Genomic DNA, 119,574 nt, shown 5'->3' with positions numbered 1-119,574 from the left:
TGACCAAAGCAATTTTAAGGCTAGTTCTGTTGCAAAGGATGGAGGAAGACTCCACCTCTTGATGGGAGGAACCGTCAAGCCACTGTGCAAGGGTAGAGATGCAGCAAGGGGAAGAAACTAGCCCTTTGCAGTAGTGGTGTAAATCCTCATGGGTTTTGTAACATCCACATTTTAGTCTCTGAAATCTCTCCAGTCTGGGTTAAAGCTGCCCCAACCCAGTCCTTGAGACCATTCCCAAGATTTACAATCAAGAGAATTGCTTAGCACACATGAAGACTCCTGCTCTGACAAGTACACTACGCCCCAATCCCAAAAGGAGCCTAGATAATGGCCTGCATGAGTCAGGGCTCCAGCAGGAAACATGGCACATTCAGACTGGGTGGCTGAGGAGTGGTCGATAAAAGAGCTATTTGCAAATGTGTGGGTGGGGTTTAGAGAAACTTACCCAAAAACTGGCTTCAACTCTTGGTAGGTGTCGAACCAAAAGATACAACCAAGCCAAAGATCAGGAGAAGGAAGGATTTATTACTTGCAGCAATTAAGGAGAACACTGGGGATTATCCCCGAAGTGGTGTCTCCTAGAATAGCAAAACTGGGGAAGTTTTAAGCTAAGCATACCTGCATATTCATGAAGAGGTTTGGGCGGTTGACAGAGTCCAAGCTTTAGTTGTTTGAAGTCATGAGGGTCAGAAAATGTCAACATCATCATCCCTTAGGTTCCAGTTGATCTGGTGGTTGAGTACTTCAGGCTAATCTTTACCATTGAAACAGAACTGGGAGTCTTTACACCTGATATATTATCTTTGCTGTTGTTACTTCTCTTGCCTGATAACAGTTGTTTTCTGTGTTCCTTTGTTCCCTTAAGATCATTAATTACTGAGATGTTCAAGGGTGAGCATTGTGGCCAGGCTTAGATCGCAAAATGGCTTAGGTCAAAAATGGCTTCTGATGTTAAGAAAGCCATGCCTGGTTCTCTTTCTTTCTACCTAATCTGCTTACAAAACCAACAAGGGATGGGCACAGCTAGCAACACTGGGGAGCCATTGATAGGCTCCTCTCCTTTGCCCTCTCCCCACCTAGCAAACCAAAGGTCTGCAAAGAGAACAGTTACCAGAATCTGTACAGTCGACTCGCAGTGACCCAACAAGAAGGAGCTGGAATACCTACTCTGACCCCCCTCTTCTCTTACCCACCAGTGCCTCTCCTTAGCTGAGTTGGAGCCCCTGGGGATGGCATTAATATCTGCTAAGCTGGTTTACTGATGATCGGACTCAAGGTGGCTGTTAGTAGTTAAATTGTGTACCCCCAAAAGATACGCTGAAGTCCTAACCCTGGGAATGTGTGACCTTATTTGGAAATAGGGTCTTTGTAGGTATGACCAAGTTAAGATGAGGTCATACGAGGTCATGTTTAGGATTGAGGTGGGCCCTAATCCGATGTGACTAGTGTGTTAGTCTGCTAGGGCAGCCATAACAAAGTACCCCAGATAGGGTTGCTTAAGCTGCAGGGTTGTATTCTCTCACAGTTCTGGAGGCTGGAAGTTGAAGATGGCGTCAGCAGTCTTGCTCTCCTCTGAGGCCTCACCCCTTGGATTGCAAGACAGCTGCCCACTTGCTACCTCTTCACATGGTCTTTTTTCTGTGGGCGCTCATCCATCTTGTTTCTGTGTGTCCTAATCTCTTCTTATAAGAATACCTGTCAAATTGGATCAAAGCCCTCCCTAAATGCCTTATTTTAAAATAATTACCTCTATCTATAAATACCCTATCTCCAAATGCAGTCACATTCTGAGGTACTAGAGGTTAAGGCTTCAGCATATAAATCTGGGGGGAACACAGTTCAGTTCATAACAGTTCAGCTCATCCTTATAAGAAGAGGAGAAGAGACACAGACCCAGAGAGAAGAAAGCCATGTGAAGACGGAGGCAGAGACCGAGTGATTTAGCCACAAACCAGGGGATACCTGGAGCTACCAGAAACTGAAAAAGGCAAGGAAAAATCCTCCCCTAGAGGCTTCAGAGGGAACATATCTGTGCCAGCACCTGAATTTTGGACTTCTAGCCTCTAGAACTATGAGAGAAAAAAATTCTGTTGTTGTAAGCCATCCAGTTTGTTCTAACTTGTTATAGCAGCCAAAGGAAGCCATAGTCAACATGGTCGAAGTGTTGGAATTTCCCAGACATTTAACAGAGGATGTTTCAAGAGACACAAATGTTGTGTGGATCTACTCTGTGCACGCCCTAATGATACCCTCCAGTGGTGGCCCAGGAGATCCACCATCAAAGTATTAAAAAAGGTGCTGGGCTATTGACAGCCTAAGTGTCCATCATCGGATGAATGGATAAAGAAGATGTGGCACATATATACAATGGAATATCACTCAGCCATAAAAAGAAACGCAATTGAGCTATTTGTAATGAGGTGGATAGACCTAGAGCCTGTCATATAGAGTGAAGTAAGTCAGAAAGAGAAAGACAAATACCATATGCTAACACATATGTATGGAATTTAAGAAAAAAAATGTCATGAAGAACCTAGGGGTAAGACAGGAATAAAGACACAGACCTACTAGAGAATGGACTTGAGGATATAGGGAGCGGGAAGGGTAAGCTGTGACAAAGCGAGAGAGAGGCATGGACATATATACACTACCAAACGTAAGGTAGATAGCTAGTGGGAAGCAGTTGCATAGCACAGGGAGATCAGCTCGGTGCTTTGTGACTGCCTGGAGGGGTGGGATAAGGAGAGTGGGAGGGAGGGAGACGCAAGAGGGAAGAGATATGGGAACATATGTGTATGTATAACTGATTCACTTTGTTATAAAGCAGAAACTAACACACCATTGTAAAGCTATTATACTCCAATAAAGATGTAAAAAAAAAAAAAAAAAGGTGCTGGTAACAGGGGAGCACCAGCATTCTTGTATTGCACTGGTGGTGTTCAAAAGGACTCGAGAATAGTGGATATTTTTCATTTGCCCTTCAATATCCACTCTCCACCCCATTCTTGCCCCAAGAGGCTGACCTGTACAAGCTACAGACAGCTCATATATTTAGTTTATTCAAGCTAACCTATGGGAGTGTAGACTCTAGGCCACTTGACTACAGGCTTCGAGTAAGGAGTCTAATAGAGTTGAACACCATTCCCAGCTGCTCCAGCCAACACATTAAACCCTGAATTCCATTTTGAGAAATTTAGCTTCCTCAAGCCTTCTTCTGATACCCTTGGAGTCCACTACCATGGTTCTTCCAGACTCCTGCCAACACAGATGCCTGCGGCCCTGCTTCACTTTCAGTGTTTAGCTCTGCTCTCCACGGCAGACCTCATATTTGTCCATCTGAGACATGTTGGAATCAAACTCTTCCTATGGGCCTGGAGGCACTGAGGAGTGATGGGAGCAAACCCTGAGGGTAATAGGCATCAGCCAGAGAGGCACTGCCCCAGGAGGGTTCATTGAAAGATATAGATGCAGGGGAGGCTGGCTAGGGGTTGGGGTACAGGGAAAGACAAAGTTCGCAGCCTTTTGTCAACCCACATCTCAAGGTCCCCTTCTCTCTCATCAGTTCCCTCAGCATAAGAGACCAGACAGGGCTATGCATTTAATTGGCAATGCAGCTCTGCAGCCTTTACAGTCAGGCCCTGGACTGGCTTCCACCATTTCCCTCCTGCAGCTACAGAGGATGGGGGATTCCATCAGAGCATTCTGATTTCCAGCTGGGCTCTGCATTGACTGTAACTGCCTTCAATTTGTCCTTGTCTCTGGGTATACACTCAAAGGCCATCAGAAGCAGCCTGTTGACCCCACAGTCTTTCTAAACCCTCTCGTTGCCCTTGTGACTGTCTTACAGCCCTTTGCTCTCTCATTGCCTTGCTCTCCCCTCCTGTGCCATCACCAGTGAACGTCTGTGGTGGGTTACCAATGTCCTACTGCTCACTCCTTAGATATGTGAGCAACCCAGTCCCTGAATCCCATTTTGAGGGTCTGTTTCCAAGGCCCACTCCTGGCACATCCTTTGTATGTATGAGATAGGGTCCTGAGTAGAAACAGATGGCACACACAAACTGGGTAATTGAGAAGATCCTAATAAAGGGACTGCTTACAAAGGTGTGGGCAGGGTGTTGGGATGTGAAGAAGGGAGGGTGTGGTAGCTGGCAACCTGAGGGAGACGTTACCACCACTAGGTCTGAAGCAGCAATGGGGCGAGTGGAACTGGAGCCCTGAACAGAGGGATCACAGAGGACTGTACCACGTCCTACAAATGTTCTGCCTTGGGGTGGCTTACACTAAATGGTATTAATACAAGAGGAATGTATACTGAGGGCAAAGAAAGGAGGGCATAGGCCTCAGGCAGCTCCTGTTAATAAGTATTTAACATGGTTCTGAGTTTCTTAGCAGCCAAGGCCAAAAGGGAAACACAAATTTTTTGCTTCTCATTACTAAAAAATAGAAAGATGTCACACCCTTTGCTGGAAGAAAGTTTATCCTGTTATTAAATTTTAAAACAAATTTCAGACATAAAAATTTAATGGAAGAGAAACATGCTAGAAAGAATAGTCAGTGTCCTCAAGAACAGGTTTATGGCAAATTCAAACATGGCTTTCAATACAAACGAGCCAAGAATGCTGGTCTTTCTTGTGAAGATGTAACTTGAATGTACACTGCAGTGGAGACAATATTTGTGTTTGGTCATAACTGGCTAGGACAACCAGTAGGCTTCAGCTTATTGATAGGTAGTAGCTGCCTGGAGTTGTGTGTGGAGAATTGCCTGGTTCAGAGGACTATTATTAGATGCTACCATGACCAGTAGACTGGGGTGTGGAGATATGCATAGAGGAGATAACCCAGCCCTGGGCAAGCTGACATGGGCCAGTGATCAAATTCAGCTTAGGAAAGAATCTATGCTACCTAACAGAGTGGATGGATAGCTTACCCCTTTATACAGAGATTTTCAATCACTCCTGCCCTCACTTCAGCATGTCTCTCCCTATGTCCATGAAAATCCCCAGGTTTACCCACAGTTCCCAGCAGTGGCTATAACTACACACTTTCTTCACTGGCAGAAACCACAAGTGAATGGAAGTGATGTCACAGTAGGGATAACCTCATATCTGTTTTAATTTACATTTTTACAAGTAAGTAAATTTATAGATTCTGCATTTTATGTCATGTTTATAAAGGCTTTGTCTACTCCAAGATTACCCCATTCTACCAGTACCTAGTTGTTGAAACTTTTGATCCCTCTAGAAATTACTTTGATATAAAGACGAAAAAGAGATCTAACTTGTTTTTTTTCCCAATTGCCACACAGTTGTTCATCTTTCCTTCACTTTTTTTTTTTTTTTTTTTTTTTGCGGTACGCGGGCCTCTCACTGCTGCGGCCTCTCCCGTTGCTGAGCACAGGCTCTAGACGCGCAGGCTCAGCGGCCATGGCTCACGGGCCCAGCCGCTCCACGCCATGTGGGATCCTCCCGGACCGGGCACGAACCCGCGTCCCCTGCATCGGCAAGTGGACTCTCAACCACTGCGCCACCAGGGAAGCCCTTTCCTTCACTTTTATACTAAATCTCCAGATGTATTTAGATTTACTTTGGTCTCTGTTCTGTTGTATTTATCTCTATATATACATGCATTGCGTCCCCACCCAAAGGTATGTTAGAGTTGTAACCCCCATGACCTCAGAATGTGAGCTTATTTAGAAATAGGGTGTTTGTTAGTTAAGATGGGGTCATACTGGAGTAGGGTGGGCCCTAATCCAAATGACAGGTGGCCTCATAAGAGAGAAATTTGGATACAGACATGAGACACACAGGGAGAGCCCCATGTGAAAATAGGTGGAGTTGGAGTGATGTAGCTGCAAGCCAAGGATTGATGGTCACCACCGAGAAGCTAGGAGGAGGCAGGGAAGGATTCCACACAGTGTCTCAGAGGGATTTTAGACTTCTAGCCTGCACAACTGGGAGAGGAGAAATTTCTCTGGTTTTAAGCCACCCAGTTTGTTATGGAAGCCTTAGAAAACTAATAAAATGCATCAACACCACACTTTAATTTTAAGTAATTAATGAGGTTTTAATATTCTTTAGTGTGTAATGGGGACTGTCATCCTTCATTGCTCTTTTATGGAATTTTTCTAATTATTTATTTTTTATTTTTCTATATGATCTTTAGGAACAGCTTGTCTAGTTTTCCCCCAAAAAATACTATTAATATTTTTATTGGGTTTATATTGACCTTTTTAAAATAATTCTGTGAGAATCAGCATTTTTATACTATAGATTCTTTATGTCTAAGGGCATAATGGATAAATATGACCGCATAAGAATAAAACATTTCTGGGCTTCCCTGGTGGCGCAGTGGTTGAGAGTCTGCCTGCCGATGCGGGGGACACGGGTTCGTGCCCCGGTCCGGGAAGATCCCACATGCCGTGGAGCGGCTGGCCGCTGAGGCTGCATGTCGGGAAGGGGCCACAACAGTGAGAGGTCCGTGTAAAAAAAAAAACAAAAAACAAAACAAACAAACAAACAAAAAAAAAGAATAAAACATTTCTGCCTGACCACAACAACCACAAAGTTGAACAACAAATTGGCAAATCATGAACCAATAAAAAAGAAGACTAACAAGTCAATAGAAAAATATATTAAGAACACAAATAGTGTGCTTCATGGAAAAGAAAATTCAAATGGTTTCTAAAGATATGAAATGATGTTCAACCGTATCCATATATAAATGGAAAACAATGAAATATCTTTGAAATTCCTTTTTTCCCCCTGGAAAAACTGGAAAATGTAAAAAAAAGTTTAATAATATATATTGGCAAGGGTGTGGGGAACCAGACACCCTTAAATCTCATACATTGTTGATAAGAGTGTATGTTAGTACAACCTGTACAGAAAGCAAATTGAATATATCAGAATTTCAAACTCTTCAACTCATTATTTCTTCTTCTAGAAATGTATCCTAAGATGAATGCATTCACACAGAAGGTGTGTAAAAGAATATTCTTGGGTACATCGTACAAAAGATTGGTATACCTAATATTATACAATCATGGAATATCTGTACAGCAGAGTACTAAGTAGCTGTGACTGTGAATGAGCTAAGTATGGCCATAGAACGAGTTATATTAAGTGAAGAAAGTGGGTTGAAGAACAGTTTGTATAGGATGCTGACATTGAGTTTAAAAGGGAGGATACACACACACACACACATACACACATGTGTTTGGATATGCATAGACTAATCTCTAGATCAATACAAAGGAAATCGACTGAGGTGTGTGCTGCTGGGGAAGGAAGCTGAAAGGTTGAAGAGCAGAATGAGAAGAAAGACATTTCCACCCCTTTCTACCTTTTTAATTTTATCCCCATGTGCATACATTACCCATTTAAACAAAAATGTAAATTTTTGGTTTTTAAACACCTTATTGAAATATAAAAATACATACAGAAAAGTGCACACATAATAAGTGTGCAGCTCAATGAATTTTCACAAGATGATTACATCCAAGTAACCAAGGGCCCCAAACAATATTTTGGGTTTTTTTTTAATCTTTTAAATTAGATTTTCAACATTATTCAGTTTATTTTTTATTTTATTTTAGTTTTTAATATTTATTTATTTGGTTGCACTGGGTCTTATTTGTGGCATGCCGATCTTTGTTGTCGCATGCAGGATCTTCTGTTGTGGCATGTGAACTCTTAGTTGTGGCATGCATGTGGGATCTAGTTCCCTGACCAGGGATTGAACCCCGGGCCCCCTGCATTGGGAGCACAGAGTCTTAACCACTGGACCACCAGGGAAGTCCCCTAAACAATATTTTAAATATAGATTTAATCCATTCACAAATTTCAGGAGCTTGAGTATTATTAGTAAACATATTTAGTTGAAAAATATGTTTCAACCACGTACAACCTTCTAGAGCTTGGCTATTACTAGTGAAAGACAAAACTACTTTTGGAAAATGCCAAAATAATAATAATGATCATAAGAACAGGAAGCCTTTGCATTTGTCAGGTGCTTCATAGATTTCAGAGCACTTCACAGCCTTTCATCTACTGGCCCAGAGAGAGAGACAGGGTCAGAATTATTACACCCATTTGACAAATGAGGAAACTGGTTCTAGGAGGAAAGGGGATTTGCCCTAAGGGAGAAGAATGCTGGCATGCCAACAGGCTTCCCTGAACCCTGCTGCCCCAGGTGGGCTGGAGTAAAACCACAGAGAGGAGACAAAAGGAGAGACCTAGGAATGACCTTGTTACTCTTGTTCTATCTGCACCAGTAAGTAAAAACTAACATCTAGTAACTCACAAAGTGATTTTACATCCCTCATGTGGTTTAGCCCTGTGAAATAGATTACTCCCTATTTCTCATGATCCATGAGAAAACTGAGATTCAAAAACGCAAAGTTGCTTGCTCATAAGTGGCAGAACAAAATTCAAAGAAAGAAAAAAATTTTACATTGTACAAGCCTCGCAACTGACATCTGCTGCTGTGACCCTCAAGTGGAGGGGTGGGGGATCCTGAGACGAAAGTCTGGCAATTTGGTCATCCTCTCTCTTTTTCTACATGTTCCTATAATAGAAGACTGGGTAATCCAGGTTAGCTTTCCTTCTGAAAAGAACTTCTCAAAGCTGTACAAGATAGTTTGAACATTGTTTTTACATCATGCATTTATTAGGCCAAGATGTGGGAAGAAAGTATGGGAACATAGAAAGATGTACAAAACTCTAGTAGGTTTTTTTGTCCTGGGACATTTGTCAGTCTATAAGAGATGTCTGAGAGGCTGGCCCCTCAAGCCTAGAGAACATTGTCTGAATCTGGGGCCTGCCAAGGGTGGGAACTTCCATGATATCTTAGTGTTTTCTCTTTAGTTAACTAGTTAACAATTCTTTTTAACTTTAAATTTTTAAAAAAATTATTTTTAATTTTTGGCTGTGCTAGGTCTTTGTTGCTGCATGCGGGCTTTCTCTAGTTGTGGTGAATGGGGGCTACTCTTCGATGCAGTTCGCGGGCTTCTCGTTGCAGTGGCTTCTGTTGTTGTGGAGCAGGGGCTCTAGGTGCTTGGGCTTCAGTAGTTGTGGCACATGGGCTCTAGAGCACTGACTCAGTAGTTGTGACTCATGGGCTTTGTTGCTCCATGGCATGTGGGATCTTCCTGGGCTAGGGATTGAACCCGTGTCCCCTGCATTGGCAAGTGGATTTTTAACCACTGTGCCACCAGGGAAGTCACCTAATTTAAAAAATTTATTTATTTTTTATTTTTGGCTGCACCACGTGGCTTGTGGGATCTCAGTCCCCCAACCAGGGATTGAACCTGGGCCACCACAGTGAAAGCACCAAATTCTAACCACTAGACCACTAGGGGACTCCCAACAATTCTTTATATTAAGTTCTCTCTTTTTGGATTTCCACTTCCAGCCAAGATAGGATAGCAGTCACTGGTTTTACCCACCCACTTGAAACAACCAAATAAAATAGATAATAGTTTCAACATACTAGTCATCAGATAATGAAAGACAGTGATCCTAGAAATAGGGGGATAAGCAGAGTGTCTACATGGTTGCTCCAGTTTACTGCCTTCAAAGAGTTTCCAGGACATGGTATAGGAAGAGTAAACCCCAGTGAAACCTCACTCCCAGCACTGAAAAGACAGAGCTGAAAGTTGGGAGAGACCCAGGTGGCTAGAGTTTGCAAGACAGAGTACCAGAAAGAAAAGAAGTGTAGACAGAACTCTGGAGAACTGCAGAGGGTCCCCCTCAAACATTAGCAAAGTACTCTCCACAGATGCATGTGAGAAAGTTATGTGAGGCTGGGAAAAGAACCCCCAAAAGAACTTGAAGGAACAGTATCTGGCACTCACATAGGTCTAGGAATAGTTCCTGTTCCCACCAGCCAGACTGGAAAGTCTAGTAATTAACAGGATGTTGGGTAAAGTACTCAGGAAAGTCTTACCTCAGTAACAGGATAATTGGTCCTACACTGAGCACTACCCTAGCCCTGCCTAACAAGCTGTAAAAGCAAGACCCAAAAGGATTAAACTGCTTCCTGGGAAATTAACTGCATCCCAGACCAAAACTCAAGATTCAAAGGAATACAGAATATCCAGCACCAAATGAGGCAAAATTAATAATCTCTGTCATCCAAAGATTACCAGACATGCAAAAAGACACAAAAATATGACCCATAATGAGGTGGAAGCAGTTGAAACTGATTCACAATTGACAGAGATGTTAGAATTAGCAGAGAAGAGTATCGAAACAGTTATTATAACTGTATTTCATATGTTCAAAAAGTTAAGTAGAGACATAGAAGATATATTTTTAAAAGGCTCAAATAGAACTTCTAGAGATGAAAACCACAATGTCTGAGTAGAAACATATACTGGGTGGCATTAACACTGCATGGGATTAGACATTGCAGAAGAAAAGCTAGTGAACTTGAAGACAGGGCTGTAGAAACAATCTAAAATGAAACCCAGAGAGAAGAAAAGAATTTTAAAGAAAAGAAAAGAAAAGAAAATGGCATCAGAGCTGTAGGGCAACTTAGAGTAGCAATATTAATATGGACAATTGGAGTCCAGGGGTGGTGGAGTGGAGGGGGAGGTGGAGAAAAAGGATTTGAGGGAATAATTGCCAAAATTTTCTAAAATTTTATGAAGACAGTAAAAGTCACATATCTATCAAGAAACATAAAGAAAACTATACAGACACACATCATAAATAAATTGCTGAAAGCCAGTGATAAAGATAAAATAAAAAGGGAAAATCTTTAAAGCAGCCAGAGAAAAAAAAGACAGTACATACAGAAGATCGTGTCGACAGTAGGTTTATTGTCATAAACAAAGCAAAAGTGTAAAGGGGTCAGTTCATCAAGAGGACACAACAATCATTTATGATTGTTTATGCACCTAATAACAAAATTTTACTGGAACCTGATAGAATTGCAAAGAGAAATGGAAAAATTCATAACTGTAATCATAGCTGTCAATACTCCTCTCTCAATACTGATAGAAAAAGTAAAATCAGAAAGGATATTTTAGACAGCACTATCAATCAACTTGATCTGACATTTACAGAGCACTCCACCCTAAATCAGCAGAGTATACATTCTTTTCTCAAGTGCACATAGAACATTTCCCAAGGTAGACAATATTCTGGCCATAAGTCTCAGAAAACGTTCAAAGATTCAAGTCATAGAACATATTTTCTGACTGCCATGGAATTAAATTAGAAATCAATAAGAGAAAGATATTGGGAAAATCCATTTCTCAAATATTTGGAAACATCTAAATAATCCATGAGTTAAAAAATAAACCAAAGGGGAAATTAGCATTTTCAACTAAATGAATATAAAAATACAACATTCAAATTGTGGGGTACTGCTAACATAGTACTTGTTGGAAAATTTATAGCATTAAACACCTATATCAGAAAAGAAAAAGGTCTCAAATCAGTTACCTCTTCTCCTATCTCAAAAAACTAGAAAAATAAGAGCAGATTAAACCAAAGTAACCAGAACAAAGGAATATTGTGTTGGCCAAAAAGTTCGTTCAAGTTTTTCCATTAACCTGAACGAACTTTTTGGCCAACCCATTAATAATTATCAGAGTAGAAATCACTGAAAAAGAAAACGACAGAGAAAATCAATAAAACCAAAAGCTGGTTCTTTGAAAAATATCAATAAAATTGAAAAATCTCTAACCAGACTAATATGGGGGAAAAAGAAATTAATTACCAATATCAGGAATGAGAAAGATAATATCACTATAGATTCTGTAGATATTAAAAAGATAAAGGGAAATATTATAAACAACTTTATGCCAATAAAGTTCACAATTTAGAGGAAATGAATAAATTTCTTGAAAGACACAAACTACCAAAGATTATTCAAGAAGAAATAGATAACCTGAATAGCCCTACATCTATTAAGTAAATTGAATCCATAGTTTAAAACTTTCCCACAAGGAAAATTCCAGTCTCAGATGGCTTCCCTAGTACATTCTACCAAACATGTAAGAAAGAAATAATACAAATTCTACACAAACTCTTGCAGAAAATCGAAGAGGAGGGAACTTTCCAACTCATTGTGTAAGGATAGCATTACCCTGATAAGAAAATCACACAAACATGTTACAAAAAAAGAAACTATAAATTAACATTCCCCAAGATATCCCCCATGAACATAGATGCAGAAATTCTAAATGAAATTTTATGAAGTTGAGCTTTACAAAGTCCTATAATTTATAAAAAGAATAGAGAGTCCATGACATAATGACCAAGTGTGCGTTGTTTCATATTGAAAATGATTCAGTATAATTCACCGCATTAAAAAACTAAAAAAGAAAAACCATATGATCTTCTCAATAGGCACAGAAAAAGCACTTAACAAAACTTAACATCTGTTCCTAATAAAACTTGGTAAACTAGGAATAGAAAGGAACTTCCTCAGCTTGATAAAAGGCATCTACCAAAACCTGACAGCTAACACCATACTTAATGGAAAAAGACTGAAAGCTTTCCCTCCAAGATCAGACATTCCCACTCAACGCTGTACTGGAGGTTCTAACCAGCGCAATGAAACAAGTATAGGAAATCAATTGTATCCATATAGGGAAGGAAGAAGTAAAACTGTCATTATGTGCAGATGATCTGATCATCTATGTAGAAAATCTGATGGAATTTATAAAATGTTATTAGAATTTTTGAATTTAGCATGGTTGCATGATTGATCAGTATGCAGATTTCAATTGTATTTCTATATACTAGCTATAAACAACAGGAAACTGAAATTTTAAAACGATATTATCACCAAAACCAAGAAATATTTAAATTTGAAAAAATATGTGAAAGATCTGTATGTTGGGGCTTCCCTGGTGGCACAGTGGTTGAGAGTCCGCCTGCCGATGCAGGGTACACGGGTTTGTGCCCCGGTCCGAGAGGATCCCACATGCCGTGGAGTGGCTGGGCTTGTGAGCCATGGCCGCTGGGCCTGCACATCCAGAGCCTGTGCTCCGCAACAGGAGAGGCCACAACGGTGAGAGGCCCGGGTACCGCAAAAAAAAAAAAAAAAGATCTGTATGTTGAAAACTATAAAACTTTGCTGAGGGAAATTAAACAAGACATAAATAGATAGATAGATTATGTTCATGGGTCAGAAGATTTCATATTAAGACAACATTTTCTTCCAAATTGATCTAAAGATTCCATGCAGTATCAATCAGAATTTCAGCAGGCATTTTCGTAGAATTTGACAAGGTGATTCTAAAATTCACATAGGATGTGTAAAGTATTCAGAATAGTCAACTTAAAAAAAGAACTAAGTTGGTGGTCTAACATTACCTGATTTCAAGACTTATAAAGCTACATTAACCAAGACTGTGTAATTGGTCTCAAGGTGAATAAACAGATCAATGGAACAGAATAAAAAATCTAGAAAAAATCTGCAATTCAGTGGAAAAAAGATGGTCCTTTTTCAATAAATGGTACTGGGAAAACTTGATATCTATATGGGAGAAAAATAAACTTTGGTCCAGATCTCATATAAAAATTAACTCAAAATAGTTCATAGACTTAAATACAAACCTTAAAACTATAAAACTTCTGGATCTAGGGGAAGATGGTGGAAGAGTAAGATGCAGAGATCACCTTCCTTCCTACAGATACATCAGAAATACATCTACATGTGGAACAACTCTACAGAACAACTACTGAACGCTGGCAGAAGACCTCGGACCTCCCAAAAGGCAAGAAACTCCCCACGTACCTGGATAGGGCAAAAGAAGAAAGAATAAACAGAGACAAAAGAATAGGGACGGGACCTGCACCAGTGGGAGGGAGCCGTGAAGTAGGAAAGGTTTCCACACACTCGAAGCCCCTTCGTGGGCGGAGACTGCGGGTGGCCGAGGGGGAAGCTTTGGACCCGAGGAGGAGAGCGCAGCCACAGGGTGCGGAGGGCAAAGCAGAGAGATTCCGGCACAGAGGATCGGTGCCGACTGGCACTCACCAGCCCGAGAGGCGTGTCTGCTCACCCACCGGGGCGGAAGAGGCTGGGAGCTGAGGCTCGGGCTTCAGTCGGAGCGCAGGGAGAGGACTGGCGGCGTGAACACAGCCTGCAGGGGGTTAGTGCACCACGGCTAGCCAGGAGGGAGTCCGGGGAAAGGTCTGGAGCTGCCGAAGAGGCAAGAGACTTTTTCTTCCCTCTTTGTTTCCTGGTGCGCGAGGAGAGGGGATTAAGAGCACCGCTTAAAGGAGCTCCAGAAACCGGTGCAAGCCGCGGCTAACAGCGCAGACCCCAGAGACAGGCCTGAGACGCTAAGGCTCCTCCTGCTGCACCAAGAAGGCTGTGTGTGAGCACAGGTCACTCTCCACACCTTCATTCCGGGGAGTCTGTGCAGGCCGCCACTGCCAGGGTCCTGGGATCCAGGGACAACTTCCCCGGGAGAATGCACAGCTCACCTCAGGCTGGTGCGTCACCCTGGCCTCTGCCGCTGCAGGCTTGCCCCACACTCCATACCCCTCCATCCCCCTGGCCTGAGTGAGCCAGAGCCCCCAAATCAGCAGCTCCTTTAAACCCGTCCTATCTGAGCGAAGAACAGACGCCCTCCAGCAACCTACACGCAGAGGCGGGGCCAAATCCAAAACTGAACCCCGGGATCTGTGTGAACAAAGAAGAGAAAGGGAAATCTCTCCCAGCAGCCTCAGGAGAAGTGGATTAAATCTCCACAATCAACTTGATGTACCCTGCGTCTGTGGAATACCTGAATAGACAACAAATCATCCCAAATTGAGGAAGTGGACTTTGAGAGCAAGATTTATTATTTTTTCCCCCTTTCCTCTTCTTGTGAGTGTGTATGTGTATGCTTCTGTGTGAGATTTTGTCTGTATAGCTTTGCTTTCACCATTTGTCCTAGGGTTCTATCCGTCTGTTTTTGTTTTGTTTTGTTTTTAAATTTTTTTCTTAATAATTATTTTTTTATTTTAATAACTTTATTTTATTTTACCTTACTTTATTTTATTTACTTTTATCCTCTTTCTTTCTTTGTACTTTTTCTCCCTTTTATTCTGAGCCGTATGGATGAACGGCTCTTGGTGCTGCAGCCAGGAGTCAGTGCTATGCCTCTGAGGTGGGAGAGCCAACTTCAGGACACTGGTCCACAAGAGACCTCCCAGCTCCATGTAATAACAAAACGGCAAAAATCTCCCAGAGATCTCCATCTCAACACCAACACCCAGCTTCACTCAACGACCAGCAAACTACAGTGCTGGACACCTTATGCCAGCAAGACAGGAACACAATCCCACGCATTAGCAGAGAGGCTGCCTAAAATCATAAGTCCACAGTAACCCCAAAACACACCACCAGACGTGGACCTGCCCACCAGAAAGACAAGATCCAGCCTCATCCACCAGAACACAGGCACTAGTCCCCTCCACCAGGAAGCCTACACAACCCACTGAACCAACTTTAGCCACTGGGGACAGACACCAAAAACAACGGGAACTACGAACCTGCAGCCTGCAAAAAGGAGACGCCAAACACAGTAAGATAAGCAAAATGAGAAGACAGAAAAACACACAGCAGATGAAGGAGCAAGATAAAAACCCACCAGACCTAACAAATGAAGAAATAGGCAGTCTACCTGAAAAAGAATTCAGAATAATGATAGTAAAGATGATCCAAAATCTTGGAAATAGAATAGAGAAAATGCAAGAAACATTTAACAAGGACCTAGAAGAACTCAAGATGAAACAAGCAACGATGAACAACAAAATAAATGAAATTAAAATACTCTAGAAGGGATCAATAGCAGAATAACTGAGGCAGGAGAACGGATAAGTGACCTGGAAGATAAAATAGTGGAAATAACTACTTCAGAGCAGAATAAAGAAAAAAGAATGAAAAGAACTGAGGACAGTCTCAGAGACCTCTGGGACAACATTAAATGCACCAACATTGGAATTATAGGGGTTCCAGAAGAAGAAGAGAAAAAGAAAGGAACTGAGAAAATATTTGAAGAGATTATAGTTGAAAACTTCCCTAATATGGGAAAGGAAATACTTAATCAAGTCCAGGAAGCACAGAGAGCCCCATACAGGATAAATCCAAGGAGAAACACGCCAAGACACATATTAATCAAACTATCAAAATTAAATACAAAGAAAACATATTAAAAGCAGCAAGGGAAAAATAACACACAAGGGAATCCCCATAAGGTTAAGAGCTGATCTTTCAGCAGAAACTCTGCAAGCCAGAAGGGACTGGCAGGACATATTTAAAGTGATGAAGGAGAAAAACCTACAACCAAGATTACCCAGCAAGGATCTCATTCAGATTTGATGGAGAAATTAAAGACTTTACAGACAAGCAAAAGCTGAGAGAGTTCAGCACCACCAAACCAGCTTTACAACAAATGCTAAAGGATCTTCTCTAAGCAAGAAACACAAGAGAAGGAAAAGACCTACAATAACAAACCCAAAACAATTAAGAAAATGGGAAGAGGAACATACATATCGATAATTACCTTAAATGTAAATGGATTAAATGCTTCCGCCAAAAGACATAGACTTGGCTGAATGGATACAAAAACAAGGCTCATATATATTCTGTCTACAAGAGACCCACTTCAGACCTAGAGATACATACAGACTGAAAGTGAGGGGAAGGAAAAAGATATTCCATGCAAATGGAAACCAAAAGAAAGCTGGAGTAGCAATTCTCATATCAGAAAAAATAGACTTTAAAATAAAGACTATTACAAGAGACAAAGAAGGACACTACATAATGATCAAGGGATCGATCCAAGAAGAAGATATAACAATTGTAAATATTTATGCACCCAACATAGGAGCACCTCAATACATAAGGCAAATACTAACAGCCATAAAAGGGGAAATCGACAGTAACACATTCATAGTAGGGAGCTTTAACACCCCACTTTCACCAATGGACAGATCATCCAAAATGAAAATAAATAAGGAAACACAAGCTTTAAATGATACATTAAACAAGATGGACTTAATTGATATTTATAGGACATTCCATCCAAAAACAACAGAATACACATTTTTCTCTAGTGCTCGTGGAACATTCTCCAGGATAGATCATATCTTGGGTCACAAATCAAGGCTTGGTAAATTTAAGAAATTGAAATTTTATCAAGTATCTTTTCTGACCACAATGCTATGAGACTAGATATCAATTACAGGAAAAGATCTGTAAAAAATACAAACACATGGAGGCTAAACAATACACTACTTAATAACGAATGGTTACTGAAGAAATCAAAGAGGAGATCAAAAAATACCTAGAAACAAATGACAATGGAGACACGACGACCCAAAACCTATGGTACGCAGCAATAGCAGTTCTAAGAGGGAATTTTATAGCAATACAATCCTACCTTAAGAAACAGGAAACATCTCGAATAAACAACCTAACCTTGCACCTAAAGCAATTAGAGAAAGAAGAACAATAAAACCCCAAAGTTAGCAGAAGGAAAGAAATCATAAAGATCAGATCAGAAATAAATGAAAAAGAAATGAAGGAAATGATAACAAAGATCAATAAAACTAAAAGCTGGTTCTTTGAGAAGATAAACAAAATTGATAAACCATTAGGCAGACTCATCAAGAAAAAAAGGGAGAAGACTCAAATCAATAGAATTAGAAATGAAAAAGGAGAAGTAACAACTGACACTGCAGAAATATGAAAGATCATGAGAGATTACTACAAGCAACTCTATGCCAATAACATGGACTACCTAGAAGAAATGGAAAAATTCTTAGAAATGCACAGCCTCCTGAGACTGAATCAGGAAGAAATAGAGAATACAAACAGACAAATCACAAGCACTGAAATTGAAACTGTGATTAAAAATCTTCCAACAAACAAAAGCCCAGGACCAGATGGCTTCACAGGCAAATTCTATCAAACATTTAGAGAAGAGCTAATACCTATCCTTCTCAAACTCTTCCAGAATATAGCAGAGAGAGGAACACTCCCAAACTCATTCTACGCGGCCACCATCACCTTGATACCAAAACCAGACAAGGATGTCACAAAGAAAGAAAACTACAGGCCAATATCACTGATGAACATAGAGGCAAAAATCCTCAACAAAATACTAGCAAACAGTATCCAACAGCACAATAAAAGTATCATACACCATGATCAAGTGGGGTTTATTCCAGGAATGCAAGGATTCTTCAATATACACAAATCAATCAATGTGATACACCATATCAACCAATTGAAGGAGAAAAACCATATGATCATCTCAATAGATGCAGAGAAAGCTTTTGACAAAATTCAACACCCATTTATGATAAAAACCCTGCAGAAAGTAGGCATAGAGGGAACTTTCCTCAACATAATAAAGGCCATACATGACAAACCCACAGCCAACATTGTCCTCAATGGTGAAAAACTGAAACCATTTCCACTAAGGTCAGGAACAAGACAAAGTTGCCCACTCTCACCACTCTTATTCAACATAGTTTTGGAAGTTTTAGCCACAGAAATCAGAGAAGAAAAGGAAATAAAAGGAATCCAAATCGGAAAAGAAGAAGTAAAGCTGTCACTGTTTGCAGATGACATGATACTATACATAGAGAATCCTAAAGATGCTACCAGAAAACTACTAGAGCTAATCAATGAATTTGGTAAAGTAGCAGGATACAAAATTAATGCACAGAAATCTCTGGCATTCCTATATGCTAATGATGAAAAATCTGAAAGTGCAATCAAGAAAACACTCCCATTTATCATTGCAACAAAAAGAATAAAATATCTAGGAATAAACCTACCTAAGGAGACAAAAGACCTCTATGCAGAAAATTATAAGACACTGATGAAAAAAATTAAAGATGATACAAGTAGATGGAGAGATATACCATGTTCTTGGAGTGGAAGAATCAACATTGTGAAAATGACGGTACTACCCAAAGCAATCTACAGATTCAATGCAATCCCTATCAAACTACCACTGGCATTTTTCACAGAACTAGAACAAAACATTTCAAAATTTGTATGGAAACACAAAAGACCCCGAATAGCCAAAGCAATCTTGAGAATGAAAAACGGAGCTGGAGGAATCAGGCTCCCTGACTTCAGACTATACTACAAAGCTACAGTAATCAAGACAGTATGGTACTGTCACAAAAACAGAAAGATAGATCAATGGAACAGGATAGAAAGCTCAGAGATAAACCCACACACATATGGTCACTTTATCTTTGATAAATGAGGCAGGAATGTACAGTGGAGAAAAGACAGCCTCTTCAATAAGTGGTGCTGGGAAAACTGGACAGGTACATGTAAAAGTATGTGATTAGATCACTCCCTAATACCATACACAAAAATAAACTCAAAATGGATTAAAGACCTAAATGTAAGGCCAGAAACTATCAAACTCTTAGAGGAAAACATTGACAGAACACTCTATAACATAAACCACAGCAAGATCCTTTTTGACCCACCTCTTAGAGAAATGGAAATAAAAACAAAAATAAACAAATGGGACCTAATGAAACTTCAAAGCTTTTGCACAGCAAAGGAAACCATAAACAAGACCAAAAGACAACCCTCAGAATGGGAGAAAATATTTGCCAATGAAGCAACTGACAAAGGATTAATCTCCAAAATTTACAAGCAGCTCATGCAGCTCAATAACAAAAAACCAAACAACCCAATCCAAAAATGGGCAGAAGACCTAAATAGACATTTCTCCTAAGAAGATATACAGCTTGCCAACAAACACATGAAAGAATGCTCAACATCAATCATTAGAGAAATGCAAATCAAAACTACAATGAGATATCATCTCACACCAGTCAGAATGGCCATCATCATAAAATCTAGAAACAATAAATGCTGGAGAGGGTGTGGAGAAAAGGGAACCCTCTTGTACTGCTGGTGGGAATGTGAATTGGTACAGCCACTATGGAGAACAGTATGGAGGTTCCTTAAAAAACTACAAATAGAACTACCATATGACCCAGCAATCCCACTACTGGGCATATGCCCTGAGAAAACCATAATTCAAAAAGAGTCATGTACCAAAATGTTTATTGCAGCTCTATTTACAATAGCCAGGAGATGGAAACAACCTAAGTGTCCATCATCGGATGAATGGATAAAGAAGATGTGGCACATATATACAATGGAATATTACTTAGCCATAAAAAGAAATGAAATTGAGCTATTTGTAATGAGGTGGATGGACCTAGAGTCTGTCATACAGAGTGAAGTAAGTCAGAAAGAGAAAGACAAATACCGTATGCTAACACATATATATGGAATTTAAGAAAAAGAAATGTCATGAAGAACCTAGGGGTAAGACGGGAATAAAGACACAGACCTACTAGAGAATGGACTTGAGGATACGGGGATGCGGAAGGGTAAGCTGTGACAAAGTGAGAGAGTGGCATGGACATATATACACTACCAAAAGTAAAATAGATAGCTAGTGGGAAGCAGCTGCATAGCACAGGGAGATCAGCTCAGTGGTTTGTGACCACCTAGAGGGGTGGGATAGGGAGGGTGGGGGGGAGGGAGACACAAGAGGGAAGAGATATGGGAACATATGTATATGTATAACTGATTCACTTTGTTATAAAGCAGAAACTAACACACCATTGTAAAGCAATTATACTCCAATAAAGTTGTAAAACAAAAACAAAAGAAAAACAAAAACAAAAAAACTATAAAACTTCTGGAAGAAAATGGGAAAGAAAAATCTTTGTAAATCTTGAGTTAGGCAAAGTTTTCTTAGCAGCAACACGAAAAGCACAATCTAAATTTCTGCACTTTGAAAGATACTGTTTAAGTGGATAAAAGGAAAGTCCACAGTTTGAGAGATTATATTTGCAAATCATATATATGGTAAAGGACTTTTATTCGGATTATATAAAGAAGTCTCAAAATTCAAGAATAAGAATATAAACAACAGGGCTTCCCTGGTGGCGCAGTGGTTGAGAGTCCGCCTGCCGATGCATGGGACACGGGTTCGTGCCCCAGTCCGGGAAGATCCCACATGCCACGGAGCGGCTGGGCCCGTGAGCCATGGCCGCTGAGCCTGCACGTCCGGAGCCTGTGCTCCGCAACGGGAGAGGCCCCAACAGTGAGAGGCCCACGTACCACAAAAAAACAAAAAACAAAAACAACAACCCATTTTTAAATTTTTAAAAATATTTAATTATTTACACCTTAACACTTCATGATTTATATTTTTCTCTTTTTTAACCACCTTATTTTTGAGTGTACAATTCAGCAGTGTTAAGTATATTCACATTGTTGTACAACATATCTCTAGAACTATTTTGTCTTTCAAAACAGAAACTCTATCCATTCAACAACTATTTCCCATTCCTCTCTCCCACCTGCTGGCACCCACCCTTCTACTTTCTGCCTCTGTGAATGTGACTAATCTAGGAACCTCATGTAAGTGGAATCACACAGTTTTTGTCCTTTTGTGACTGGCTCATTTCACTTAGCATAATGTCCTCAAGGTTCATCTGTATTGTAGCCTGTGACAGGATTTCCTACCTTTCTTTAAAAATTGAAGTATAGTTGATTTATAATGCTGTGTTAATTCCTGCTGTACAGCAAAGTGACTCAGTTATACATATATACATTCTTTTTCTATATATATTCTTTTCCATTATGGTTCTATTTTTTTTAAGTGGGCAAAGGCATTGAACAGATAGTTCACCAGGAAGACATGTGGATGGGTACACAATGAAAAGATCCTCAGCATCATTAGTCATTAGGAAAAAGCAAATTAAAACCACCATGAGGTTCTGCTACATACTTATTAAAAAGGCTAAAATGACTCACTATTCCAGTTGTTGGTGAGGATGTGAAAGAGCTGGAATTCTCACACACTGCTAGTAGGAAAAAAATGGGAAAAGGTTTGGCAGTTCCTTAAAAAGTTAAATCACACTACTGTATGATCCAGTTATTCCTCTCATAGGTATTTGCCTAGGGTAATGAAAGCACGTGTCTATATAAAGACTTCCACATGAATGTTCATAGCAGCTTTGCATGTAACAGCCTAAGTCAAAATCAGTGCAAATGTCCATCAGCAGGTGAATGGATAAATGCTGGTATGTTCATAGAGTGCAGTGCTACTCAGCAGTAAAGTAGAATGAACTATTGATCCATGCAACAACATGGGTGGACTTCAAAATAATTTAATGTGCATGAAATAAACCAGATTTTAAAAAGTACATACTGTATGATTCCGTTTATACAAAACTATAGAAAATGCACACTAATCTATAGTGATCAGTGGCTGCCTGAGATGGAGGTTGGGGGCAGGGAAGGAGTAGCTTTTGGGAATGACAGATAAGTTCACTATCCTGATCATGGTTTTCTCTGTTCAGATTGCCATAACAAAATACCACCACAGACAGGTGGCTTATAAACAACAGAAATGTATTTCTCACAGCTCTGCAGTCTGGAAATCTGAGATCAGGGTGTCAGCATGGTTGGGTGAGGGCCATCTTCTGAGTCTCAGACTTCTCACTGTGTCCTCACCTGGTGGAAGGGGCTAGGGAGTTCTATGGGGTCCCTTTTATAAAGGCACTAACCCCATTCACGAGGGCTCCACCATCATGACTGAATCACCTCCCGAAAGTCCTACCTCCTAATACCATCACCTTGGAGGTTAGGATTTCACCATAAGGTTTTGGCGGGGGACACAAACATTCAGATCACAGCAGTGGTGGTGTTTTCACAGGTATATAAAAACTTAACAAATTGTACATTTGAAACACATGCAGTGTATTGTATATCAGTTAGATCTCAATAAAACTTAAAAAAAAATTCTGTTCAAATGACTGGCAAGGTTTCTGTCCCCTGATTAGACCCTGATGGCACAGGTAGTTCTGGTTAGGGATCAGAGCTCTCTGTGGGATCTTTGAGTCTCTTTCAGTTTTGCTTTCTTGACATCACAAAATTTGACAAAGGAGTAAAGCAGAGGTGGTTTGGGCCTGACGTATATTCCAGGCAAGTGTCATGCACAGCTCCCATGTCTGAGCCTAAGTAACACATCTTCTCATCCTTGCTTCTGATGTTTAGCCTCTTGAAACTTGGCTTCATTACTATGAAATATATAGAAATAAAGTGTATTTACAATGGCATAAATGTTCGTTTCTCATTAAACCAAATGAAACACTGACTGGAACATATCACAAAACCCAGAAAATATACAGCAGAAAACAAATTATACTAGTTCAGTTAATTTCCTTCTGTTAACTTCAACATCATTGAAATGTCCTGCAGGGCCAATTGTAGCTGAGGGTCACTTTCAGTTTTGGTAATGAAAGAACGTTATCTATGAAATTTCTGTTGCATTTGCTAGACAGGAGGCCACACCTTCAGAGCACCCTCTGAATTCAGGGGTGGGTGGGAACCTTTCTTGGGGAGATACAACCAAGGCAAACGTGTACAGATGACCACACCACCAACAGTTCATATGCGTGAAAAAGGATTAAAGGTGGCTTTTTGAAGAGAATTGCAAAGAAAACATTTGGATCTCCAGGGTCTGCAGACAGCCTCTCCAGTGTGAACCCCTCTGCAGCTGTGAACCTGGGAAGATGAAGGAGGACATCTACTCCCATATACAATTTATACTGGCTGATATTTTTCATCTGTTGGGGAAATTGACCAATTTCCCACAAGAAAGCAGATATCCATGGATCTCAAAACTATTTGGGTATCAGAATCATGAGGGGGAAAGTGGGGTTAAACCTACATTCCCCCAGAGTATCTCAGTTTCAAAATACAAGGGGCAGATTCTAGCTGACCATTTAATTCAATTCCTATCATATTACAGTGTCACCAGCTATTTAGCCACAAATCAAAGGCCAGGATATCACTTTGGAAAATGCTGGTAAAAGTGTTACCATAAAATTAAATATCTGACCATTATTCTCTTTCGAGTCCAAGATTATAGACTTTCAGGTAACAGAAATAACTCTGTACCACAAGAGGGCGCCATTGTCACAAAGTTCTGGATCTGCTCTTGGCTTTCTTGTTTGGTGCTATAATAGCCTAAGAAAATTTTGAAAGACTGATTTTTTAAAAAACATGTTTGGGGTGGGGGGAAAGACATGGCACGAGGCCCTAAGATTATGGAAGATCCAAAAATTAAGTTCAAGGAGGAGCCAGTACAAAACAAGTGGAGAAAGAGATTCTGAAAGGAGTATAGGCATGTCTATTTTGGTGCTTTGAGAAGGCTCTTAATATTTCCATGTTGGAAGAACACTTATAATGATATGCTAAGGAAACCGGAAAGTAAAAGTTCAATTAGACCTTGGAAATTTTCATTTTAACCAGTTGAAAGAAAATACTTGGTGGATTCTTGCTTACAGTCCAAGACATTCTGGGCCAGGATGTTGGCTAATTGGCTTGGTGGCAGCACTCACAATGTGGTTAATGGGCTCCAGTTTCCACTTCCATTAAACAAGAGCAGTTGCACCAAATAAGCTGTCAGGGAGAATCTATGGTCTTAGTGTTCAATGCTCTGCTAATAGCATTTTAGGGCTTCAACTTGTGGGAAATTGGTAGCTTTTTTGGAGGGTTAGATAGATAATATAGTCACATAATAAAAAATGAGATAGATATTCAAAAGTGTCCATTGGGAACTCTGGCTCATGTCTCTCCTTTCAACCAGCCCCCACCCCCACCCCGCAGGTTTCACTTTTATTTCTTGTGCATTCTTCTAGTGTTTTATTATTAAAAAAAAAAAACTAGCAAAATCCTTATTCTCTCTGCTTTCTGTCCTACACCTAGTGGCACTCTCTCCATCTCAGAAGGGAGAGGGTTTCCTCACCCTGTTTTACATCTGCAGAGTATCTCATTTTCTGATGGATACAGCGTTGTTTACTTCTCCACTTCCCTCTAAATGGACACAGGTCTAATCTTTTACTATCACAAACAATGTGGCAGAGAATAACCCAGTACAAGTGTCATTCTGTACTGGTATGACTGGAGGAAAAATTCTCAGAAGTGGGGTTGCTGGGTCAAAAGTAAATGCATTTGTAAGTTGCAATTGTGATGAAATTGCCCTCCAAACAGGTTGCAGGACTTGGCTCTCCTCCCAGCCTGTTTCAGAGCCTCCTTCTCCAGACTCCCCAGGAGAATGTCTCATCCCACTGTGTTTATTTTAAACTCCTGTAGAGGCCTCACTGCCGTGTCTGATAACAATCCTTATCACCCATCACTGGTGATAGAAGTGTTTATGACCCTAGCCCAGGCATGATAGTGTAATAACAAGGTGTGTGAATGATTAATGTAGTGGGGTCATTTATCAGGTTTTATGGTGTTAATGTTTTCTGATCCTTGCATTGCACTTTATGTGTTTATGGATCTGAATTTCTGCTGCCTCAGTTTATAGCTTAAACCTTCTTCTGCAGCTTGAATTTTCCCCCCATGCAATTTTATGCTTCACTAGACTGCGAGTAAAACAAAGAGAGTTTGAGTTGCACATCTGGAGCATTTCCACTAGGCCTCCAGGCCTGACCACCACTGTGTGCAGCACTCAGGCGGCAATGCTGCGGGCCAGCTGACCAGCGCCTGGTGGTGGTGGTGGGGGCACTCCTTCCCTCCTGAGAAATGGAAACTTTGTCTTTGTGCAAATGCTCCAGCTGTGGAAACTCTGGCACCGTTTTAGGGATTAATGGCATTTCTTGGCAATGGATGGGAAAGGCAAACTTCTCTGCTACACAAGGATTAAGTGTTAGACTAGAAGCAAACTGTCCCCAGACTCTGCAGTGAGGTTATCTCCCAGAGAAAATTCAGGCAGTTTCCCAATAGTGCCCGTGCTGGCAGCAGCCAACGTTTTCTAGTTAGTAAGATTACATCCCATCTGGCCAGCACACAGAGTGGTGCTAAATTTCTTCTCTCTGTCTCTCTCCCATACACAGAAACACACACATACTGACTCAATATCTGACAGAAAGAATGGACAGAGCTGATAAGCAGACCAAGGAAGCATGAAGAACATTCTAGCACAACCAGCATCACATCTACTAGTGTCTGGAAGCCAGAACATAAGCCATATCACTTGCCCTTTCCTGCATCTGGCTGGAAATGCTGCAAATAGAAGGAAACATTGAGCAAAATTCATTAGCTAATGAGGACCTTAAATGTCAGTTTAATAGCAGCATTAATAATAAAGCAAAATTTTATTGGGTTAATAGAGGTTAAGTGGTAATATTAGTAAAATGGTCATTATAGATTTTCTTCTTCGCAGGCGATGAACAGAGCCTTCTGAAAGCATGGATTATGACTCCCTCCTCCACATTCACTGTTTCTTAAAAGAGCCATTTCCAAAGGTTTTTAAAAATTATGAACATTTTTTGCAGGGCCCCTTGTTTAAGGCAGGAGTCCAGGAGCTGTGTCTTTAAAGAAGCCCTTACAGGGAACTCTGTCAGTTGTTCAAGGCTTGCTGCCAACAAACAATTGAGGTATTTACCAAGGGTTTCCAAGAAATTGCTGCAAATTATATGAAATGTTATACCTGTAACAGGCGTTCAATATATTAAGAACAGGAAAAAAAAATGTAACGCGTGTGGGAACAGAATTGCAATTTGCGAGAAAGTGTTCAGTAACATAGGTTCATGCATGAAAACAGAAAGGAAGTTAGATGATGTGGCATGTCTGGACAAATTTCTCATCATCTGTCTAGAATCACTGAGGAGAAACTTCTAGCATGATCTAGTGCAGGGGTCCCCAATCTCCGGGCCACGGACCGGTACCTGTCTGCAGCCTGTTAGGAACCAGGCCACACAGCAGGAGGTGAGCGGAGGTCAAGTGAAGCTTCATCTGCCGCTCCCCATCGCTCACATTACTGTCTGAACCCCCCCACCCCCCGCCATCTGTGGAAAAATTGTCTTCCACGAAACTGGTCCCTGGTGCCAAAAATGTTGTGGACCGCTGATCTAGTGGAAAGACCCATTTAGAGACAAGGAAACTAAGACCCTGAGGGGTCTGCAAGCTTGTCCAGGGGGGACTCCCTCAGTGCAAAAGGAAGCCCAGACCCCACACTTGGTGGGAGTCCCTGATCCAGCCCAGGCCCCCGGGGTGGGGGGGGAAGGGTGTGCCTTTAGGAGTCTTCCTCATTGAATAACTCTGTCTATCTGATTATGGCTAACACCACTCCTTTTTTAAATGAGAAAGATGGTTAATGACTCCCTCAACTTAACAGAGAGGGCTCCATGGAGGAAAGTTCTTTCCTCAGTTTCCTCAGGTGAAATGCCTATAGAATCTGATCAACCGGACTTCTCACCTTTACAAATAAATAAAGGAGAGGAAGACATGGGGAGTGAGGACCTGCCTCGGCCTTGAGGGGGTTCTGGGGAGGGTGCATGTGTGTGCACTGGGGGCAGGGGTCTCAGATGCACGCCGTCTTCCCAGATCCTTGCTGGTGTTAGCTGTATCTGGGCAGGTGGGGCCGGCCTCTGGATGGACCTCCACGCTGGGCTTTCTTGTCTGGCCCTTTGGGCCTCTGGCTGTCACCGAAGTCCTTGGTTCTGGGCATTTGCCTCCAACTGTGAAATCCCCCCATGTAGGAGAGTTCTGCTTTCTGATCCAGGCCTCTGAGGGGGCCCTTGCTGGGATGCTTGTGGATCCCTCTCTAGGAGAACTGCCTCAGCCAGACCATCCAGCTGTGCAGGAATTTCCCCTCCATCTCCCCAGACTGTACTTGGGAAGCTGCCCCAGCCCCAGTGTGAAGGCTCCTGGAGCCCCTGGCCAACTTCTACAGGACCCTGCCCTCCCTCTTCTCCTCCTGCCCTCCCCTAGCCTGGTATCCCCTACTTTTCGTGGGATGACTTCACCTGTGTCATAGTCTCCTTGACCCAGGTGCTCTAAACCTTCAGGTCCAGTCATTATGGAAAATAGGGTATGCTCTCTACATTATGAAAGACACACTCCCACTGAGTCTGCAGGTATGCAGGTGAGGCTTCTGACCTAGGAACTGAGGGACACCAAGGAGCCAGGAAATGGAGGAGGACAAAACATTTAATTGCCATCACATATTTATGTACTTTTTATTAGATTTTAGTCTAGATGAGGAAATAGAGAAGTTTAAAGCAGGTTAGCAAATATTGAAATCATTATGTCATGAGATTGAACATCTGTATCTTGCTAGATTTGTGCTGTATGGAAATCACTTTGAATTATGGGGCTGCTGCTGAATTTGGGGGATCTGGTGACTATTCGGCATTTGTGGCTTATGGTCTTACTGGAAACCCCTTCGGGTGATTTTCAAGTCTTTAATTCATGTTTACATGTACTGTATTTTTCTCAAGACCACTGTTGGAATCCTGTGTTCACTGAATAATGTGTATTTTATTTTTAGATGTGGATCACCTCCTAGGGAGGGAGCCTGTGGGAATGTGGGTAATGAACTATTTCTGACATAAATCACAAGAGCCAAAGAAAGTGCTGATATCCAAAGAATAAACAAGAGTGACCACCATTCAATTGCAGAGATGATATCTCTCCCACAAGGTGGCACTTTAAATTGTGTAATATTTCAATCTTTTGGTCATCTTAGCAATGAAGAAAGATCCAAAGTTTACCCCAAGCATGCTTATTTTCTGTCCCTAATTCATGGGTTCATTTGATTAAATGAAGGGAAGCTGTCAGGCCCAGGAAAATACTTTGCTCTCTGGGAGTTTCTTTAAAAAACCCCAATACACTGACGACAAAGCAATAACACTAATATTTACATAAACATTTGTTGTATGGGCACTTCATCAGCTTTTGTTACCTTAGCTGCGTTTTGTTTGTTTTTGTTTTTTAAACAAAATGCGGCGCTTCCCTGGTGGCGCAGTGGTTAAGAATCCGCCTGCCAGTGCAGGGGACACAGATTCAAGCCCTGGGAAGATCCCACATGCCAGGGAGCAACTAAGCCCATGCACCACAACTCCTGAACCTGTGCTGTACAGCCCGCGAGCCACAACTACTGAGCCGGCAGGCCACACTACTGAAGCCCAAGAGCCTAGAGCCCGTGCTCCACAAGAGAAGCCATCGCACTGAGAAGCCCGCACACCACAAAGAAGAGTAGCGCCCACACATCACAATCGAAGAGTAGCCCCCACTCGCCGCAACTAGAGAAAGCCCGCCCGGCAGCAAAGAAGACTCAACGCAGCCAAAAATAAATAAATGTATTTTAAAAAATAAGAGGATATGTGTAAAATTTAAAATCCATCATAGAGAATCCGGTTCTCAAAACCTGTCTTTAGAAATCCATGGCACTTTTATGGACGGACTATGTTAAAATATTGACAAAGATTCAGATTAGAGATACTGACTGTCCACATAGACTGTAAATACATTACCTACCATTTCTTCAACATCTATTAAATGCGGGTAGTGTTAGGAGCTTGGACATTAAGTATAGCTTTTTTTTAGCTTAGAAACTAGTGGCAGGGAACAAGGTAACTGAATTCACGGTTCATTCTCCAAGCGTGCACGTCTCAAACGGCTCCTGAACTGTTTATTCTATACGTGCTCGCTCCTACCCACACAGCGGCGCGAACAAAGATACAGTGTGAAATGGGCAGACGCAGGCAAGGTAGCCGGTGAGGTCCGCCTGGCTGAGGGGCTGGGCATGGGGAGTGGGGGTTTATCTGAAGACAGTCTATGCAGGAGGAACGAGTGGTTCGTGGAGAGTTGGCGGACCAAGAAGTCCCTTCTTAAAAATCCCTCCTCAGATTCACGCTACCAATGCATCTTGCAGAACTGGACGGCCGGCAGGCACGGCCCCTCCGAGGGGATAGCCTCGGGCCGGTGCTGGGCGCCGCTGCTGGGAGTCTGAGCGCTGGCCGGCGGCTTTGTGGTCGCCGAGAGGCTAACGGGCTGCCGGGCGCCGCGGTCCAAGCCCCCGCCGGCGCCGAACCCGTCCCCACGCCCCCTCAGCCCAGGCGGCCTGGCCGCAGACCGCGCGGGCGCGGCCGGGCGGGGCGGGGCGGGGCGGGCTCCGCGCCCGCCCGAAGGGCTGATTTTTTTTTTTTTGGTCAAACTTTGGCCACGTGAACCGCCCCCCATTCACTTTTGCGCCAATCGGGCGACGCGGACGGATCCCGAGAGGGGCCAGGCTCCGCCGCCGCCGGGGCCGCTTCATAACGCGCCGTGCGTGACGTGAGGCACTCCTGTTGCAATGGCGAGCTAAGCCGGAGGATGTGCTGCGGAGGCGCCGGCCACGAAGAGGACCGGGGCGGGCGCAGCGCCAGCGGAGCCGAGCCAGCTGGGGGACGCGGGCTGGGCGGGACGGGGGCCCGGACTCGGCTGCCACTGCCGTCGCCGTCGCGCTGGCCACTTGCCCCCGAGCGCGAGCGGGAGGAGCCGCCGCCGCCTTGCGCCCGAGCCGCCGCCGGCGCGCGCCGGGCATGGTCCCTTCTTAAAGGCACAGGCCGCGGCTGTGGGGGTGGGCGTGCGGAACAAAGCGCCGGCGCGGGGCCTGCGGGCGGCTCGAGGGCTGCGATGGGCACGGCGGGCCCGCGGCGGCCTCGGCGCTGCCCGGGCCGGGCCTCGAGGCGCTAGGGCGGGCTGGCCTCCGCGGGCGGGGGCGGCGGGCTGAGGGCGCGCGGAGCCTGCGGCGGCGGCGGCGGCGGCCCGGCGGGCGGAGCGGCGCTGGCATGGCAGTGCGCGGCCGGCGCGCCTGGCTCAGCGTGCTGCTCGGGCTCGTGCTGGGTTTCGTGCTGGCCTCGCGGCTCGTCCTGCCCCGCGCCTCCGAGTTGAAGCGAGCGGGCCCACGGCTCCGCGCCAGTCCCGAGGGCTGCCGGCCTGGGCAGGCGGCCGCGGCTTCCCATGCCGGAGGGGCGCGCGGGGATGCGCGCGGGGAGCAGCTCTGGCCGCACGGCAGGGCCCAGGATGGCGGCCCGCACGACAGCAACTTTCTCTTCGTGGGAGTCATGACCGCCCAGAAATACCTGCAGACCCGCGCGGTGGCTGCCTACAGGTGAGACCCTGGTCTCCGGGCACCGCCTCCTGCATCCAGCATCCAAGCGGACTGCCCAGCGGGTCTACCCGTGGCCCGTGGGATCGGGATGCCCCGCGGGCGATGTCGGACATTGGCAGCAGAGGTCAGAGGCGGGATGGTGAGCGCAACGTTCAGAAGGAAGGACTTTGGGGTCAGATGGACCAGGGTGGCCCCTCTGGGTGTGGTCCTCACCCTGACGTAAGGGACTTCATCTTTTCTCGTCCGAGTCCTCATGAACATTTCCCTCGTAAGGTTGTTGGGAAAACTTAGAACAGTACTTGTGATAGTGATGGCAGTGGGGATTACTATTTGAGTCTCTGAAATCTTCACCTTTACCTTTGTAGAACTAGAGCCCATGTAAGTTAATCTAGAGTCCTTACACTTGTAGGTTTCACTGTTGGAATCATTTCGGTAAATGGAAGCGGGTACCCACTGCATACTCAGCCCCGCCAGTCTGTTGAATAATTGGAAAGAGAACCTTTGGGAAAAGCAGTTCCTGGCCCATGGTAGATTTGGTGTTAACTAACCCAATTGAGTGATGGGTGTGTTATTCGGTGTCTGGGCCCTGGTTGGCCATATGAGTTAGAAAAGTGGCTGGAATCATGTTCAGGATTAACAAAGGGATTAGCCAAAGTAATCTTTAGAAGCGAGAAAGAGAGATGATTTTGGAATGGCAGATTTGTATTGGAATGAATTTGAGGTAGAAGAGGGATGTAGATTCAATAAAGGGATATAATGGAAACCTTATGTGTGTGAAGTACAGAAATGCTTACTCTACAGATAAGATTTGGGATTCAACCAGCCACAGAGCAAACCAATGCGCGAGAGGTCATCTGGGAATGGACTCTTAGAGCAGTCATTGCTGAGCAAGACCAAGCTGGTTGCTGTTGGTTCTTAATTTATAACCAGTATCTTTATAACTTCAGCTTTTAACTCTAGTTCTGGTCTGAATTTTCAGGCATTAAATGTTGTGAGGGGAAGAACATATATGGATCTCCCTTCCTTTATGGGGGGAAGTAAAGGACTGAAAAGGAAGATGAAAGAGCAGTAGAGAATGTCTGCCCTTTCAGTGCATTGATTCCTCATTCCTGTGTGTTTCCATTGGGATCTTGTTTAAGTCCAGAGCCCAGGTTCTGCCAGCAAGGGTCCTGAGTGCCTGAAAAGGTTAGAAAAGGTAGCATAAATTTGACCAAGATCGTGATTTGGGAACCCGCAGATCAGGGTTTTCTCCCGGATCTATCATGAATTATCTGGAATTTTATACGAATTGTGCTTTTTGTTGGTTTTTTTTGCATTGAATTATAGTTGTTTTACAGTGTTTCAGGTGTACATGTGCTTTTTGAAAAAAGAAATGTCTGCATCAGAAAATGAGGATGAGCTGTTTACAGCATGATTTTGAAAGTAAATCTACATGACTCCAGTTTGGTGACAAGTCCTTTGAAATCACAACTTTGGGACAGTTACCAAAGTAGTTTGTTCAAATAGTAAACGGTGTGATTCCCTGCCCCCCAAACAAGTACATTTTCATAGATACCAAATCAATATATACAGACTAGTAGGGGTCCTGGTACACCAGCAATACTCAGAAAATGTATGGCAAACTGGACCTACTATTTAACACTTGGAGATGATCTTTTCCCAAAGCCCATGCTTGAGGCTCTACTCTTGGCCTCCTCTCCAAATCTCCTACCTCATATTTTTTGGATGTAGGATTTTATCTCATTGTTTATTTTCTTTAAGGCAGTTAGGGAAAAGTAGAAACACAATTTGCCCTCTGACCCTTCTTTGTGGCAACTCTGCCTTTTTGATAAAACCCTTACCAGGAAATGGTGTATACTATTTAGTAATTCTGTCAGCTTTCCTGCATACCTTTTCTTGTATCTCTCTGATCTTAAGGAGTCATATTAGTTGGAGCCTGGGGGTGGACCTGCTTTGCTGGTTAAGGTCCTCTGCTTCTCAGCCTGTCAACTCTGTGTTTAGACTGGCTGCAGGAGATGGCACAAGACGATTTTAGACTTAAGGAACTTTGCGGGAAGGCCAGAATTGGGATGGAGGTTATAGGATGTAACTTATGCTTATGGCTTTGCTGTGCTTTGCAGCCTGGGCCAAAAAGTCCACATTCAGCTCTTAAATTGGAAATTTCATGCAGTATACAAGTTGGATTAAATCTTCTAGCACAAGGTAGAACTCTAGTTTGGCACTGAGTTTTACATCTCCCTTGAAAGGCAGATTCACTCTTTAGCTTAGGAAAAAACCTCAGTGTTTTTTGTTTTTGTTTATTAAAATAAAATTATTGTTTGGCTTGTGGGTTGAAGGGGATGGCAGTGTTTTTAGTAAGATGGTACTATAATGTACTTTTATGCTAGGATATTGAAAATGTCAGAATTCAGATCTAGGGACTAGAAACTGTCTGAGACCCAGAAAGGAGCTAAAGCCTTCGAAAAATTCAAGGAGATACACTTGTCTGCACTAAAGTTGGTGCACTTTAATGATGGAAGAGCCCATCATTACTGACTTTTACTTTTCAGACCTGCCATATGCTTACAGTGGGGGAGAGGGATCACCAAGAGATGTTAGCAGTGCAGTGACAGCTGAAAGCAGGCAAGAAACAGATTTTAACAAGCAGGCAAAACAAAACTCAAAGTGTAGCCCATCAGAGACAGGGCAAGGGTAACTCCCTCATAGGCACTGAGCAGATACCATAGCTGTTAAGTTGACAGGAGTGATCCTGGTTCATCAGAATGTTCCCATACACTTAGGGTTTGTCCCTTTGTTCAGCAAATACATGCATAGTCCCTTGGGTCTGGATTCTGAGTGTTGGGGAACACAAGAGTGAAGATGCTTGTTCTCATGGAGCTTCTGTTCTAGTGGGAGGGGCTGACACCAAAAAGAGGGTTTCAGCTAGTGATGGGTGCTGTGAAGAAAGTAGAGCAGGGTAGGGACAGGGTGGGGTGGTGTCTCTCTCTGTTAGGTTGTTGGGGAAGGCCTCCGAGAGTGTGGTGTTTGGGCCAAGATCTGATAATGAGGAGCCTTTGTGGGAATGTCATTGATGAGCGTGCTAGGCAGAGGGAAGAGTTGGTAAATTACAAGGCAGGAACCAGTTTGCAAAGGAACTTGAAGAAGGTCAATAAAAGAAAGAGGATGAGGCTGATAGTGTCTGGTCTTATGGAATTTTACTCTAAGTGAATTAGAAACGCTTTGGAGGGTTTAGATGGGAAAGGGAGGGCTTGCGTTATATTCTGAAAAGTTAATTCTTGCTATTGTGTGGAGAATAGATTGTAGGGGAGTAAGGAGATGTTAGGAGATGGTCCAGGTGGAGATGAGCATGGTTGGGACTGGAGTGATATTAATGGGGATGGAGAGAAGAGGATGGTTCCAGGATATATGCTGGAGCCAGAGTTGAAGATGTGTTGACAGAATGCTTGTGAGGAGTGAGGCAGAGAGGAATCAAGGATGACTTCTAGGATTTTGCCTTGAAAGAAAGGGTGGGTGGTGGTGTCATTTATTGAGGTGGGAAAAACTAGAGGAGGAATAGATTTAGGGGGAAGGAGGTAAGTCAGCAGAGATCTGGTTTTGCACAGGAACAGGTGGATGTATCCTTAGCTTTATAAATGTAATGAATTTTAAAAAGAATTGAGAAAAGATTTATATCTGAAGTGATTGCAGTGTGGGAGCTCTGAGATTGTCTTAAACTAAAATTCCCTTAGGGTTCTGGGTAGGGTGGTGTTCTACAAATCAACATATAAGATTTTTTTTATTTTTTAACTCATCCACAAAGTATTTGTGTTCTAGGTAATTTCACTTTAAAATGGTACAGTGGTTCCTCCAAAGTTATTATGCTGGTTAATGACAGTTCATCAGAATCCCTGGCTGGGTTCCTTTGTTATTAGCTGCAATTTGTATTTTTTCCATATTTTTTCTTTTTTCTTAGTTACATCATTTGATATACAGAAGTTAGATGTCCATGTAGTCCAGTCTTTTCCTTTCTGGTTTTAGGGTTGTTCTCCCCATAAGCTGAGGAAGTTTATTGCCCTGGAGAGGTTTTTTTTTTTAAAGTAACATGTTTCTGATTCTAGAAGGGGTACAAATCACCTCAACCTCATTTTTACCCCAAATGATACATTGTCTCAGCACCATGTGTTGAATAAGCTCCCATTTCCCTACCAATTTGAAATGCCATCTTCATCATACTCAAAATTCCTGGGTATGTTTTTGGACCTGCTCTTTTGTTTCATTGATCTTTCTGTCTTTTCTTGTGCCAGTACTACCTGTTGAAGTTATTGGAGGTTGAATAATATTTTAATATCCAGTACACAAGTTCTACTTTGTTACTTTTCTGTTTCAAACATTTCTTGGCTATACTTACCTGTTCTTGCTGGGAGAGTTTTGGTGCTAGATTTTTTTTTTTTAAATTAATGGTTTGATAAAAAAGAGAAAGCATTCATATTTAGCTCTTTAGTCCATTTTTGTGCCCAGAACACTAAGCTAATTCAACACCTTTTATTTATCTTGATTCTTGCTTCCCTTGCGCTGAAGACGGGGAACTGTTTTGTTCTTTCTCAGAAGAAAGAGGTGGTGGTTCCCCTTCTTTGCCCCAGGAGTGATAAAGGGCACTATTAAAGATTAGCATCAGTCTATAGGGAATTGTGGTAAGAAAGTTTGAGAAACACTAGCTTTAGATATAGGAATCTTATTGCAAAATGTTGTTTTATCAGTTAATGGCCTCTTCCTAATGCTTTAAATGAAGGCAGACTGTTCCTTTTACCAACCTTAATGAGCAGATCTCAGAGTTCCTTCTTTCTTGAACTCAGTAAACCATGTTTATCTTGAAACAGTTTAGAGCAAGGCTTGCTTTCTCAGGTAGAATTCAGTTTGGCAAAAAAATTACTGAAAGGCTTCTATAATCCAAATAATCAACCTGTAAGTGAACTTTTGGGGCACAACCCATTTCATGTTATAAATTACCTGTATAAGAAAACTGGTGAAAATTGTGGTCCTGAAAATGACTTTAGTATTGTGTCATGGTTCCAGATCTTGATGCTCTCAAACAGAATATTCCAAGGATAGTTGTAGTTGTCAGTAGAAGAGTATACATGATTGTGTTTTTATTGCATTGGCAATTTCACTTTTCCCCATCCATTAATTAAGCTGCAGTTTTTGAAAATGGATTAATAATTCCATTCCTGCAGAGTTCATCATCTAGGGAAGGAAACAAGCAATACTATTGAGTGATAGGGCTCACAGGGTGCCTGGACTAATTACTGTGTGGGTACAGAAGAAAGAGGCCTGCATTGACTTGAGAAGGGGATCGAGGTGGGTCTCACTCACATTCTTACCCCTCTTCCCTTGCATAGTCTTGAAAGATGAGCAGGAGTTTTTGAGGCAGAGATGACAACAGGTTCCTGGAAATGTGGAATAGCAGGAAGTAGTGAAGGGATGATGAGAAAGGGCTGGGATCTGAGAGCTAGTAATTCCATTAGAAATTTTTCCAAAGGAATTTAAAGATGTGTTCAAGGATGTATGTTATGAAGTGGAAATTGCAAGTATCTTTGGTGTCCTGTATTAGGAGCTATGGATCATAATTGATTTCACTAATTTGTCCATGCTGTGATCTACTTCTCTAACCTTAAAAAATGATGTGACCACAACACTGTAAAGCAGCTATACTCCAATATAAAAAAAAAGAGAGGAAAAAAAAAAGATGTGGCTGAAATGTGTTTATTGGAATGAGGAGAGGTTCATAATATATCTTAGTGAGAGTAGGTTTTAAAATTGTATGCCCATATGAGACCATTTTAAAAATCTAACTAAATAAATGTTTGTGTTTATGTGACATAGAAAAGAAAATGTAAAAGAATATACATACCACGATGCTGAATGATTTTTCATGTTGGCACGTTCTTGTATTTTTGAGTTTTTCTACAGTGAACACTTTGTAATAAAGCTACATAACTACAGTTAAAAAAGAAAAAGGAGGTGACAGCTCTTGGGAGGAAATGTGAGTGAAGTTTTGAGTGTGTTAAATTGTAAGTACCTGCAAGACTGCTGAGCACAGATGGCATGTTGGCCCTGGGTTCCCTAGGGTTTCAAGTCAGGGTCATTCTTGTTTCAGTAAATGACAGTTAATCCTGCCCCAAAATGTAGGGTTAACACATGTATTTGGGTACTGTAACTGTATTTCCTCAGTTACTGTAACTTCACCCTTCCAGGCGATACTTGGGAGAATCAGGTGACAGCGTTTTTAATGTGAGGATTTTTGTATATTCATATAAGTATTCAGTGCCTTCATCTTTTTTTTTTTTTTTTTTTTTGCGGTACGCGGGCCTCTCACTGTTGTGGCCTCTCCCGTTGCGGCGCACAGGCTCCAGACGCGCAGGCTCAGCGGCCATGTCTCACGGGCCCAGCCACTGCGCGGCATGTGGGATCTTCTCAGACTGGGGCAGGAAGCCATGTTCCCTGCATCGGCAGGCGGACTCTCAACCACTGCGCCACCAGGGAAGCCCCAGTGCCTTCATCTTTTATTGTCAGTGTCTTTTTGGCTTCTGGTTCTGGATAGAATTGGAGGAAGGTGTTACTGAAACTAAGTTACAGTGTAAAAGTAGTGAAACTGTTCGTCTCACCTTAATTCAGTGTCATTTCCTGAAACGTTCAGGGCTGCTATATTTTTTCTGTACTTGAGTACATTTTAATGTGAATGATTAAAAATAAGGTGTAGACTGCTCTGATTTGATGTGAACTCTGGGCTTGCAAAACCTGAGAATTATTGAAAATGTAGATACTAATGCCATTAAAATGATTGTCTTGTAAATTGAACCTAGGTGCTGATTTTCTGTTAAACTTTGTTCTGTGTGTTTCCAACCTAATACCAGAAAATAATTGGGCAGGATTTAGAGTGGCAGAGGGACCCAAACATGGAATGAGGGTTTCAGAAAGTAACGTTTGAATGAAGTCTTCTGGCCTTCGAAACCAGACCAAACTCTAAAGGTGTCCTTGACAGGCAGGTCTCAGCCAGGCAGACAGTGGGAGGAGGTGGCTGAAGTGGGTGTAAGCCTTCTCTCATTATCTCTGATGACTGTTCTCTCAGCCTTAGCAGTAGAGGTGGGACTGCAGAACAAATGTGGGCAGACAGGTGTGGGGATGAACAAGCCAGTAGGCTGGCCAGTGGAGGTGTTGGAATCAGACCCCACTTGTGTCATGGTTTCCACATCTTTTAGCTTTGTGATCTCGGGCAAATTACTTACCTGGCTCTGAGCCTCAGTCTTTTCATCTGTAAAACGTGGGTATTGGTGCCTCTCACACCTTGTGAAGTTGTCATAGGTTGAGAGTCTGATGCCCTCAACCCACTGCCCTGCACGCCGTGACTCCTTTTGGGTGTTGGTGATTGGGAAGCGGTCTTGATGCCAGGGAACACCTCAACAGAGGAAGAAGACTGGCTTGCACAGGAGTTGGCTGTGGTTCAGGGTGGTTTTATTGTTTACATTAAACAACACTGATTTTTTTTTTCTTAGAATTATATTTGAAAACATTTTGTTTATGCATGACTAAGAATTAGTTGTGTATTTACGCTTCTAAGTGTACAGCAGCAAAATATAAACTGTCAATGTATGCAAAGTGGCTCTCTAAGACTTGAAGCTTTGGAAATGGACCACAAGATCAGAATTTGCCTTCTGCCATTAACACTCCAAATTTTAATTCTTGTGTTTCAAAGAGAGCGTATTTGTGGTCTGTTTGTTGATGAGTATTTCTATTGTTTGCTGTGAACCTAGGCTCAAAGGGCAGGTTGCACTGAGCTGTTAATACCTTGGAACTGCCTCCTGGGCTAGTGCCCAGGCCGTTGTTGAGGTGGGAAGCTGTAATCCACCCTCCAACATCTTTACTGGGGGAAGGGGCCAGGAAGGCTCTTTAATGCTTGCTTTTACCTTAAGTCTAGTTTTCAGGATTAATGGTAAGGAGTCTCATTTGATTTTTCCTTTAAAAATTTTCCCCAACATTTATGATCCCCGTTATATATTTCCCCACCTACTTCTAAAAAGAATTTGAGATTGCTCATATCATAAGGTCATATTCAGTGAGACAGTTAAAAATTTTAAAAGAGGAAGCCACATATCCGGAAACCACATACACGGAAGGGGGAACCTGCTGCTAAGTGCAGTGCTCCTGGGCTGAATAAGGCTTGTATATCCTGCCGGGGGCATTCCTTCAGTTCCAGGAAAGGCCTTGAGTCCTCATTGGGTAGACTGTCTGGGAAGACCTCAGTTCTCCCAGGCCCGTGGCGCTCTGACTGGCAGTATAGAACTGTCCTCCATGTACTTTTTTGGGAGGATGAGCTAAGATTGCTGCTCCATCACATGGTGCCTCCTGTAAGGGTACTCAGTACATTTGCTCCATTTCTCTACCATAGATGCAGGGGAGAAACTTCCCTGAGGTCTTAGTATCTGGAATCATTATGTCACTTACCCTGAACAGTGAGACACAGTCTTGTGACTTCTCTTGGTTGTCTGCCGGAAGGCTTACTACCCTGATTTTGCCCTCCCTGCTACAGGCACCACCTTCATGCCTTGCTCCAACTTTCCTACTTTTGTTTTTCTTTCTTAATTTTCTTGCTTATTCTTTTCATCCTGTGTGCATTTTGGTTAAGTTGTCTTAAATCCTTTCTGTAATAGGGAAGAATATAAATGTATACATTTAATTTCTGTTATCTATCAGTTCTGCAGGGGAAAACTATATTCTCCCTTCCTTCCTTGACTCCAAATTCTGAGGTGATTTGATCATATGAGTCTTTTCAAACTTACCACTGTAACTATCAGACCACATATGTAATAGTGATTTGGGGGGACTCACAGAAAATCTCCCGTTCTTATTTATAAAACTTACTGTAACTATTAAAGTTTAGAAAATGTGAAAGAAAGTACTCAATCTTACTCCAGTTTTCTTTTAGTTTTTCCATTGATTAGAGTAAAAAAATATTTTTATTACACAAGTAAAATTATCTGTTAAATATTTTTATTTCTTTGGATGCTTTTTAGTTTAAAGCTTTCTCCTGGATTAAAATTTTTTTTTTTTCCCTAACTCTATTTGTTGTAGAAAACATGAAGAAAAGTAAATCCCTTCTGATCCTCTATCCAAAAATAACCATAGTAAACACTTTGGTGTAGAGTTGTACTTTATTTTATTTTGTATGTGTACTTTTGTTCCCTTATTAATCCATATCACAAGTATTCTGTTGTCTGCTTTTAAAATTTACCTGTATATCATGAATGTGTACCCAGGACAACAGTCATGCTGTAGATGTGGTTTCGTACAGAAATGTATTTTATGTAGTTTTTCTTAAAATGACATGAATAGAAATGGAGACTGTTATTAAATCCTAACTCAGCAAAGGCATTCCTCAGCGAAGCTAATGTCCAGCTGCATGACTTAACTGTGATTTAACTTGATATAGGGTCAGTGTTTAGAAGCCTGGAGGAAAGGAAGGTTATTAGCTTGGCACTCTCAGATTTCAGTTGTTTTATCTGTGCTTTAGCAAGAGTTGGTTATCAGTCCATTGAAAAGTGAGCTTTCCGGCAGGGGCCCTTGCAAATGTTCTGTGGTTTCAATTAAGTGAGAGCTCTTTGCTCCTGGTTACAAACGTGTTGATGGCAAAGTTGACATTTGCTTATGAAAATTAAGGAAGCTGACCTGTTTCTGTCTCAGAAGGGGGGCCAGTTTGCTTCTTCAGTACCAGTTCCTTCATTTCTTTGAAATTATTGATGCCCTCCCCCTGCCTTCCCCAGGGTGGTGAATCATGATTTATGTTCCAGAACTCTTTATGGAGCTATTTAAGCTAAAGGGACCCTAAGTAAAAAGATCATAATTTGCCAAGATTGAAGGATTTACAAAAGCTCAATATTAAGAGATTTCCCTCAAATTACCAGTCATTTAAGAACAGAAAAGGGCAATGTGAGGTTTTTCCTTGGGTTACCTGAAAAGGAAAAGATAATAATCAGTGGAGTTACCTTAAAACTGCAGAGAGGCTTTTAAAGATGGTTTGAGGTTAGATTGTCTGTTTTTAAAATTAACTGGTTGCTCTTCCTGGACAAATTACACCATTTCAGGTTATAGTTCAAGTATTAATCACATCACTGATGGTTGTACTGCTAGTGCTTCCATCGCTATATTCTATCTGGGGTGGCACATAGGAAGCAGAGCCAGACAAAATGAATTTTGATCCTCAGTCTGATAATGAAAGATTCTGGTGTTTTAAGTGAGAACACTTTTAAAGTTTAAAGTCTTTTTAGACTTCTACCCTGACATTGTCTTGAGATTGATAGTATGATAGAACTCTGTTATATAGCTTGAGTGTCAGGTTTTTAGCCAGAAATAAGAGAAGCAGCATTTTTCACAATGCCTTCACTCTGGTGTGTAATCTTGAGACTGACAATTCCAAGTTCAGCCCACACTTTCCTGTCTCCCCCATTTTTCTTTCAGTACCTTATTTTATTTGCAAACTCTTGTATTCCCTAATAAGTCACACTTAGTAATGCTTACCTCATGCCAGGCTGCCTTCTAAGCTCTTTTAGATGTAATAATCCATTTAACCCTCACCACAACCCTATAAGGCAGGTACTATTGTTATCCCCAGTTTACAGATAAGGAAAGTGAGTCACAGAGTAACTTGCCCAAAGTGAAGCCAGGATTTTCACCCCAATAGCCTGATTCCAGAGTCCATGCTCTTAACCATCACACACTGTATTATGTCTCAAGAGCAGGTTTTTCCTCTGAATGTAAGCGCTGTCTTACCGACCCTGTATTCCAAATAACCCCATGATGCTTTAGGATTTTAATGGCTTCTGGAGTTGACTTACTTTAGTACTACTTTGAATGTGGTCTGTATTATTTATTTATTTTTTTTTTACGGTGTGCGGGCCTCTCACTGCTGTGGCCTCTCCCGTTGCGGAGCACAGGCTCCGGACGCCCAGGCTCAGCGGCCATGGTGCACGGGCCAAGCCGCTCCGTGGCACGTGGGATCCTCCCGGACCGGGGCCCGAACCCTTGTCCCCTGCATCGGCAGGTGGACTCCCAACCACTGCGCCACCAGGGAAGCCCGTGGTCTGTATTATTAATCACAGAACCAGTTGGGTAGAAGCTAAAGCTAAGTTGATTTTATTCACTACCCTTTTAAAATCAGTTGTGAGATACTACAGACTATTTTGTTTAAAATTATTTCAGAAGTACCATGAACTGTAGTATATTTCAACTCCAGCATGTCTGTGGATTTTACCTCTTAATAATTATATTCTGGTTGTATTTTGATTAAGTTGCTTTTTTTCTGCATGTAGGAATGTTAGTGTGCCTCACCTGGAAATTTCTCAAAGATAAGAGCCAGCTCGTTTCTTGCCCTTTTGTGTGCGCACGCTCATACATATGCACGGCATATTTAAGTCCCTTATTTCACACGAGTGAGCAGTATTTATTGAACTCTATTACTTGCCAAGGACTGAAATTATTTATGTTTTTGAAGAATTGTTCTGCCAAACAAAAATCATTTCTACATGAATGGAGAAATAAGGGGCTTCTTGACTTGGATGGGGGATCTTCTTGGTATAACTTCGTTATCACTGACTTGCCCAGACTGGGAAATTGTCTCCCTCCTGATGATGGTGCTATGTCAGAAGAGTGCATTTAAGTTATATTTTATGTAGGTTGGTGTTCATTCCCATTTTAAAACGGACTTTTCTCTTTGCAGGAGGGGTTGATTTCTCTTTAAATTAATTGCCTCGTTCCTACTATGTTTACATGCTTTTTTTCAGGAGCAAATCCTTTGTGAAAATGAAGTACAGTACCTAGTATAGCATCTGTAGTCCCATCAGGTTTCATTTATGCCGAATTCTTAGTTAAGGGTTCTGTAAATGGTATAAGACCTGTAGGTCCATTTTAAATCCATAGGCATTAAGGGAAAAACATTACAACTACTATATTACATCCATTCTAAGATGCACTTTTTTTTTTCACATTTTAACATCTCTGAAGTGAGGATGCGTTTTACAGTTGCTCTCATCATGTGATTATGATTGGCTATACAGGCATACCTCGGAGATAACTGTGGAAGTTCCAGACTGCTGCAATAAAGCAAATATCCCAATAAAGCGAGTCATAATTTTTTTTTTGGCTTCCCAGTGTATATTAAAATTATGTTTATGCTTATCAGACTGGTCTGTTAAGGTGCAGTAGCATTATGTTTAAAAAGCAATGTACATATGTTAATTTTAAAATACTTTATTTCTAGGCCTTTCTCACTTTCTGAGATGGCCCACACTCTGTGGAGTGTGTTTTCTCTAAATAAATCCACTTCTTACCTATCACTTTGTCTCTCACTGAATTCTGTCTGCGATGAGATGTCAAGAACCTGAGCTTCATTAAGTCCTGAAACCAGGAAAAAGCTGAGAAGCAGCCCTGGGACCTGGGATTGCTCAGACCACCTTAAATCAGCCTCACCGCCCCAGCTATTCTGGAAATTCCTTTCTCCGTGGTAGTTGGCTGGGTGCAGCAGCCAATCTGGCTGTGGCGCTCCCACATGGGTCCGTGAGGTCACAATGAGCACTGGCCAATGGGGATCAAGGAACCAGCAACCAATGGCAGAAGGCACTAGTATCGGCTGGGCCAATGGGAAGGCAGCGAGTCACTCCCAGCTGGGTATGGAGAACGTGGCTCCCCCTCCCGAAGAGAAGCTGGGACCCTCGTGGTCGCCTGATCCTGGCGGGTTGTGGGGTTGGGGGGACTCCGGCTCGGTTAGTATCCAGAGAACAGGGAGAAGCGAGCCACCAAAAAAAAAAACCAAAAAAACCCTTTATTTCTAAAAATGCTAACCATTATCTGAGCCTACAGAGCCAACCATCAGCCTCTTTTTGCAGTAGTACCATCAAGGATCGCCATAACAAACATAGTAGTAATGAAAAGTTTGAAATATTGTGACAGTTAAAATTGCGACAGAGACATGAAGTGAGCAAATGCTGTTGGAAAAATGGTGCCGATAGACTTGCTCCTGCAGTGGCTTCCTGCTGCTTTAAAGCATAAAGGCCCCCATCTCTGGAGGGCTGCTAGGCCTTGCAGTTTTCCCCCATCAAGACAGCCCCCCACCCCCCCACACTCTGGGTCTGCTTCTTATCCTTGATGTTCACCCGCCTCAGGGAAGCATTCCTCGCTCCCTGTCTGGTTGGTGTCCTTTGTTTGCTCACCTTTCTTGGATAAGTGTATGACTGGCCTCGTGTGGACTCCACATCAGCTGCAGGGTCTGTGTTTTGCTCACCGCTGCATCCCCGTGGCCTAATGCATACTTGGCACTTGATGAGCATTCCAAGAAAATGTATTGAATGAACAATTTTTTAAAAAAAATTTTTTTGTTTTAGAGAGCGGAGGAGTTTGTAGGTAGGGAGTTGGTAGTATCAGAGAATTAACCTGAATATCTAGACTTGGTGCCTTGGCAATTTGGTTTTCAGCCATAGCTAAAACATAGTTATCTGGGAAATATTTTAATACTTCATCATTCTTTTTCATTGGGATTCTTTTGAAAATGAGTTAGGACTTTGCAATACCGGTAGTGTGGGCTTCCGTTAAGGGGAAGCTTTTTATCATCCTTTTGAATGTACATTCAAAGTGATTCAACATGAATCAAGATATGGGAATTTATGGAAATGGGAAGCCTGGAATAAACTGTTCCCTCACTGATGTTTATTTTAATTCCAGAACATGGTCCAAGACAATTCCTGGGAAAGTCGAATTCTTCTCTAGTGAGGGTTCAGACACATCGATCCCAATTCCAATAGTGCCACTACGGGGAGTGGACGACTCCTACCCACCCCAGAAGAAGTCTTTTATGATGCTCAAGTACATGCATGACCACTACTTGGACAAGTATGAATGGTTTATGAGAGCAGACGATGATGTTTACATCAAAGGAGACCGTCTGGAGAATTTTCTGAGGAGTTTGAATAGTAGTGAACCCCTCTTTCTTGGGCAGACAGGACTGGGCACCACGGAAGAAATGGGGAAACTTGCTCTGGAACCTGGTGAGAACTTCTGCATGGGGGGCCCTGGTGTGATCATGAGCCGGGAAGTTCTCCGGAGAATGGTACCACACATCGGCAAGTGCCTCCGGGAAATGTACACAACCCACGAGGATGTTGAGGTGGGAAGGTGTGTCCGGAGGTTTGCAGGGGTGCAGTGCGTCTGGTCTTATGAGGTAAGAACAGAAGAAAATCTGTTGATTTTGTTACTAGGTCTGGACCAGTCATAGGAAACTATTAGTGATAATGTCCTCTTTAAGGCTTAAAAATTCATATTAAGTTATACATTTTTACCTTGGTTCTTTTAATTTGAATTCTCTCATTACTTTTTCTCTTGGTTTTTAGAACATACCTTATGTACTTCTGTCCTAAAATCTTAGTTAATAATGGCATTTGGGACCCAAAGAAAAGGATTAATACAGGTCACAGTGATACTTTCATGATTTTCCAGAAGATTTATCTAATCTGACTTCTGATTTTGCAGATGTGATTATAAGAGTGTCCCTTTTCTCCCAAAGGTCTGACTTCTCTCATCTGGTCACGTTGACCGACACAGTTTAGAAACTTAAGTGTTTGAATTCATAAAATGAGTAATGATGTAAAACAGCCAATAGTATTTGGCTTTGCATATATATTAAACCTTGATTTTTTAACAGTTGTTATGATCTGTAAGTTTGCAATATAGTTGTTCCTTTCAGAATAGGCAGTTTCCAACATATTGATACATCGGTGCAATTTTTTGAAGGAAACCTACTTGGGGATGTTTTCTCTTTAATAGTTGTGGAGAATATGAGTTAGCTTTTGATTTCTCTTTGTTTTTATTGGCAGATGTGCACCTCTTGCCTACAGTTGCAGGATGTGATATTAGTCAGAATGGAAAAAATGATTTAGGTTGTGTTGTTTAGATTGATACACTACTGATAGTTGTGAGGAGCAAAGGGAATTGCTAGACCTTTGCCCAAGAAAAAGAAATGCATTTTCAGATGTAAAGTGTTAGCTTGTCTTCTGAGTTAATTTTCTAAAGTGCTTGTGTGAAGAAATGGTATTCTGGCCTGTACTTGCCTTTCTCCTAGACTTCTTTTTAAATGTCTCCTAATCACACTATTTCTTTAGTTTGAACTTTTAGGGAAGTGGACATTTTCGAGTATACAGGAAGTAGTCTTTGTATAGTTTCCAGTTATAAAAGAAACATTGTAAATCCCAAATGTGATCTGACTGAACACTCTAATCTCTTTGTGTACTTCCCCCGCCTCCCCATGCATGGGCCATTGCTCACTGGATCTAGGGGGGATTCTGTTTTCATGGATTTTTGCTGCTAGGAAAGCCGTTTGGAGATTTCGTGCAGTTTTAAGCACGATACAGCTGGCAGTATTCCTGCATTTTCCCCATCCTTAATTAAGTAGTTGTAACCTTAACAAGTTTCATTATTCTTAAAATGTGTAATGCCTTGTGTATTTTGGAGGGCTTTATGCTGCCCCTGATCTCTGAGAAGCTAGCCTTCCTGCTAGAACTGCAGAGGATAGGTCTACCTTTGAGAGAGAATTTTAAAAAATCTCTTAGTGTTGTCATACTGTTAGATCTTACACGCTGATAGATAGACACCAACAGAGTCAGTACCTTGAGTTTATCAAGAGCTCTGACCTAACATTAGTGCCAAGATAGAGTGAGAAAGTATTGTCTTGGGGGTGTAGGGGTTGGGAGACAGTTTTGGGGCTATTTCCCTTTATTATGAGGTAATCGCCAAAGTTTTCTAAGGCCTGAAGTGAGGGTGCTGGGAATCATCCTGTCTGTACACTTGGAACTGCCGGTTAGACTTGACGCATCTGGTAAATGACCTTATTAGCTAAAAGGATCTGGTGGGGGAGGAAGCTCCTTCCCTGGGTCACTCCCTGTCCTTGCCCAGGATCTCCTGAGTCAGCTTCAGATGCTGTCTACTGCTTTGCATTTCCCTAAATGCCTGATGACACATTTTTTTCTAGATACTGCTGGCTTGGTCTCCACAGGGCTTGTACCAGATGACTCTCCTTTTGTGGGAGAATATCTTCTCCCAGAGTGTGGCTTGCAAATGTGGTATTTTTATTATATGCAAATTGTGAGTTTAAGCGTAGTCTAGTTTATCATTCTTTTCCTGTGTGGTTTGTGTTTTTCATGTCTTAAGAAATTCTTCCCTTCCTTGGGTCACAGGAACTTTCTATACATTTTTCTATAAGTATAGTTTTGCCTTTCACATGGAGTTCATCCATATCATTTTTAAGAATTCTGTTGGGACATTTACCATTTTATTAGACCTTTGATTTCTTTTCTGTTTCCTTTTTTATTCTAACAGAAAATGCTTAAGAGGTTCTAACCTAAGTCGTCATTAGGATTTATCATTGTGTTCACCACTCAGGCAAGATTAATACCCTCATGTGGATGAGGAACTTCTATTAAACTTTCTGTAAATCTAGTTTCTCCATTAAGGCTCACATTATGAGAAATTATTGAGGTGGAATCTTATGTTAAAGACAATTATGTTAAGCTTTGGGTCTTGGAAGGTACTTTTTTAGCTCTATTATAAACCTAGCCAGAAAGTGTAATTTTTTTTTTGCAAGTCCCAGATAATGTCTTGGGATTACACTTACATAATTAAAGTGGCTCCTCAGGAGCAACTGTCATAATCAAAATCCAGATTCATTTCTAAGCTTGTTTTGACTATTTACTTTTTTTTTTTTTGGCCGCACCACACATCATGTGGGATCCTAGTTCCTCGACCAAGGATTAAACCTATGCCCCCTGCATTTGAAGCACAGTCTTAACCACTGGACCACCAGGGAAGTCCCTGTTTTGACTATTATTGGTGGCTAATTATTAATACATGACTTTAAAAACTTTATTTGGAAATCATTTTAATTTCACAGGAACATTACAGAAAAAAAAAGTGCAAGGAACATCCATATACCTATACCCAGAGTAACCTGTTATCGTTTTACTCCATTTGTGCTATCATTTGCTTGACTGCCCCTCCACCCTCTTCCAGTACAGAGACATAGACTTACCCAACCACCATTTATGGGTAGCTTTCTTTGTGGCCCTTTACTTTAAATAATGTCAATGTATTTTGAGTACAAATAGAGAAATTCTCTTATACCACTACAGTACAGCTTAAGTAAATTTAACATAATGTTGTCTGTAGACTCAGTAAAGTCCTGGTAACAGCTCTTCCTTCTCCATTACAGGCTCCAGCCTGGGGTCTTGCATTTGATTGTCATGTCTCTTTAATCTAGGATGTTTGCACAGCCTCTTTCTTTGTCTTTTATGACCTTGGCATTTTTGTTAAGTGACTTTAAAAATTTCATTTTCATAATGAAAAAATGTGACTGCAATATGGTAACCCATTAGGCGGTTTTTAGTAATGCTTTTCAAGGCTTATTAAAATCTACTGTGAGGACCCAGCAGCAGAGAGAGTGTGGACCTTGAGACTGTTAATGGTGGTGGAAAAGAGGTAGAAGGAGCTGGCAGGCCTGACTCCCCCTTGTCACATGGGGTCAGCATCACTAACTCAAGTTATACCAGTTTTTTTCTTTTTTTGATGAACATTATTGAACAATTTGACACAGTAATTTATTTTATTTAGGCAAATCTATGAAATATTATACTACTCTTTTAATAGGAGGGGACAAAAAGAAAGTTGACCTAAGTAATCTATTCATTTTATTTTTCATTTCTTACTGAAGTATATATATATCATACCTTTGGAAAAGTGCACAGATCATAAATAAGTATAGAGCTCAGTGGATTTTCACAAACTGGACATAGCTATGTAACCAGCATCCAGATCTTGCTTTTATTATTTTAACTCAATGTTTGACTAGGTAGAAAATGATCATTACTAATGAAAGTTAGCAACAAGCATAGATAGATTTGGCAACTTAAAAAAAGGTTATCTTTTTAATAGCTAATGCTGTCATATGGTTCAGAATTCGAAAGTGCAAAGGGTTTACTAGGATAAGTCCTGCCACCTCTATCTCCAGCCACTGGGTTCCCCTCATGAGTCAGCCACCATAGTGCACCTTTACAGATACAACCTACGTGTATATAAGCAATTAAGTTTGTATATCTTCCCCCTTTTATATGAATGTTAGCATGTTTTACATACTATGCACATCTTGCTGGTTTTCACTTACATGTCTTGGAAGATTTTCCTTTCGGTACATAAAGAGCTTCATCTTTTTTTAATGGATATTCAGGCTATTTCCAGTTCTATTCAGCAGTGTTTCTAACCAGTCATTTATCCTAATGTTTCCCAGTCTTTTTTACATTATGGCACACATGTTAAGGTAACTACCTCGAGAGGGCTTCTGCTACCCCATCCCCTAACCACTCTACCCGCCCTCTGCAGACCCAAAGGGATTGTTATTTGGCACATCTAGAACTGTTTGGGATACACCAATACACCAAGCCACACCAGTTGTGATGTCTGAGTTAACCAGTTAATATTTATTAAGGGATCATTAATGACCCAAGAACTGCCCTCCGAACTGGTAGGAAATTGCAAAAGAAGAATGAAAGATGAATGGCCTTTTTCTCCCTCAAAGACTTTAGTCTAGTTGAGGAGACAAAAACATATATGTTCATGAAATAGTTGAAAAAAAACTTAAAAGTGTAAAACCTTGTGATGCTGATTTTAAATGTAAAATAGAAGGGTAAGATCTATGATGTTCTTTTTTTTAAAAATTAATTTATTTTTTAGCTGCATTGGGTCTTTTTTGTGCACACGGGCTTTCTCTAGTTGTGGGGGCTACTCTTTGTTGCTGTGCGCGGGCTTCTCATTGCAGTGGTTTCTCTTGTTGCAGAGCATGGGCTCTAAGGTGCACGGGCTTCAGTAGTTGTGGTGCGTGGGCTCAGTAGTTGTGGCTCACAGGCTCTAGAGAACAGGCTCAGTAGTTGTGGTGCACAGGCTTAGTTGCTCCGCGGCATGTGGGATCTTCCCCTGCACTGGCAGGCGGATTCCTAACCACTGCGCCACCAGGGATGTCCCCATGATGTTCTTTTTATAGGAAGGCATATCACCAAGGGGAATTGGAGTTTAGAGCAAAATATGTGAAAAGAGAAGTTCTTCTTTATTAGTCTGACTGGCTTTTAAAGGAGTATTGAACATCCTTACATCAGAAGCCTGAGATTTTTTTCTTTAATCATAGAAGAAATAATGTTTCTTAACTGCTAGTTGTCTTAGACCTGCTTTGTGTTATAGGGGTGCCTTCCTCATTCCTATAGGCTGCCCATTAACTTACGTGGCCAAGAACCAGGCAGGCCTCTAAATGGCTAGAATAGATGCTCAAATACTGAGCACTAATGCAGCCTGTTTCTTCGAGGCAGAGCCCTTCATGGTCTTATACTGAGCCTTATTCTTTTGTTCTGGCAGTTTGGTGGTTCAATTTCCAAGCCCCTGATAGATTAGAAGGGCAAATTAGCACCCCCAAAAGGGGGATATTATGTAAGGACTGTGTCAGCAGTGAGTGGGAAAGACATGAAGGGAAGTGAAAAATAAGAGAAAGTAAGGCGGCTGTGAAAAGCACAGCAGTCTAAGACCAATCACTGTGTTATTGATTTCTATCTAATTTCGTTCCATATGGTTGGAGAACATACTTTGTATTATTTCCAATTTTTAAAAATTTATTGAGTCTTTTTTATGGAATCACATATGGTGATTCACATATGGAGAATTCACATATGGAGAATCACATATGGTGATTCACATATGGAGAATGTTCCATATGTACTAGAGAAGAGTGTGTATTGTGCTCTTGTTGTGTGGACTGTTGTCTAAGTCTAGTTGATTTTTATGTTGATCAAGTCTTCTCTTTCCTTGTTTGTCTGGATAGTCCTATCCATTATTAAAAATTGGATATTGAAATCTCCAATATTGTTGAATTCTCTATTTTTCCCTTTTATAATGTGGTTTTGCTTCATATATTTTGGGGCTCTGTTGTTAGGTGCATATATGCTTATAACTGTTAGATCTTCCTGATGGATGACTCCTTTTATCATTATAAAATTTCTTCTTTCATCTTTAGTAACAATTTTTGTCTTAAAGTCAATTTTGCCTGATATTAGTACAACCACTCCAGTTCTCTTTTGGTTACTGTTTGCATGGCATATCTTTTTCCATCCTTTCACTTTCAGCCTATTTGTGTCTTTGAATCTAAAGTGTGTCTCTTGTAGAAAGCATATAGTTGGATCACTTTTTAATCCATTCTGCCAGTTCTGCCTTTTAATTGGAATGTTTAATCTATTTACATTTAATATTACTGATAGGATAGGATTTATGTCTCTCATTTTGCTATGTGTTTTCTATGTCATGTCTTTTTTGTTCCTCCATGCTGCTTTCTTTTGTGTTAAGTACATATTTTCTATACATTTTCACTCTCTTGTCATTTCTTTTACTTTATTTTTTGTTATTTTCTTAGAGGTCACCCTGAGTATTACAATTAACATTAACTGATAACAACCTAGTTCAAATTAATACCAACTTAATAACAATAGTATACAAAATCTTTGCTCCTGTATAGCTAATTCTCCCCTCAGTCCTTAATGCTGTTATTGTCATACAGATTATATCTTTCTACATTGTATGCCCATCAACGTAGATTTATAATTAGTGATTTATAGTTATAAATTTATAATTTATAAAAATTATAAATTTATAATTATATAATTTTTAAAAGACAACTTTATGAAGTTGTCTTTTAAACCAGATTAGAGAAAAAAAGACTTATCAATACAGATTTTAAAAATACATTTATATTGTCTTTTGTATTTACCTGTGTAGTTACCCTTATTGGACTTTTTATTCCTGTGTATTTGAGTTACTGCCTAGTGTCTTTTCATTTTAGTTTGAAAGACTTCAGTATTTCTCATGTGGCAGGTTTGCTAGTGACAAATTCTTTCAGTTTTTGTTTGTCTGGGAATGTCCTAATTTCTCCTTCACTTTTGAAGGATGCTTCTGTTGATACAGAATTCTTGGTTGACAGTCTTTCTCAACATTTTGAATGGAGGCTTTCTGGTATCCATGGTATCTGTTGAGAAATCAGTTGTTAATCTTACTGAGGATCCTTCCTATGTCATAAGTCGCTTTGAGATTCCCTCTGGCTTTCAGGAGTTTGATTATTTGTCTGGGTGTGGCTCTTTATGAGTTTACCATACTTGGAGTTTACTGAGTTTCTTGGGTGTGTGAATTGTTTTTCATCAAATTTGGGACGTTTTCAGCCATTATTTCTTCCAGTAATCTTTCTGCCCCTTTCTCTTTCCTACTCTTCTCTGGGACTGCCATTATGCATATGCTCAGGCTCTGTTTATTTTTCTTTATTCTTTCTACTCCTCAGATTGGATAATCTCAGTTGATTTACCTTCAAGTTTGCTGATTCCTTCTTTTACCTGTTCAAATCTGTTGTGAATTTTTCATTCCAGTTGTTATACTTTCCAACTACAGAATTTCTGTTTGACTCTTTTTTATAATTTCTCTCTCTTTATTGGCTGCCTTTTCCCCCTTTTTTTGAGCAATACTTCCTTGTTTCTTTGCATGTCTCATAATTTCTAGTTGGAAATTGGACCTTTTAAATAATATAAACCACTTTGGAAATCAGATTCTGCCCTCTCTCCATGGTTTGATGATGTTGCTGTTGTTTGTTTAGTGACTTTTTAGAACTTATTCTGTAAGGTCTGTATTCTTTTCGTGTTTTTGGCCACTAAAATCTCTGCTTGGTTTGCTTAGTGGTCAGCTACTGATTGCATGGAGATTTCCTTAGGCACTGGAACGAATAAGTTTTCCAGTCTTTGCTCAGGGGTTCTGTGTATCTGTTCATGTTTGCCTTCAACACTCACCTGACAGTTTTCAGCTCTTCCTTAGCTGCTTCCTGCTTGTGCAGAACCTCAAGGTCAACCAGAGATGAGTGCTTAGGGCCTTCTCAGGTCTTCCCTGGGCATGCACACAGACCCATGCATGTGCATGGCCTTCTGGATTCCCAGGAATACGTTAAAGCTTTTCAAAGCCCCTTATGGATATCTCATACCCCAGCTTTTCTCTTTAAGCTTTTTGGTTAGCCTGTTTTGTCCTGTTAGCCACTTGCTCAGGCAGCATGATGTTCAACAATTACCTGTGATTGTTTTTAACAAATATCTCCCCCCTTCCCTACCAAGAGGCTGTTTGCAATGGGAGGACTGTGGGTCAGGTCAAATAAAGACAGCCTTGCAAGTGAGGTCTTTTAGGGAACCACTAGACAGGTCAGATAATGACAGTTCTCTGGGACTGGGGTTTTGAAGGATCACCAGCCCCATTCTGCTCCCTTCCATGGCTGCCAGATTGCTGGTTTCCACCGTGACTGTGGACTGTTGATTTTCAAACTTACCACATTGCTAGGGATCTGGGAATGGAAATAGGGCAAGTTAAAATGTCACAAAACTCACTGTTCTTAACAAAATTTCGCTGTTATTCTTGCATAAATGCTTTCTGGATTACCTTTGACTAATATCCAGAGTCCTGAAAAGGTTGCCTGAAACAATTTTTGCCCATGATGTCTTTGCTTTTGTAAAGGAGAGAAGTTTTGGAGTTCTTTACTCTACCACTTTCATTGATGTCACCTAAGACCATTCATTATGGGGCCTTAGCTTCACAGCTTAAATTTTGCTTGTTCACAATCAGATAAATCACTGAGTAGCCTCTTACCCTCACTGAAGAAGTCAGGAAATTGTATCCTAAAAATTAGAAAGACTTGCAACCCATCAGTTACAGTATTCACACACATTCATTTTTCAGATTAAATTTGAACATCTTCTATGACCAAGAGACTGTTCTTGATGGAGGCAGCAATGCAGAAGGCGAAGGCCCTGCTCTCTTCCATTCTAGTGGGCTGCGCCAGGTGTAGAGAGAGAGACGGTGAGGGCCAGCTTGTGTATGGCGTGTTTAAGATGCAGCAAGGGGACCGCTGTTGCCCGAATGGCGTAAGCAAGAGGAAAGAGGTGAAGGATGAGGTGAGGTTTCCCCCTCAAGTGCTGGGGGAAACAAGGTAGTGAGTGTTGAGGACATTCTTTAGGGCACAAGAGGCCTAGGTTTGAATCACAATTGATTTGGCTTCATTCTTCGCCAGGTGCATGATCTCAGACAGCAGGTTACCTGCCTTCACTGGACCTTAATTTCCTTTAAAAATGGTATAAGAAATTGTCTACCATGTAAGATAGTTTCAAGGATTAATTGAGATGATGCATATTATCATAGGTAGTGCTTTGGCACAGAGGGAAGGCTCGGGAAATGCTATTGGGGGATATCCTCAAGTGTCTGAAAAATTTAGCCTTTCAGAACTCATTCCCTGAGCACTTTGCATAGATTTTGACCTATATCAACAAATACTTGAATATGATTTGTATTAACAGTGTGGTCTTGGAATCTCTGTTTGCTTTTACAGTTCTGAGAAGACTATTCTGACAGAACAAATCAAAGTTTACCTGAAATGGAGAAATCAGTTGCTTTGGACCTGTAATTATTTTAGTGGCAAGACAAAACCTTCCATAGGTACATAAACACCTCTAAAACGGTTTCACTGTTTAATATATCAGTCTTGTGGTTGTGAAGTGTGGATCTAAAGGCAGATAGATACGTCTTCATTATGTTCAAGTTTGGTAGGAATATCTTAAAGATATTCTAGGCTTTATATATTAACCACCTTTCTTACTGGAAGCTCATAATGAGGCATATTTAACTTATGTTTAGTTGACAGAAAAGGGCTCTTAGCCACATTATCAGAAGATGGGATCCATATATCTTTATCTTAAAATATAGCAGAAGAACATTTCCTGTATAGTTGAGAAGATTGAGATCACAGATGTCATCACCCCAATTCTGTAATAAACCGACAATCTACCTTCTAAGTCGTATCTAAGTATTCAAAGTGCTGTACAAGCCATTTTGAGATAACAGGAATAAAATGAGCTCTAAAACTTACTATCACTATGTGAAAATGGACTAATCTATACGAAAAATACCTCACTACCTAATAATAGTAAACCAACAATAAACCAGGGCAAAATAATATAAGCTATACAGGAAAGTGTGGAGGACCTGTGGAACAGTTAGAGTGGGGCAGGATGAATTGGGGGTCAGTGTGGAGGAGGCTTGTGTTGTCTGGGTCACCCACTTCTCTAAAGGTTGCTGGGTTTCTAGACTGTTATGAACAATCAGGATGGTGTCCTGTCACATTTGTATGAGGTCTTAGGATGGCAACAGCAAAGCTTTTTAAAGTTTTTAATTCCAGTATTATCTTTTCAAACTGATGAGACTTTCTGGTCTCCAAAAAGTGACAAGTGAGGAACAAAGGCAAGAATGAGCCTGATGTCAGAGGTGAAGCCGCTAAGGTTTAAGACTATGTTGTAAATCAGTCTTTCTAAAACTTGAGTGATGTGGGACCTTTTTTCAGTGGGAAAATTCTGGATCTGTGCATGTTTATGTTCATATGTGTGTCTGTGTGTCTGCGTGCACACACGTGAGTCTGTGTGCATGTGTGTGTGTGCATGTGTGTGTGTTATGTGTGTGTCTGTGTGTGTGCTTCAAGCAGTAGCATTGCGTGTAGTTCTTATATCAGGTTGCTCTTTCTTAAAAGAGAAGCCATCTACAAGAGAATCACTTGAGGTGTTTGTTACAAAGCACATTTCCAGGCCCAAACCCAGAAGCAGCCTCTTGCTGGTGTGGCCTAATGATCTGCACTGTTTACAGGCTTCTCTGGTGATTCTTCTCCTTGTTCATGTTTAAGAACCATCAGTGCCATTTATTTACCCTTAAAACATTTCTCATGATCCATGTTTTGGAAATAAGTAGAGACCACAGTTGTTTTAGTTAATTGGCATCATCACATTTAGCCCCTGTCCTGTGCAGAGCTTCATCCTGGGTAGTGGAGAACACAGAAAAGGAGTTTAGACCTTTGTCTTACTGGTAAGGAACTTAGAGTCCAGTTGGTAGGGAAGCCAAACTTGGCACAGAGTATCCCCTCATCATTTATGTTTGGCAGGCTAATGCTTTATGTATATTTTTCCCTTCTTCCCCTCTCTAAGCCATGTTAATTGCAATTTGTGTAGCCAGATAAAAGTCAATGATGATGAGTGCTGGTCAGCAGTAAATCCTGAGTAAGGAAAGGGAAGGAAGCTCTATTAGATACAATGATGAAAACAGAACTTTTGGCCAGAGATTAAACTGACAAACACTTTAAAGCTAAAAGTAAATGATATTTTAAAATATCGAACCTGTTACATGGATAAAAAAAAAAAAATATATCATTTTTTTGTCTATGCAGTTGATGATTTCACAAATGTCTGTTTATGTGTTCTGGTTACAAATCTTTCTCAAGCCTCAGCTTTCTTTCTTCTTCTTTTTTTTTTTTTTCTATTTTAAGCTGCAGCTTTTGTTAGTTTCCATGAACCATAACTTGAGATTTGTTTATCAGACAAATTTCAGTTTGAAAAAAAGTAGTTGCAAAGTATTTATTAATCACTGTGGTGGTTTTAACAGTCACAAATTATATGATAATCTTCCCTCCTGGTGGTGGAGCTTAATTTCCCTCCCCTTGAATGTGGGCTGGACTTGGTGACTCATTTTTAAATGAATGGAGTAGGGGAATGGGAAAAAGAGTAACTTTATAGTAGAAAAACCTGGCAGGCACCAGGGATGGGATGGGATGAGAAGGCCTTAGTCCTCCCCAAAAGCCATACCTCCAGTCTAGTCAGGAGAAACCATCAGACAGACCAAGTTGAGGGACATACTGTAAAATACCTGTAAAAATATCTTCAAAAGTGCCATGGTCGTAAAAAGCAAGGAAAGACTGAAGAACTGTCCCAAAATGGCAGGGACCAAGGAGACATGATAACTGAATGCAGTATGGGGTCCTGGGTTGGAAGGGAAAGGAAGGAAGGTCTTGGAAGACCTTTTCTCTTTCACATTGGTGGAAAAACGAATGAAATCTGAATAAGGCCTGTAGTTTAGTTAATAGGGTTGTATTAATGTTACTTTCTTCGTTTTGATATGTGTTGCATAGTTACATAGGATGCTAACATTAGAGGAAGCAGGGTGAAGAGATGGGAACTCTCTCTACTGCTTTTACAACTCTGCTGTAATTCTGAAATTATTTCAAAATTAAAAGCAGTTTGAACCCAGAGATGATCTAATTGGACACAGAAGTGAGGTTGCCGTCTCTGCCACTGTATCACATTGACTGCTCAGTGCCCTGGGGAACAGGGTGAAGCCATAGAAGACTAGATCTTCTGTGAGTCTAAGTGGATATCGTGCAGGATGTGATTTTTAGCTTATTGACTTCTAGGAAATCCAAGACAGAAAGGCCTTTGTTTGAGAGGGCTGCAGACTTTTAACCCTCATAAAGAGCTTATCATTTGAGCAAGCTTATAATGTACCGTGTTATTACTGTAAGAAATTTGTAATGATACCATTACAGCAAAAATTTTCCCTGGCTAAAAAGAATCTTTCAGCATTCACTCAGCAATTTAATGCTAGCACCCTTGCTAACATCATCATGGTTAACCCTGTAGTGTTCTGTTTCTGTGTTTTCGCTTTGTGAACCCTTGCAGGGATAAATCAGTACAGAGTTATTTTCTTTGATGTCTGGCATTTATTTTCAAAGAATTTTTCTTCCGAAAAATACTGTAGGTACTTTTCCTTTCTTATATGTTAACATCTGTGCATTTCTCTTCAACAGGAACACTCATTTAAAGACATGAGGCTATTTTTATTTACAACGATGTGGTTTATTTAAGGCAGAAAGATGAGTCCATTCTTAATTCTTTTTTACCACGGAAGGAACACTTGTTTGCTTTTTAGGTTTTTATAAATTGATTCTGTAATAATTTAGAATTCTGGTTGTTTTATTAGGGTCAGGTGGGTATGAGATCATAGATGATGCAAGCATACTTAAATTTTTCTTAATGGTTAATTCATTGAAAAACGTATCTACATGCCTTCTATGTGGCAGGCCCTGTTCTAGACGCTGGGGATGCAGCAATGAGTACAGCAAAGCATGCTGTCGTGACACATTTACTTCTCTATGGGGACATCAGAGAATAAGGAGACAGATGTATACTGTCAGGTCTTGCTAAGCCCTCTGAGGAAATACAAGCACGATAAGGGGATAGAGTGATGGAGGGGCAGGAGAATGCTAGTCCATCTGAGAACGTAAGAAGCGAACCTTGTTATATCCAGGAAGGGTCATCTTCAGTAGAAGGAATGGGGCGTGCAAAAGAATGAGTCATGCAAAGCCCTGAGGCAGAGAATGTGTGCGTGATTAGGACAAGGGGGCCAGGTGGCTGGAGCGCATGAGTGAGAGGGGCCAGATCCTCTAAGGCCTGTCCATGTTTAGGGCTCTGGGTTCCATACTGAGTGATCTGGGAAGGCACTGAGGGGTGGGGGCAGAGGAGTGCAGGGAGTTAATGTTTTGAAAGAACTCCTGGTTTGTGGGCAGCACGAGTGGGAGCAGGGAGATTGGTGAGCAGGCATGTCTGGCAACCCAGAGAAGAGGGAAGGTTAGCTTGGCCCAGGGTGGTAGCAGTAGGAGTGGAGAGAAGTGGTTAGATTGTGGATGAATTTTTGAAGGTAGTGCTGATGGGACTTGCTGAGGGATGAGATGTGGGGAGAGAGAAAAGTTGCCTGAGCAGGTGGAGGGATAGAGTTAAGGTGATGGCAAAGACTGGAGAAGTTCAAGCTAGAAATACAAATGTGAGTCATTTGCATCTAGACATTATTTAAAGCCAGAGGACAAATGACATCTCCTAGGGAGTTAGTGGAGATAGAAGAAGAGCCCTAGGGCTGAGCCCTGGGGTTGCCAGGGGTTAGCAGTCAGAGATGGAGAGGATCCAGCAAAGGAGACTGAGCAGGGGAGGCCAGTGAAATAAGAGGAAAATCTTACCTTTGATTGATGTTTGCTTAGTTTGAACCTGCAATGTTTGAACACCCACCATTTAGGTACTTGTTATAGCTGGCTTGAAAGGTAGTGATATGGGAGGTTTTTATCAAAAGTGAACATTGTCTTCTTTAAAAAGAGCACTTCCTGATATGGGAGGTGTGCTGGCATAACGACGAGGAACTTTTTTATCAGCTGGTGACTGATGTGCGGGAATACTACTTGAAACTAGTAAACCTCAGGGGCAGCCTGAGAACCAGTGGATCACAGATGGCTGGCTGGTGGTCAACACCCGGACAGAAGCCAGAGCATTGTTTGCTTGGAGTAGTAAGCTCTGGGGCTTGTGTCCCTATATTACAGAGGTTTTATTTATCATGAAATTTGACATTCACTTACATTGATTCTAAAACTGCATGGTTTTGCTTATTTTTAAAAAGATAACCCACTCCATAGTATTGCATGCATCATCAGGGAATCGCTGCACAGCCTTTGCTAATTGATAGAGAAATCAATTAGGGGCTCAGCCTTTCCGTTATAAGTTTTGGCTAATAAAACTTCCTAATCGGTGGAAAGCTGGCTGATCACCAAGTGATCTAAGTGGTAATAGTTATGGTAGATCAGTAATGTTTCCTAGTGGGCACTTAACTTAGAAGGCAGAAATCACTATTAATTTCAGGAGAGAGTTTTAATTGAACATTGATTTAGTTAAGCCACTGTAATAAATAATTTGGTTTTGGAGGGGAGTGAGGTTTAAAGGATATTTTATGCTTTAAACTCTGGTCTCCAAGACTGTTTCCTCGTCTGTGAAACAGGGTTAGTTAACTCATCCAGGGTCATACAGATGGTAAAGTGCTTGATTCAGAATTTGAATCTAGGCAGTCTAACTGCAGATCCTGCATTTCTAACTCTGATGGAATTACGTTTTCTTTTTCTGTATAATGCACTGCACTCTTACCTTTTTATTGTAAGTATTGCCAGTATTCGTTTGAAAAGAACCAATAAAGTTCAGTTGTCAGGTGCCTTAGACAAGGGGAAACTTTTTGTGGTTCTTACATTTCTTTATTTGGCAGGATATTTTTAGTATACTCATGTAATACTAAAACAGTGTTTAATGGATAGCAGTTAGACCTCAGAGTACTCTGTTACTTTTCTTTGAGACTCTTGCCAAGCCATTGTAAATGGTTTAAAGCAGTGGTGTAATGGGTTTAAAGTGGCGGACCTCAACCTAAGAACAAACTAAAGAGGAGTTTGATTTCCAATCCCTAGATTTATTCTTAGGAAATTTTCAATGTAAAAGCAGCAGAGCGAACATTCCTGGATCAGTTCCTTGAGAAATCTTTAAGCTAGTCCTAAGATTTCTCAAAAGTCTCTTTAAAGATGCTGGTCAGGATCTTCCAAAACAAGTCCTCTGAATTCTGTGGCCTTGATGAAGGTGTTTATTAACTGTAAGTTGAATTTTAGAAAGTTTAAAAGATGGCAGTATTTCACATTTGCAGTTGAATTTGTATGGTATTCTGTGGTCATCCCTATAGAAAGAAAAAAGATGACAGATCCTTGGTAAGAAATGTTCTGCTATAAAAAATTCTCTGCTATAATTTTGTAGAAGAATCCATTAGATTAGCATCCTGATTTACAATATGTATAGTAGGCCACCCAAAGGCATCAAGTCCCAATCCCTCAAATTGGTAAATATTACCTTATTTGGAAAAAGGGTCTTTGCAGATATATTTAAGCTAAGGATTTTGAGATAAGGAGATTACCCTGGATTATCCAGGTGGGTCCTAAATGCCATCACAAGTGTTTTTATAGGAAAGAAGCAAAGGGAAATAACACAGACACATAGAGAAGACAGGCAGAGATTGGAACCGTGTGGCCAGGAGCCCAGAATTCCAAAAGCCACCAGAAGCCAGAAGAGGTAAGGGCAGAGTCTTCCCCAGAGGGTGCACAGCCCTGCTAAATTTGGACTTCGAGCCTCCAGAACTGTTCTTGTTGTGTTAAGCTACCCAGTCTGTGGTCATTTGTTACAGCAGCCTGGGAGACCAATACAGTGTGTTGCCCAGAAATGCTGCCCCTGGAGAGGGCAGGACAAAGGCTCCACAGTCCCATCATGTGACTGTGTGGCCAAGGAGAAGCACTCTCTTTCTCTAATGTGGGTGTGATGAAACCTTTCTCACAGGTATGTTGTGGTAAGTACTTGCACACAGTAATGGCCACTCGTATTGCTTGGTTTTTGTAAAGCAGAGATTTTCAAAAATGTGGTCCCCAGACCAGCAGCCTGAGCATCACCTGGTTCTCAAGTCCCACCCACTTCCTGTATCAGAAATCAGAGCCACTGTGCAAACTTTAGTGTGTATCAGAGTCACCTGAGGGGCTATTTTAAACTGCTGAACCCTATCCCCTGACCTGAATCAGCAGGCCTAGCTAGGGTGTGGCCGGAGAATTCACATTTCTAACAAGTTTCCAGGTGATTCTGATGCTGCTGGTCCAGGGACCACACTTTGACAACCACTGGTGTAAGGTTTGGTGGTGAGTAGAAAGATTTTTGTTGGTTTGTTTCATTTTGTTTTAAAATAAGTTTTTGACTTTAGGACAGTTTTGGATTTACAGGAATATTACAGAGAAAATGCCATACTTTATTCAGATGTCCTAGTTTTTTACTTATTGTCTTTTTTCTATCGTCATCTCTCCTTATGCTCCTCTGCTCTGTGGCAGTTTCTCAAGCCTTCCTTTTTGATCTTGACAGTTTTGAGTCAGGTATTTTGAAAATGCCCCTCTATTAGAATATATCTGATGTTTTTCTCATGATTAGGCTGAAGTTAGAGTTTTGCTTTTTTGTTTTTATTTTTAAATTAATTTATTTTATATTTTATTTTTGGCTGCATTGGGTCTTCGTTGCTGTGTGCAGGGTTTCTCTAGTTGTGGCGAGCGGGGGCTACTCTTTGTTGTGGTGTGCGGACTTCTCATTGCAGTGGCTTCTCTTGTTGCGGAGCACGGGCTCTAGGCACGCGGACTTCAGTAGTTGTGGCACATGGGCTCAGTAGTTGTGGTTTGTGGGCTCTAGAGTGGAGGCTGAGTAGTTGTGGCACACGGGCTTAGTTGTTTTGCGGCATGTGGGATCTTCAAAGACCAGGGCTCGAACATGTATCCCCTGCATTGGCAGTCGGATTCTTAACCACTGAGTCACCAGGGAAGTCCTGGAGTTAAGAGTTTTTTAAAAGAAGACCATGGAGGTAAAGTGCCATTCTCATCACATATCATCACATGATTTATCACGCTTGATGTTGACCTTGATCACCTGGCTGACAAGAGTGTTAGGTTTTTCCACTGTAAAAATTCTTTTCTCCCATTTCCACACTGTGCTCTTTGGAAGGAAGTCAGTAAGCACAGCCCCATTCTTAAGGAGTGAGGGGTTATGCTCCCCCCGCCTTGAGCTTGGAGTATCTACATATATTATTTAGAATTCTGCACAGATTTGTCTCTTCTCTCCCATTTATTTATTCAATTATTTTTTTTATCCCCTAAGGACTCATGGATATTTATATTTTGGGTTATATACTACTTGATTTGGTTGCTAAAATTGTTTCAGGTTTGGCCATTGGGAGTTCTTTCAGTTGGATTCCCTGCCTATCTCCCAAGTACTTTCTTACTTTCTGGCACTAGAAGATGCTGCAGGCTCGTCTTGTAAATTTTCTGTCCCAGCCTTAGAATCAACCATTTCTTCAGGGAGTCTAGGCTCCTTCTATTGGGGAATGGTGTCAGAAACCAAGATCTGGATGCTGGGTGTGCTTGTTGCTCTTGGGGTATCATTTGCTCCTAGGCCCTCCCTTCATACTGACAGAGCAAGGACATCTATGTGTATATACTGACCCATAAGTCTATAAATATTTCTGTAAGTAACCACCTGTATCTATATTAAACTAAACATGAGTTGATACTGATGTCTCCAGCTGGAATCAGTACCACATGGATCACTCTAGCCTCCTCCCTCTGCTTAACTGTAACCTTCCCACTACAGCAGTGAGAAACCTGGCTCTCACCATCCACCATCCCTTTGCTTAATTGCTCAGTTCCCTCCCCTGACCTCTTAAATGACTTTAAATGCTGTAAAGTGCCATGGGTTTTGACAGATACGTAGTGTCATGTATCCATCATTACAGTATCATATTATCATATAGAGTAATTTCCCTGCCCTCAAAAATCCCTGTGCTTCACCTGTCCAATGCTCCTCCCTCCCTCCCTGCACCCTCTAAGCCCTTGGCAACCACTGATCTTTTTACCAACTGTATAGTTTTACTTTTTCCAGAATGTCATGTAATTGGAATCATATACTTTTGTGTAGCTTTTTCACACTGGCTTCTTCACTTAGGAGTATGTATTTAAGGTTCATCCATGTCTTTTTGTGGCTTGATAGCTCATTTCTTTTTATTTTTTTTATTTTTTCATTTCTTTTTATTGCTGAGTAATATTTCATTGTCTGGATGTACCATAGTTAATCTAGCCATCTATTGAAGGACGTTTTGATTGCTTTTAGTTTGGACGATTATGAACAAAGTGGCTGTAAAACTTTTGTGTGCATGACTTTGTGTAGACATAAGTTCTAAAATCAGTTGGGTAAATATCTAGAAGTGTGACTGCTGGATTCTATGGTAAGAATATGTTTAGCTTTCTAAGAAACTGCCAAACTGTCTTCCAAAGTGGCTGGCCCATTTTTCATTCTCACCAACAATGAAGGAGAGTTCCTGTTGCTCTCTTCCTCTCCAGCAGTTGGTATTGTCAGTGATTTGGATTTTAGGTGTGTCACAATGTCTCACCATTGTTTCAGAAGAAATTTTTAGTACCCTATTTATGGATTAGTCCAGGCTGATGTGCTTTTGTTTGGTACTGTATTTCTGTTTCTAATTTGGGCAAGTAGCTCGTTCCATTTTTGTACTTTTATAATATTAAGGTTGGACAGGTTTATGCATGACTATAATGAGGATATGGAAAATTGTTGAATTGATCTCTGAGGTTGGGTTTGATTTCCCCCGCCTTTTTTCACTGTTCATGTGCCTTAGGCATTTAGAATATTAATACAGAGCACTTAACCTTAATGGTAATGGGCAAAAGTTTTTAGAACAAGTTTGAGCAACTTACAGAAGATAATCACATTCCATGTTTCATACCTGGGTAACTGTTAATAAGGTGAGAGCGATTTTGAAGAGACATACAGGAGTTGTTCATTATTTGTTCATTCAGCAGTAATCATTAAATGCCAACCAAGAGATAGTGGTGCTGTATGACTGGCAGGGGTTCTGAGGGGAGTAAATATGTGCCCATCCTTGTTGTTGTGGAATTTTTCTAATGGTAGAGACAGATGATACATAAACTTCTGTGATTCATTCAATACTCAGCAAAATTGACACTTTAAAATATTTGTGTGTTTGCTATGTTCCTGGCACTCAGTGAGGCACAGTTACCCCTGTGATATCTGGAGGCCCTGTCCTCTGGAGTATGCATCTTTGCGAGGGCACTATTTGATTAACTGCAATGATGGTGCCACTATGCAGACAGTACAGAGAGAGAGCTGTGTGCATGTGGGGCGGGCATACCTGATGGGGCTCTGGGAGAGGTGTCTAAAGAGTGAGTACAAGTTCCCCAGATTTAGGTGGGGAGGGAGTGAGGTGAGCCGTGTAACCAATTGGAAGGTGGCCAGGTTGAGGGTAGTCAGGTGATAGAGCCAGGGAATGTACATGAATCAACTCTCTTTTTGATGTTTTCCCCCAACGGAGGTGGTTTTTATGCTTCACATCCCATTCCCTTCCCCTCAAAGGCAAATAAAGTACGAGTGATATAACTGAATGCACGTCTTGTAGAGACTGGATTTTTTTAGATGATATTTTTGCTGTCTGATAGAAACAGTACAGACTGATATAAGGATCATCCTTCATTTTAGCCAGGCGGAGGTTTAAAGATGAGTAAGACAGAACCCTGCTTTCAAGGAGCCTGTGGTCCCGCAGGGGATAGATCATATAATCACACATCTCAGTGGGGAGTGCTGACAGAGCTAGGAATGGGGTGTTCTAGGAAACCAGAGAGTGACTGTTCAGGGTGGAGGTGTTGGGTGGCAGGGAGAAGTTCACATGGACAGAACTGTTACCCAGTCACAAGGGTGGGGCACCCTGTCAAGGGGAGCAGTAAGTATGAAGTCACAGGGATATGGGATAGTCTGACCTGCTGTGAAAACTACATGTGGCTTAGTATGATTGGAGTGGTAGGAAATTAGACTGGAAAGATGGATGAGCTAAAGTGGTTAGATTTTATTTTAGGGGATAAGGGTATCCAACATGCAGCCTGTTCTTTGCGGACTGCCTTGATATTTCAACAAAAAAATCTTTTACCTGATTAGCTAACAAGTAAACTAACAGACCTTTGTATGGAAAAGCTGAGCTTTGTGTAACAAATAAAGTAATTACAATGAAGAGATTAAAGATTTCCACAGTTTATTTATTCAAAGGGAGCTGTACATGCCGAGTTTACATTGCCTGATTCATCCAAGGGAACTTGTGCAAATCATATCATCCCACAGTGTGACAGAAGGAAGGACTCTAAATTTTCCTCATGATCCTGACAGTTACAAAACTTTGTGGGTGAAGTCAGTGCAGAATAAAGTGTGTTTTAGTGTAGTTGAGAAGCTATGTTGTCTTATTGAAGATGTTTACTGAGCTGCTTCTGCTCCAAGACAGGAGGACCATAAACTTTACCTCTTAACCTTAACTTCCTGTGGCCAAGTGTGTAAAAAACCTGACCAATTTTAAGGTACTGTCTAATCTCAAACTGTGTAATGAGTAAATTACAATCAAATCTTGTACCAAGGTTAAAAAGAGATCTTTTGAGCTTTATTTTTTTCCTTTCCATGCTTTTTACTTGAAGCATTCGGAAAGTTTTACCAGGGTTAGTGAGTAGGTGGTAAGAGAGATACTGGACTGAAAGTCAAAGACAAGGACTTTGAGAAATTTGATCAGTATTTTAACAGTACTCTGTAATGATCTTAAAGGGTCTAAATTACAAAGTTGGAGGCAGTTTTTATACTTTCTATATTGAACTTACTATTTAAATTATCTTTTAATATAGGTCGATCACATGCCAGTAGACTTTTCTTTAACATACTGTTATAGCCACTCCCTTCCAATAAACTGAAGCATGCCTAAGCGAATACCTCTATGGGAACAGTTTCTGACTTGACTGTTTGTGTATCCTATCCTGGAAATTTAACATAGAAAATACAGAAAGATTCATTTTTACTGCCTTTTCTCCTCCTTTGTTGACTTCATGCAAACATACCTCATTATTGCTGCATAGCAACTGACTTTGTGATTTTTGTTTAGCAGGGTTTTTTTCCTATGGAACTTTGAATTTGTATAACAGTTTCCACTCTTAAGTATTAGTGATAAAGGTTTTCACTTAACTCTTTTTCCTTAAAACAGAAAAAGTTCATGGCATACAGGTATACATCTCTTTGTCATTTTTCTGTAAATCTGTATAAATTGAAATTTTATTAAAATGGGTAGCATTTTTTTAACATTTTTATTGGAGTGTAATTGCTTTACAATGGTGTGTTAGTGTCTGCTTTATAACAGAGTGAATCAGCTATACATATACATATATCCCCATATCACCTCCCCCTTGTGTCTCCCTCCCAGCCTCCCTATCCCACCTCTCTAGGTGGTCACAAAGCACCTAGCTGATCTCCCTGTGCTATGCGGCTGCTTCCCACCAGCTATCTGTTTTACGTTTAGTAGTGTATACATGTCCATGCCATTCTCTCACTTCATCCCAGCTTACCCTTCCCCCTCCCTGTGTCCTCAAGTCCTAAAGTGGGTAGCATTTTAAATGCTCTGAGTGTTGTGTCCCTTCAGTCTGAAATAGGTCCTCAGTCTTTCCTTAATTTTTAGACCTTGAGGCTTTTGGAGATTATAGGCTGGTGAAATGTCCATCAGTTTGGACTTGCTAACTGTTTCCTCCTGATTAGATTAAAGTTTTGCATTTGGGGCAGGAATATGACAGAATCCATGCTGTGTTCTTGTATTCTAATAGTGCATGGTTTTGATTTGTTCTGTTATTGGAGGTATTAACATTGATCACTTGATCAAGTTGTTGTTCTCCACTGTAAAGTTACTCTCTTTTTTTAATTAAAAAAATTTTTTTTTATTGAAGCATAGTTGCTTTACAATATTGTGTTAGTTTCAGGTGCATAGCAAAGTGATTCAGTTATATATAGATACATAGACATTCTTTTTCAGATTCTTTTCCATTATAGGTTATTACAAGATATTGAATATAATTTCCTGTGCTACACAGTAAATCCTTGTTGTTTATTTTATATATAGTAGTGTGTATCTGTTAATCCCATACTCCTAATTTATCCCCCCACTGACGCCTTTCCCCTTTGGTAACCATAAGTTTGTTTTCTCTGCCTGTAAGTCTGTTTCTGTTTTGTAAATAAGTTCGTTTGTATTATTTTTTAGATTACACATATAAGTGATATCATATATTTGTCTTTCTCTGTCTGACTTCATTCAGTATCATAATCTCTAGGTCTATCCTTGTTGTGGCAAATGGCATTATTTCATTTTTTATGGCTGAGTAATATTCCATTGTGTGTATATATAAATATTTATATATACACCACATCTTTATCCATTCATCTGTTGATGGATACATAGGTTGCATCCATGTCTTGGTTACTGTAAATAGTGCCACTATGAACATTGGGGTGCATGACTCTTTATAATTAATAAGTATCATTGTGGAGAGGTTGTTACGGGCTCTGTAAATATCCTGTTCCTTATGAAACTCATATCCACTAGTTTTAGCAGCCATCGATGTTTTTTGGCTGAATAAATTATTACAGATTATTGCCAAATGGTATTTTTCTAATTCCAATCATTCGTTCTACCTTGATTAGTTGAAAGTAGGGTGAAGCTTGTTTTTCCCATCTATTTATTCATGTATGTGATTGTATGAGGATGGACTCTTCTATTCGTGTTTTATTCAGTGGGTGATAATCTTTTTTTAATTTAATTTTATTTATTTTTGGCTGCATTGGGTGTTCGTTGCTGCACGTAGGCTTTCTCCAGTTGTGGCGAGCGGGGACTGCTCTTCATTGTGGTGTGTGGGCTTCTCATTGCGGTGGCTTCTCTTGTTGCGGAGCACAGGCTCTAGGTGTGCGGGCTTCAGTAGTTGTGGCACGCAGGCTCAGTAGTTGTGGCTTATGGCTCTAGAGTGGAGACGCAGTAGTTGTGGCACACGGGCTTAGTTATTTTGCGGCATGTGGGATCTTCCTGGACCAGGGCTTGAACCTGTGTCGCCTGCATTGGCAGGCGGATTCTTATCCACTGCGCCACGAGGGAAGTCCCTAATCTTTTACTATTATATTTTTCTGTGTTTAAATCATCCCAGATTTGTCCAGTGGCAGCCCTTTCTTGCTGGCTTCTGTGTCTTTTTGACTTGTGTCTGTCATTCTTTGAGTAGTTTCTTGTTTTCTGGCACAAGATGTTCCAGGCTCTTATTTTTTTTCCCTGCTGCAGCTCTGCAATCTGCCATATCTCAAAGAGACACTGGTTCATTTTAATGAGAAATATTTAGAAGCCAAGATCAAGGCTCTAGATGTGCTCATTGTTATTGGGGTATTGCTACTCTCAGGCCCGTTCAGTGAACTGAACCACCGTGTGTGTGTGTGTGTGTGTGTGTGTGTGTGTGTGTGTGTGTGTATGTGGGTTTGTATCCATGAGTTTACATTGGTACCCAGAATCCCATTTCAACACTAAAGGATTCATTCTCATTTTTTCCCTTTCCATATTTGTATCTCCTTTCTCTGACAGTTGAGAAATCTAGCTCCCATTATCCTCACATATACTTATTTACTGGGTAAATTTCCATTGTATGTAATTAATCTCCTATTGCTGCAACACCATTGTATAGATATCTTTCTTACTCTGTTCAGGCTCTGACACCCCACCCTGGGTGCTGTCTGTCTCCTGTTAGGGACCATACCTTGCTTGACCTCATTGGTGGCTTTACTTCAGGAAAAAGGTGTAGTGTGAACAGGAAGCCTAAATCCATCTTGAAATCGGCTTTTGTAATTTTAGTTACTTGATTCTAGGTAATACCTGACCACGTCACATAGCAACATAGCCCTCCTCTTAAGATCCTATTGGTAAATTCAGCAAAACAATATTTGTTTTGATAGCATGTTCTTTTGATCTACTTTCTCAGGGTGTGACTGCATCAAGTTTCTGACTTTGTTTTTTTTCCTGGTAAATTGGGCATTGTCTTAACTATTTGTGTATTCCTCTTAGAGGCTAACATATGAGGCACTTTATGTGTTTGATAAATTAGCATATATAGGGAATATGATAAAGGTACCTTGAGATTTAAGAAAAATGGCCTGTTAACATTGAAATAAAATATTATATAAAGTACTACAGTATACAGCTGTTGACAGCCAGCCAGCATCATGAGTTGTACTCTGAAAATTGGAATGAATAATTTTTAAAATACGTTTGTTAGTTGGCAAAGTTGAGAAGCACTTGGTGATACTAATTCTTCCCATGCTGAAGTTTTATATGGGTGTAACTCTTTCCTCGTAGCCAAAAATTTTTTGTTTCCAAAAATGAGGTATAGAAGAAAAGCCTTTTTATTCCCATTTTAGGTACTGAGTGGTTTCTTTTTCTTTTCTTTCTTTTTTCTTTTTTTGACTGTAAATGCTATGTTAATATAAAAAACATTTGTCATGAGCAGACTATTTCTGACTAAACAAGATATGTTTCAGATATCCCACTAGGATTTTCCCCCTTTAAGTTTTACTTCTTTGCTGTTGGTTTTGTTTTCTTTTGTCTGGTCTTGTTTCTCTTAAATAAAATGTTAGTTTTAGAGCTGGGTTTCTCCAAAAGGGTTTCCAGGTGTGTGCTGATATGTTGGGGGGGGGTACTGAGTAGCCAGAGGATAACCATGGCTTAAGTTCCCAGAACGTTAATTTTATATCAGGTTTGGGAGAGGGAGAGACATTTTTACCATGATACAAACATGGATATCATAGAGTACAAAGCAAATTTGTGTGAATGTTTAAGATTGAAAGTGAGAAAAGAAATTTAATATTTATTGGAGGACTGCTTTAGGCTATGCCCCCCAAATGCATTAATACTCATCCATTCTCCTCTGCCATTAAGATACTTCTGTGTGCAAAAAAACAAACAAAAAAATTGTTTTCTCATAGGTTATATAGTCTCTTTACCCCTTTTTTCTTTTCTGTAGCCAATTTATTGTTGTCTAACAGAGCTCTCTTTTCTAGCTTCCCCAGTTTACTAACTTTCTATAGATCACCGTATTCTTTCAATGAATAATTTGATGTCTGTTCGTTTATTTTCTCAAGTGTTAACTTGTATGAAGTTAGCCCACATAAATGCTTCTGTTCCAAACCACTTTCACAAGAAACAAATCTCGATTGTGACCCGTAGCATAGTGCCATCTTCAGAGCCCCTTGAATTCATAAACCAGCTGATGAGCTGCTTCTCCCTGTCCCCAACCCTGTCTCAGAGGCTTAGTTGCTTTCTTTAATGGATCATATATGACTCGTTAAAAACGAACACTTGGGAATTGGTTCTCCTGCTGCTTTGTGTAACCTCACACCTAGCTCGAGAGCCTGATCGTGCCCATGTGGCCTCAGTCAGTTTCCTAGATCCTACCTCTTTGCTCAGACTGCTCTGGCAGGAAGAGAAAGGAGTGCAGGCTTGGGTTTGGGTTTGAAATTAAACTTCTCATTTAGTCATACAAACACTATGTAACATTCATCAAAACTCAAATCCCCTTAAATCCTATTATTTTAAGGATGGAATGTTTCACTAACTATAGACACTTGAAATAGAAAACCATACCATACCAGGAGCATGGGAGGTAGAGCAAATTATTAAACCATCTTCAAAATTAATGTTTTCCACTTTGAGCAGTATAAGTGTGTGTGGGTTTGTGTGTCTAAATGTCAGAATGGCTAGTACTAATAGTCATCAGTTGAAATGTTGGATTCATAATAGTTTTGTTATAATACCATTTCGGTTTGAGTATGTATCTTTCAGCAAGTCGCTGTAAAAATCTGGTAGAGCTGCATATCTTCTCTAGTTATCAGCAAGTTCTGTAGAATCTATACAGATTGATGGCTACTTTGTTTATGTTAAGGGAATATAAAGACCAAGCTTTTTCTTAACTGATGAGTATGCTGGTTCTCTGACTCATCAGTGTGTATGGTGGTAATTTAGTAACTAGGAGGCACTGTAAATTATTGGTTATAATAAATTGATGTCATGCCCACAGCACAGCAGGCAAAAAGGATGAATTAGAGACAGAAATAGTAACAGGTTTTTGTCCAGGAAACCACAAAGAATATAAGGAGGTATTGCCATGTTGATTATTTAAAAAAAAAAGAAAAAAGAAAAGAAAAAGGGAAAAAAAGATCCAAAAGATAAAATATTGAAACCTTAGGTTTAATAAAACCAATTACAGATCAAAAGCGTCTTATACTTCTGAAAAGCTCTTTGAACAGCTGAAGAACCTTTTAGAAAGATATTACCTATCATTTATTATTTCTTTGTTGGTGAATGGAGTATTACAAAAAAAAATCACTGTCGTTTTTAACCTTTCTTTTTGGTAAATTTTTAAAATTTTGAAGTAATTTTAGACTTAGAACAATTTCAAGAATAGTGCAAAGGAACTCCCATATCGCCTTCATCCAGATTCCCTGGTGGTTAATGTTTACCACATCACCTTTATCATTCTCTATATGTATATATTTTTTCCTGAACCATTTGAGAGTAAGTTGCAGACGTAATATTCTTTTTCGCCCCAAATGTATTTTCTAAGAACAAGGACATAATGGGGGCACATGATGTCGGTGTGACCCCCAACGGGCAGGATTAATTCTGATTGGTTGCCAAGTCTCCACTGTAAAATTACTGTTTTTCCCTTTGTAATACAAACTTATTTTATACGGAGATGTTTTGAGACCATGAGCTATCCTGTTCCTCCCCTACTGCCATTTACTAATTTTAGCATCCGTTCATGATTCTTATCTGAATTAATTAATTACTCTGATGTTTGTCAAATGATGATATTCTTAACTCTACCAGATGCTGATTTTTATGCCTGGCAACTTTATAACAGGGCTTTTTGGTAGTTGTTTACTTTCTTAGAAGTAGTTTGAGTGACTAAATATGTGAAGTCTTTGTGTTGAAGTTAAATAGTGTCCTCTGTCATCTTGTACTCTTGGATGTTAGCCTTGACTTGTGCAGTGGGTGACCCAAAGGGAGAAAGTATGTGGCCTGCGAGGATTGTGGACAGGACCTATTGAGTGCTTCCTGGGGACCTGCTCTGTCTTATGTATTCTACATCTCCTCACTTCACCTTTCAGAGGATTGTGGCTTCTGGAACCCAGCATATTCCACTTTAAAGCTTGGTTTTAGGTGTAAACAATTCTTAATAAAAATGATCTGTGGTGGTCTTGTTTCATTTAATTGGAGATAGCTGTTACTGAATCCTGTTATCGCATTTAAAAAAATTATATGTTAACTGATGCTATTAATGTTTTCTTCTAGAAACAAGTGACCTTGCTATAGCAGGGCAAAATCGATTTGGAAAAAAAAAAAAAGGAATCTGGGTCTACATACGATATAAGCCCAAAGATCATGGCGTTTCCCCCCAGATTATAGCTGGTTCAGGCTGGTAGGGAAAAAGCCATGTAAAACACAAAAACAATTTATCTCACCAATATTTGGGGCTTTTTTTTCCTTGTGTATTTTCCATTAAATAGATCTCTTTTAATTATTGGTTCTCATTTTATGATCTTTATCCTTTAGTCTTAACCACCTTTCCAAAATTTCTAAACATGCAAACTACTATTTATAAGTCAGCCTTTTTCAAGTGAAGAAAAAGATAAAAACCAACACCCTAAATTGGGGTCACCTTGTCCTACCAGTGAGTGCTGCCAGCTGTCACAAATGCCCTGGTCCTCCACTGTACTTTGTTCCTAAGCCCCAGATCCCCTTCCAGGCCTGCCCCCATCTCCCTCCCTGGCAGTCTGGGTAGGATGAGAGCTTGTCACAGCAGCCTCTGAAGTTGCTAAAGCTCATGGAATGCAGTGACCCATCACATTAGCTCAGGTTGAAAGCTATGGTGCAGAGGGCTGAGGGTTGTCTCCAGCTATGGTGATGGCCCTGGCTCATGTGCTGCTGACGGGAGATCACTTCTAACCTATCCTGTCACTGCTGGGAGGGCATGAAGGCAGCCTCCAGTGCTCTCTTGGGCTTAATTCAGGAAAGGTGGAAGGTGACAATCTTTCCTTCCTTCTGGTTAGCCTGGTCTCCCTGAGAACACATCCCTGGAATAAAAATAGGAGGGCAGCCCCTACCAGCCCAGGGCCACCAGAGCTGCCAGGGAACGCCTGTCTGCATTTCTTCCCTGCCACTTCTAACTTCTTGTCACCTCTCCATTCAGTGACTCACAGCTGCAGTCCTTATTTAAGATTTAGCTCCTTTGACTTGGTGCCTTCTGCCTGCCTGCCCAGCATCCTGGAAGAAGAGCCCACAACTCCACCCATTAAGTGCAACCATAAAGGCACAGAGGAGTGAGATGGGGATTGCTAACCAACATCCTACCCGTTTTTTGGCATCTTTCTTATGAAATCTTTTCTAGCTTACTCATTTGTCCCTCAGCTTGTTTCATAGGATTTGAGAGATGATCCTTCCTGCCAGAGTGCCTTCATGTTGATATTCATGAAAGGAGCACATGTGGGGTAATAGCCAACCCTTTCTGGGGTTCCTTTCTTTAAACACCAGCCTTGTTATATTCTTTACAGAGTGAGTTTTGCCAAAGACATGCATCAGAATCTCAGATGATTCTGCCATGTGCTTCTTATGGAGAATCACTGCTCTGTAAGAAGAATTAAAGGAGATTTACCTTCTGTCTCTCCTCAAACCACCCCTCCGACCCCACATACACACACTCACACACCTGTGGGCACACCCTGGGAGATCCTGTAAGGGAGAGCTGAGAAACAGGCAGTGAGATGTCCTGTGACAGAAAGTGCCCAGGTCCACTGGACCCACAGATTGTGGCTCAGGAAAGGACTGAGTCCCAAGTGGACAGGGTTTACCCAGGAGTCCCACCAAGCCAGGAGATTGGCACATATGGAGAGGCGGAGGCTGCCAGCCCAGCCACAGAGCTGCCTCAGAATTGGGCTTGGTGGAGGTGGCTGGAATGTGAGGGGACCTCGGGATTATGTGGAGTAGTTCTTTTGGGCAGATTTGAGTATTCCCAGCAAGCCAGCAGCATGACCAGTTACATATTTGAAAGATCACCCTGACAGGTTTAGAGGAAGGTAAGGCTGAGGGCAGGGAAGACAGAAGAGGTTTCTGCTGCAGCCAGCTGAGAAATGCCGAGGGTCAGAGCTAACCGGGACCCTTGCTGGTGGGCTGCATGCAGAAGAGGGGACATGTTGGAAAGACTTGGACTGTATTGCCCAGTTTGGTGACTGACCAATTTAGGGGGTGCAGGTGGGAGGCAGGGGGCAGCCAGCCATCCTTGTCAGTGCCTGTTTTTATTGTCCTGGAGAGCAGTCTTCGAATGATCCCCCTAATCTTGTTCATACTATATTAATTTGCCCTGAATTGTAACCCTGGAAGGGACTTTCACGTTTAGCCCCCTTATTTCACAGTTAAACTGAGACTTGTTTGAGGACACATAGCCTATGAGAAGCAAAACAGGCTCTGGCATCTCAGCCTCCTCTTTGCAGCATATGTACCAGTCATATTAGATGTTACAGCCCATAATAATTTTGTTCATAGCTGGTAATTTGGGGTGGGGTAGGGGGGTAAAAACTCTTATTTTTTACCTTGAAACTCATAAAAATGAAAATAAAATTTTAGAAGTAAACTGGCTCATGAAATGACTACAGATCGTGATTGGATGTTGTCTTATTCAATCTAGATTGTCACCTAGATGATGAGTACTTGGAATTAAAAAATATTTACTTCATGCTGTAGAGTATTGGGTGCCTGTACAGCTGTGCCTGGCATATATTGGGTATTCAGAAAATATTTGTTGTGGAAAACAAATATTTTCATTTGTTGTGAAATGAATTCTGTAAGGGAAGGCCTTTTTTCTTGTACCTTATTCAGAATGATTCTTCTGAGAACTTTTGTGACTCATTCATATCCAGTCGCTCATGCAGCTCTAATGCTGGTTAGAAACAGGGATAAAATGAACATAACTCGGCTGTTTGTGGTCTTTGAGGGTTCTATTTCGGGGAGTGTTATGTTAGTTTTTTGTGTCTTGAAACTGCCTTTTATGCACAAAACCAAAGTAGAATAAATGTATACCACAAAGTATAAGTTATGCAGAATTTGATGCATTGTGTTTTCTGCTTCTGGTGTTATTGCTCTCAGGTTTTTAATTTAGCCTGAATCCTTTTTGAAGGAGCTATGTAGCATTGAGAAGGTAGGAAGCCAGAGATGTGACTTCCATGGATGTAACAGGGTGTCTTGAGTGAGGGAGGCGCAACTTGGCACTGGTCAATAGAGGTGGGTTCAGGGGCAGGAGCAGAGAGCAAGAAGACGTGGGCTGTAGATGGGAAGGTGAGCCATGTGGGGAGAACACCACATTGGGCACAGTCTGTACGTGCCTCACTTGCGTCCGGTGAACAGAGGCACTGTGATGGTGTGTGGCTCTAGATCAGGGATCAGTGGGCTTTTTCTGTCAAGGGCCAGACAGTAAATATTTTAGGCTTTGTGGGCCATAACGTCTGTGTCCCAACAAAAACAGCCATAGACAACAGCTAAACAAACGAGCATGGCTGTGTTCCAGCAGAACTTTTCACAGACAGCAGGCCGATTTCGGATTTCAGCCCGTGGGCCACAGTTTGCTGGCGTCTGCTCTAGTTAAAGACATGAGTGGTTTAGATCTTGACTCTGCCATTACTCACTGTTTCCTTGTCAACTTAGCCAGTTTCTCGAAGCTCATTTTGTCCTCTTCTATTAAATGGGAATAGTCCCTAGGGCTGGCATGAGATTATATGAAATATGTAAAATGCTGCTCAGAAAATAGTTGCTACTGTAATCTTTGTGAGGTGTCATCCTCAAAGTTGCATTTAAATTGTAATTTATTCATTGCCTCACATGTTTAGTATAGTAGGCAAATATATAATATATGTGACTTAGAAGAGGGCTAAACGCCATACCAGCCACCTGAGGAATGCAGTGGAGATGGATGTTAATTTCTAAATGTAGTTAGACTAAATGTAGTTTTGTTTCTCTGCATTGTCTGTGGCCTCGTCCTCAGCCGCGTGGTTATGGTGCTCTGGCTACAGCCATAGGAGGTGATCAGAGCCTGGGGAGACAGAGCCAGGCCTTGAGGAGACACCGGCTGGCAGGGGAGCACATCACTTCCACTCCCAGCTCGCTGGGGAGAACTTGGCGTGTGTGGTCACAGCTAATTGAATGGGGGGCAGGCAGCCAGAGCCAGGCCCAGTCTCACCACAGAGGAAAGGAGGACAGATTCTTGGACCTCAGGTCTGTGTCACATGACCCAAAGAAATCGTTACATCCTGTAGTGAATCCAGAGCAGCGTTTCCTCTCCTTGGGGGATTGGATTTTTGTTTCTCAGTTGCAAGTGTAAGGCATCTGGGTATCACTTTTGGAAATCATGGCAGTGTACCAAGGTCAGATGTTTAAGAAATACAATAGCACAATGCCATTTAATTTACTTTAAAAGTTTAAAAAGCTCCTAATATGAAATCCAAATAGGAAATAGGTTTCTATCAAGCATTTCCCATTGGCAAGAATCATTGCCTGTTAGGAACTCATCATCAGTATATTGTAGTTCTGTTACTGAACCAAACTTGGGTCCATGAGTGGCAAACCCAATCTACTGACACCAGGTTGTGATGAAGAAAAGTGCAGCATTTATTTGCAGGGTGCCAAGCAAGGAGAACAGGCAGCTCATACTGAAAAGACCCAAACTCCCTGATGGCTTTCAGGGAAGGGCTTTTTTTTTTTTTTTTTTGCGGTACGCGGGCCTCTCACTGTTGTGACCTCTCCTGTTGCAGAGCACAGGCTCCGGATGCGCAGGCTCAGCGGCCATGGCTCACAGGCCCAGTTGCTCCGCGGCATGTGGGATCTTCCCGGACCGGGGCACAAACCCGTGTCCCCTGCATCAGCAGGCGGACTCTCAACCACTGCGCCACCAGGGAAGCCCAGGGAAGGGCTTTTAAAGGCAGCATTTGGAGTGGGAGGTGCAGGGGGCATGAATTTCTTCTGATGGGTTGGTGGTGAGGTAACAGGGTGGTGTTTCGGGAATCTTAATCATGAAGCTTCTGGTTCCAACCAGTCTGGGGTCCATGTGCTTTTGTGGTAAGGTGTAGTCACCATTGTCCACCTGGGTGGGTGGGGGGTCTTAGTTTCTGCAGAACAACTCAAAGATTTGCATCATATTGTTCTGTATATCCCTTGAGGACTCTGTGTTATCACTAACTATTGTTTAAGCTATCATTACTTTTCTTGCTTGACTGCTTTTCCTTTGTTTTCTGCAGTTTCTCACTTTCCTAACTAGTTACTGATTGAGTCTGCTCTCTGTAACTCAGGGAAGGCCTTAGGAGACTAAAGACTTTTTTCTACAAACAAGAAACAGGGGACATGGAGGGGCTTTTGTACCAGAGAGGGCTTGGCAGGGTCCTGCTTGGTTTCAGTACCCCCTTTTCTTTGATACTCCTCAGTCCTGAGGGGAACGGGAGGGACAGGAAAGGGAATACAGTTTCGGATAGAAACGTTAATCATAAACTTGGTAGGGGAACTAGGTTCTAGGGGGACTCGGTTTCATTTGTAGTTTTGGTTTTATGTTTGCTGTATTGTACGATCTACTTAAAATTTAACTTTATATAAATGCCATAATTTAGGGTGTCCTTAGATACTTCACCCAAAGTTTTCTGTCATGGAAAAACATTCTGGCTGTAATAGTAGGGTATAATATAAAGACTTAGGAATATTCTCAAAACATAGTATGAAACTAGCAAATCAGTCCAGATGAGAAAGTTTCCCTTAGGGTGTCTCCTTTTAAATTTATATTATGTGGCTTTTAACTTTACCCCTACCATAGCAGTGAGACTGGGAATGAATGCATTTGTGATTAAACTTGCATTTGGGGAGCATGGAAATGCTTTATTATTATTATCAAAGCTTAATCTGATGTTTAAAGAAAATATAATTAATGGGCTTTCAGTCAAATTTATCAATAATTTGAGGGAAAATAAATTGAATTAACACCACCTTTGGGGAGAAATAAAGCAAAGTCTGTGATTCTTAAGTATTTGCGTAGGTATATCGTACTTGTGAGTAAGGTAAAACAAAGACTAAAGTAATTAAAACTAAATATGCATTGCTTCTTTGTATTCTAGGAATATGCCTGTAGTTCATTGTGAATTGCTAGGCTCACATACACTCAGTGTAACATTTTAGCACTTTACACTAATGCATTTGAAAAGAAACCAGAGTAGTCACATTTAAATTACGGCTTTTACTCCTGACATTGGCTAATTGTTCTATAGTTTACAGTCATAGTCATGGATCTCAGCATGTAATACTACTTGGTAACATTTTGGTATTGTGGCTTTTCTCAGTTATTTTGATATTAGTTGGACTGTTAAGATAGTAACATTGGTTATTGCTGGGTAGTAAGAATAGAGCTCATGTTTCTTTTTACCTCTCTGAGTTTTCTTGGTTTCTCCCTGGAAACATGGGTTTTGTATAATAAACTCTCCTCTCTCCTTTTTTTTTTTTTTTTTTTTTTTTTGCAATGACACAGTACCATCTGACACTTGGACTTAACATCAGAATGGGACTCAAGAAAATGCCTGGCCAAGAGACTGGGAAAGAGGTTTTCATTTCTTCTAGTAAAACTCATATTTATGAGTTTTATGGGTATTACATTGTTTAGTTAGAGTATGCTTATTTTACATATACATCTACTTTGTATATTTATATATAATTTGTGTTGACTAACTTGGGTCAAGATAATATGTAACTTGAATTTGATTCTAAATCTATATGAAATTCTCTTCTCTTGGTACTCCCCCCTCCCCCCTCCCCCCCCCCCGCCCCCGCCTCAAAGTTCTTTTTATGAAAGAAATTTGTACTTCTAGCCTTTGGTTGACATATGACTTATTCCTTTACTTTTAGCCTTTAAGCTTTCTCACTTCTATGAAATTTTTGCTCTTCTTGTAGCTTATAATTTTAGTATCTCTTTCTTTAGTTAAAGTCCTGGTAGCTTGATTTTATTTAGCAGTCAGTGTTGTTAACTATTTCAGGAAAATAAGATGGTCAAAAGTAGAATTTTTACACAGGTATGGTGTACTTATATACGCACTGTATAGTTTACCAAGTATAATTTGGTTTCGTTACTGAAGCCGAATTCGGCCTCTGTACCTGACACCAAATTAAATCTCGGAGACAGAGTTTTGGGTGAAGTAGGAAAGAATAGCTTTATTGCTTTGCCAGGCAAAGGGGGCCATAGCAGGCTTATTTATGCCCTCAAAACTGTGTGTCTCCCCGCCTCCCACCCGCACCCCACCCCCACCTTGGAGGGGGTAGTGAGAAGTTTTATAGTAATGGTTCAAAGAGGGCGTGATCAGTTCAGGGACATTCTTATGATTGGCTGGTGGTGAGGTAAGTGGGAGTCAGCATCATCGACCTTCTGATTCCCACCGTCTGAGGTCTGCATGCTTGTGGCAGCATACCATGGTTAACTGTTAACTTCTCCCATCTGGTGGGGGTTTCAGTATCTGCAAAACAGCTCAAAGATATTGTTGTGTGTATCCCTTGATGGGGAACCAGGACCTTGCCCCAAGGTTGCACTATTGCTTTTCTTGACTGTTTCTCCCTTGTCTTACATCTCCTCCATTCCCTAATTAACAACTGCTTGAATCTGCCTGTTGGAACTCAGGGCAGGTCACGGAGGCTGAGTGAAGCCTGTTTCCTGTAATTAAAGAAATGGGGGACACAGAAAGACTTTGGTGCCCAGGAGCCCCCGCTGCTCGGTATCATTACCTTATACGTGAATAAAGATATTCATATGTGTGTATTAGAACGAATATATTTCAAATGTCAGTGGAGTAGGATAAGTGGTTTTCTGTATTTTGTAATGGACATATATTACTTGATAATAATTAAAAAAGGTTTAGAAATAGTCAGTAATCATAAGTGAGTTAAGTATTTCTACAAGATGGCATTTTAAGAATCACCTGGCTTACAGTGCAGGTTTTTGAAATGCTGGTTAAGACTACACTTCATTCATGAAATCTCCCTTTATTTCATTGTAGTCGGTCTTTAATAAGACACACATTGTGGAATCTGTTCAAAACTTTGGGCAAAGAAGTAGATGATGTATTTTTTTGGCCTCTTTTCAGAAGTATACTCTTGAAATTGAATTTTGACTTTTTAAAGACCCCAGTGGTTATCCTCCCAGCCCTCGCTTCATGGCTCTCACTGTCTCCCCTTTCCCTCAACCAAACACATGCACACATGCTGTCGGAGGTTGTGATGTAATTTAGAAATAGAGGCAAGATTAGAAAGTGGGGTGTGCAGGGACTTGGAGACCATGTATGTGCAGTGGTTCTATTGTAGGAGCAGAAAGTTCTGGGTGTGATTAAATACTACTGCATTTGGTGTTTAGAAGCAGTTCTCCCATTCTTTTTCTAGTGCTTGATTATTAGTTGTATTTACAGGTGCAGAATATTAATTAGGAAACAGGGACATGAGGGCAAAATTGATGGCTAGAGAGTTGCATTGGCTGCAGAATTCAGAGGAAAATTAATGTACAAGTTATCATTTAAAATGCAGTCATTAAAACGTATCATTTTGAAATACTTTAAAGTGTTACCTAGCCTGCTTAACTGTTTCTCAGCTGAAGTCCCCATGTAAAATGTGTTGGTGCGTGAACGGGCTAAGAAACAGGAGGGTAGGCCCTTTTAATTAGTGGAGATAACTTTACCAGGAATGAACTTTTTCATTCTGTTTCCTTTCAGTTTAGAGTACTCGAGGCCCATGTGTAAATAAATGTTAGTGATAAAATAGAAGTTACCCATTCTTATTTTTATGATCAGTCTTCTTTTCACATTTCTAATTTAAAGATTACTTAACTACTATTACTAGTAATGGCTTTCTGCCCAAGACTCAGTCACTCCATCCAGAGGGCACTGAGGGAAAGTTGCTCAATACTCTTGAGGCACTTCTACTTTAAGACAACTGGGCTGGCCCTTGGATCCCACTTGGTTCTGGTGTTGGGCCAGGGCTGGCGGTTGTTGCTGCCTGTAAAGCAATTGTGAGGAAGAAAGAAGTGGGTGGAGAGGGAGGTGTGAGGATCTATGTTGGGTGCAAGTGGCACTGTCCCTAGAGTGGCCCTTCCTATCCCAACACCCCCACCCCATTGTTGAGACTCAGTGCCCCCACCAGCTCACCAGTGAGAATGATCCCACTGTGCTCCCCATCGCCGAGAGGGTGATGGTTCTGATTCCCGCAGTGTGGGAGATTGGTGCTGGCCCCACATCTTCTTCCTCGGTGCCAGGAATGTTTGTGTTGTGCACACATTAAAAATGGGCTTCTCCACTTCTTATGCTGTGTCTGACCAAAATTTGGTCCCACGGTTTATACATATATACACTTATTCAGAAAGTTTGAGGAAGTCATTTCCAGTTTTTAAACCTTTCATATTGATTATGCTGTTAAAATTCTGTCTCTCCCTACACAGAAACACACACACACACACTCCATTATCTAACCCCAGCTCATCATTGGCCCCACTGCACATGTGAACGAGCCTCACCATGAGCTGGCCTGGAGGGACTGTAGTAGGACGTGTGGGCTGGAAGGAGGATGGCCGCTTTGGCCATGGTGCTCAGGGGGCCCAGCCTCAGGCCTGCTCCTGGCACAGAGTAGGTGAGCGGATTCGTAGAAGAGATGACAGACAGTTCTTGGGAGTATAGCATCTTCTCTAGTCTGACCTGTGGTGCCCTCTGGAACACTTCCCTCCCCAGTTGCTTCTGTCAGGTCTTGGCTCAGATTTCCCCCTTCCCTTCCTGAGTCTGCTAAGCTCCCCTCTCTCCGGTCTCCCTGCTTTCTGTTTCTCTGTCTCCTGTTTCACCTGGTCTTTGTAAACTGCCTGTCCTGACCCTGGAGGGTGAGCTCCCTGAGAGCAGGGGCCGCCCCGCCCTGGGAGCCCGGGGCAGCTGCTGATCGCCAGCTCCAGCCCCTGGTGTGTGAGATGTGCAGAGCAGCAGGACCTGTCATAGCCTTCCATGAGTGAGCCCATGCTGAGTGCTTCGCAGAGCCTCCCAGAGATGCCGCTTATTAATGTTTACCTTCTATTACGGACTGCGGGTAAATAAGCCTTTGTTATAAAGTCCAGTGCCTCTGAAGAACTTTTCAAAGGAAAAGCCCTGTGTTCTCACATGTAACTAAGAGAGGGTTCTGTTGGATGGTTGTATGAGGGAGGTAGGTTGTTCTGGAAGTGTAGGATGATGCTGGGTTTTTTTGTTGTTTTTAAAAAATTTATTTCATTGAAGTATAGTTGATTTACAATGTTGTGTTAGTTTTTAGTGTACAGCAAAGAGATTCAGTTATTTATATATGTGTATATATATTCTTTCTCATCTTAATTTTCCATTATAGGTTATTACAAGATATTAAATGTAGTTTCCTGCGCTTACACAGCAGGTCCTTGTTGTTTATTTTATATATAATAGTTTGTATCTGTTAATCCCAAACTCCTAATTTATCCATCCCCCCCCCCCCACTTTCCCCTTCGGTAACCGTAAGTTTGTTCTCTGTGAGTCTGTTTCTGTTTTGTAAATAAGTTCATTTGTATCATATTTTAGATTGCACATATAAGTGATATCATATGATATTTGTCTTTCTTGGACTTCACTTAGTATGATAATCTCTAGGTCCATCCATGTTGCTCCAGATGGCATTATTTTATTCTTTTTGGTGGCTGAGTAATACCCCACTGTGTGTGTGTGTGTGTGTGTGTGTGTGTGTGTGTGTATACACACACACCACATCTTTATCTGCTCCTCTGTTGATGGACATTTAGGTTGCTTCCATGTCCTGGCTATTGTAAATAGTGCTACTGTGAACATTAGGGTGCATGTATCTTTTCAAGTTAGAGTATTCCCTAGATATATGCTCAGGAGTGGGATTGCTGGGTCATATGGTAACTCTATTTTTAGTTTTTTAAGGAACCTCCATACTATTCTACATAGTGGCTGCACCATTTTACATTCCCACCAACAGTGTAGGAGGATTCCCTTTTCTCCACACCCTCTCCAGCATTTATCTGACTGGTGTGAGGTGATACCTCATTGTAGTTTTGATTTGCATTTCTCTGATAATTAGGGATATTGAGCAGATCATGCTCTGCTTAGTGCACTGAAACTCTCAGTTATTAGCATTTTATCCTTTGGGTAAATGTTTCTTAAGGGAATCTGTTATGTGCCAGGCTCAGTGACATGCTGGGGCACAGAAATAACAGTTGAGGCCTGCCTTCAAGGGACTTCAGTGGAACAAGTAGGCATAGTTAGTGTAATTTGTGAGAATTCTAACTGATCCTCTTTTAAGGATGCTTTTCAGTTCCTCTGGCATTTTGCTGATGACACAGATTATCCATATTTTAAAGTCCTGTCCTCTCAGCTCTTGTTGCCATATCTGTTGGGAGTTGGGGAGGGAATGGAGGTCGACAGGGTGCCAGTGTCTTGCCTTTGACTGGGGTCTGCCTGCCTTCCACAGGCTGTCTGGGGTCTGTGAGGGGAGGGGAGGCAGGCAGGTGTGGTTTTCTTTTCTAAGAGTTAGCCCCTCTGTTGAAGAGCTTGGTCCTGCTCTTTCCTTGTTATGCTTAAATGTTGTCTGGAGCCACTTATTGTTCAGTGATCAATCTTTTGTAAAACGGGAGAAATAATCCTGTTCATTTATTCATCAAGTATTGATTGGGCAATGACTTATGAATAAAAATAGGTTTTTCTCTCAAGGGGTTGTGCGTTGTGAAGAATGTGTGCGTTTGTGGAGAGAGTCAGAGGGAGAAAAGCTTGGCTTCTCACTCAAAAAATAGTTCTCCTTCTGTAAAGTCTTTTTAGTTTAAATTACTGTCTTCAAGAACAAAAGATTGTACTCAGTGTGTATAATCACTTGCATTTTATTTTCACCTACCTCTTTCCACAAAGGATCTGAAGTTTAGAGTATTTTATATATTTATCTAAAGGTTTTGTTTTGCCTAGAGCAGTGAGTGGATGGATGAATGAAGGAAAGAATGAAAGACTTGATTATAAATAACAAGCCAGAGAAAAAGATTTACTGTTTTCCTAGAATCTAATTAACATAAATATTTCGAGGATTTTTTTCCTAATGGGTGGCCTATGTGTTTTTTTTTAAATTAATAAACTCTGTGTTTTTGTAGTTTCAGCTTCAAAGCAAAATGTGCAGAGTTCCCATATACCCCAGCCCTCTCCACCCAACCTGCCACACAAAACCACCCCCACTATCAACATCCCTCACAAAGTGGTACATTTATTACAATCTATGAACCTACATTAACACATCATAATTACCCAAAGTCCATAGTTCACATTAGGGTTCCCTCTTGGGAACATGCCCTGGGTTTTGACAAGTGTGTAATGTCATGTATCTACCATTGTAGTATCATTCAGAGTAGTTTCACTGCCTTAAAATCCTCAGTGCTTTACCTGTTCCTCCTTCTCTCCTACCCCTAGCAACCACTGATCTTTTTATTGTCTCCATAGTTTTGCCTTTCCCAGGATGTGATATAGTTGGGATTATATATATAGTATGTAGCTTTTTCAGGTTGGCTTCTTTCACTTAATAATATACATTTAAAGTTCCTCCATGTTTTTTCATGGCTTGATAGCTCATTTCTTTTTTTTCTTTTTTTTTCAAAAAATATTTATGTATGTATGGCTGTGTCAGGTCTTAGTGCATCATGAGGGCTTCACTCTAGTTGCAGTGTGCAGGCTCCGGCACATCAGGTCTCTAGTTGTGGCGCACAGGCTCAGTAGTTGTGGTGCATGGGCTTAGTTGCCCTGTGGCATGTGGGATCTTAGTTCCCCCACCAGGGATCAAACCCACGTCCCCTGCATTGGAATGTGGGTTCTTAACCACTGGACCACCAGGGAAGTCCTGCTCATTTCTTTTTAGTTCTGAGTAATATTCCATTTTCTGGATGTACCACAGTCTATCCATTCACTTACTGATTCCAGGTTTTGGCAATTATGAATAAAATTGTTATAATCATTTATGTGCAGGTTTTTGTGTAGACACAAGTTTTCAGTTCAGTTTGGTAAATACCAAGAAATGCAATTGTTAGATCTTACAGTAAGAATGTATTTAATTTTGTAAGAAATTGCCAGAATGTCTTCCAAAGTGTCTGTACCATTTTGCATTCCTACCAGCAACAAACGAGAGTTCCTATTACTCTACATCCTCACCAGTGATTGGTGTTTTCAGTATTTTGTATTTTGGACATTTTAATATGTGAGTAGTGGTATCTCATTGTTTTAATTTACATTTCTCTAATGTCATATGATGTTGGATGTCTTTTCATGTGCTTATTTGCCACCTGTATTTCTTTGGTGAGGTATATAAGGTCTTTGACCTTTTTAAAATCAGGTTGTTCATTTTCTTATAGTTGAGTTTCAATAGACCTTTATTAAATGTGTCTTTTAGAGATATTTTCTCCCTCTCTGTGGTTTATCTTCTCATTTTCTCGACATTGTCTTTCATAGAGTAGAAGTTTTTAATTTTAATGTAGTTCAGCTTATCAGTTATCTCTTTCATGGATTGTGCCTTTGGTGTTATACCTAAAAAGGTGTCTCCATACCCAAGGTCATCTGGGTTTTCTCTTATTATTTTCCAGAAGTTTTATAGTTTTGTGTTTTACATTTAGGTCTGTGATCTACTTGGAGTTAATTTTTATGAAGAGTTTAAAGTCTGTGTCCAGGTTGATATATTTTTTTTTGCATGTGGATGTCCAGCTGTTCCAGCACCGTTTTTTGAAAAGACTTATGTTTGCTCCATTGTATTGCCTTTTTGCTCCTTTGTTGGTTGCCTGTGTTTTGAAAATGTTTATTTGTATCACTTCTCTAGAAATTTGACACTGTGGGATTTAAAGCTTTAATAGCCTTTCTCTCTCCCACAGAAACACTCCCTTTCCTTCTCATTCTTCTCTCCAGAAAAGTTTTCTTATGATCTTTTGTGAAAGAAAACTTCAAGAACTCAAAGCTTTGTGTGATTGTTGTGTAGTGAGAATCCCTTCTCAGATTTACACAGGTTGCCTTAACCCCACAGAGTTCATTAAGCCTGGACATCCCAAACCCGCTGTTTATCCCCCAGCCCCACTGTAGATTCCTCAGCGCTGTGTACCTGGCTGAACTACTGACTTTAATGTGTGAAACAAAGCTGTGATACACACCACTGGGTTCTAAAGTGGTAGCTGTGCTTTACGAGACTTGAGTGCAGGGTAGTTGAGCTGTGCTCTTCTCCCCACCCCCACCACCCCCAGTTTGCTTGCTGCCTTCTCCTGGTGGCCTTGTCTTGTGACAGCAACTCCCGTCGCTGATTAGGCTTTCATCATTTAAAGGCTGCTTGAATCTTTAGGGGGGTTTCGGTAAGATATTACTTGATAAATATGGTAAGTTAAAATGATACAAAATGTCTTTAGATAGAGTGAGATTCCATAACAAATCAGGAAGAGATTTTTTTAAAATCCTAGAAGGAAATGAACTTGTAGGCCATATTTGACCCACAGACTTATTTTGTGTTTCTCTCTCTGTCTTTTTCTAGTTTAAACTGGTTGCTGACTTTTTTTTCTTTTTAATATACTGCAGTTTCTTATTAGTCATCAGTTTTATACAGATCATTGTATACTTGTCAATCCCAATAGCCCAATTCAGCACACCACCATCCCCACCCCACCACGGTTTTCCCCCCTTGGTGTCCATACGTTTGTTCTCTACATCTGTGTCTCAGCTTCTGCCCTGCTGTACCGTTTTTCTAGGTTCCACATACATGCATTAATATATGATATTTGTTTTTCTCTTTCTGACTTACTTCACTCTGTATGACAGTCTTTAGATCCATCCGCGTCTCAACAAATGACTCAATTTCGTTCCTTTTTATGGCTGAGTAATATTCCGTTGTATATATGTACCACAACTTCTTTATCCATTTGTCTGTCGATGGGCATTTAGGTTACTTCCATGACCTGGCTATTGTAAATAGTGCTGCAATGAACATTAGGGTGCATGTGTCTTTTTGAATTATGGTTTTCTCTGGGTATATGCCCAGTAGTGGGATTGCTGGATCATATGGTAATTCTATTTTTAGTTTTTTAAGGAACCTCCATACTGTTGTCCATAGTGGCAGTATCAATTTACATTCCCACCAACATTGCAAGAGGGTTCCCTTTTCTCCACACCCTCTCCAGCATTTGTTGTTTGTAGATTTTCTGATGATGCCCATTCTAACTGGTGTGATGTGATACCTCATTGTAGTTTTGATTTGCATTTCTCTAATAATTAGTGATGTTCAGCAGCTTTTCATGTGCTTCTTGGCCATCTGTATATCTTTGGATAAATGTCTATTTAGGTCTTCTGCCCATTTTTGGATTGGGTTTTTGTTTTTTTAATATTGAGCTGCATGAGCTGTTTATATATTTTGGAGATTAATCCTTTGTCCGTTGATTCATTTGCAAATATTTTCTCCCATTCTGAGGTCTTTTCGTCTTGTTTATGGTTTCCTTTGCAGTGTAAAAGCTTTGAAGTTTCATTAGTTCCCATTTGTTTATTTTTGTTTTTATTTCCATTACTCTAGGAGGTGGATCAAAAAAGATCTTGCTGTGATTTATGTCAAAGAGTGTTCTTCCTATGTTTTCCTCTAAGAGTTTTATAGTGTCCGGTCTTACACTTAGGTCTCGAATCCATTTTGAGTTTATTTTTGTGTATGGTGTTAAGGAGTGTTCTAATTTCATTCTTTTACATGTAGCTGTCCAGTTTTTCCAGCACCACTTATTGAAGAGACTGTCTTTTCTCCATTGTATGTCTTTGCCTCCTTTGTCATAGATTAGTTGACCATAGGTGCATGGGTTTATCTCTGGGCTTTCAATCTTGTTCCACTGATCTATGTTTCTGTTTTTGTGCCAGTACCATATTGTCTCGATTACTGTAGCTTTGTAGTATAGTCTGAAGTCAGAGAGTCTGATTCCTCCAGCTCTGTTTTTTTCCTTCAAGACTGCTTTGGCTATTCGGGGTCTTTTGTGTCTCCATACAAATTTTAAGATGATTTGATCTAGTTCCGTAAAAAATGCCATTGGTAATTTGATAGGGATTGCATTGAATCTGTAGATTGCTTTGGGTAGTCTAGTCATTTTCACAATATTGATTCTTCCAATACAAGAACACGGTATATCTCTCCATCTGTTGGTATCATCTTTAATTTCTTTCATCAGTGTCTTATAGTTTTCTGCATACAGGTCTTTTGTCTCCCTAGGTAGGTTTATTCCTAGGTATTTTATTCTTTTTGTTGCAGTGGTAAATGGGAGTGTTTCCATAGTTTCTCTTTCAGATTTTTCATCATTAGTGTATAGAAATGCAAGAGATTTCTGTGCATTAATTTTGTGTCCTGCAACTTTACCAGATTCATTGATTAGCTCTAGTAGTTTTCTGATGGCATTTTTAGGATTCTCTATGTATAGTATCATGTCATCTGCAAACAGTGACAGTTTTACTTCTTCTTTTCCAATTTGTATTCCTTTTATTTCTTCTCTGATTGCCATGGCTAGGACTTCCAAAACTATGTTGAATAATAGGGGTGAGAGTGGACATCCTTGTTTCGTTCCTGATGTTAGAGGAAATGCTTTCAGTTTCTCACCATTGAGAATGGTGTTTGCTGTGGGTTTGTCGTATATGGCCTTTATTATGTTGAGGTAGGTTCCGTCTATGCCCACTTTCTGGAGAGTTTTTATCATAAATGGGTGTTGAATTTTGTCAAAAGCTTTTTCTGCATCTATTGAGATGATCATATGGTTTTTATTCTTCAATTTGTTAATATGGTGTATCACATTGATTGATTTGCGTATATTGAAGAATCCTTGCATCCCTGGGATAAATCCCACTTGGTCGTGGTGTATGATCCTTTTAATGTGTTGTTGGATTCTGTTTGCTAGTATTTTGTTGCGGGTTTTTGCATCTATATTCATCAGTGATATTGGTCTGTAATTTTCTTCTTTTGTAGTATCTTTGTCTGGTTTTGGTATCAGGGTGATGGTGGCCTCATAGAATGAGTTTGGGAGTGTTCCTTCCTCTGCAATTTTTTGGAAGAGTTTGAGAAGGATGGGTGTTGGCTCTTCTCTAAATGTTTGGTAGAATTCACCTGTGAAGCCATCTGGTCCTGGACTTTTGTTTGTTGGAAGATTTTTAATCACAGTTTCAATTTCGTTACTTGTGATTGGTCTGTTCATATTTTCTGTTTCTTCCTGGTTCAGTCTTGGAAGGTTATATCTTTCTAAGAATTTTTCCATTTCTTCCAGGTTGTCCATTTTATTGGCATAGAGTTGCCTGTAGTAGTCTCTTAGGATGCTTTGTATTTCTGTGGTGTCTGTTGTAACTTCTTTTTCATTTCTAATTTTATTGATTTGAGTCCTCTCCCTCTTTTTCTTTATGAGTCTGGCTAATGGTTTATCAATCTTGTTTATCTTCTCAAAGAACCAACTTTTAGTTTTATTGATCTTTGCTATTGTTTTCTTTGTTTCTATTTCATTTATTTCTCCTCTGATCTTTATGATTTCTTTCCTTATGCTAACTTTGGGTTTTGTTTGTTCTTCTTTCTCTAGTTACTTCAGGTGTAAGGTTAGATTATTTGAGATTTTTCTTGTTTCTTGAGGTAGGCTTGTATAGCTATAAACTTCCCTCTTAAAACTGCTTTTGCTGCATCCCATAGGTTTTGGATCGTCGTGTTTTCATTGTCATTTGTCTCTAGGTATGTTTTGATTTCCTCTTTGATTTCTTCAGTGATCTCTTGGTTATTTAGTGACGTATTGTTTAGCCTCCACGTGTTTGTGTTTTTTATGGTGTTTTCCCTGTCATTCATTTCTAATCTCATAGCGCTGTGGTCAGAAAAGATACTTGATATGATTTCAGTTTTCTTAAATTTACTGAGGTAATTTGTGACCCAAGATGTGATCTATCCTGGAGAATGTTCCTTGCGCACTTGAGAAGAAAGTGTAATCTGCTGTTTTTGGATGGAATGTCCTACAAATATCAATGAAATCTATCTGGTCTATTGTGTCATTTAAAGCTTCTGTTTCCTTATTTATTTTGATTTTGGATGATCTTTCCATTGGTGTAAATGAGGTGTTAAAAGTCCCCCACTATTATTGTGTTACTGTCAGTTTCCTCTTTTATAGCTGTTAGCAGTTGCCTTATATATTGAGGTGCTCCTATGTTGGGTGCATAAATATTTACAATTGTTATATCTTCTTCTTGGATTGATCCCTTAATCATTATGTAGTGTCCTTCCTTGTCTCTTGTAACATTCTTCATTTTAAAGTCTATTTTATCTGATATGAGTATTGCTACTCCAGGTTTCTTTTGATTTCCATTTGCATGGAATATCTTTTTCCATCCCCTCACTTTCAGTCTGTATGTGTCCCCAGGTCTGGAGTGGGTCTCTTGTAGACAGCATATATATGGGTCTTGTTTTTGTATCCATTCAGCAAGCCTGTGTCTATTGTTTGGAACATTTAATCCATTCGTGTTTAAGGTAATTATCAATATCTGTGTTCCTATTAACATTTTCTGAATTGTTTTGGGTTTGTTTTTGTAGGTCCTTTTTTGTTTCCCACTTAGATAAGTTCCTTTACCATTTGTAGTAGAGCTGGTTTGGTGGTGCTGAATTTTCTTAGCTTTTGCTTGTCTGTAAAACTTTTGATTTCTCCATCAAATCTGAATGAGATCCTTGCCGGGTAGAGTAATCTTGGTTGTATGTTCTTCCCTTTCATCACTTTAAGTATATCGTGCCACTCCCTTCTGGCTTGTAGAGTTTCTGCTGAGAAATCAGCTGTTAACGTTATGGGAGTTCCCTTGTATGTTATTTGTCGTTTTTCCCTTGCTGCTTTCAATAATTTTTCTTTGTCTTTAATTTTTGCCAATTTGATTACCATGTGTCTTGGCGTGTTTCTCCTTGGGTTTATCCTGTATGGGACTCGCTGCACTTCCTGGACTTGGGTAGCTGTTTCCTTTGCCATGTTAGGGAAATTTTCGACTATAAACTCTTCAAGTATTTTCTCTGGTCCTTTCTCTCTTCTCCTTCTGGCACCCCTATAATGCGAATGTTGTTGCATTTAATGTTGTCCCAGAGGTCTCTTAGACTGTCTTCATTTCTTTTCATTCTTTTTTCTTTAGTCTGTTCTGCAGCGCAGCAGTGAATTCCACCATTCTGTCTTCCAGGTCACTTATCTGTTCTTCTGCCTCAGTTATTCTGCTATTGATTCCTTCTAGTGTAGTTTCATTTCATTTATTATATTGTTCATCTCTGTTTGTTTGTTCTTTAATTCTTCTAGGTCTTTGTTAAACATTTCTTGCATCTTATGGATCTTTGCCTCCATTCTTTTTCCGAGGTCCTGGATCATCTTCACTATCATTATTCTGAATTCTTTTTCTGGAAGGTTGCCTATCTCCACTTCATTTAGTTGTTTTTCTGGGGTTTTATCTTGTTCCTTCATCTGGTACATAGTCCTCTGCCTTTTCATTTAATCTATCTGTGAATGTGGTTATCATTCCACAGGCTGCAGGATTGTAGTTCTTCTTGCTTCTGCTGTCTGCCCTCTGGTGGATTTGGCTATCTAAGAAGCTTGATGGGAAGGACTGGTGGTGTGTAGAGCTCTGGTTACTGACTTAAAAGTTAGGAGGCTCTACACAAAATAGCCAGATTTCTAGCTTCTCTCTAAAAATCGGACCTCACTGGGCTGTATTCTGTATGTCCTGCTCTCCTGACTCCCCAACCTGGTGCACTTCTCTCATGTTGCCCCTGTGTGTCTTTAGTTTTACTTTTGTTTTGGTTTGTTTTTTGGTGATCCCCTAGATCACAGCTTAGTTAACTCAGTTTATCGTATAGACTTTTGGTCAAATGAGAGAGCTGGTGTGTCACATGTTGACTGGAGTTAGTGAACAGCCTTGTGAGTGATGTGTCAGCGGAGGCCAGTGGGGACTAGACCCAAGTGCCAGCTGTGAGTCGAGTTTTAGAGAGAGCCCTTCGTTTATGTCCCGTGTCAGTCTGCCCAGTGCCATGCTCTGTCTCGTATACGTGTGCGCGCACGTGTGTGTATGTGTATGTGTACGCGCACATTTATCCTTTCTTTGTATGTGGCCTTGTGAAGTTTTCCTTGCCTGGTACAGTGCCTTTAATGTGAATGTTTAGTTAAGTATTTGGTGCTGCATTTGCGTAAGAATTTGGTCATTTAAAGATAGTTCTGCATACATTCATTCTGCATAATCCTGCCAAGTTTGCTGCTTTATGGGAAAAAAAAGGTGATGCTTGAAAAGCTTTAAGTGACTCCCACTAGGTCAGACCTGAGTAAAGACCTGAGCTGAAAGTTTAGATACAGTGTTCTGACTGCAGATAAGGGCTCTCTCCCCTGTCCACTGTCCCTGCTGACTATTCAGACCATGGAATGTTCACTTGCAAACTCTATTGATTTCAGGTCTTGATCACTTATATTGTCTTATGTATCAGTAGAAGTCTTAAATTACTACCAACAGTTTTTGTTTACTTTGCCAAGGTTAATTCTCAACTATTTTGAAATGTGTCAGGCTTCTTTAAAAGGTATTTGGATTTCAGAATTTGACAGTAACCATTCAAGACACACCCACACACATACACACATAGTTCTCATTTTTTACCATTAGAGACCCAGCTTAATTCCCATGAAAAAGTTACTTTCTTGAATAGAGTCTTTAAAATACTAAGCACCTGGGCTTCCTTGGTGGCGCAGTGGTTGAGAGTCCGCCTGCCGATGCAGGGGACACGGGTTCGTGCCCCGGTCTGGGAAGATCCCACATGCCGCGGAGCGGCTGGGCCCGTGAGCCATGGCCGCTGAGCCTGCGCGTCTGGAGCCTGTGCTCCACAACGGGAGAGGCTACAACAGTGAGAAGCCCGCGTACTGCAAAAAAAAAAAAAACAAAAAATACTAAGCACCTAATACTTGAACTTAATTGGTTGAAAATTGGCAAAGCCTACACAAAACTAATTAGAGGAGACCTAATAGGGACATGTAGGGTAACCATATGTCTTGAGAGCTGGGGACAGGCCCAGTTTATACCAGTGATCTTGGCCTAATTATTAACGGATTTCCTCTTTCATCTCAGAAGATCCTGCTTCAGACAATAAATTATCTGGAAACCCTACCTGCAGGTGTATGACATTGTTAATTTAAATATTTAAAACTTGTGAATATGGTTATTTTGAAACTACCACCAGTTATGGTCTCCTGACATTTAGACAACCCATATTTTCTTTGAATCAGTTCTCAGAACAAAAGGGTAAGAAAACAAATTCTCTGCAGTGAATTAAAACACTGTATAAATCAGAATTAGAAATAGCTGTCCATCTGGAGCAGTGATAGTCTGTTGATATGGCTGAAGTATGTACTTTATGATGACATTAATGTAAACAGTTAATGGGAAGAGCCTTAACTTAATGAGAATGTTGGCCTTCATTGCAGAGGAGAAGGACATTTGCTAATGAAGACCCTAGAGGTATTTGTTAACTGAAGATTAGGCATGGGTAGTTAATGGTTATTCCCAGCTGGCTAGAAGTTCCTGGGAATCGCGTGACCTTGATATTTATTAGCCCCTTTCAGATTTACTGTAGACTGACTCAGAGTCCTGAAACACCTCACAGTAAGGGAGATGGCTTTGCTGGAATCCAAGATTATGGGGGTACTTTTTTTTTTTTTTTTTGCGGTACGCGGGCCTCTCCCGTCACGGAGCACAGGCTCCGGACGCGCAGGCTCAGCAGCCATGGCTCACGGGCCCAGCCGCTCCGTGGCATGTGGGATCTTCCCGGACCAGGGCACGAACCTGTATCCCCTGCATCAGCAGGCGGACTCTCAACCACTGCGCCACCAGGGAAGCCCTATGAGGGTACTTTTTAGAACAAAGATTAAGGGCTGTTTTATGGACACTGGAAATTAACTTTAAACCATCAGTGGTATTCCATGCATCTTAAAAAGGCTTCTTTAGTGTGTTTTAAATAAGGTATTCCTTGTGATTATTAAATAACCTATGTGCATTGATTTGTCTTCTGCAGTACTTTTTAACTTTCCATTTTATAATATTCTTCCAAAGACTGTGCCAAGTAATAGATTATTGAAGTACTTTTTAATAACAAAGTCCTTGTTCTAAATTTGGTACTATTCAAAATACATGTTCTTTATTACCAAAAAATTACATATTTGTTAACCCTAGAGTTACTAAAATGAACTGTTATGAATCTCATATTCTTAACTATTTTCATTTGTAACAGAATTGGAGGTTTGTTTTTATGGGATGGAAACAGTTCATTAGGATGTGTTTTTAACCGTTTAATACAGTTTGATTCGGTGAACCTAGAATCCTGTAACATTCTGATGTTACACCTTCAACCATATCAGGATGGATGGGTTGAAGAACATCAGGACATGACTTTAGAATTATATGAGACTGGTTCTAAAATTAGCACATAAGATCTTAGAATTCTTCACCTTGAAGGAACCTCTATACCGTCATTTTATAAATGAGAAAACTTGAAACCCAACAAATTCAAATGACTTGTCCAAGTCTTACAACTTATTGGTAGTATAAAAGCAGTAAATGTCTCTATGTAGCCTTATTTCTTAACCTTTATTCTTTAAATTGTTATATTCTAAACTTTCTTCCAGATAAATAATAGTTTCATTTCTGTTACTAGAAAATTGCTAACCACTTCCCTTAGTCATATGATTATTCCTCTTAGAGACTGCTTAATGGGGAATATTGTAGTAAGCAGTGGAATTAGCTATAACATGAGGGAAAGAGGGACAATGGATAGAAGGTATAGATGTTCAGCTTAACGATCCAACTATTTCTCATTCAAGTGCCTAAGAACGAAGTGGTTCAATTTCATCCCACCCACAGCATGCCTTCTTAAATGCAACCAGGCACCTTCAAAGAAAAACAAAAGGTAGGAAAAACCCAAATAACAGCAGAGAAACTAGTCAAGGTGAAAACAAAGATAACTTGAGAACTTTGCCAGGGATTCCAAAATCAAATGCAAATGCCAGAAATACTACAAAGGCAAAAATGAGACCCGAGAGTACTAAGATGGCTTCATGTGAACTGTGGATAGTGTGACCTGGGATAAAAGTGCTAAGGGGGTAGATGACAGTAGGTGGGGCGCTGTGCACTCAGCCGGGGGCTGGCCCTGGAGGTCTGGTCAGGTGGGGTTGGGAGAGGGCAGAGTCTAAGCACTGGGTTGCTTCTCCAGTACTTCCCTCCAGCCGCCCGGCTCCTTTTCAGGATCACAGATGATTTCTGGATCGTTCTTCCTTAACTTAGCCTTAATATCTCATTGAAATTTTTACTTTGAATTATACTTTATATTCCTGTTCTTAATTTTGAAGTTGATTTGTGACATGTATTTCTCTTCTCCAAAAAAGTTTCCCTGAAATCTGAATTTTTCCTCTTCCTCTCCTGTTGCACCACATTGAGGGTGAAACGAAAATGGTTCCTTACCTCTACACCAAAGTCATTTGTAATAAGACTTTGTATAGAAGTTGAGGGAGATTGCTAAATGTGCTAAAGGACCAAAAGGTGCCACTGGAAGCCGATTCGGGCAGGGTCTGAGTATTACCATTAATATCCTTATGTGGAAGTGCATGTCCTCACCTGTTACATTCTATCTAATCATCTGTGAAGTACTTATACCCTTATTTGTCCTTTTAGAAAGGGAGCTATTTCACTGGCATTTATTTAGATTTTCTAAAGATCATTGCAGGTATGTACTCCATCTAGTCTGCCAAGTGAGTGGCTTCTTTGTCTAAAACATTTATTTTATAGCAATATTAGTAGACTAAATCTTTTGGGGTGACATGGGGCGGCACCAGCTAATCTGGGCATAGAGTTGACCTTATTTTTAATAAAATAAGTGCTGCCTCCCCCAAACACACACACATGCTGCACACACACGCACACACACTTTTGTCTTGCAACAGATTTCTTCTTCATAAAAAGAGAAAAAGAATGTAACACAACATTCCTTTCAGCCAGACTTCAGCCAGAAGGTTCCTACAACAACTTTACTGTAGCTTAAAATTTTCAGTCTACAGTGGTTCCAGGGGATTTTAAGCCTTTCAGAAGCCTGCCAGTCAATATTTTTCTCTTCTCTGTATTTATGCCTTTAGCACACACACTCTGTATTTCAGATAAAGCTTACCTAGACTTCAGTCACTATGAAAGTAATGACCACAGACAGCTTCTAAATTGTTTTGAGAAATGTTTTCCTGAAAATGTTTGGGGACATGTTGTCCTATCGAGTCTGTAAGAAATAATCAGTCATGCACGGAAGACCTGCTTTCATAGAGGACTCCCGATGGACCTCGCTCCCCTTGTGCAGGGTTTTGATAGCTAAGAATAAAATGTACACTTATATACTGGTGTTCTGGGGAGTAAAAAACAAATGACAGCTATATCCTTTGGTGGAAGGGTGTGTATTCTTTTTCAAAATGTGCTGCTGATTTTTACATTTTAACATGTATCCTGGTCACAGGAACACAAGTATATTGTATTGTGTCTATCCACATCAGCTGTGTTCTTCTGCACTGAGATCTTCCAGTTTCTTGATACTTCGTATGCATTAAGACTGCTGTTAATCATTAATTCATCAGCTCTCTGTTGAGTATCTTGCAGCGTGTCAGGCACTGATCTGGATTCTGGAGATGCAAGCAGTGAACATCTGTGCCTTTTACCGTGTGCACTGGTTCCCTGCTGCAAAGCTCTTTGTCGTAGTCTGTTCCAGCTGCTAGAACAAAAATACTGTAGACTGAGTGGCTTAAACACTCAGGAGGCTGGAAGTCCAAGATCAAAGTGTCAGCATGGTTGGGTTCGGGTAGGGCTCTGCCTGGTTTACAGATGGTTGCTTTCCTGCTGTGTCTTCATAGTGGGGAGACAGTGCTCTGGTGCTTCATCCCCTTATAAGGGCCCCGATCTCATCATGGGGGCCCCACACTCACGGCCTTATCTAAACTCAGTCACCTCCCAAAGGCCCCACCTCCTAATAGTGCCACATTGGGGATTAGAGTTTCAACACATGAATTTGGGGAGACACAAACATGCAGTCCATAGTACTGTTCTTGTAGGATTTCCTTGCACTGTCATTCTGGGTCTCTCTTTTCTTCCTTCTGTGTTGTACTCCTTGTTTCTGGGATCCTATGTCATCTTTCCAGATTTAACCCCTCATTCTAGATGGGCACATCCTCTAATAGCTTCCTGGGAAAGAATGAATGCAAGGTAGAATTTGAGTCCTTCAATATCTGAAGCTGTTTGTTCTCCCCTTTTACTTGATGGATAGTTTGGTTGGGAAGAGAATTCTATGTGGAGAATAATTTTCACTCCTCCCACTTTTGAAGGTATTGTTCTTTAGTTTTGTCTGTGTTTAGTGCCACTCCAGTTTCTGAATTATTTGTATATGGCCTTTTTTCTCCTCTTTGCAAGTTTTTAATAGTTTTATCTGTAGTGTTCCCAATTTGTACTCTTTGTTCTGGGCACTTAGGGTTCAATCCAGGCACCTGAGTAATTTTGGACCCATGTTTTGTGTTTTCTTCCCCATGTGCTTTCTCTTTCTAGAGTGAATACTTTTCTCTCCTGTTTTTTTTTGTTTTGTTTTTCTATTTTCTGGAATATTCTTCAACTTTATCTTCAATCTCTACTCTTTTTGTTTTGCTATTTTATGTTTAATTTCAAGAGCTTTTTTGTTTTCTGATTATCTTTTTTATAGTATTCCATTTTTGTTGTGCAGATACAGTAGCTTCTCTTTGAATACCTTATAATTTTTGGTTTTTTTGTTGTTGAGTTTTTCTTCTAGTCACTGCATTGTTTCTATTTCCACCAAGCTTTTTGTTTCCTTGTTTTGTCTCCATCTTTCCCATTGGAACCCTCGTTCAACTGCCTGATGGTCCTTGGCTGTCAATTGTCATTTGAGGCTGAAGCATTGAAAAACTAACTAGAAGCTCTATAGGCAAGATTTTTTTAAACTAGTATCCTTGCTGTAGTGATCAACTTTTGGGTGATGTTTTTTGTTGGAGGACTGTAGATATCTATGGGGCTATTTAGTTGATACAGAAAAGATGCTTCCAGCCTCCTACTTGGAATGAGAAGTGGGGGACCAGTGTTCTGAGAGCCATTTGGGAGAAGAGGACTGGGGGGTCCTACTGTTTAGACTTTCATTTCCCCTCTACTGTCAGCCTTGAACGCATCCCTCTCTAGGTGTTAGATTTCATTTGCGGACAGATTGAACTTCAGGCTTATGTGCTTATCAATGAAGTAAACCCAGAGGAGTAAGGGAAAATAACCTATAGACAGTGACATTCAGGAATAACTACTGTAAATGATGAATGTGTTAGGGCTTCCTTGGTGGCACAGTGGTTAAGAATCTGCCTGCCAATGCAGGGGACATGGGTTCTAGCCCTGGTCCGGGAAGATCCCACATGCTGCAGAGCAAGTGAGCCTGCATGCCACAACTACTGAGCCTGTGCTCTGGAGCCTGTGAGCCACAACTACTGAGCCTGCATGCTGCAACTGCTGAAGCCCGTGCGCCTAGAGCCTGTGCTTTGCAACGGGAGAAGCCACCGCAATGGGAAGCCTGCGCACCGCAGCAAGGAGCGGCCCCCGCTCGCCGCAGCTAGAGAGGCCCCACACGCAGCAGTGAAGACTCAACACAGCCCCAAATTAATTAATTATTTTTTTAAAAAGATGAATGTGTCAAGAAACCGCCAATATTTACTACTCACCAGTCCTAGTTTAGTTGCAACAATTGATATGCAACCCTGCATGAATTCTGGCAACAGACCCATCATCTAAATGCCGGAATAACTGGGAGCGTGTTTTTGAAGTTGCTGGGCATCTCCCACCACCCGCTATGGTGGTATGTGGGGAGGAACTGTGGGGCTCTCACTGCTCCATATATCCAGTTCCTCCAATCTCCCTGTGTTCAGCCCCCGCCTCCACCCGCCTTGCAACACTGGTATCTTTCCGCAGGGTTCTCAGGATTAAATAAATTGGCTTACTCTTCAGAGCAGTCTGTTGGGTTTCATCTTCCTTCACTCTCCATTTTCTTAGAATTTTGGGACATCTCTTCTCTACTGTGTCTGTGTCTCCTACCCCATTCTCTTGGTCCTTATGGGTTTATTCCTTTTGCATTCTTTATTCTCTTTTAAGAGTATTTGGGAAGAGAGAATCATGTGGGTTCTACCACTCATATTCTTAAGAAGATTGGTTTTGCTACCATGCAGAATTGAGGAAGGAACAGTTCTGCAAGAAGACCCATTGGGAGACTGAGACATCACCCAGCAGGGCAGGAGCAGAGCAGGGTCTGAAATACCCGGGGAGATGGGATTGGCAGCACGGGGAGAGGAAGGAGCACCACCTGCTTCAGAGTATTCTTAGTTTTGGAAAGCAGCTTATAAGGCCAGACTGATGGCTCAGTGTGCCTGCATTCTTGGAAACATAAAGGGACCTTTCAAAAAAAGACGTGGTTCTTCATGCTCATTGTTAAAAATTTTGAAATTATAAGCAGATAAAATGGAAGTAATATGTAATTATAACAAATATTTAAAATCTCTGCCAAAATTGTTAGGAAGCCTTCCACCATATAGCTTACGGTAGTGACTGTAGTAGTCCCCGACCATGGAGCATTGGGTTGTTGCTGAGTTCTTTGCTGTGGTGGGCATGTTGCCAACCTTTGAGTGCCTCTCCTCACACAGTGGTGTCCTCAGGTGGAGTCATGGAGTCAGGTGGCTTGCCCAGCTATTTGATGCATGTTGTAAAGGCTAACTTTGTTAAAACTGGAAAAATGGCCTCAAGTTGTTGGGGCATACAGGGGTGAGGGTCAGAGGAAGGAAACGACAGCATTTGTTTTAGCACCTGCAAAGAATTTTCCTCAGTGTTTCTTCATGGTTTTGAATCCTCAGATGACACTCACTTGTCACCTTGCAGCCATGCAGTTTGTACCCAGGAATCAGCCCAGCTAGAAAATGAACAGTGAAAACACTTTCGACAGGATTTTCATTAAACCTCTTTTGTTGTGACCCATCTGAGGAGTGAAATTAAAAGAAAGATAAATTCTTATGGTCCTTATGATTTGATTACCTTGTCATTTTTCTTGGTCATCATTCTGTGGCCTGTCTATCCAGGGTTGGAGGAGTTCGGACATCAGTTTCTTCAAGCCCTCTTTCAGCAAATCCCAAACTGCTTTATTTTGGTCCATGTATTAAGTCAAGAATTTGAGTAGCTAAGTGCTGCTTGTGCTGAGAGAAACAGTGAGTGGACACTTGCACGCTTGTGGGGGTGCCCGCTGCACACTTGAGAAAGGTGGTGCTCTCTCTCAGAGGTGAGAGACACTCTGCTTCCTTTCCTTTCCTTTTCTTTTTTTTCTTTCCTTTTTTTTTTTACTTGACTGTCTTATCTAAGTAATGTAACGTTTGGAAATCATTTCAGCGGGTAATTCCGTGTATGCACATACCTCGTTTGTTGATTGTAGATGATGTTGGAAAGCAAAGTCAGAAATGGTAAGGGCACTTGCGAGGAGGTGTTGCAGTTCCAGGCTAGTTGCTCCGCTGAGGACAAGACACAGGTGGTCAGCGTTCAGCAGACTCATGGCTCCAGGGAATTGAGTGAGTGAGTGGGTGCGTGTGCAGCCCCTGCTCAGCACCGGCAGCGTTACTTGTGTGCTCTTTTTTTTTCTTTTAAGCCATTCTTCAGAAGCCTTTCCCTTCTTTTTGCTCTTATTGGCTTCATTTATTGGTAGCTTGTAGTAATTGTATAGAAGAAGAAAATGGGGTGTAAAAATGCTAATCTGTATTTTTCTATTATTATAACTTTAGTGGCTCAAGGAAAAAAAATCAAAAATACGACTGTCCAAAGGCCTACTTGATCCAAATCCATGCACCCTTATCAAGAGTTAGTATTTAATAATATGATCAAGAAAAACAAAGTTGAGCCACAAATAAAATAGGACTAGTTTATCAGATACCGACCACAAATGTTTTTGTTTTTTGAGATTTTTTTTGACATGGACCATTTTTAAAGTCTTTATTGAGTTTGTTACAATATTGCTTCTGTTTTATGTTTTGGGTTTTTGGCAGCTAGGCATGTGGGATCCCAGCTCCCCTACCAGGGATCAAACCTGCGCCCCCTGCATTGGAAGGCAAAGTCCCAACCACTGGACTGCCAGGGAAGTCCCACAAGTGTTATTTTTACTAAAATTTTTTGGAAATTTTTGTTCTTTACTCTAGAAGGCTTTGTAGAGCTCACCATCCTGTTGCTTGAATGTACTGGAGAATTAAGTATATTCCCTATCTAGCTTGAGGGAACAGACCCAGTTTTGGCTGATGGATCTCAAACTTTTGTTTCTCCCAGTCAGTGTCCTAGAACAGAGGGAGAGTGGGGTGGGATAATGAGTCCCCTTGCCTTTCCTGTCCTTCAACTCCACACTCTGAGCCCCCATGTGCTGGCTCTGCTGGTGCTCGAGACGTGGTGCTTAGCAAGCAGGCCCTTTCCTGCCTGCACAGGAACACAGAGATGTTTAAAGGATTCTCCAAGTGTGCTCCCAGTAACCTCGCAGACCCTTGGTTTTACCTACAGCATGCCCTTCCCAGTTGCAGGCCTCTTCCTGCATGTGGCTGGATGGCTTTCCTTCTGCTCAGCTCCCTGGAAGCAGCATTAATCCTGCGCTCGGGTCATCCTCCTGGAGTTCTCCTTTTCACTCCACCGATGCAGTTTATTCCTGTTCAGATGGCAGCTCCTTTTGGGTGCCAGTCTTCAGGGAGGGGACCTTGGCTCCTAGGTCCCCTTCACGGGCTTGGTGGGGACCAGCAGTGGCATTCTCTTCCAGGTATGTTGAGTTGGTGTGCTGTGAGCTCAGGATTACACTTTTACTTCATGGGAAAACCTTTTCATAATTCTGTTTGCCTACAGAATTGTATTGGCTAACTCTGGTTATTGATGAAGTCTTGTTTCTTTAAGTGGTTTATAATTCTTCTGCTCTCATTGGACTGCTGTAGATCGGGCTTTACCTGGGATCTTAGATATGCTCTGACTCATTTAGAAAGATTTCTAATATTTAGATTTTTTTTTTTTAGAGTATGCAGGTCTATAAGGAAATATAAGAATAGAGGGACACTCAGTCATGTAATACTAATAGCAATCTTTTTTTTTGTTTCTTAACAGATGCAGCAGCTTTTTTATGAGAATTATGAACAGAACAAGAAGGGGTACATTAGAGATCTCCATAACAGTAAAATTCACCGAGCCATCACACTGCACCCTAACAAAAACCCACCCTACCAGTACAGGCTCCACAGCTACATGCTCAGCCGCAAGATTGCTGAGCTTCGACACCGCACCATCCAGCTGCACCGAGAGATTGTCCTGATGAGCAAATATAGCAACACCGAGATTCATAAAGAAGACCTCCAGCTGGGAATTCCTCCTTCCTTCATGAGGTTTCAGCCCCGCCAGCGAGAGGAGATTCTGGAGTGGGAGTTTCTGACTGGGAAATATTTGTATTCGGCTGCTGACAGCCAACCCCCTCGAAGAGGGATGGACTCCGCGCAGAGGGAGGCCTTGGATGACATTGTCATGCAGGTCATGGAGATGATCAATGCCAACGCCAAGACCAGAGGGCGCGTTATTGATTTTAAGGAGATACAGTACGGCTATCGCCGAGTGAATCCCATGTACGGGGCCGAGTACATTCTGGACCTGCTGCTTCTGTACAAAAAACACAAAGGAAAGAAAATGACGGTGCCTGTGCGGAGGCATGCGTACTTACAGCAGACCTTCAGCAAGATCCAGTTTGTGGAACACGAGGAGCTGGATGCAAAGGAACTGGCCAACAGAATCAATCAAGAATCCGGATCCTTGTCCTTTCTCTCGAATTCCCTGAAGAAGCTTGTTCCCTTTCAGCTCCCTGGGTCCAAGGATGAGCACAAAGAACCCAAAGAGAAAAAGATCAATATATTGATTCCTTTGTCTGGACGTTTTGACATGTTTGTGAGATTCATGGGGAACTTTGAGAAGACATGTCTCATTCCGAATCAGAATGTCAGGCTCGTTGTTCTACTCTTTAATTCTGACTCCAACCCCGACAAGGCCAAGCAAGTTGAACTCATGAGAGATTACCGCATTAAGTACCCGAAAGCCGACATGCAGATTTTGCCTGTGTCTGGAGAATTTTCAAGAGCTCTGGCCCTAGAAGTGGGATCTTCCCAATTTAATAATGAATCTTTGCTCTTCTTCTGTGACGTTGACCTTGTATTTACTACAGAATTTCTTCAGCGATGTCGAGCAAATACAGTTCTGGGCCAACAAATATATTTTCCAATCATCTTTAGCCAGTACGATCCTAAGATTGTTTATAGTGGGAAGGTTCCCAGTGACAACCATTTTGCCTTTACTCAAAAAACTGGCTTCTGGAGAAACTATGGGTTTGGCATTACTTGTATTTATAAGGGAGATCTCGTCCAAGTAGGTGGCTTTGATGTTTCTATCCAAGGCTGGGGGCTCGAGGATGTCGACCTTTTCAACAAGGTTGTCCAGGCAGGTTTGAAGACATTTAGGAGCCAAGAAGTAGGAGTAGTCCACGTCCACCATCCTGTCTTTTGTGATCCCAACCTTGATCCCAAACAGTACAAAATGTGCTTGGGGTCCAAAGCATCAACATATGGGTCCACACAGCAGTTGGCTGAAATGTGGCTAGAAAAAAATGACCCAAATTACAGTAAAAGCAGCAATAATAATGGCTCAGTGAGGACAGCCTAATGTCCAGCTTTGCTGGAAAAGACATTTTTAATTACCTAATTTATTTTTCAAAATTTTTTTGTATGATCAGTTTTTGAAGTCCATACAAGGATATATTTTACACATGATTTTCTTACAGAGGACTCCTTGAAGATTGAGTTTTTTGAACAAAAATGTGATCATGTTTGCCTTTTGAACACATTTTCTTGCTGAACATTATGTAGCAGACCTGCTTAATTATGACTTGAAATGTACCTGATGAACAAAACTTTTTTTTTAATATTTCTTTTTCAGACCTCTTTGCTATAGTCCTATGGCAGAAAACATGAACGTTCCTGCAAAGTATTATTGTAACAAAACACTGTAACTCTGGTAAACGTTTTGTTGTAACTGTTAACTTTGCACAGATTCTACCTTTTGTCTTTTTTTACAGCAATTTTTTTAAGCCATTTTATGTTGCAGTTGTCAAATAAAGAAATGTGATAGTAGCTGTATCATCATCTTCAAGAAAGCTTTCCAAAGGTGATTGTTTCCCCCAATCTTGTCTCATTTTTGAAGGTTTTTCAAAGCAAAGGGAGAAGGGAAAGCACAGTAAAAGATAGATGGCTGTTCTTGTTGTAATTAGTGTGGCCTAATGGACCTGGCATTACATTTCAAGAAGGGTCTGGCATTTTCTCTTCTCCAGACCCTTCTTTTTAAAGGGTAAAATATTAATATTTAGAATGGCAAATAAGAATTATTGTCATAAATCTAATGTATGCAAGCTAAAACAAAGACAAAAAAAAAGACCCAACCCTAATGAAAGCATTGGGGGGAAATGTATCAGATTTTGATCACTTCATCCTGTCCGTGTTATGTTGATGGAGATGGGTGTCTCATTCTTTAATTACTGTTTTGTTTTATCCTTTATATCTGAAATACCTTTAATTTATTTAATATCCATCGTTTAGAACTCTGCCATTTCCCAAGTACCTGTTAGTTATTAGTATTTATGTGTATTAGGAATGTTTAGTATATTTCATTTGCAGTAAACTGATCTCCAAAGATTTCCTTTTGAAAACTCTTCTCCCCCTCCTTAATTTTTACATTCCTTACTGTTTTACTAAATATTAAGTGTTCTTTCATAATCTTGGTGCTCACGTGTTTTGGGGACAAAAGTGAAATGAATCTGTCATTAAACCAGAAAGTTTGTTTTAAATTCACAGAACAAATGTGCCTTAAATTTTTTTTTCATTTAGATTTCAAACAGTAATAGATTTGCCATTTTAATATACATCATTGGAGATCTGCTTATTTGTAAATAGCCTATTGCTCATTTGGAAAAATAAACCAGTGGACAATATTTTTCTATTGTACTTTTCAGAACCATTTTGTCTCATTACTCTTGTTTTAGCTGAAGAATTGTATTACATTTGGAGAGTAAAAAACTTAAACACTGATTCATAAGGTTTTTCAAGTTATTTGAGGGGAATATTTGTATGCACTGCAGTTCAGGAATGAAATGAAACTTTCAAGTGCCTCTTCCTTTATTTTTTCCTTAGAATGTACTTGTCACCTTTTGTTTGTTCCTCTTAAAGAACTTGCTGAATCTTGTGTTTTATAGAACAAAGTTCTTCAAACCAGGTCCAAGCCCCATCTGGCTTCTTGGTACAAATGTACCTTCCAGGCCTCCTTAGTGCACCTGCCAGGACAGTTAAAATCTGCATTTTAACAAGTGCCCACGTGATCCTGTGTGCACGAATGTGCTCAGGGTTTTAGGATGGATCTAGCTACAGGATAAATTACCTGCAGTTGGCATATAATCCAAGAATCAAAAAAGTAAGATCTTTGATGCCAAGGTAGCAAGCTTTGTGGATGCAAATTACACTCCCAGGACAGGTATTTACCATGTAATGACAGTGAAGATCCAGTATAATGACACTGTGCTCACAGTACGAATTGCTGTCATTCATCCTAATTGCCATTTGCTTTGTGGGAGTGTTTAGTTTTTCCTTGGAAAAAAGCAAAGACATATTTATTCCTCAGTAAGGAAGAACATAATATACATCTTGATGACAAAGTCACTTAAATTGTCTCTCTTTACCATAATAAGGAACTGTAGGACAGGGTGTGAGCAATTACTTTATTGAGCTTCAATGTCCATCAGATGTCCTGGTGACACTTTGTTAACACTGGCTGTTTCCTTCCCTAATCCCACTCTTGCCCACGTCTGTTCCTTTTCCCTGACATCACCGTTAATGTCGATGGAGGTGCTGACCTCCCTTCATCAAGACTCCATCTCCAGAAATGCCGTTGGACCCCTTCACTCTGGTCCTCTTCCCTCGTAGTGCCGTGCCTGGATTCTGTGCCCACTGGCCTGTGGGCTCATTCTCCACCTGGCCACTCCCTCTTCCTAAAGCACCCCTCCAAATCAGCAGCTCTGGTGCCCTCCTCCACTGCCCAGAGAGTGGATTCTGTAGGACACCCTTCAGGGTACTGCTACCAGCCGAACTGGGCTCTTCGTTTGTGAGGACATCAGTCTCTCTCCTGCCTGTGCTTTCCCTCTGTCTGGAGCTCTCTCACCACCTTACTCCACTGGCCACCTGGACTCATCTTCCAGGAGCCCGTTGAAACTCCCCCATGGTCCACTCTGGTGTCATTTCAGACCCTTCCAGTGTGGATGTGACGCAAGTGGACAGTCTCATTGGACTGCAGGCCTGAGTCTCTTTTCTAGGTGGTGATCCAGCATGCTGGGCCCTCGTGTCTGGAACGGCCAGCAGTGCCCCACGCTACCCCAGCCCCTCCATCAGTGCTCCATTCCCCGCCGTGCACTCCTCCCAGCAGAATGCCCTCCGTCCTGCCTGCCCACTGCTCCCACCTGGAACTCCATGGCCTGTGACCCTGTGGGCCCCACGCTCCTGACCTAAGATGATTCCTTCTTCCCTTAAACTTGGAACACTTTCTAGTTAGACCTCTTTGCTTCGTTTGTTACTTTAGACTTTCTCTTAGCTTTCATTACTTTACAGAAAAGTATTAAGAAAATGAAATGGCCCATAACCCCCAAGCCAGATAACTCCTGTTAATAATTAAAAATTAAGGATAATATGTGAAGGTGGTGAAGGGGGGTGGGAATCACAATACACAAAGGTGTGAATGGCCTCTCCCTCCTCCAACCATCCAGCCCTCAGGCCCTTCCCGCAAAGAACCACCAGGTTTGTGGGGTTCTGGTGTGGAGGGTGGGATGAATTGTATATAGGCTAGCATCAGTAGCATTTTAAAAATTCATTTACACAGATGAGGGGGTACATGCTTGCTTGGGCACATGGATCTGTGCCAGCCTTTGTTGCCACAGGACGGACTTACGGACTTGGGTTCTGAGAGCAGGCTGGGTGGGCTTCCTAGGCATTGTGGTTGCATGTGTGGGAGCCCTGCCCAAGTGGAGGCTGGAGAGCCTTGTATCGCAGGGCAGACAGCGCAGGCACCTCACTTCTGGAAGGTGGCATCGCTTTCCCAACACTCTGGGCCAGCATGAGAACACACACACAGACCCGAGCGTGTGGGACTTTGATGGTTGGAGACAGGCCACGTGTCACACAATGTAGGTCATGTGATGGTCCTCTTGGTGTGAGGGTGGTGCCATCGGTTTCAGAGTCTTGAGAGCAGAAGGGCTGGGTGGTGCTGGTGAACTCTCGGCGGGGCCCTTCCTGAGCCCAGACACAGAAGAAGCTCTGACCCTCCCAGCTGGTCTTTGTCCCACTGCCCCAAACACCATCAGTTCAGACAGTCAAATTCTTGATCTCCACAGGTGAGTCTGTCCTCGCCTCCTTGCTGCCCAGCTCTCTGACCACACCTATTTCACAAAGCCCAGCCTCAGCCTGATACAGCTGGAGCAAAGAGGAACTTGCTGTGCAGACAGCAGACTCAGGGGCATGGCTAACACACACCTTCACCCCCTAATGCTCACACCATTTATCATGATGTGTGACCAGGCTAAGTGACAGTCACGTTTTGCCTCAATTCTTGGGCTTTGAAGGGTCACCTCCATACTTTGGAGGTTCAGGTGTTATCTGCAGTCATCTCCGTTCACTACTCAGTGTGTCCATGGGGTAGGATATGTGCCGTGGGGTGCCACAGTCTCCACACTACCTCCCAAGGATAGTGGTCAGGTTAAGAGAACAGTGGATTTACAGAAGCTTTTCTTGCCTTATAGAAACTTCCTCTTCTTCAGGAAGATGACACACCTTTGGGGCTGCCTACCCACTGGACGGCTTGCCGGTGGCTGAGGGGCTACGCCCTGGCTCCAGACCTCCAAGGTCTCCCCTGGAGCTTCCTTGTCATGGAAGGAAGCAGGTGCCGGCCCTCCCTGAGGGGGTTAGGCTACATTACTGCATGTAATCTCAGCTGCAAAGGAGCTTCTTGCCACAGTGACTGGGGGCCAGCGAGGGATCTGTCTGTTGAAGTGGCTGTACGTGGCTGTACATGCCTCGATGGGTCCCACTGTGCTTTCCCAGCCCTCGAAGGATGTCCCTGTTCTGCTTGAAGGAAAAGGCAGCTCACACCAAATCTGCTTAGTCTTGTTATAAATACAATGAAGATGTAAATGTTACAACGCAATGGATCAAATAATAGCAACTCATTTTGTGTGACTTTCAGTAGGAAAAAAACAAAAACTTATGTTAGTGTTGCTATGCTTCAGGGTTTTGTTTGTTTTTTCTACAGGGATGTATGTGTGGAAGAGGGGATGGGTGTAAGATGTTCACAGGAAACCACAGGACCAACCAGATTTGGGGCTGGCTTGTCATCAGTGCAGTTAAACCACTTAAGGCCCTGTTGTCAGATATTTTTTTAATGCATTCCATTTACTATTCATTATATTCCAGTTATGAGGGTCTTCTTTTTTTATTATTGTAGACAAAAACAAATTTTTTTTCTTTATGAATATTCTAACTACATTTCCTTTAAAATGGTAAGAGTTATCCATTATACGTGCCTGATTTCTAATGAGAAAATATAATAAATTGATTAAATCTTTTAATAGTGCAAATTAGGCCATATCTGGACTCTGCCTAAAGCTGATGCATCTGTATTGAATTTCTCTCCATTAAGCAGTCTACCACAGTTAATTAAGTCAGTGATGCCTCTGGGCTGCCACCTCCTCTTTCCTTTTACTCGTTTGCCTCAACCCATTACCCCATGTCAGGCCCCAGCCCCCCGCATGCCTAGCTCAGTACACATTCCCACTGCAGAAAAGAAAACACTTCTAGTCAAACTCAGAATGACCTTCAAATTGATTAATTCTGAATTAAGTTTAGGTCTTTCTTTGGGCAAACACTTCTGTTACATAACTAAAGGAGAGATCTCATTCATGTGCTCAAAATGCCCTCTGCAAACTAGAAATGTACTGTTTCTAAAACTGCACATTCAAGTGATCACATTCGTGTTGTGAAGGAAACACTTCGGATTTTTAGATGAAGCCTGTCTCTTCCATTGTAAATAACATTGTCATCACAATGCAAACATAGATTTATTGGGAAGTAGAGAACGAAAAGGAATGACCTACAATACCTTCCTCTTGCACCACCCTGTTCCCACTTTGGTAACTTCCTCTGGGGTTTTTGTAACGTCTTTATAGTTTGATGTACGCGTACATACAATTTGGCATCTTGCTCCCCCTCCCCCACTTAAAATACATTAATTCTCTAAACTTATCTTTAAAGGCCCTCGTCTCTCTTAGAATTGAGAATTTCCCTGCTCTTGGTTGGCCACCTTGAGTGTCCTGTTCCATCTTGGATAACAGCACAGATGAAGTCTTTTGTACAAAGCCCTCTTCATACTTTGGATCATTGGATAGATTTCCAGAAGTAGGTCATTCACTTCTAGGGACCTTAGTGTTTGGCCGTTTCTGACCTAACGTTAAGTCATTTGGTATTTTACTCGGTCAACGCTGGCATTTTGTACCTACTAGCCACTCTAATAAAACCTTTTAAAAATAAACCTGAACAACTAAATGACCTTCAAGAAATACTATGGGAATATTGCACCCAGTGTCTTGGTTACATCATCCTGTGGAAACGGAAACCACAAAGCCAACTCTGTTGCTGCAAAACTTGAGTCACTGCAAAGTGAGAAAAAAGGCAGAAAGATTTACTGATGACTCGAGGGTTGAGGAGAGGCAAGTTGCAGACAGATGGAGATGGCCTGTTTGGGAACGAGGTACATTTCTCCACTCCCAGGTCACAGATATTTGTCCCAGGAGATCAAAGCACAGGGCGACGTACGGAAGTGGCAGCTCAAGATAAGAGGGGCGTTTCCAGACTTTGAGAGGCGGTGGATGTCTGGGAGGGTGTGGACATGCCCAGAGACACCAGGCTCCATGCAACCAGAAGCGAGTGCATTTTCCAGAGAGAAAAGTGTACATTTGAACACAAATGGGAATTAGTTTCAGTCTTCAAAGATGAAACCACTGACCCCTTACCTATATTGTAGGCAGGTTTTGAGGTTTCATTCTATATCTTAGATAACATCATATAAAATATATATTAATAAACAATTTACTGTTACTTGGCTTCTGCGCTACCTGGGAGCTAAAGCCCATGACTAGATTTCAAGGCAGTATTTGGAGCCTGGGGCTTTGGGGCCTCTGGGAATGATCCTTTTTCAATAGGAGCAGCTGTGACAGGAAGATACAGGGCGTCTTGTGCTAGAAAAGGGCGTCTAGAGACCCTTTTTGGGCCTTGATGAGCTGGAGGTCTCTGAGAGAGTCTTGGGATCAGGAGAACCATGGTTAACGTGTGCCTTCCCAACTTCTGTGCTGGAGCTGAAGGTCCAAGTCAGTCATCATGCAGTCCCTGGGTAATGAGCAGTTTGGGTTATGATTCACAGACCTTTAAAATTAGATTTGGGCAAGGGCCTTTCCTTCTTCTGAAAGGACGTGTCTTCCAGCAAAAGCTCACCAGGCCCAGTCTCTCTGAGGCGGATTGTCAGTGCAGTCCCCCATGAGCCGTGTACCCGGGAGGATGTGATGCTTGAGCTGGCCAGCTCAGAGGGATAGGAAGCCCTGTCCAGCCCCAGCCAGGGGCCCGCGGCTCTGCAGGGAGTCAGGGGGCAGCCTGGCCACTGTGCCTACCCAGGGCCTGGGGCTTGGCTGCCAGGTGTCCCCCAAGCTGGGAGGACACGTGACTCCACTTCATCCCCTGGGGACCTCCAGTTAGCTCAGGCCTTGCAGTGTCATTACCTTCGCCTCCCGGCTGAGGGCTTAACACTGCCCTTTCTCTCAGAGTGGCTACTCCAACAGCCTGCTGCCCCCAAGTTGCTTTGGGAGATGAGTCCGTCACAGAATCACGTTGTTTCACCTAAATCCCCATGCCTTCTTCACCCACAGAGGTGCACAGTCAGTGGGGTTCCACTTGCCCTAATTCCTTGCTTGGCGTGTTTTCCTTTCTTCGGCCTGCATAGCAGTCAGTCCCAAGTTAGAAGGAAAATATCCACAAACCACAAGATTGGAGAGAAAATGTGACACAAGAGGATCTTCATAGGTTTGGTACTAAAATGCTGCAGATTCTTTTAAAGTGAATTGTCCATGAGGATGTAGCATTGTCAACTCTGAAGACAGTTGCTGTGCAAATTGTATCCACTTTCAGATTGTGACACCAGAAACACCATTCCTACTTGGGACAGGAAACCGCTCTGTTGAGTTCTGAATGGTGATCAGATATCTGATCCTGCTGGTCCAGGAGTGCTGCCTGGTTCCTCCATGTCTTCCAGATACAAGCCATGTGCCAGCTGGAATGCTTCCTGTGCTCACTCAGCAGAAAGGCCCTGCGTGAGATTTGCCGCTGGAATACAACTCCAGGAGAATTCACTACACTGGACATTCTGAAACTGCAGGGCCAAGGGGCTGGGCACAGAATGGGGGAGAGTGACCTACCTCAGTGATAGGTATTTCCCTATAACCCATTCGCTACACCAAGCTGTGGGGAGATAAACCCAGGAGAGTTCAGGGTGAAGGACAGTGACTGAAAATACAAAGATCTGAGTTAGCTGTGAGGTGTTTGGTTTGTCACTGTGGAGGGAGAAGGGGCCTCAAGTACCAGGCAGACCTGGGTTGTGTCAGTGGTGAGCTGGCTAGTACCGGTTAGTACTGGCTAGTACCCACTCATGATGGCTTGTGCACAGCCCTTCCAAACTCCATGTTCAGTGACATCATGCTGGTGGCCTGAAATTGGCCGAGGTGGGAGGAATATTTACACCACAGGAAATGGCAAATGCTTCAAATCAGGCTTTTTTTGGGGGAGAGGGGATTGGATTTACCAGCACAGCACTGGTTTGCACTGGTTTGGATCAACTCCACAGACGATGGGACAGGCCCTGTGCCAGTCCAGCTGTGTGACCTCGGATGAGTTACCTGCAGCAGAGCTCGACTTCCTCCACTGAAGTGGGCACAGTTATGATTACCTCCCAAGACTGATGAGAGAATTCATAGGACCTGGTGTGCCTCCTGTCACTGTTTCAGTTAATGTGTCACCCCCACACCACCTCCCCACCTAGACATCTCAGTTGCTCAAGACTCCTTCCGACTCATATCCATTGAGTCATCAAATCTCTCAAACCCCTCCTGGATACAGTCACCAGGATGGCCCCTCCTCTCACCCCAGCGTCTCCCCACAAAGCTGATGTACAGGACATATCCTGCCCATTTCCTGCTCCTCCAGGTCAGCCTCTTCTGGGTCTTCACACTCTTCTTCCTAAAGAAGCAAACATTATCTGGACTCTTCTGCTTGGACAGGACACCGTTCAAGCCCAGAAATCATGGCCTGACTGCCCTAAGGCTCTGCTTGGCCCCACCTCCACCTGCCTTTTCCAGACTCTGAGCTCTAACCCCTGCCCCCATCACCACACCTCCCCACTAAGAGACAGGAAATCTCTCTTAAAACTCCAAGCTTTGGTCCACATAGCATCCTGGCCCTGGAATGCCCACCTCCTCTCTCCCTGAGCAAACATGCAGATTCTATGGCATATTACCCCTTCGCTCTGGCCTTCCTGGGCACTTAGATGGAGTTTTGTCAAGCCTTCTCACCCCAACCAGGCCCCTTTCCACTCACCCTTGTAAGTTTCAGCTCCTCACTGGGGGTTTCTTGCCTTCATTTGCTGGGTCCCTGGCCACTACACCAGACTGGCCCTGACTAAGGCTCACTCACCTTTGTCAGCCACTAGAGACCTGGCAGGTCATGGTGTGCAGCCAATGTTAGTTTCTCTTTACTTCTATTCTAGGGTCTTGGTGGGTTATTTGCCAAGGGAAAATAACAACTAAGATAAAATATTTCTATACACACAGCCTGGGACATCCAGTTTTTAGTTGAAAACAATCAAATAGTTTTCTGTGTAAGAACAAGAATCTTACTTCAGAGACATGAAATGCTTTCTCTCTAGAAACATGAAACTAACATTTATGGAACAGTTATTAAGTGCCAGACACTTTATATAAGTTACTTCATTTACTTAATCCCTGTGGGATCAGTATGCTTGACCTCAGTTTACAGGGGAGGAATGGAAACTCAGAGAGCTTAGGTGACATGGCTAAGGTCACAGAGCTAATAAATGGCAAATCCAAAATTCACACCAGATCAGCCTTTTTCCAAAACTCATGTTGGGGCAGGGTGGTGGGGGGAAACGGTACATCTACTTGTCAGGGAGATTTAGGTGCTCAATTTTAAAGTGCTCACAGATTACCAGGAAATGGGAGCCCACTGAACGGGATGTTTTCATAACCATAGGAGAATGGCAGAACACATAAATACTTTATCATTAAAATTTTTTCTGCCTTTTTAAAGGCGGAATATTTTTTTAAGATTCCAAAGCATGCAATTCAATGTAGATGTAGTAAAACATACAGTATTGAGCAGAGTTTTAGTTCCTGTAACAGTGGAGTATCTTGTATCAGACTAACCCTCCCACAAATAGTGACAATAAACTTTAATGGACAAAGTAGCCAAAAAAAAACACCAAAAGAAAAAAATTATTTGAAACACTGGAGAGTGACCAAAATCAGGCAGATGCTGGGGGAGATTTGACCCTTGAAAAAGAGAACTGCATATTATTATAATCATGCATATTAGTTACCTAGCTCTTTCCTGGAGGCCACTCTCCAGGCCACAGAGCACTGGGGGATTAGGACTAAGAAAGTCCCATTATTATTGGCTTGAGGCATCTGAGGATGGAGTTTAGAGCTGAGCTGGAAATGAAAAAGGGAAATCCTAGGAAGCAGGGAGACATGGAGGGGGGAACTTCAAAATCTGCATATCAACTCCCTTCCTACTTCAGTTACTCCTGAACTGTGGTTGCATGGGGGAGACTCAAAGCAACATAGTGGAAAGAAATAACTGAAAAAGCTAGTGCAAAATTTCAGCTGCTTCCCATTGCAGGGAAGCCAGAGTTTGGAGTTTAGAATACTACTAGGTTAGAGGAGCTTCCCAAACACCTTGGGATGTCCATTGAAACTCCAAATGGGCTACATATTAGGAGAAAAGACTATGTCTCAAATATATCCTAAAACCAATGGCAAAATCCAAACAGACTTCCCCTAATAAGTGTGAAAAATAAGTCTTCACAAAATTGAGATGTTCAGCCAGGAATTTAAGTCAGGAATTTCACAAAAATCAACACCTTTCAGAGGAAGATGATAGAATCCAGAGTTTGTAAAACAGATATCCAGCATTTCCTCCTCAGCCAAGCCTTTCTTAGTGCTTTGAGCAGTTTTACTCCTGACTCCCCATTCTGATCCTGGACCCTCTTTGCACTATGCCCTGTTAAATTCTAGTGCTTAGATGGGGGCTTCTTGTCAAGAACTGTGATTGGCTGCCACACCAGACTAGTAATTTTTGATTAGTAGACATGTGAAGATACAGGGAAATTGACCTATAGTCAAGAGAAAATTCAGGCAATAGAAACAGATCTTTAGATGAGTCAGGAGTTCAAATTTTCAGGCAAGGTATTTGAAATAGCTATTATAAAATAGCCAAGAAGTGACTATATGGGGAATCTTTAGGAGAAATTGAAAATAATAAAAAGGACTTCATTTGTATTCTGAAAAATACAATATCTGAAATGAAGAATTCACTAGATGGACTTAATGGCATATTGAAAAGTTCAAAAAGTCTTTTTTTTTTTCCTTAAAGATGAAAGAAATTAGCAAAACCCTGCAAAGATTGATCAAGGGGAATAAAAGACAAAACACAAATTATGAATATCAGAATTTAAAAAGAGGATATCACTATAGATCTTGAAGCTATTAAAAGAGTAATAAGATAACTTTAAGCCAATGACTTCAATAACAAAGATGAAATGGGCACATTTAAAAACACAACTTAAAATTGATGCAAGGTGAAACAGGTAATCTGAATAGCCTTACATATAATAAAAAATTAAATTTGTAAAGAGAAACATGGCCAGAGAAAAAAACTCCATGCCCAGATGGCTTCACTGGTTAATTATATCAATATTTAATGAAGAAATGCTATCAATTTCATAGAAACTCTGTTATGAAATGGAGGAGGAGGGAACACATCTCAATTTCATTTTTAAGGCCAGCATAACCCCAGTACAAAACCTGACAAAGATATCACAGGAAAAGACCAATATCTCTTATCAACACAAAGATCCTTTACAAAATATTTATTAGCAAACTGAGTCTAGCAATGTGTGGTGGTTGTGTAGGGAATGTAGGGCTGTTACAGCATTCAAAGATCAGTCACTAGAATTGATCATATTATAGAATAAAGTAGAAAATCATATAATCATCTCATATATGCAGAAAAAGTACTTGATAAAATTCAACACTCATCCATGATATCAACTCAGCAAACTAGGAATAGAGGGAAAAACCACAATGAAATATGCTCACATACCACTTGACCAGTAAAAATGTTAAAGTCTGATGGTCCCTTGTGTTGCTGAGGTTGTAGAGAAATGAGAACTCATCCACTGTTGATGGAAGTGTGTACTGGTGTAGACACGTTGGAAACAAGTTCATCATTACCTAATCAGGTTGATGCCACGTATAGTTTGTCTTAGGAGCAATTCCACTCATAAGTGTTTACCCAGCAGAAATGCATGGCATGAGCACTAGGATTCATATAAAAGTATGTTCATAATAACATTGTTCATAATAAAACATTGGAAACAACCCAAAGGTCCACAACAACATAAGTGGATGAATAAAGGTAAGCATATATTTATACAAGAAATACTATATAGCAATGAAAAATAACAAATTATTGTTACATGCAACAATAGATGAATCTACAGACAAAGAAGCCAGCAGAAGACATTGTAAGTTTCCATTAAAAAACAGCCAAACTAAACAATGTTGTCCAGAGATGAATCCAAAAACAGTAAAACTACTACTAAGAAAGCAGGGAAGGGGCTTCCCTGGTGGCGCAGTGGTTGAGAGTCCGCCTGCCGATGCAGGGGACGGGTTCGTGCCTAGGTCCGGAAAGATCCCACATGCTGCGGAGCGGCTGGGCCCGTGAGCCATGGCCGCTGAGCCTGCGTGTCCAGAGCCTGTGCTCCTCAAAATCAGAGGCCACAACAGTGAGAGGCCTGTGTACTGCAAAAAAAAAAAAAAAAAACAGGAAAAAATTATCATAAAGTCAGGATAGTGGTAGGGGAAGGGTTTCTGGAGTACAGTAAATGTTCTGTTTCCTTACCTGAGTGTTCATGTTATAATTAATTTAAACTGTATATGTTAATGGCCTCTGTTATATTTAGTAGTTATCTCACAAGAGAAGTGAGTTAAAACAAAAAATGGCCCTATATTTCCATTAAAACTCATCTTCCTGATGACAACTGTGCAACATGGGAAATTGTCCACATATTAATAAGAATAAAAAGCAGGTTATATCACTGAGGAAGGAGGAATACAGTGATAAAATCTGGTGTTTAAAATTATTATTCCCTCTGACTCTGAGAAGGCATGTTCACTTTCAGATGACTTAGGAGATAGAAGAATGTGAAAAGAGGAAGGTCCCATGATATTCACTAGGTCCTTCGATCTGATAAAAATCCGAGATTATTATCTTTGTGACTTTTAGTTAATTTCTTCTCTATGCCAGGTATGGTCCTGAAAACCTTAAGATGCCCCCTCTCTAGTAGTGTGAAATTAGAGATAAGAAGTCCTCCTCCACCCTCCCCATTCTGTGGTATTTAAGAGTTTTATTGGACTCAGTTTTTAAAGTTGTTTTTATTGTTTTGTTCATTGCATGGAGAATAAACAATTGTAGTTCACTTAATCAGCTTCCTGGAGGAGATGGCCCTCACTGGCTGTTTAGCGACCGGGTTTTTTTGTTTTTGTTTTTTTAATTAAAACGTAAGATATTATGTGAATTGTATGATATTTAACTTTATCCATGTTTCATTTTTTGGCCCCATCTAATGAGCTAATGTCTTCTGTATTAAAAGCATTTTTATGCAATAGCTAAAATTTAAAAAAAAAAAAGAAAAAGCAAGTTACAAAACTGTATGCACATTATACGCCCAGGTTAGAGGGGAACGGACATATTCACAGTGAAAAGATTGAATGGAAAAACTTCAAAAATGTTAAAAGTGATTCTTTTGTATACTCAAGTAATTCCAAAGTTTTAATGAATAGATGTTAATTTTCTAGTTTTAATTAGGACATCAATAAATGTTATAAAATTCTCTGCAGAAAAGTCTGGAATAAGACTTATCAAATCATTTCTATCTATCAGGATCCATTGTGGGAAATGGGAGCCTCTCAAGGCATTTCCAGGAAAGGCATTTAAGAGAGGGGAATAGGTGCCTGCTGTGCTGTTGGAAGGCTAGGGGAGCCAGAGGCTGATTTGTGGGAGGGCATACCATGTAGCTTTGATTCAGAGGTCATTGCTGCCCCAGCTGCCACTGCCATACACACCTCTCACACCTGTGAAACATCTTGAGATGCTGTGATATGTTGACGTGGGCCACAGACAGCCACAGCCCCACGCCAGCTGGAGGAACAGCCACAGGCTGGCTTCTCCCTCAATCCCACTTTCCAAATTACACATGAATGTCTCTCACTGGTGAAACTAATTCATGTGCAGAACCCAGGTGTACAAAATCTGGTGAATGGAATTAAGAACGTTGTGGCCGCAGCACACCACCCATGGGGGTTACTCTGGAGGGGGATTGGAAGGGAGGTGCCTGTGAGAGTCAGCTTTCCCTTTGTACTTTACACCCTTCTGTATTTAATTCTCGGGCTGCGGTAGCAAAATACTATAGGCTGGGTGGTTTAAACAACAGAAATACATTGTTTCGTAACTCTGGAGGCAAGATCAAGGCAACGGAAGGGTCAGTTCCTTCTGAGGGCTAGGCGGGAAAGATCTGTTCCAGGCCTCTCTCCTTGGCTTGTAGGTAGCTTTCTCTCTGTGGTCTTCATGTGGGCTTCCCTCTGTGTATGTATCTCTGTGTCCAAATTTCCCCTTTTATAAAGGACATTAGTCATACTGGATTAGTGGCCACCCTACTCCAGTATAAGCTCATTCTAACTTAAACCTGCAGTGACCCATTTCCAAATATGGTCACTTTCTGAGGTACTGGGGGTTAGGACTCCCATCAAATGAATTTTAGGGGAGGGGATATCATTCAACCCATACATTATTGTTCAAGTTTTCACACACAAAAACCATGGTGGGGGTGGGCGGTATTGGGGTGGAAGGAAATCTGAGATTCTCTGCAGATAAGTCATAGCGACTTTGACAATGTGCTGTGCTGGGAAAGGCCTTCTGGAGGCTGTGACCCAGGGGAGCACGTCTGAGGCCAAAAATCAGCACCAAGTGCAGGGACGGTGACCTTCTGAAAATATTCTTCCAAGTGATCACTGTTAGCAGCAGGATCTAAGAACTAACATAAAAAACCCATTTGCCCCTTGCACTACCAAGGGGTCTTCTTTTGTGGGACAGAGGAAGACCCCCACCTTGTCCCCTTCCTGCTTGACCTTTCTCTGGTGAAATCCCATGGCCACGTGGCTGGACTGCCCTTGGAGGGAAAGGAAGGAACCAATGCCTGGGGCTTGGGGTTCCCACACCTCTCTGTTATTCTGGGTAGAGCTGTTTGAGCCTTGAAAAGCCCTGGGAGAGCAGAAAGAGGCACTGTGAGCAGTGCATTTCTGATCTTTCCTGGCAAAGACCCCATCTCAGCCATCCTCCTCCAGCTGCTGCAGTGTCTCCAAACAAGAAGGGCCTCTCTGCTCCAGTGGCAGCGGAAATGGCCAGTGCAAGGTTGGCCTCAGGACTGTCTCCACGCCGGGATTGTCTCCTTGAACGATAAGCGGTCATCTGTGGCCAAAGCATCAAGTCGAAGCTGAGCCTCTGGGCTCCCAGTGAGGGTTTTGCATTTCTCTCCTGGCAGGTGTTGGCCAGGACAGCACAGATGCCTTTGTCCCTGCTGGTCGCTCCGAAGCTTGGATTCTGTCCCTTGGCGAGG

At 41.4% G+C, this 119,574-nt stretch overlaps 1 protein-coding gene across 2 annotated transcripts; it reads left to right on the top strand.

Moving 5' to 3' along the window:
• Nucleotides 1-30,632: 30,632 nt before the first annotated feature.
• On the top strand, nucleotides 30,633-105,557 carry CHSY1 (chondroitin sulfate synthase 1). Of its 2 annotated transcripts, none has more exons than XM_012533710.3 (3): nucleotides 30,633-30,970; nucleotides 44,714-45,209; nucleotides 102,547-105,557. In XM_012533710.3, exons 1-3 carry the CDS (start codon nucleotides 30,648-30,650, stop codon nucleotides 104,137-104,139), a joined length of 2,412 nt encoding a protein of 803 aa, XP_012389164.1. In that variant the 5' UTR covers nucleotides 30,633-30,647; the 3' UTR covers nucleotides 104,140-105,557. The 2 variants fall into 2 exon arrangements, with proteins under 2 accessions (XP_012389164.1, XP_033287311.1); XM_033431420.2 differs by lacking the exon at nucleotides 30,633-30,970 and adding an exon at nucleotides 31,008-31,109.
• The last annotated feature ends 14,017 nt before the right edge of the window (nucleotides 105,558-119,574 follow it).

The sequence above is a fragment of the Orcinus orca genome, chromosome 2 (assembly GCF_937001465.1).
Source record: "Orcinus orca chromosome 2, mOrcOrc1.1, whole genome shotgun sequence".
Lineage (NCBI taxonomy): Eukaryota > Metazoa > Chordata > Mammalia > Artiodactyla > Delphinidae > Orcinus > Orcinus orca.
Note: the sequence above shows the minus strand (reverse complement) of the source record. Positions and strands in the feature narration are given on the sequence as shown.

What these genes read in the sequence shown, in the direction of transcription:
- CHSY1 (XM_012533710.3), top strand. Translation starts at nt 30,648, where the DNA reads ATGGCAGTGCGCGGCCGGCGCGCCTGGCTCAGCGTGCTGCTCGGGCTC. An exon ending in CGCGCGGTGGCTGCCTACAG is followed by an intron (nt 30,971 to 44,713) that starts GTGAGACCCTGG and finishes TTTTAATTCCAG; the next exon opens with AACATGGTCCAAGACAATTC. An exon ending in AGTGCGTCTGGTCTTATGAG is followed by an intron (nt 45,210 to 102,546) that starts GTAAGAACAGAA and finishes GTTTCTTAACAG; the next exon opens with ATGCAGCAGCTTTTTTATGA.